At 36.7% G+C, this 144179-nt stretch overlaps 15 protein-coding genes across 28 annotated transcripts in view; 3 read left to right on the plus strand and 12 right to left on the minus strand.

Moving 5' to 3' along the window:
• The first annotated feature begins 5354 nt into the window (after window positions 1-5354).
• LOC122340955 (corticotropin releasing hormone binding protein) lies at window positions 5355-8970 on the plus strand. The gene is made up of 7 exons (XM_043234218.1): window positions 5355-5509; window positions 6029-6122; window positions 6340-6497; window positions 7135-7345; window positions 7575-7717; window positions 8247-8364; window positions 8462-8970. Exons 1-7 carry the CDS (start codon window positions 5423-5425, stop codon window positions 8614-8616), a joined length of 966 nt encoding a protein of 321 aa, XP_043090153.1. The 5' UTR covers window positions 5355-5422; the 3' UTR covers window positions 8617-8970.
• A 12654-nt stretch (window positions 8971-21624) lies between these two features.
• Window positions 21625-38424, minus strand: s100z (S100 calcium binding protein Z). Of its 10 annotated transcripts, none has more exons than XM_043234332.1 (6): window positions 38041-38424; window positions 36314-36454; window positions 30740-30777; window positions 26433-29942; window positions 25960-26116; window positions 21625-22211 (listed from the first exon to the last, which is right to left on the minus strand). In XM_043234332.1, exons 5-6 carry the CDS (start codon window positions 26098-26100, stop codon window positions 22035-22037), a joined length of 318 nt encoding a protein of 105 aa, XP_043090267.1. In that variant the 5' UTR covers window positions 26101-26116; window positions 26433-29942; window positions 30740-30777; window positions 36314-36454; window positions 38041-38424; the 3' UTR covers window positions 21625-22034. The 10 variants fall into 10 exon arrangements, with proteins under 10 accessions (XP_043090267.1, XP_043090266.1, XP_043090272.1 ...); XM_043234331.1 differs by having other exon boundaries at window positions 36314-36487; XM_043234337.1 differs by lacking the exon at window positions 38041-38424 and having other exon boundaries at window positions 26433-26619; window positions 29810-29942; window positions 36314-36701.
• ch25hl2 (cholesterol 25-hydroxylase like 2) lies at window positions 33006-34328 on the plus strand. Its single transcript, XM_043234329.1, has one exon. It carries the CDS (start codon window positions 33006-33008, stop codon window positions 33876-33878), a length of 873 nt encoding a protein of 290 aa, XP_043090264.1. The 3' UTR covers window positions 33879-34328.
• Window positions 38425-40362: 1938 nt separating the features above from the next.
• On the minus strand, window positions 40363-42786 carry f2rl1.2 (coagulation factor II (thrombin) receptor-like 1, tandem duplicate 2). The gene is made up of 2 exons (XM_043234327.1): window positions 42575-42786; window positions 40363-42469 (listed from the first exon to the last, which is right to left on the minus strand). The coding sequence occupies exons 1-2, from the start codon at window positions 42648-42650 to the stop codon at window positions 41367-41369; spliced, it is 1179 nt and encodes a 392-aa protein (XP_043090262.1). The 5' UTR covers window positions 42651-42786; the 3' UTR covers window positions 40363-41366.
• A 1068-nt stretch (window positions 42787-43854) lies between these two features.
• Window positions 43855-48183, minus strand: f2rl1.1 (coagulation factor II (thrombin) receptor-like 1, tandem duplicate 1). The gene is made up of 2 exons (XM_043234458.1): window positions 47990-48183; window positions 43855-45778 (listed from the first exon to the last, which is right to left on the minus strand). Exons 1-2 carry the CDS (start codon window positions 48054-48056, stop codon window positions 44712-44714), a joined length of 1134 nt encoding a protein of 377 aa, XP_043090393.1. The 5' UTR covers window positions 48057-48183; the 3' UTR covers window positions 43855-44711.
• A 2510-nt stretch (window positions 48184-50693) lies between these two features.
• Window positions 50694-52466, minus strand: LOC122340971 (proteinase-activated receptor 1-like). Its single transcript, XM_043234232.1, has 2 exons — window positions 52454-52466; window positions 50694-51781 (listed from the first exon to the last, which is right to left on the minus strand). Exons 1-2 carry the CDS (start codon window positions 52464-52466, stop codon window positions 50694-50696), a joined length of 1101 nt encoding a protein of 366 aa, XP_043090167.1.
• Window positions 52467-54314: 1848 nt separating this feature from the next.
• Window positions 54315-56570, minus strand: LOC122340973 (proteinase-activated receptor 1-like). The gene is made up of 2 exons (XM_043234233.1): window positions 55542-56570; window positions 54315-54329 (listed from the first exon to the last, which is right to left on the minus strand). The coding sequence occupies exons 1-2, from the start codon at window positions 56568-56570 to the stop codon at window positions 54315-54317; spliced, it is 1044 nt and encodes a 347-aa protein (XP_043090168.1).
• Window positions 56571-60074: 3504 nt separating this feature from the next.
• On the minus strand, window positions 60075-62302 carry LOC122340974 (proteinase-activated receptor 1-like). The gene is made up of 4 exons (XM_043234234.1): window positions 62272-62302; window positions 62062-62142; window positions 61380-61427; window positions 60075-61168 (listed from the first exon to the last, which is right to left on the minus strand). Exons 1-4 carry the CDS (start codon window positions 62300-62302, stop codon window positions 60075-60077), a joined length of 1254 nt encoding a protein of 417 aa, XP_043090169.1.
• Window positions 62303-63944: 1642 nt separating this feature from the next.
• Window positions 63945-65119, minus strand: LOC122340975 (proteinase-activated receptor 1-like). Its single transcript, XM_043234235.1, has 2 exons — window positions 65113-65119; window positions 63945-65029 (listed from the first exon to the last, which is right to left on the minus strand). The coding sequence occupies exons 1-2, from the start codon at window positions 65117-65119 to the stop codon at window positions 63945-63947; spliced, it is 1092 nt and encodes a 363-aa protein (XP_043090170.1).
• Window positions 65120-68699: 3580 nt separating this feature from the next.
• Window positions 68700-71530, minus strand: LOC122341078 (proteinase-activated receptor 1-like). The gene is made up of 3 exons (XM_043234410.1): window positions 71239-71530; window positions 70803-70979; window positions 68700-70146 (listed from the first exon to the last, which is right to left on the minus strand). Exons 1-3 carry the CDS (start codon window positions 71285-71287, stop codon window positions 69029-69031), a joined length of 1344 nt encoding a protein of 447 aa, XP_043090345.1. The 5' UTR covers window positions 71288-71530; the 3' UTR covers window positions 68700-69028.
• A 2840-nt stretch (window positions 71531-74370) lies between these two features.
• On the minus strand, window positions 74371-75844 carry LOC122340953 (proteinase-activated receptor 1-like). Its single transcript, XM_043234214.1, has 2 exons — window positions 75756-75844; window positions 74371-75476 (listed from the first exon to the last, which is right to left on the minus strand). Exons 1-2 carry the CDS (start codon window positions 75790-75792, stop codon window positions 74386-74388), a joined length of 1128 nt encoding a protein of 375 aa, XP_043090149.1. The 5' UTR covers window positions 75793-75844; the 3' UTR covers window positions 74371-74385.
• Window positions 75845-80412: 4568 nt separating this feature from the next.
• LOC122340952 (proteinase-activated receptor 1-like) lies at window positions 80413-84561 on the minus strand. Its single transcript, XM_043234212.1, has 3 exons — window positions 84227-84561; window positions 82278-83400; window positions 80413-82171 (listed from the first exon to the last, which is right to left on the minus strand). The coding sequence occupies exons 1-2, from the start codon at window positions 84288-84290 to the stop codon at window positions 82319-82321; spliced, it is 1146 nt and encodes a 381-aa protein (XP_043090147.1). The 5' UTR covers window positions 84291-84561; the 3' UTR covers window positions 80413-82171; window positions 82278-82318.
• Window positions 84562-85181: 620 nt separating this feature from the next.
• Window positions 85182-89021, minus strand: LOC122341106 (proteinase-activated receptor 1-like). Its single transcript, XM_043234441.1, has 4 exons — window positions 88577-89021; window positions 87961-88035; window positions 87637-87732; window positions 85182-87395 (listed from the first exon to the last, which is right to left on the minus strand). Exons 1-4 carry the CDS (start codon window positions 88635-88637, stop codon window positions 86269-86271), a joined length of 1359 nt encoding a protein of 452 aa, XP_043090376.1. The 5' UTR covers window positions 88638-89021; the 3' UTR covers window positions 85182-86268.
• Window positions 89022-106813: 17792 nt separating this feature from the next.
• Window positions 106814-123933, minus strand: LOC122341107 (olfactomedin-like protein 2A). Its single transcript, XM_043234442.1, has 8 exons — window positions 123786-123933; window positions 118467-118727; window positions 116562-116669; window positions 115562-115750; window positions 114725-114980; window positions 110621-110902; window positions 110258-110443; window positions 106814-109103 (listed from the first exon to the last, which is right to left on the minus strand). Exons 1-8 carry the CDS (start codon window positions 123852-123854, stop codon window positions 108490-108492), a joined length of 1965 nt encoding a protein of 654 aa, XP_043090377.1. The 5' UTR covers window positions 123855-123933; the 3' UTR covers window positions 106814-108489.
• A 3067-nt stretch (window positions 123934-127000) lies between these two features.
• The window catches only part of nr6a1b (nuclear receptor subfamily 6, group A, member 1b), a 20251-nt gene continuing 3072 nt past the window's right edge, over window positions 127001-144179 (plus strand). For 4 of the 5 annotated variants that reach the window (XR_006250422.1, XM_043234435.1, XM_043234438.1 and 1 more), the window contains exons 1-6: window positions 127001-127155; window positions 132415-132450; window positions 139931-140158; window positions 141437-141492; window positions 142883-143043; window positions 143954-144160. Coding sequence is in view for 4 of the 5 variants with exons in the window: in XM_043234435.1 (XP_043090370.1) it covers window positions 127092-127155; window positions 132415-132450; window positions 139931-140158; window positions 141437-141492; window positions 142883-143043; window positions 143954-144160 (752 nt within the window). In the remaining variant the exon portion in view is untranslated. The remainder of the gene's footprint in view (window positions 127156-132414; window positions 132451-139930; window positions 140159-141436; window positions 141493-142882; window positions 143044-143953; window positions 144161-144179) is intronic. The other variant, XM_043234436.1, reaches the window with a different exon arrangement.

Genomic DNA, 144179 nt, shown 5'->3' on the forward strand with positions numbered 1-144179 from the left:
TGATTTCACCCTCAAACGTGGTTCACTGCAAGGCGAGCAATGGCGGTCGATGTCATTAGTCACAGCACGTTAGTTTATGGAGATTTGACCATTTGCTGACCATATGCTGAAATTTGGGGTCTGTAATATTTTTCTGCAAGAATTTAGTCATCGGTACACATGCATTAAATTGAAATTAAAGCGACAGTAAAGATTTCGGTTTCAAATAAATGCACGAAAGCAGCACAAGTGTGTTAATAATAAGAAATGTGTCTTGTCTGCAGTAATGATGCTGAAAATTCAGCTTTACCGCCACAGAAATTTATAATATTTCAAATCTATATTAAAATAGGCAACCGTCATTTTAAATTGTGGATGTATTTCACAACATTATTGTTTTGACTGTTTTTAGATATACCTCATACAGCATATAAAGCATTTAAAAATCACACCGGGACACTTACGTTACAGATAACTTCAATATTTTACTATTTTACTGACTTTTTAATATTTAGCTTGCACTGGATTAAGTTTGGCTTTATTTAAGGTGTGGTTAGTTCATATATAGCACTCTTTTTGAAGTTTGTACGATTTTTATTTGTGTTTTCAGAAAAACTGTTACCAATCCGATGCTTTTGAACTGTAGTCCATTTATGGCTAAATATTGCTTTAATAAAGCAAATAACCTTTCCACCCTATTTATCATGTCCGCTTTATGTTTTTTTTTTTATAAATGTCTATAAGCATTATAACTGATCTGTCCAATCTTTCATGTGTAAGTTCTCATTATTGTGTCATAACGAACACATGGTTATATTTTCCTGCCATCATCATACCATTCAAGAACATCTCATAAACACATCCATCATATTTATCCTAACAAAGAGGATGGCAGAGCCAAACGCTCCATGCTGTACGCATGTGTGTGTGTGTGTGTGTGTGTGTGTGTGTTTGCTTTCCTCACAGCTGAATGATCGCCTGTTTGATGGATCTGTTCTTTTTTCTGTTTATCTAAGCAAACTGATGCTGTGTAATCCAGCATTAACTTTGCAAGAGGTGTTGTGTTCTCAAAATCCTCACCAAACTTTCCATGGCATGCTGTTGATTACAGCCAGATAACTTGTAAAAGTGATCAATAATCACGTTTAAAGTAATGCATTTACAATCTAAAGGGAGCATGGAGAGTACTGCCATGCAAATACAAACATTCGGTCACTAGTTACACACTTTTAGGTCGTTTAAACTTACTAACCTGCTGTGTAATATGAACAAGGACATCAGAAATGGACATATTGGATGGTTTAGACCACTTAACATATATTTTAGTACCAGAATTATCATGCATGCTTTAAAACACATTTCTGCTCGCCTCATTTCTATTGCACGTGTATTGCTATAAACACCATTTTTGTAAGCCGAGTCAAAATTTCCATTTACTGTGATCATCGACATGCCATAGATAACTTTAATCTCTATGAAATTCCCGTAAATCATTCTTGAAGCCCAAAGAAGCATGCTCAAGTGACTCTCAGTCGCTAGCAATTTCAACATCTCGATCTCAACTCACTGCGAGGCCAACGGAAATACGTTCCTATTTAGACAAGTTCATGAGTCTTTTTCCTTGAAGCGCGTTCAGTGTGTGTGTGTGTGTGTGTGTGTGTGAGAGATATCCTCGGAGAAAAGGAAGATTAACGCTATAACAGTGGCCTCCTATCTGCCAAAGTGCGTCATTCTTTCTTCTCTCCCGCTGTACTCTCCACTGCATGGATGCAAGAATGAAATAAACGAAGCGGGGGGGAAGCCGCACAGTTAGCCGAGATCAGTCAGAAATTTGGGTCGGATTCCAATAAACACACATCGCATGGTGTATAGTAGGTCGTAAAATAACGAGCAAGCACATGGCGAAGTATATTAGGTTTCAGAGAGATCTGCAGGTTTGAGCTCAAGTAAGGAAGCAATCACAAGCACAGGTGCAAATGACAGAGATTACAGTCATTTCACTGGTTTACTCTTTTTTGAATAGATTTGGCCTGAAAACATTTAAAGCGCTGAAAATGTCAATGCTTAGAAGTAAAGGTACATAATAACCTGTAACTTAAGATATTAGAAATGTAACACAAATTTTTACAAACAAATTGCAATGTATTGCTAGATAGATAGATAGATAGATAGATAGATAGATAGATAGATAGATAGATAGATAGATAGATAGATGAATATATATAGTGCTGTCTATTACTTGTGATTAAGTTTTTGTTTACATAAACAAATGTATGTGTACTATGCATATTTACACATGTATACATATATTTAAGAAAAAACATGTTATGTTTATATATTAAATATATTTATTTAAAATAGAAAATTTAATCATATAAATAAATCAATGTATATACAAGTAAAATTTTCTAAATATATGCTGTATGTGTGTGTGTATTTATATAAATGCATATATATATAAAATAAATATTATATATATATATATATATATATATATATATATATATATATATATATATACACACATACATATACTATTGTCTATTAAATGTTTTGAGAACTTTTTTGTTAGCACAATTTGTGAGATTTTAATATTTATATACTAAATATTAAATAAAATGTACGTTTTTGTTGTGGCATGAGTTGGGGGCGGAGCTGTCTCTTTGTGTGACCAATAGCAGTGTGGTGTGTGTCATCAAGAAAGTGATCAGGAAAGCTGTTTGGGGTCCATAAAAAGTACATATGCATATTTTGTGGTTTTAATCGAATTTTCTGTGTTGCTACTTTTGTCAGAGAGCGAGTCTGATCAAAACAGGGATATCTCTACACGAAACAGAAAAAATGGAAGGTCAAATGCTTCGTGTGATACAGCTTTTCATGCAAAATTCCCAGCTTGTGTTACATTTTGTGGAGAATTTTTTTTATTATCCGCATTATCCACGTACAAAAATACAGTGCGCATAAATATGCAAACTGTATAAATACATGTGTAGTATCCATTTATATTCTGCCAGAAGTCGTAAAACTGTACTAGCCCTATATAGTTCACAAGAGGCAAATGTCCCCTGATTCCAGAAAGCGAGTGTGAGAAAGACAGCTGACCTTTCAGTTCACCCGGGGCAGGTAAGACTCTGATAGAAGCGGACACCGGTGCAAGAGCTGGGTTTCAAATGCCAGAACGGGGTGTTTGATGGGTAGGAACGTCTGCAGCTCCCTGAAGATGATAGTACACACTGGGTAAGGAGAAACACAAACAGCATGACGCTGGTTTCATAGCCATGTGTTAGAAAGCAGCCTTTAAGCACACATACGCAGCGAGTATCGTGCGTTCCTAAAATAACCGAACGACTGTCTTTTTTAAGGGTCAGAAAAAAGCACACTGCAACTCTTAGAGCTCAAAACTTTCTCCTCCGTCCAACAAGAGCATTTACCCGACTACGGCAAAAATGACTCATCTAAACTTTTCCACAATTTCCTGACGTCACGCAGATAAATGCATGTTGCCGTACGAGCGCAGAGATCAGCGCTGTTGCTCGTTTCATGCAAAAAAGGAGGCGTTCCTTAAACAGGCTGCTCAGAGAGAGAGCGGAAAGCGGTCACGAAACCCAGAAAAGAAATGCATGGTATCACTGCATACTTTAGATTCGGCGGCTCTGTGCTTCCGTTGACTTCTTTTGTTCTTAAATTGAGCTGATTAGAACTACTACACTTCTTACAAACACCTTTCGGCCATTGAGACGCTATTAAATTCCTTCATGAGGCTGTTTTCGAGAATGACCTCATGCACGCACCCAACCGTTTACGCTGATTGTTTTGACCTGAGGTGACTTTCAGCGACTCTAATTCTCAAAGACCTTTAAGCTGAGAGCAAATAGGTTTAAGAGCAGCGAATATCTGTTTTAGTGAGGTGAAATGCTGTTACTAGCCTCACCTGACACAGCTGATTCACTATAGGTGTGAGAAAATACCAGCAGTCTGCGACTATTAGCGGACAGCAATATTAATATGCAAGTGAAAAGTTCAGCTGCCTCATAATATTATAATGAATAAATGTTATAAAAGGTTAGTTTAATCAGAAGTAAAAAATACTGACATTATTTACTCACCTTCATGCTGTTCCAAACTGGTGTGACTTTCTTTTTTTTCCGTATAGGGACAAAAAGCAACATTTTAATTTGTACAGAAGTATCCATTTGAAATGACGTGACGGTGAGTAAACGGTGAGTAAAGGACATAATTTTCTTTTTTAGTTCAGCTGTTTCGTTGAAACACCTAATCATACCCCACTGACTCACTGTATGTGACATTCATTACTTCAATCAGACCAACTCACCTTCCTCCCACGGCGGTGAAATTCCTGAATATTGTGTGAATATTGTTCCTAAACTAAGAAAAGAAGTGCAAATCTTCACTTAACAACAGAACAGCAAATAAAATAAAACGCATTCACATGTTTACATGGTTACAAGTCCTTGTGAAATATATAGCTATATACAGTATATATATATATATATATATATATATATATATATATATATAGAGAGAGAGAGAGAGAGAGAGAGAGAGAGAGAGAGAGAAGAGAAGAGAAGAGTGTCTATTGCTGATTCCAAATAACGTGATAAAAATTGTAGTCAGTACTGTATTTAGGATTACTTAAGATGGATTACTTACCAATGCATTCTGACTACCTCAAAGGACAACTAAATTATGAATAGGCTAATTAAATGCTATTGTGTGAATACTTTGCAATCATGTAATTCATAAAATTGTATTCAGCTACCCAGCACTATATATATATATATATATATATATATATATATATATATATATATATATATATATATATATATATATATATATATATGTGTGTGTGTGTGTGTGTGTGTGTGTGTGTGTGTGTGTGTGTGTGTGTGCGTGCAATAATATAAAATAAATTATTTTTACGTTTATATTAAAAATAATACTGTCTTTGTCTTTTAAAAAACATTATGAATCAATGCTACTATGTATTAAAAACAGTGAGTAGAAAATATTAAGATCACTGCGTATTCATAAAAAATGACACCCTATGAGGAATCTCAGTAACATTTCTTAATTTAGCCTGCTACAATTGATCTTTTACTAGTGCAAATTGCCTCGATTTAATCATTTTTACTACAAGTACAAATTTGGTTTTAAAGTCCATTTTTTTACCAGACTATTCAACTACTACTATAAAAAGTATAATAAACACTAGCTATCTGTCATGTCCCCCCTCTCCCTCTCTCTCTCTCTCTCTCTCTCTCTCTCTCTCTCTCTCTCTCTCTAGGACTCACATCAATTGATCCGTACAGGCAGCCCCCCCTCCTCTATTTATGTGAGGGGGTATAAAAGGAGCAGTCTGGTCGGGAGCTCGCGGAATTCTTCTCTTATTGCGCAAATCTTCGCGGACAGACGCAGGGAGATGTCAGGCACTTCGCGCGCACAGCTGTGTTTCCTCCTGTTGAGCGTCACGGCTCTCCGGGGACACGCGCGCTTTCTGGACATACAGGTGAGATATTCACACCTGCTCACTCGAACACGCGCGCACACGCACACGCACACACACACACACACACACAATCATTAGAGTAGCTTCGTAGCTTTACGTTTAACTTTTGACGTGCCTATCGCGAGCTGCGTGTGCGCTTATTAAGTGTTTTGGCTCAAGCGGGCATCGCAATAGCAATGTAATAATGATACGTGCAACTTTTTGTGAGCTTGTGCGCCGCACAATGTGTTTTTATGTTTCAAGAAAACATTAAACATTTAATGAAAATACATAAAAAAGTAATTCTGGGTGAAATGCATCGACTGCGAGAGCATTTATAGAGCACACACTTAATGCGTGTAGATAAATATGTTTGTATATTGTTTCAATCTATATCATTTTAAGTTTTGTGAAACTTAAAAAGCTCTAAGGAGTCCTCATTTCCTCGCGTGCAATCCTAATTTATTTACATTGTCTGTATTGACGCCTTTTTCTAATCCCGGTCATTCCCATGTATTTTTTTTTCCGTTGTTTTATCAGGAAAACGAGATCAGCCCGGAAGGATTATTATCTCTGCTCAGCTCTGAACTAAAGCGAGAGTTACCGGAGGAGTTTGTGTACCGCCGAGCGCTCAGTGAGTGTCAACAGAAACCTCTGGGATTTCATTTGCCAAACGATACGCGTCACGGATAAATAAATTAACGATTTATATAGCGATGCTGACTCCATGTGTCGTTTTTAACCGTCTCGCCGCTGTATTAGACTTTTTCGTATCCAAATAGCGGTTATTCATTACTCAGACTATGTATATTTTCAGGACATTCACCTTTTTTTCTTCACCTTTCTCTCAGGATGTCTGGACATGGTGGCCGTAGAGGGTCAGTTCACATTCACGGCGGAACGCCCACAGTTAAACTGCGCCGTGTTTTTCATCGGCGAGCCCAGCGACATCATTAGCATCGAGTACGACGCGGTCAACATCGACTGCAGAGGAGGGGATTTCGTAAAGGTGACACGTCCTTGCGTCTTCGTTGAAAGTCTTTCGGTCACTTATTTTGTTCTACATAAACAGCTGGTGTGTTTGTGCAAATCTCGACCAGGTCAAGCCGCCAATGCACACACTAAGCCAGGTTAAGTCAGGGCGCCAAAAGATCACGTGTCATATCGTTAAATGTCAGGTCTTACAACAACAAGCATGTTTGCAATTATCTAAAACATTCAATAAAAATCCAATTAAGCACTGCAGACTAGTTTTGCTGTATAATTCTGAATATAGCTAAACTAGTGCATGTTTAGTGCATAATGAATGTCGTTTACTAAACCTGAAAAACCCATTTTGGATATCGTTTAAATAAATTTGAGATCATTTATTAGCGCTGGAGTGACCTGAAACAGAACTGAAGGGAATTATGTAAACTGAACCGGAACTAAATAGACTTGAAGCACACACACACACACACACACACACAAATCATAATTGTGTAAGATGTGCTTTCACTAAGAAATGGCAAGAATTTAACTTAATTTTAAAGTAGAAAGACCTGAGCAGTATTTTCTTGTAAAGCGTACTTCGATAATGTTTATGCATGTGAAAAATTATTGTAACAGTAAAATGGCGCATTAAGGAAACTTTTTTTGCCTTTAAGGTGTTTGATGGCTGGGTGATGAAGGGCGAGAAGTTTCCCAGCACACAAGACCATCCTCTTCCTCTGTACGAGCGCTACTCTGATTACTGCGAGACCGGAGTGACTCGACCGGTCGTACGGTCGTCTCAGAATGTCGCCATGCTGTTCTTCAGGCTCCACCAATCGGGGAGCAGCTTCACAGTAACATTCCGCAAACTCATCAATCCGTTCCGTAAGTGCACAGAAATGCAAAAAATGATGCTTTCATCGACGCCGTTCAGCAGTACTGATGTACTTGAAAACTAATGTCACTAATGTCCGGAAGGTTCAGAGTATTTATACTGTCAGCCCAATGACATATGGCTCATGCAAAAGCCATGCATGAAGCTTAACGTGCAAGATACTGATGGTTAACCATCTGCTCTCTCTCTCTCTCTCTCTCTCTCTCTCTCTCTTTGCAGCCTGTAATGTTGTATCTCAGACCCCAGAGGGCAGTTTTACCATGATCATTCCACAGCAGCACAGGAACTGCAGTTTTTCCATTATATATCCAGTGGAGATCCAGATTGGAGAGCTCAGTCTCGGCCAACACAATGATCTCAAGGTAAGCATTCCTGGTCAAGAAATGCAGCATTTAGACAAATTAGCCTTCCCAATGAATCAATAAAACAAAATAATAAATATTATTATAATAAATACATTTTTATTTACAAATTGTTTATATATATATATATATATATATATATATATATATATATATATATATATATATATATATATATATATATATATATATTTTTTTTATTTATTTTTTTTTTACAATTTTTATTATTTCAAATTGTTTATAAGGTTAAAGTATAGCTTAAAGTTCTGCTATACAAATATTATTTCTGGTCGAGAACTAGTAGCCTATTTACAAAATAAAACTGAATTAAATTAACTATTTTTTATTTACAATTGTAAAGTCTTTTTGTTGTTAACTTGAAGCTGGGTGTGCAGAACAACAACTGGAATAGAGTAAAACAGAGTGGTTGTTCGTTTAAGATTGTTTATTTGAGACAAGCTAATTTGATATCTCTAGAAAAATTAAAAGGCACTGATCAATTCTAATGACTTTTGGTTTGTCCGTATAGCGGTCCATTCTCGGCTGTGCCGGTTCTGGAGACTTTGTCGAGCTTCTGGGTGGAAACGGCATGGACACGTCCAAGATGTTCCCTATGGCAGATCTCTGCTACTCCTTTAACGGACCAGGTGAGCTTTCCTTCTTTATCTGCGGTGCATCATCTTTCTGAGCAATTTAGCGTTCAAAGAATCTCATAAACCCCCCTATATCTCTTTTCCCCATCAGCTCAAATGAAGGTCGGCTGTGATAACACTGTGGTCAGAATGGTGTCGAGCGGGAAGTTTGTAAATCGAGTTAGTTTCCAATATCGGCTACTGGGCCACCAAGAGCTTCAGCAGATGAAGGGCAACAGCGTTGAAGACGTGTGTTTAAGAGCATAAGACCTTCTCTGTTCCCTGCTCTTGTTCAGGGGGATGCCAAACTTAGTTGAGTTTGAGCCTTTGTATATTTTCCTTATTAAAAAATTATTTATTTTTGCCTCATCTTTTCATTTGACACTTCTGATCTTTTTAATATCATAAACTTGTAAGATCTGTGGCTGATGTTAAATAAAATATGTACTTGTGTTGGTGCACATCAGTGTTTTGTTCAGCATGTTTCATTTTGAAGAGCCCGAATCAAATCTAAAGAGCGGTACTGCACAAGTATTACAATCCAGTATGTATGACAAATGTTACTGTCTTTATTTATTTATCTGTATTAAAGAACTTTTGTAATAAAATCAGTAAACATGAGCAAAGAGAACTCTGGTTACAGTAATTTTTAATTTTACGCAAGAAAACTCTTGTTCTAATCTACTCATTTTGTAAAGGGAAGCAAATTTGTTCTGTCACAAATTACCCGGTGAACTGCCATTAGAGAAATAGTTGACCTAAAAAGGAAAACTAAATCACCCTCAGGTCATCGAAGATGTAGATGAGTTAGTTTCTACGTAAAAACAGATGTGGAGAAATTTAGCACTGCATCTCTTGATCCTATGCAGTGAATGGGTGCCGTCAGAATGAGTCAGCACCTGATAAACATCACAATAATCCACACCAGTCCATCAATTAACATCTTATGAACTGAAAAGTTCAGTGTTTATAAGAAACAAATCTATAATTAAGATAAAATATGAGTAATCTGTAGTGGAATATTACTTTAAGACAGAAGTTACCGTGCAAAAGGTTCATATAACTTTATATAATGCTTATTGTTTAGTTGCAATATTAAAATAATTAAAAATGTGAATTATCAGCATCTAATTATCGCACAGTATGTTATATGTTTATGTATGTTTATACAATGCAATTATTGCCTGAGAATATCAACCTGAATTATGGTTGATATTCAGCAAGTAAAATGTCAAAGCACTTTAGGATAGGCTACTTATATAAACTTCTCAGAGATCGTTTCTGTTAATGAGTCATCAAGTAAAAAAAAAAACCCCAAAAATAACTTTTTATTATTTAAAAACTCCAATGTTTTCAGACAAGACACACGACTATCAATTTAATAAGCTCTGGTCAGCTGGACCTCTTCATTAAAACCGCTGACCTGAATCCAATAGATTGCTTCATCTACTACTTTTAAATCAACAGATCGATTAATGTTTTATCGCCGCGCTCTCGTACTGCAGATGCACGCCATCATCGCTGACAACTTGCTCACATCATGACTGCAGAGGAGTTGGGCTTTGCCTTATCCTGTCAAATCTGTCCTATGATGGAGGACGATGTTCAGACACGTCTTTCTTTTGCATTCACCAGGCATCACCAAGGTCCCCTCGACATCTTGACCGTCCCTCAACATGACGTAGGAACTAAAAGAAGTGACTGTGCTTAAAGAAATACTTCAACCAAAATCATTATTATAAATACTTTATACCACCACTTAACAATGTTATGGCAGTATTTTAGCTTAAACATACATGTTAATATATTAAGTTATTAAGTTATCACCAAAATGCTTAAGAAATGTCCTTTACTCCTAATAGAGGGTGAGAAAATACAACTACCCTATGATGCACTGCAATGTGAACAAATAATAAGAGCTATAGATTTTGATGCTACACTTCAACAAGAAAGAACATGTTTTTGTAGCACACGTCCTGATATTGCTGAGTTCCTTGTGTTCCTGGGTCAACATATTTTTGAACAAAGTGATTTCGATCATATCTCTACACCTAAACCTTTAGTAATGGCTAAAATCTGAGGAAATGATAGATGAATGACACTGATGCACAAGCACCAAACACTGTTTGTTAGCCTAAACTTCACAAAAACTACTAAATGGTTCTTCATATCTGATTGGTTAATCACAATGTTGTTTCAGGGTCAACAAAGATGTAACAGCTGTGAAATAAGTAGGCATTTTTTTTCCTAAAATTAGTGACTACTTTTTTTTCCACTTACCATGTGATTTGTTCTATTTTCAAATTTTAACCTATTCTTGCAATTTATAACGGGGTTGGCGGCACTGTTTCCCCTTGGTTATGAAACCAGGTCGGGGTTAGCAGCAATTTTGTAGTGTTCACCCAAAAATAAAAATTAGCTTATGTTTTAATCACCCTCAAAGCTTTTAGGTGTATATGACTTTCTTCTTCCAGACAAATCAATTAAAGTTACACTATAATCTGTCCTAGCTCCAAGCCTTTCAATGGAGATAAATGGGTGTTGTCAACAGTTCAGAAAACATAAAATAAAGTGCATGCATCCGTAATAAAAATGTCCCTCACATGGCTCTGGGAAGTGAATAAAGGCCTCCTGTAGCAAATCCGTTTGTATTAGTAATATACTAATTATTATTAATTGCCTTTATTCACCTCCCAGAGCTGTGTGAGTAACGTTTTAGTATAGATGCACGCACTTTATTTCACATCTTCTGAACTGTTGACAACAAACACCCCTTGTCCCCACTGAAAGGCTTGGAAGGACCAGGACAATTTTTACTATAGCTTTGATTTGATTCATCTGTCACATACATCTAGGATGCTTCAAGGGTGGGTTTTTCTTCGTCTCATTCCCTACAACCGGACATCTCACACATTCACAGAAAATGTCTTTTCTCCTTTTTGTCAATTGGAGAGTGAGTTACTATTTGAGAGTATTATTCTTGCCTTTATAGTCATTACTATCTTGATAGGGCACTTTAATTGGACACTGTAATTGTGAATATGCAAATATGTTTGCTAATGTAAGTGTGATTATGAATACACAGGATTAATTGTTAAACCTGGGTACATTATGAGAAGTGTGATTTATTTTTTAATGACCCAAGGTTACCTTAAAGTGTGAAAAACAATTCCATGGCCGCATTGTTGGCCGTTTTCATGGGCAAAATGTTGTTTTGAAATAATGTGCACCAATGAATCCTGCATGATAAGAAAAGGAACATGTATCTGCGTGAAGAAAGTAAAAACATTATCTAGATCAAAAACAAACCAAGAACCTCATTTCACAACAAAAACAGCTGTAGGTTTATTGAGTGTAGATGTAAAACGTTCGGACAGAATATTTTATGAATGAAATGTGTGTGTGTTTGTGTGTGAAACTATGACTCTTATTGCGTCTCTGTGGGATTTGATGAGACGGGTCGTCTCACGCTTGATTAAAGGTTGGCGCTCGCATTATCCCGGTCGGAACCACGCGCTCCAGAGAGAGTTTAGCAGAATAATTGATAACGAACTGAGAATCCCAGCAGGACGTGCAAAGAGGTAAGCACAGCTGCGCTAGTCCCCTACTGCGCACATCAACGCAGAAATCAGCCAACGGTGGAAATTACACCACCACTGCAACACGTGGGACTGTTAGGGAGAATGAGCATGAGAGGGAGATAAAAAAAAAGAAGAGGAGGGGGCGAAATCCAGATTGAGGGAGAGAGTTGCATCATGAGATACTTGAGCAAGGGTGAAAATATAGCTGGGTTTCACAACAACAAACTCACAAAGTGCTGCAAAAACATGTCAAGTGATCAAATCAAGCTGGAAACTGACAAAACACAATCGGAGAGCTTTACCAAACACATTACAGCATTACAGTAGCGAGGCGCATTTAGCTGATTAATAATTGCTAATTCGCTAACAGTGAGCAAATTATAGCCTCTCAGACTCATTACCTAACTTTTTTTCCCTGCGGAACACAAAAGGGTACGGGCTTTAAAGGGATACTGAACATTTTGTCCTTAAATTCGACATAATTCAACTCTTCTGTGTCTCTCCGCATCCTCGTAGCACCAGTTTGGAGAATGTTCACTGAAGGCACTAGATGCGATCTTCTGTAAAGCCTTGACACAAGGATGCGCTGATTTTGTTCGAATTTAATTGTAAATACGAGTAGAAAATGTATCACGGCAGAGCCCATGCAGAAAAGAAAATTATTCTAGCGTTTCTAGACGTTTTAAAAATCTCTACTAGAAAAATGAACGGAAAAAATACTTTACCGCAGAAAAAGCGCTAATGCACTAGTGCTCTCTAATGCCATAGGCTGATTATGTCATTTTAAACTTTGTCAGCAGGTCAAACGCATGGCCTCAATAACAATTAGATGAAACCCTTGTCACCCCCTGACCTCATCTCACAAGCTTCTTTCTTTATAATACCTCCAGCCCTGAGATCAGAGAGCCGTCTGATACATACGCATATGCCAAACATAGATAGCTTATTTTGTCCTTGGGTTTGCCTTATGAAAGACTTCATTTCGAAGAAATCTTGAATCTAAAAGGGCAATTTTATAAAATGGCTGAAATTCAGCATGCACTCTCAGCCGGCTAATACCACAAAACAGAGGCCCGGGAGATGCTGTGTGGACGAAGACAGAGAAGAAAAAAGATGAAAAGAGGACTTATTTGTGTATGATTAGGCTAATGACCCATGTCCTGTTTATCAGACTGGAACAATCGATGCTAATGTTAACACTATGACGCTGTGATGCAGGGTTAATGATGTCACGTACACACCGCAATCACAGTTCCTCGTAAGGTATTGTGGGTAGCGGGTCTACTTAATGGATTGAAAACACTGAGATGGCAGATTGAAAAAGGGCAATCAGAACGTCTTTGTTCTTGACGTAGAGCCGCTCGCACGCTTGCGAGGAAGATAGTCACGCTTCGGCGTAATGAGAGGCCACTTCTTTAAGCGTGAAACTCACCATTAGTGCTGTCTAATCCATCATTTGGATCACTTTTTTGTTCAAATCATTTAGCGGAGATGCGGAGGGATGCGTCGGATCTCAAAGGGCCTGTCAAGAATATAGTTATATATAGTTATATATTTCAGCTCCAAAAAAATAAGACGTATAAATTATATTCTACTTTAAGACAAACCCGTTTATTTTTGCTTTTGTTGTGAAATGTTGAAAAAAGAATAAATTAAAAAAAAAAAAAAAAAAATATATATATATATATATATATATATATATATATATATATATGTATATATATATGACAAAAGCTAATGCAAAGTTATTAATAAATACTATATAAAAATACTGAAATAACACTTAGCAGAGAATGGTATGATTATAGAGTTAAAAATGTTTCTAAAACATCACTGAAGTCTAATTTTCTCATCTGGCAACATAATATAACATTTTCAACATTTACTCTTTCAAAATGTCTGCGTTTTATAAAAATATGTTGTGAATGTTTTTGTGAGATTTCCCCCATATATATATATATATATATATATATATATATATATATATATATATATATATATATATATATATATATATATATCTATATATATATATATATATATATATATATTTCGTATCTGAGATAACCGGACACTCAAGTTATTTTTTTTTTATCATTTAGATTCTAATTTTGTGAGGTAACAGTATTTTAAGGATCTATTTACAGCCTTATTGAAGTCTGTGTCTGATCAATTGGATAAATTCACTGCCGCAGGTTTTTCCGGGATGCACTATCTGTGGTTATCAGTCTTGGTCATGCACGTTTCCCTGTTTATATTCCTGTTAGCTCTTCGTATCCCACTTCCACACACACACACACACACACACACACACACACATAACAAACACTAACACACACACTCTTTTACGGCTGGTTGAATGAAGCAGCATTCATTGTGAGCCCTTACCGGTGCGGTAAACTGCATCTTCCATTCGGAGTCACTCAGGGAATAAAGTTTGTCTAAACTGCAATGAACACACACAAAAACCAACACATATACTCACAGGGTCAACTTAAACATCCACTTGTGTCTCCTTAGAAAAACAAACAAATTAGACAATTTTTTTGCATACAGTGGCACTAATATTGAACTAATATGAATAGCATGTACATTACAGTTCAAATGTTTGGTGTGGGTAAGATAATACTTTCAGTGTTTCTGGAAGAAGACTCTTGTGAGACTCTTATGCTGACAAACGCTCCATTTATTTGATAAAAATTCAGTTAAAACAGTGAAATTTTATTAGGAACTTTTTTTGTATTTTAATGCAAATGATGTAATTCATTCCTGTGATGCTAAACTGCATTTTTAACATCATTACTCCAGTCTTCGGTGTCACATTATCCTTCATAAGTGATGTTTGGCTTCTCTGGAAACATTTTTTATTATTATCATTATGATTAAAACACTGCTGATAAGGGTTATTATAGTTAACTGTAAGTAAAACTAAAACAATAATAAAAATATGCATTGAAATGAATAAACCTTTTGCAAAAATAAAATAACATAAAACTTATGTCTCGCTGCCAATAACGATAAAATGATACATTCGAAACTACATATTTGCAACAATACAAATTATACAAAATAGTACTTGCTGTTATTAATATTACAATGATAAAGCTTCATATTTTTGTGGAAACTTTATTTCCTCCCAAGATTCTTTGAAAACAAAAAACAACAACAAAACCCCATTAAAAAAAAATATATATATATATATATATATATATATATATATATATATATATATATATATATATATATATATATATATCTTGAATAAAAGTTTATTTTCTAAAAAAAGTACACCAAACCGGAGTGTAGATAATTTGTAAAAATGTAAAATACTTGACTTCGTATTGAGATGTTTGATTTGTGTTTGCAGACTTTGGTATTCCGCGCGTAGTTTGTCACTGAGATCTCCTGAAACTCTAAACTAAATTAAAAGGTGAATAATCCAGGAAGTAAACGTCCATGTTTCAGAAATAGTAAAAAATGTGTAAAGAGTGATCATTTTTCTTCCTTTAGCTGAATGAGAGCAGCCATAACGGTTTCGCTAAATGAATAACAATCTGTTCCTCAGAAATCACTGCAGTGGAGCGTCTTGAGCAAGTCCTTCTTACAATCCTGCTGAGATGGCAGCCGACACATAAGCCTCAGGTGTGTGTGTGTGTGTGTGTGTGTGTGTTCAAGGATATTAGTGTGACGTCCGCTCATGTCCACAGAATTGGATTCTGAGCATAACATTGGACACTCAGTCAATCGTATGAAAGCCATGAGTGATGCAAAGCCTTTCTGAGTCGTTGAGCTTCAGCATGACAAACTCACACACACACACACACACACACACACACACACATTCTTCTGCAGTCCACCTGCTGTGAAAGTCTATAAAGGTGTGAAAGACACTGGTACTAACTCAGGGTGACGTGACGTTGTTGGCGCTGATAAGTGCTTTCATCTCATGCCACTGGAGGGCAAACCCCACAGAGACGAGCGTCATCCTCTTCGTCACACTCATCATCCTCACGTCACTTTGACAAGTTTTCTTTGGAGGACGTTTGAAAGTTGTCAATTACAGCGCGTCCGTGCACAAACGTTCTGCCGGAGAAATATCAGGGTTGGGGAGATCTTACCAAACGGATCTCAGAAAGCAAATCAGTGGATTTTTGGACAGATTCAGCTCAAATGCTGAGAATCGGATTCTTCTGCTCTTTCTAATCAACTTCTGATTCAGTCAAACATTCAGTGGACCCATTACTAACATACTAAGAAAATCACCTTTAAAATTAAATATAGTTCTTAGGAATGCATATTACTAATCAAAAATTAAGTTTTGTCTTCATGATCTTCATGATCCTTACTTAATATCCTAATGATTTTTGACATAAAATAAAAATCTATACACTTGACCCATACAATATATTTTTGGCTATTGCTACTAATATATCCCAGCGACTTAAGACTGGTTTTGTGCTCCAGGGTCACAAATACTAAAAAACAGTTGGTTCCATTTTACACGTCACTCCTTTCATTGCATACTCTGTAATTATAATCATCGGCCGAGTTCTGTCTCGGATACATTTTTGGTTTGCGTTCTGATGACGTTTCCACTAGTGAGCTCCTCAAATAGCACGTAAGTGAATAATCCTCATTATTTTCAGCTATAAATACAGTTTCTCTCACAGCGTAATGACCCATCTGTGCGGTGTAACGTGTGCGACAGGCCGCGGAGTGAGTTTTACCGGGACCCGCTCTTCTTCGGGTTTAAAACAGATTACAGGCGTCCGGAAAGGAAGGGGCGTGGGAAAGATGGATGAAACCGCCCAGCTCTCCGACATATCACTCACTTCTAATGAAGAGTCGGCGGATGGAGGGAGTGACGCAATGCCTGACGGAGGAGTGGAGGTGTGGAGGGAGTGTGCGAGGAGAGATAAGCGGCTAGTGAGGTGTCTGAGAGTCTCTTAGATAAGACCGAATGAGGGGTGGTGATTGTGATTATCCCGCGGGAACACGCCGGAAATGGATCTCGGAGTGGAGTTTTAATAGGGCCGTGCACACACTTTTTCATGCGCCTCTCTTTTCTCCCCTCGTTCATGCCACGACTTCTCCTCCTCCTCTTCTTTGACCCTGGCGTCTGTGGAGAACGGTGATAAATGGCAGGTTCGGTGGGAAGGAGAGCGAGAGGGGGGCGTAATCGCTCGTCCTTGTTTCGTCTAGTTTTCTCTTATCGTTGTCACCGGTAAACAGACGGCGCTTCACGGGGCTGGGTTTGTCTTTGTGAAGGCCGCTGTTGATGCCAGCATCTCTCTTCCGCAGCCGGCTGGAGACCGATTCAGCGGAGCAGAGGCCTAATCTCAGACACCATCTCCCAGAACTCATTCGCTGATAGCTACCTCGATGAGCAGACTGAAACAGCAACAAAACCAGCGGGATTACACCTAAGAATCTTTGCAGCGCCGCTGGTGAAATAGAGAACCCTTTTTTGGGTTGCTTTTATCAGAAACTAGATTATAAAAAGAAGCATAGAATTTGGATAGGTTCTTCTTTGGTTCTTCAATTCATATAATCACACAGGAACCCGTAATATCTGTTTATGGTTATTTAATGGCATCATATAAAACATAAAATGTTCTACTACTGACATCACAAGATTTACAATGGCACTTGATATCTTTCTTGATATCTTCTCTGTGGTCTTTTAAGGCATATGGCACTTAAATAAGTGAAATCTCACAATTGCATCTCACAATTTTGAGAAGAAAATGATTCTAGTAGTTTTCATCTATAGTCTTTCCGCATTCAAAAAAGAAAAAGCATCGTTTAATAACGTTGTATACACCTAAAAATGGTTCTTTTATGGCATATGTGAAACTTATGAGGAACTGAAATGTTCTTATATTACATAAAAAGAGCTCTTATACGCCACGTGGAATTAAATGTTCTTTTACGACATTTATGGAATTTTTAGAAGGTCCTTCTGTGGTTCATTTATTGCATATCAGAATGTAAAAGAGAAAAAAACTCTTTTGTAGCATCATACGGAACCTGTAATAACCATCTGATTATTTTATTGCATCATATACATGTAAAAAAAAGTTGTTTTATGTCATTGTACATCATAAGAAACTGAAAAGTGTTCTTATGGAGCCTAAAATGTTGTTTTATGGTTCTTCTAGGTTGCCACGTGGAGACCAAGGATTCTGTTATGACATCATAGAAACTAAAAAGGGTTCATCATTAAGGAACTTATTATACATTCTTTCATGGCTCTTCTATGTTGTCATGCAGAACTTAAAAAGGTTCTTTTGTGGCATGAAATGGAATAAAAGAGCATATTTATGACATTCTGTGGCATCATATGCAATGTAAAAAGGTCTTTTATGGCATCATATGAAAAATGTTCTTATACGACATCATGAGTACTGACTGAAAATAGGATCCTCATATGGAATCTAAGTTCTATGTTCTTATTGTTTTTCTGTGACATAACAATAATAAGTGGAAAAAGAAAACATCATATGGAATGTAAAAAGGTGGGTTCATATGGAAGTTAGAATAACTTCACAAAGTTTTAAATGGCATCATACAGAAAGGTTTTAATACACTTTTAAAAATAAAGGTGCTTCACTATGTCATAAAATAACTTTTTGTCTAAATGGTTCCATAAAGAACCTTTAACATCCGAAGAACCTTTCAGTTGTGGCAAAAGGCTCTTCAAATGATAAAAATGTAAGAAAGAGATGGTTCTCTAAAGAACTCTTTGACTCAATGGCTCTTTGTGGAACCAAGAATCTTTTGAAGTACCTTTATGACATCACTGAAACCTAATATGTTCTTTTATTTATGAGATCGTATGGATTCTAAGATATCATATTGTACTTAATGTTCTGTAGTGTCACGGGGAATGGCATTGATAACATTTAAATATTCTTTTATTCTAGGTTCTACCGTGACAATGTCAGGCGGTATGAAGAGTGCATCTCACAAAATGCAAACGTTTGTGGTTGTGCTGTTTCGGTCTGCATATGAACCGGTCCTGTGGTTGCTTTGTTAATGACTATGTTGCTGGGTGTTTTGAATAAAGCTTAAGTCTGTACATTTTGAACAGAACATATTAACGCATTACCATATTACGCATTAACCTCGATGACCCTGCTTGAAATGAACTGATGGAAGAGGCTTTCTATGCATAATAGAAAATTTGTATTACTATCTAAACACGAGCATTAAGGCATCAGCGTGCCATTTCCTCAGAGAGACCTTTCACTCAGGTGTAATGGAAGAGGATACAAATGGAAGAGGGAGAAAAACAAGAGGCAATGATGAATCGCCAAAGAGAAAGAGACAATAGAATTATAAGCCATTAAGAGACAACAGATAATTATCACATCTTTGCCATCACTGTCAATCAAGACTGATTTATCCAGAGAAAACGCAACCAGAGAGACAGAGAGAGGGTGCACTCCAATTATTTATTTATTTTTGGTCCGAAACGTCTCAGGTAACAGCCATCGTCCGGCTCCTGAAGGACGTTTCATAAATAGCAGCTTTCTGGCAGTTTATCACAATGAAGATATTACGGGTCGTGTCTCGCGCTCAGGTTTGCAGTCACGCTTCTCCGCCGAGATCTTCATTTGTCCTTTATAAAAATACCCGGGTTGATCGACAGCCCCTGGAAATGAGGTCGTGTATCATTCTTACATCACAAAGCATCATCGCCGACATCACAAGCTCTCCTGAGTGTGAAACATCAACCGTCCGTTAGAAGAAGACACCTGAAGGACCGAGGACCGAGGACAAACGCAGACAGTTTAACCTTCGTAGCCTTGATTTGACCGAGGCGATAGCCATTATTGAGAAACCAAATGAAAAGATATTGACTTAACATAAGTAATACTTCAGTTCAAATATGGTTACATTAAATCATAACTCGATTATTTATTATTAGTGAACAAAAAAATGACTAAAAAACAACAACTAAATAAATAAATACACTATTAATATAAAATATGTATTCTTTGTTTTCAATAAATAACTAACAAATATATTATTAAACAATAATAAAAACATTTTATTCATTTTATATATTTATATATTTAATTATTTATTATTTTATGATTATATAATTAATATATTATTCTATTTATATGGAACATAACCATACAAGAAAAAATATTATTTTAGCATTCAAAGGCTATAGAATGAAGAATGGACACACATATGCACTATTAAATAAAATAATGCATTTATAGCCTATATAAATAATAATAATAATAATAATAACATTTAGTACATTATTCAAATAGAGTGGACATATATTTCTGGACTATAATAATGTACAAAAACTGAGTAGACGCACCTCAGTTGGAAATATGCACTCATAAAAATCCAACTCCTTATCCAATAATGCCTTAATGCAATTACAGTACGTTCCTGTTCATTAAAACGACATTTTACACAGCGAGCTTCATTATAGCACACTATACTTATTACTGGTAGTGCATGGGACAGAGACGGCAGACGCTCAGGAGAAAGTGCGTCATACAGTGAGCCGAGCTCTGGAGAGAATATCAAGTGCTCTATAGAGAGAAGATGAAGCGCACTGCTGAGGGACAGACAACGGAAATGAAATGTTTCTGAAGTCGTTACTGAAGCACAGCAGTGTTTGGAGGGAAAACAAGACTTCTGGTAAATAACCTGCCTTCTGTCTGATGTATTTCCCAACACAGACACTTTAAACCTTTAAGATGGACTATAAAGCACACAAACACATGGTCATCCAGTGCATGGCTTCACTTTATAGTGCTGATAGCAGAGTGATAAAGTATTATGCGTTCCTGGATCAGCATCATCTAAAACTGTAAAAGTGATAGTTTAACCAAAATTGGGAAATTACGCCATCATTTATGCACACTCACGTCATCCAAAAGCTGAGTGACTTTCTTCTGTGGACAACAAAAGATACATTTGGTGAAACTGAACAACAGCACGTCAACACATATGTCACGTATCCCACAATGCAATGCTCTTAAATGAACCTTTTATTTACAGCGTGATCAATAAAACACGTCATTTCAGCTGTGGTTTTTAACTTATGTTTTGTTCGGACTAATACTAATGATTGTTTTGTTCAAAAATGTAGGTTTAAAAGGTAACAAAGGTCGTTTTGGTTTTAGTTCAGATTTTATTCATTTCCATTTAGTAATTTAGTGCTTCAACAATTTTTTTCAGTTAGTTGCCAAGGAAATATTTCTAATCTCTTTAGTTTTTGGTCTAATATATATATATATATATATATATATATATATATATATATATATATATATATATATAAAATATATATATAAGTATATGTTAGTGGTTACATGATGTGCACTGTGTATATTTGTTTTGTATATTTATATTGTTCTTAAATATATACATGCATGTGTGTGTGTGTGTGTGTGTGTGTGTGTGTATATATATATATATATATATATATATATATATATATATATAGTATATACACACACACACACACACACACACACACACACACACACACACATGCATGTATATATTTAAGCAAAATATGTCATGTTTATTTATTAAATATTTTTATATATAAGTTCCATGAATATATTTGCATGTAAATACTTAAAAATACATGCTACTTTATATATACATATTAATATGCACAGTAAACACACATATATTATGTAGACAAAAACGTTTATTTTGGATGCGATGCGCAATTGTAATTGCAATTAACCATTCGACAGCTCTAATATATATACACTGCACTTATGAAATGAGAGAAAAAACATGATTCGGCTTAGATTGTATGATTTAATGGATGAAAAAACCCATAAGTAACATTGACATCTACACTGTATTCTACAGGCATATGATAATAAAGTCCAGCTTTCAGTTTAGAAGTACATCCTTTCATTTCAGAAAAGAACTGTCATTTTAAATCAATTAAACACATTATTCACTGTTATTTAACGGCCGGTTTCCTTTAATACAAACCAAGGATAGAACGAAAACGGCTAACATAAGGACAAGTGGTCTGGTTCATAACAAACAGTTTAACGCATCACAGAGCATTACACGTGCAGGTACTTCTATGCATCCGTTTCATTTGCCTTTCTTTTCGTCTTTGCCTTTCTTCTTCTGTTGTTCCTGGAAGAAGTCATTGCATGCCACCGTCAGCGCCGCCACCAGCACCACAAACTCATTAAAGTCGACCTCGTTATCCTTGTTGGAGTCCAGGTCGTTCATGATCTTCTCTACTAGATGAGGGTCCTTTTGAGACTGAACAAAGGCAAGACAAACATAACAAGTCAGTCGGAAACATATAAATGCCATATTGCGCTGCAATCGGTACTAGATGCCGATTGGTCAAAATGTCCTAAAGAAGTTATTACATTTAGGACTTTAATAATTTCATGTTTCATAATTTTATAAGAATTGTGTATGTATGTACTTTTTCCATTATAATTGTATTCCTTTTATTATATATAGCACATTTGATCATAGTGCCATCATACTTTTTTGTTTTTGCATTTAATGTTTAATTTAAATAAAAAATAAGCCACCCCCACCCCAAAAAATGACAAATGTTCTATTCAAAAAAGGTGCAAAAAAATTATGTTTGTAATGTATGTTTTTTGTACATTTATAATGTGTTAGTTAGCTATATTTCTTTACTTATTTTTAACCTAAACTGCTTTGAATTGAGATTATTTTGCGATGCACAAAAAAAAACATGATTTTTAAAAATTGTTAAAAATATGCACACACACAGCATATCTGGTATACTTTAGAAATTATACAGAACAGACCCCTTTTTTCACATCTTATGTGAGTTACGCTCTTAATATTTAAACTATATTAATACTACATTAGTCAATTATATTTCAATCTTATTATATAAAGGAATATATTTTGAATTAATAAAATATTTCTACTTTGTTTTTTACATTTTATATAGTATGTTTCTCTAGTCTGAATTATTATTTGATATTCAACCTTTATAACAGAATAACAATGTTCAGCATGTACAAATACACTGCTTTCTTAAAGAAATTGCGTAGTGTTGGGTGCATGTTTACTTTTACATGAGCACTAGCGCTCTGTCATTGATACTGTTGTAACCATTGAAAAAAGATCATCAGATCCATCTCATGGATGCCCATCCGTCTATTCTGACATCCATTACACGTGAGCACTATTGGGCAAAACCCAGTGGCTGTTCGTCCCAGTGGTGATGCTGGTAACCAATGAACCGTGACTTTAAAAGCATCAGAGTCCATCAGCCTGTGGCTACACTGTATGATTGACTCTCTCTCTGTGTGTGTGTGTGTGTGTGTGTGTGTGGTCAACACATGAAGCCACCAGACAGAGTTTAATATCTCACTCATTACTCTTTCTGCCTCCTAACGTTACAGTACACACTCCCTGGAGAGCGTGTGTGTGTGTGTGTGTGTGTGTGTGTGTGTGGCGAGGGAGAGGTGCGAGTCTATATCGGGCTGTGTTCCAGCCAGTAATTGACGATGTGTAAGCAACAGCCTCCTTCTGATGATGCGCACACAGCTGAGACCCACATCTCGCGAAAAACACGGCCAGCTCGTATTTCATCCCAAAAATTAAATGAAGAAGATGAGAAATGATGTTACGTAATGAAAAAAGCCTGTTTTTCAAACCATTAAAATTGTGTTGCATTGAGACGTTATTTGCATGACAATTAAGCACATTTGTCCTCATAATGCTAATGCAATCAAAACATTCTACTTTGCGGTTTTCTTTTTTTCCCAGTCGCATTTAACAGTATCATTAGTATAAATTAGCATAATATTTTATTTAAAACAGTATGAACACATTACAACAAAAACTAACCTGTCAAAATGTTCTATTTAGCTGAAATACACATACTAATATGTATGTGTGTATGTATACACACATACACACACACATGCACACACACACACAATAAAATTCAAATGTATACATATACACACATTAATAAATTCATTCATCTATCTATCTATCTATCTATCTATCTATCTATCTATCTATCTATCTATCTATCTATCTATCTATCTATGTATACATTTATATTTATTTATTTATTAATATCATCATTATTATTAAATGTATTCAATTAATTTAAGCTTCATATCTCTCTCTCTCTCTCTCTCTCTCTCTCTCTATCTCTCTATATATATATATATATATATATATATATATATATATATATATAATGAACCTTAAAATAATATGTATATAATATTTGTATTTATTTATTTTTGCATTTAAATAATGAGAATGTGTACATTGAATAAACATGGTAAAACTCATAATAGTCTTACAGTAGGCTTTTTCTGGATAATTTTTTTTTTAATTACTGAAAAAGTATACATTTAAAATAAATAATAATAATAACAATAAGTAGCATAAAACAATAATCATTAATTATTTTATATTATTCATTATTTTTATTTTGGTATGATCTCTGTGTGTTCTTTATAGGTTTCTAAGATTCACTCTATGAGGAAGGAGAGGCAACTTATTTTCCTCTTCACACACACACACACACACACACACACACACTGCTCAAATCCCCTAAGATCTGCATAGATACGTCAGAGAGACACACCAGGACACAGTTTGACCCAAGCGCTGTTTTCCTGAACTTTTGTCTCATTGAGATTCAGATAAAGTTTCCTAATCATGAATGGGGTCAGTTTTGTGAAACGATATCGTATCTGATGGGAAAGAAATAATTCATTTAATGCATTTCCTCAGATTTTCAGCCAGCTCACCAAGTGGCCTGTCCCAGTGTGAGAGCTGGAATTACACGCCTGTGCACACAGGAAATCCCTTCAGTGCAAACACAGCAAACAACATGAAAAGTTTATTGCGCAATTAACCAAATTATTATCACTAATCAACACGCCGGAGCCCAAAACTCACTCTCATGCGCACATATTAATGCATGCAATGAGAGCAGGGTATGTGCTGCATGTCAAGATGAGATCTTAAATCTTAATAGATGGCATTAAAGCATTATGCAGGGTTGACTAAGCAGTCAGTGAGGTGATGTTATGGGCTGTTTTCTTGAAGGAAAGAGGGCGCTTTGAACTCCACGGTACGTTTTTCTCTCGCTGTTCATATAACAGCTCTCATTTGATGAGAGGTCAAGAGATTGCACATGATTTAAATTATTCTACTGATGGAAAAAAACTAAACCTCAATTTAAAATTCATAGCGTAATTTCTATACACACTGCAGAAATCTAAAATAAAACTATTGTCAGGTAAAGTATTGCAGTAGCTTATTTTATTAATTTAAAAGTTACATACTGTATATAGTTCATATATATATATATATATATATATATATATATATATATATATATATATATATATATATATATATATATATATATATATAGTGTATTTGTATTAGTAAATAAATTAACAAGAATATCTTTTAATTTAGTAAATATAATATATATATATATATATATATATATATATATATATATATATATATATATATATATAAATATAATTTAGTAAATATAATATATATATATATATATATTTATATATATATATATAATATATATATATATATATATAGTGTTTTGTATAAGTATAAATTAACAAGAATATCTTTTAATTTAGTATAATTTATATAACATAGTATATACATATATATAATATACATTGTAGTTGATTTATGAATTAAATAATTCAAAAACAACCAAAAACTAAAAATCTAAAATTATTTAAATTACTACATATATATATAACATAAATGTGGTAAAACATTTAGATATTTCATATGTATAGTAATAATAAAAATGCATATATTTAATTCAATATTATTGTACATTCTTATAAACGTACATGCATATAAATGATTTTGCATGTGTCTTTTCCCGTTTGGATTAGATCCAACTTGCAGGCCCATATCAAATGAACTCTGATAAATGCCAGCTCTCTTTAAGTTAAGCTTTGAAATTGGTCGTGAAAGTTTGCTAAAGATTGCTAACCGTAAGGAAGTCGGTGAGTTCGCTGTTGAGAAGTTCCTTCAGCTCTCCTTTACTGAGTTTGTATTTGTCTCCCTCGCTCCCTGAGTAGTTGTGAAAGACGGTGATGAGCGCGTCCATGGCTCCCTCCAGTTTACTAGGCATTACTGCAGCAGTGCACCTGTGGAGCAGACGGGACACACGTCCAGTTCAGATCCGGTCATGCATAAGTATTTTGCGGCCATATTCACTAACAAACACTTCAAAAGTATCATAGTATTTTTTTCTGGACATGGCAGAATACTAGGACACGCAATATTATAATCTTTCAGTGCATATTAAAGCACCATTGCTCTCCAACGCTACCCTCACAGCCATTTTAAAAATGACCAATTTCATGGTTAAAACCATTTTAAAAGCGCAAACGCGTTATTAGACATCTTCGAGATATCAGGTGAGGACTAAAGTTTTCGGGAAAAGAGATAAAAGTGTCTTACCTCGAGAAGCTGAGAAGTGAAGTTCTGTGTGATGGTGAACAAACTGTTTTCGGGAGCGGGTGAAGTTGTTTTTGAGTAACCTGTGCAGGAAAGACCCTCCTCTGTTGTCACGACGATGTAGGATAGCTCAGGTGTTGCGCCATAGTAACCCTGTGATCTCAATCCGCACCCTTCCCATACACCTGCACTGAAAACACACTCCAAATAAAAGAGCAGCGGCCTCTTGAGAGCCCTCCACACACACACACACACACACACACACACACACACACAGAGTACGTGCAGAACTAACTTCACTTTTAGGAGCCACGTATGCTCAGTTTCTGCTGATATACTGATATTTTTTTGTAATTTTAGATGGATGTCAGAAATACTGAACCACGATCCATTACAACATTACAGGCCCACCAGTTTCCAAATATTTTTTTCATTCATAATATTTCATTCAGCATTTTGAAGCATAACATTTGAAAGGTGCCATTTCTCTTTAAAATAAATGTCCATACTAATGTGGTAATAATATGTTGTGGCACCTATTTACACTATCATTCAATTTTTTTAAGCACAATTATTTTCAACATTTATGAAGGATCAGTGTCGCGTGACACTGAAGACTGTAGTGGTAATGATGTCAAAATCTTAGCTTTGTTCACAAGAATAATGCATGTTTCAAATATATTCAAATAGAAGATAGGCACGATTTTGCCATTTTTGTACAGTATTTCTGATTAAATAAATGGTGCGCTGACTATCAAATCAAACTAAATACATCAGAAAGATCTTCCTGCCTGACAGCACGAAGCATAGCAAACATAAACCAAGAAATAAATACTTTTAAAGGATAAGCACACCCAAAAACCAAAATTCTGTCATCATTTACTCACCTTTGACTAACTCCAAATCTATATGAATTTCTTTGTTTTACTGAACACAAAGGAAGATATTTTGAAAAAGACTGTCACCAGGCTGTTTTGGGTCATCGTTCACTTTAAAATACTATGGAAGTCAATGGAGACCCAAAACACCTAGGCATCTCTAGGACCCCACATGGGGCCTCTGTAAAGTGCCTGCCCCGTGTCCAAAGGGTTCGTCCATTTGTGTGGTCTGGAATATCACATGATTTGATTTCATTCATGTCCACAGCACAAATGGTACAGGTTTAATTAAATATGATTAGTGGGAAGCTTTCCTCATCAAGTCCCTCTAAAAGCATTTCATCAGCATCTCTGTCATAGATGCATACAAGAGCTCTAATTCTGGTCATTAAGTCATCGCAACTGATCAAATAACAAGGCCTATTACCTCTGCCCGGGGAATGAGAGAGTGAGCGAGAGAGAATATAAGAGACTATTATTAAGATTCTGTGCTTGGCTTATCACTTGACTGGAGCTCATTTATTTAATCATGTGATTATTAGTGATTCATAGTACTAGAGGACCAGTATTAGAATCTGAATACAGATGGAAAAAGATTGAGAAAGATATGCTTTAAGGTTGTTTTCTGGTTGCGGTTTTTAGTTGCGATACACATAGGGCTAATTTAGGATAATTGGTGCATTTTCCCTTTCAGTCATCTCGATGGTAAAAGGCATCCTAATTTATCCGAATTCTCCCCGTTCACACAAAGCACAATACGTACGTATAATATTGAATATATTAACTTCATCATGATAGCATTGTGTTTGTTATAAGTTTGCACCTCATTTTGTCGTCTACTGCTTTATTAATGTATTAGTTTTATAAAATGGTTATTCCTCACATGTAGTAGGGTTTCACAAAATAAAACAGCGCCAACAAAGTGTAATGACATTAATAAAAACGTTATCCTTCCGCCAAACAATGTAGTCCCTAAGAAATGGTTGTGGTTGGAACACAGTGGTTGCCAAGCAACACACAGACATAAACAAAGGTGTGTGTTTGTAGAGTATTTTACAACAGCTTTGACGGCTCAACCAATCAGAATCAAGGACCAGAACTATTCGAATAATAACAATTTTTAGGCCTAGTTTGTAGCGTGTACAGAATAGTTCATGGTTGTTTTTGCTCTGTTCTTTCTTCGTGACGGTCTGGTTCAGCTTGTACAGAAAGCTTCAGTGCTTCGATTGGAAAATCCAGCAACATCCTCCAAGCAAAGGCGTTTACGTCACGACTATTATTGCTCAAGGAACGGGACTTGATGACGTACGTGGCGCTCTTGTTTTTTCCTAAAACCACATTATTAATCCCATGGAGTTACTTTTAGGTCAAACCTAAGACCTTTATTTTCTCAAAATCGATATTTATGCGTTTAACCTTGCCGTTTTCCGCCCCTAAAACATAACAGTATCGTCGTGTTTCGAGATCTCTCTTTCTCCCCAAGGATGAAGACGAGTCTATTTTTTACTCCTGATCTCACCTGGGGGAGAGCAGAGGGGGGGTCAGGACGAGGCTCAGGTGTGTTTCACCCCCACCCCTGCAAGCTAAAAGTGTTTTCCGTTTATTAAGATGATGAAACGAAACGTTTCCCTTCTAAGTACTGCGTGAATTAGAGTGAGAGAAATCTATTAGGTTTACTGTGCTGGAGGCCAACGACCAATATAGTCACACACGAATCCTTAATTTTTTGTTTTTTTCATATAACGTCTCAGTATTCACACATCTGCAGATGTCTAAACACCATCAAAATAAACAGCAGAACATGGTAGTTTCACCACATCTTGCTCGTTGCGATCTGCTTTTTTAATGGCAATGTGTTTCTGACCTCTAGTGGCTCAGCTTTGGCAAGACAAGCGATATAGTCGAGATACTGGGAAGGTTTTTTGAAAAGGAATTAGCATTTAAAGTTTGCAATTCGTGAGATTTAAAAACATTTTTTTTTAAAAGAAGTCTCTGTGCTCACCAACACTGCATTTATTTGACCAAATATATTGTACGAACAGCGATATTGTGAAATATAATTGCAATTTAAAACAACCCATTTCTATTTTGACATTTTATTCATTCCTGTGAATATTCAGTCTCATTACTTCACTCTTCAGTGTCACGTGATCTTTGAGAAACCATTGTAACGTGTCGATTTGCTGCTGAAGAAACAAAAACACCAGTTATTAGTGCATGAAGGCTTATGGTTATGTTTACGGTAGCTAGCCTAGCATAGGCTATATGCATTGCCTGTACATCTACAGAAACAATCTATTTTGCCAGGTAAGAGAATTTGCTCCCATAACTAACCTTTAATCCTAATTTAACAACCTAGTTCTCGCAAAAGCAATCTGCACAGGTATATAAACACTGCGTTAGGTCTGTTGCGGTGTAAATACCTAAACAGCAAATGTGAAATGTCTGTATCATACTGCATGTTATGTAAGAGCTGCAGGCTAGAATTTATCGACAACTCACTGCAACCAGATGATGATGAGCAACTTGAGCAGCTACAGGACCAGACAGCTAATCCTGGTGCTCCTGAAGGCTCTTCCCAGTAATTCAAGCAAGCTGAAACCTCCGTCAAGCTGTAGTGGCTTTGACTGAGCATCTGTGATGAGAAACAATGCCAGTTCAAGTCTCACCAGAACACAAAATACTGAAAACTTCACTTTTATGTAATAAAATAGTTCCTGTAATTGATTTGGACATTTAGCATTACATCACCTGTTCGACAATGGCTCAATGACTTCAGTGAATGGGTGCCGTCAAGAAAGAAAAAGAAAAGAAGCGAATGGGTGCCGTCACACAACTCCTGTTCATCAATTAAATCTTTTGCCTGTTTGCAAAAAACAAATTCATCTTTCACTTTAAACAAGCCTCCAACAATGGTCTTTTACTGGGGGAACTCATAGACTCGTATTTTGGCAAGGAACAACAGTTTGAAATGCCTTTAAAAAAGTTTTTAACTAGATGTTAATTGATGGACTTGTAAATTACTTGATTCAGTTGATTACTAATTACTGTGATGCATTTATTAGCTGTTCGGACTCTCATTCTGACGGCACCCATTCACTGCAGAGGATCCACTGGTGCGCAAGTTGCGTAATGCTCAATTTCTCCGATTGTGTTCCAATTAAAGAAACTAACTATTCTACATCTTGGATGGCCTGATGGTGAGTGAATTTTTATTTTTGTGTGAACTATTCCTTTAAAGCAAAAACGTGTATTCAAAGTAACAACTGACATGAAAATGATATCTATTTGAAATGAGCACATTATGTTTTATAAAACAAGAAATATTTTATTTCTTACACGAATACAGTCAATGCAAATGAATAGTCATAATTTATATGCACTGATATAAATAGCTTGTCAATTAAATGTAAAAAAAAAAAAACACTTCACCTTTAAGCATTAACGCTCTGCATCTCATGTCAGTCAGCCTGTAAGTGATTCATACATGATTAATATTTTTTATTCAGTGTTTTTATCCAGCCTTTCACACAGATTTCTGTGATTTATTCATGCATTCTGTACTAAGAATTAATTTACAGATATATACACTGAAAACAAACCATACGATTCAAAAATCGCTGTTGTCCCTATCATGAAGGATGTTTTTTTGCGTGAGAAGTGGATCATTAATGACTCCATAGAGAGCAGCTCAGTGGCCGTCTGCCCTGTCCTGCTCTCAGCTTCTTTCTGTTCGAACAAACCAACTTTATTCTGTAGAGAGATTTATGCATGACCACAGTGACACCCAACTGAAACTTCCTGGTCTGAAAAATGACAAAACATAAACAAGGGCTTTTCATCTCTGTGAAGGCCTGACAGAAAAGCTATGATTAATGAGAGACAGAAAGAGAAAAGGCGAGTGAAAATAGGCTGCACAGGCCTACTCATCCATATACAGAGATGGGTTATTTTTGATGCATTTAACGAGACAACCATATGAATATTAATGGAAATGTTGTGTTATGTCAATTTATGTTAATGTCACGCTAATTAATTTATATTAATAGAAAGTTTTGGAAGGTGCAGCAGGAAATAAGAGGATGTGGAGAAACTCCTGAAATGATGTAATGTCGAGGTCAGTTGCTATACTATCAACATCCACCTGTTACACAAATACAACTTAACGCAGTTAAAAATACAGATTTTTTCACAAAATGTGAATATAATAATGTCTAACGCATGAACAAATCATTCTTGGAGTCAGATTTTGTCAGTTTCGAATTGTTATTTTCTCAAAATAACGCTTAGCTCTCATTGATGCAATTATGACAGAAGTAAAATTGTATGTTTCTCATGCAAAACTACTGTATGCTTTGAGCTAGGACTCGAAAGTTCACGAGTTGTATGGACCAGTTTTATAATACCTTTGTGATGCTTTTGCATTTTCTTCATGCTTAAAAATTTCTTTTTTCAATGCAAGTGCATAAAAGAGCAAACCCCACATTGCCTGTTGTAGGGAATTCCCCTTTTCTTTTCAAAAAAAGAAAGTCATATATATTTAGAAGATCTAAGATCTAATTCCAAAGCAATTTATGACTCAAATTTTGTGTTATTTTAGTATAATTTATGTATTATTATTGTATGTATTTATATTTTAAATAAGCTTTTATGTTTATATTTTTAATAACATTAAATTTTGAATAAAAAAATAAAGCAATTTATATTAAAAACGTTTTAACTTTTAATAACTATGTTTTTTGCCATTTTTATAATTTATAAGTATATTAGTATATTATAAGTTTTTTTGTTATATATTTTTATATAGCTTTAATGTATTTTTCCTGAGTAATTTCAGTACTCTTAGCTTAATACCTATATATATATATATATATATATATATATAATAAATAAGTGTAAAATTTTCATATTAATTTTTACATAAAATATTTGTTTTATTTTTTCAGCTTTGTTTCAGTTAATGAGAACTATCAACATTTTAAAGACCCTAATGCTTTGCAATATATGTTTAGCAAAGAGACTCACCGCTAAATGTCTAAAACCCTTTTTTAATGCACGCTGTCTTTAATGTCTCTTATTGGCGGTTCTTGCATAAATAAAATCACACTGCCAACTAAAAAGGGCATTTAAATTCGAATGACTAACTTTTGTTCATCGTTTGAACTGCAGTGCATCAATTAATCAATCGGTCTCTGGTTATTAATACATGCAGAGCAGATGATTCAAATCAAATAGACATTTCACATATCACTGAGACATCTCTGCTTATTTCTCCCCATTTTTAGGTCAGAAATGAGTGTTGCATGAACATTTCAGCTGGTCAAATGTTGGATAATCCTCCAACTACCAATGAAAAGACCGTTCACACACAGACACACACACACCATACCAAGAGAAGAGGAGCGTGGTGGTGAGAGAGAGAGAGAGAGAGAGAGAGAGAGAGAGAGAGAGAGAGAGAGAGAGAGAGAGAGAGAGAGAGAGAGAGAGAGAGAGAGAGACTACAGATGCAGGAGGTGGTGCTTGGACACATTTTAGAGGCATAAAGGCCTGCCTCATTTGGCGCAGATCAGATCTTTTACAAAAAGCCACATCCAGCACTCCAAACAAGAGAAAGTCGCAGCCGGCCACTGCCAGCATCCTCACCCCGCCGCAGGAGTAACAGCAGCCTGGCTGTTGCATCAACGACACGTAGCTGGACATGAATCCCGGCAGTCTGCGCGGCGTGCTGGACGTCAGCAACGCAACCTGGGCTCTCTCGGAGAGCTCTCTGCTGCAGCCCATGTGGGACTACCTCCAGCAGAACCACGAGAGCACCTTGCGCTCGCCGCTCTTTCCAGTCATCCTCTCGGTGTCCATGTACCTGGTGCTGGTGTTCTTCTACACCGTGCTGGACTTGCTGGCTCCCACCTGGCCCTCCATCCGACGCTACCAGATTCACCAGGACCGCACCGTCACCTGGTCCAACATCGGCTCCACTTTGGCGCTCACCACGTACAACCATCTGCTCTACATCTTCCCCGCCGCCGTAGCCCAGTGGCTCTGGCGGCCGCCCGTGCCGCTGCCCCGCGAGGCGCCCACGCTCAGCGCCTTCCTGCTGGGAATCGTGGGCTGCACGGTGGTGTTCGACTTCCAGTACTACTTGTGGCACCTGCTGCATCACCGCGTCGCCTGGCTGTACCGCACCTTCCACGCGCTCCACCACCAGTATCGGCAAACCTTCAGCCTGGTGACGCAATACCTATCCGCTTGGGAGCTCTTCAGCGTGGGCTTCTGGACCACCGTGGATCCTTTGCTCCTCCAGTGCCACTGTCTCACCGCCTGGGCGTTCATGCTCTTTAACATCTGGGTGTCCACCGAGGACCACTGCGGGTACGACTTCCCTTGGGCCATGCATCGCCTGGTTCCCTTCGGCCTTTGGGGTGGAGCGCTGCGGCACGACGCTCACCATCAGCAGCCGGGCACCAACTTTGCGCCTTTCTTCGCCCACTGGGACTGGCTGGGGGGGACGGCGACCATGCCGGCTCCCGTGAAGACAAAAACGCGGAAAGAAAGGGACGAAAAGGACGCCTGAGGCTCTGCTTTCCCTTTCACACCCTCGCTCGCATCTCTCTCTTCACTCCATCTGTCCCGCCCTGTCTCGCACGTTCCCTGTCGCTATTCATCTTCTCCCTGAACTGCAGATCAAGTGTCTTACTAACAAACCAGTAGAGAAGCAAGCAGCACATTCCCGACGAAAGCGTCCTGCTTTTTGAATGTATAAAGTGTCTTTTCTTGCAAATCGATCTATTTTTCTAAATAATAATAAAAAGACTCTTTAGCATTTGATGGCCAATTTGTGGAGTTTTGTGGCATATCTCAGGTTTGTTGTTTTGGCCTAACATCTTTCAAAAAGATTGTGTGTGTGTGTGTGTGTGTGCGCGTGTGTGTTCAAAATGGCTTGTATTCCAATGCTTGTTATTGTATTTTGACACTTTTTACTAAACTTGAGTCAATAAAATGCTGTGTTGTTTCTTAAGGTGAACTTCAGCTGTGTTCATATGCATTCGACGATGCATTGCAACCTATGGATTGCTCCAGAAAAAAAAACAGTTACCGTTACAATCGTTAGAGAAGAGGACTTTGTGAAGTAACACGTTGGCTAACACAGTTGGCTCACTGTGATTGCTAGATTGCTTTATAACTACGTACATCATCATCCCTGCTGCTGTTTGTGTATGCTAATATAAATTCAAAATACAGACGCAGTAATTTTTAGCACGATAACTGGGTTGACAGTCATTGTAAAGTTTAAAAACACAATTTACTCAGCATTGAGCAATGTCATTCCAACTTTGTATTACTGTCTTTCCTTCATGAAACACAAAATGAGATGTCAGAGCTGCTCTTCCAGCAAAGAAAGTGATTTAGTTGTAAAAACAAGACAAAATGCACTACATTCCATGCCTTCTGGAGCTGTATGATATATGTTTGTGATAATCAGATCCAAATTTAAGCCACCAGAGCTCTGAAGATTTAACTTAGGCTTAACACTATCAGCTCTTAAATGTCACATGACTGATCAAGTAAAAAAAAAAAGTCACTGTATTTAACTTTTGAAAGCTGCATAAGGTTAAGGCAAAAATTAGAAACATAATTTACTTGCCGTTATTTCAACTTTTTGTTCAGTGATACACAACTTGATGTTTGAGCTGCTCTTACAGCAAAAAACAAAAAAATACCATAAGCGCCACAAAATGCATCTATATTCCATGTCTTTTGAAACCATGCGATAGATACATGTGAGAAACAGAACTTTAATTTTGTTCATTTCACCTGGTACTTCACAAAGGCTGAATGATATTGGTTGACACTTGAGAATTGCAAAAGACCCAAAAATGACCCAAAAACGTGGTCATAAGTTACTTCATGTCATTCCAAAGCCATATACTTCTTACTTTCATGAAACACAATATGAGGCATAAGGCAGAATGTCTGAGCTGCTGTTCCACTGAAACTACATGGTGATTTACACAGCCAGGCTTGAAAATAAATAAATAAATAGATAGTTGTGCACCATATTACAAGACTTCCATGCCATACCGTACAATAGATTAGTGTCTAAAAAACAGTTCTATAAATGCAAATCTCATTTGACAAACATAAAAAGGCTTTTTTTGAAATATCGGGTGCTAATGCTATTGGTTCTCAAATATATATTACCTGACAAATCATTGATATGGCAAGTTTAATAAAAAAGTAATTTGAATATTTTGCTATTTTTCAACAAATAAGACATTTTAAAGAATGCGAGGGAATTGTTTTTGTCTCTTTGCAGAGTCAACACAAGAGTATGTAAATCTATTTTTATTTTTACAACTATTTCAAGAAATGTTGGTCAGTTGTTCACACTAGGGTATCAAATGGCTTCAGAAGACTTGGAAGAGTATGATTCGCATGGATTACTTTTATGCGCTAAAACCATAATAGGGAGCATAAATTAAGGTAATGTGGATGTGTAACCGTGTTTACACTTCAGAATATGGATGTCCAACCGGCATGAACATACGCCACAGCATGCATTGTTTGTTTTCAGCCATCGTTCGGTTCTATGCCACACTATGTTATTCGACAGTTTTACATAAGAGAAGCCCGTAGAGAATCTGGGCTGAGATCAGTCTACAGCCAAAGCGGAGAGGCAATGCTAATTAATCATCTTCTCTTTCAGCCTCCTACTGATCCCTCTGGCACATAGAGAATAGCTCTCCATGCTTTAAAAGAGAGCGAGAGAGAAGAGAGTGAGAAAGAGAAATTCAGATCAAGTTGGCTTATGACACCAGGAACTGAACAATTTCAGATATGATTCAGATTTTTCAGTTTAAGATACCAGCGTGCAATGTCATATAACACAGTGACCTTTCTCATAGGGGGCGGTGGTGCTATCTGCAACCTTTGGCTCGCTCGGAGGAGGCCAAACAAACATGAAAATTGGAGCTTCGCGGCGTTCGTGCATGCGAGGTTGAGTGGTACCTGGCTCACGTCCAGCAGCTCAGTATCTCTGAAGACCTCAGGCTGAGCTCTCTGAACAGTAAGTTGTTATCTGCAGCTCAGCACAGGAAACACTGGAACATTTCCCATCAGGCACTGTTGTGGACGCCTCCCCCTCTGGCACTGCAACAGAGGGGTCCTTGAGGAATGTGGAAACTGGGAGAAAATGTGGACTGTGTTTTAAGCAAGCAGTTATGCAGGAGTGATAAGATAATGCTTAGACTAATCAACCAGTTGTCTGTGAACATCTGAAAGCTCACAATAGAAATGATTGCGCATTCACGTTTACACCGAATGAGATACATCAGCCACCCAAGTCGACATGAACAAAACTTGCTTCTTTACACAAAATAATATCATCACACTCTGCTCGATTGCTCACCATGCTACTTGTATTATTTCAGCAATACATATTTCATGCAAGCCTATGCAACACTCTTATTTCCTATTTGCAATATACAGGTGTGCAAACTATTGTATCCCACAATGTAATGCATTAGACTTGCCCTTGAAGCAATATTAGTTCTCATCTCCTGCTGAAAATCATTAAAAGACATTTTAAGTAAAATGTAGCCTATTAAAAATGCGCAATAACCGCAGGCCCGTAACTGGAGCACAAAATTAATTGTGCAAAAGAGATGCACAACTCTGCGGCAGACTACTGTTTGAAATGCATACTCTTTTACACATTACTTTAAAATATTAGGTAGTGCATAGTCCATACTGCAGTAAACAGTACACTAATACTTCATTCTTTCATTGAGCGGTCTAATACCTCAACAGCCACTCAGTAAGCTAGGTGAGTGCTGCACTTACCAGATCCGTGCAGTAGATGTCACTATGTTCAAAACCCATCCATCAACGTTACTAATACATTACTAATATAACTGTAATGATTCACAGTAAAGGATACTATTAAGCAATAGAATACAGAGCATTGCCTTTCCATTTTTAACTGAAATAAATGTAAATGATTCCACAACATATTAAAGTGATAAGGCCATTCTATTTGTATAAATCATGCTGTTTTTGTACAAAATCTATATTTAAATCTTATCCCCGTAAGACTTTATTGAACTTTTGAATTCACTTTAACATTATACAGATTTTTACACTGAGATTGAATTGATAGATAGATAGATAGATAGATAGATAGATAGATAGATAGATAGATAGATAGATAGATAGATAGATAGATAGATAGATAGATAGATAGATAGATAGATAGATAGATAGATAGATAGATAGATAGATAGATAGATATGGACTGTGAAAAATGTGGCTGCTTTGAATTTGATTATGACATGACCACAACCACCAACAGACCGGCTTCAACACGCTCAGCTAAACTGGTTTTACCAGTCTTAGTGTTTTTTGCTAAACACAGACACAAAGAGCTTCACAGACTAGTCCTATTTTTAAAATATAGGCCAACACACATCCGTCAAAGACTCCAGATTTCACAGAAACAGCACTGAATAATAAATAATTGTGTCTTGAGAAGTGATCCTGAATCTTAAACTCCAGGTGGCGGTGCATGTACAAATGCAACTGAACAGCCGAATGAGAGACAAGGAGAATGAGGTGTATTGTTTGCACAAATCCACATACATATACGCTATCTGTTCAGGAAGCAATCCAAAATGTCAGCAATTACTTCCTACAGTTAAACCTGACTCACTCATCATCTCACAAGCCATTATGTTTACCTGTTCTTCACAGTGTCTTGTTTATCCTACTCTGCTTGAGGTTTGATAGGTTTGTGGAAAAAATCGTAAAAGCTGAATAACAGGTTGTCAGACACATGGAGGGAGGAAAGGGGGAGTGAATAGACAAATAAAGAGAGCAGAGAGAGGGAGCGATGATAGAAAGAGAAGTAACGTCTTCCTCTCTGTGCTGTCAGCGTTATGCAATAAGAACTTCTCTCGCTTTAAACACTGCTGGTCTCAAAGTTCACAATCTTTCTGTCTTTTAACAGCATCACTTCTTACCTTAAAATATCTGTACTGGAAAACTTAAAAGTGTTGTTTGCTAAGGCAAGTGCCAATGTTACTCATAACTCAGGTTAGAGATTCGAACAAATATCAAAGCGTTAAACTTTTATGCTGTAGGCCTACCCTTTGCGCCACAGACTTCGATTATACCTCAAAAAAATATGTTGCTTTTTAAGGAAACGTTTGCTATTATGTATCAGAGTTGATGAAAAAATGTCAGTCCGAAAATGCGTATAATTACATGCGTAAAAATTTACTTCGGGATATATATATATATATATATATATATATATATATATATATATATATATATATATATATATATATTATATTATAACAAAAAAAATAACTCACAAAAACAGTAAAAGCTAAATTCCTCGCAAAAACACACTTCTCAAATGCATCCTCTTATCACACATCTAATAATTATTCCAACGCCAGGAAGAAACTGCAACCTAAATGCCACGAACGAGACCAGCGCGGTATCCATAGCAACGTCAAAAGGCAAACACATCTAGAAATGGTCAGGAAGCTGTGAAGTCAAGGACTGAGAGTCTGTGTGTGTGAAATTCGATCATCAGAGAGTGAGACAGCGTGAGAAAAAGACGGAGGGGGAGACAGAGAGTTCGTGTGTCTTATTTGAGACTTTGGACGGTCGCACCCCAGCCCCGAGGCTACATATATCTGACCCCACACAATATAGTCACCTGAGACCCAGGGAAATGAAAACGAGCGGGATGAATGGACACTTTCAGATACTGATGCTACCTGAGGGGCTGGAGGATATGGAAGATTGTTTCCACCTATGCGTAAAAATAAAGCAGGGACTGTGAGATGAGTCTGAATAAAGAAATACAGCCATATTAGAATATATAGTTACAATTGGAAAAACAAAATCACGTTTGTTATAGGTGAAGTCATTGGAAGAGTTTTATGTTTTTAGACACTTTAAACTGGTTAAACGTGAGAGCAAAGACATCACCCAAAAGCGGAGCACAAATTAATTCCGTTCCTTTGAAAATGTAGTTCATCCCAAAAAAAAAAAAAAAAAAAAATCGTGTTTCATATTTTCTACAAAAATATTAGTAAAGCTGCTTCCAGTACTGTTAACAGAGAAATGTTTCTGGAGCAGAAAATAGGAGCAGCCACATGAACGATTTCCGAATGATCATGTGACATTGAAGACTGGAGACACTGAAAATTCAGCTTTGTATCAAAGGAATAAATTACATTTTAAGATATATTATATATCTTATCAACCCTGAACTGTTTAACGGTATTTATTTTTGGTCGCCATGATTTTGCCAAGACACGATCCTCTATCAACATTAGTGTCCAAAAATATAAACTTATCCCAGTACCTACCACTAACCCTACCAAAATATATTCCTAAAACCAGTGGGAAATGATAGCCGGTTAAAACAGATATTTCCTGAAAAATTATCCCTCAAATCTGTTGGTTGATTGGAATGTTGTTCCAGGATCAACAAGAAGGTTGTAGTTGGTGAAACCTTTTATTTTTTTATGACAAAAACAGTATTCATAAGTAAAAGACAAATTTAGAAAAAAATAAAGTAGTACTCTTTTATTATCAGTAGCTGACATATTGCTTATAGTCAGCGTTTTTCCATACAATATGTTGTATGTGCTGCGGAAATTAATAATTCAACTTGCTTGGCTTCTTGAGCCAAAGTGTACCATACTTTCCTAAGAAATCTGAATTGTTTATTTAAAAAAAAGTCCAATTAACATTTCACTTTTCCCTCTTAAATAAAATTAAACTGGTGTAAACCTGAATAGACGAAAAAAACATAATCAAAAGGTCTAAAGCTAGTTAAACAGGTTTAGAAGGTTTCTATAGACACAGATGATATTGTGAGCGGTATGCTAAACATTTGCTAAACGAGGGAGTGGACAGAGTCAAACTGATCAATAGAGATCTGTGAGAAGTCAGTAGAGCAGCAGTTTCACTGATAAAATCACACAAAACAACGCAGCGAGATTTTTTCGATATGAATCACGCTCATAAGCAGGACGGACAATTACAAGTGCTCTGTTTATTCAAACAAAAGCAGAACGATTTTTAACATTTTTTTGCATATATTTTGCATATAGATTTAGCACTCCGCTCGATTGCCCGTGAGGCACATTCTGTCCCCACGAACGTTACTAAAAATCCTTCAACCGAAAAAAATTTTAACACTTTGTAGCCGGAAAATAACATCATGAAGTCTTACGTCACTCAGTCAGGTTTCGTGGTTTGGGCTTTGCGGTTCATCATAGTTTCTACAAACAACACGTGACTCGCTTATAAAAAAAAAACACTCCACATGTGAACCGAGCAACTCAATTATTTATAGGAAACTAACTCACAATTCAGCGGAAAAACAAACTTTCAAAAGCAAAATAAAATATTTATTTAGAAGGCGCTGTACCTTTAAGGCTGAAGCGGGCTATTTGTGTTAAAAGCTGCGTTTCCTTGTAAGAGTACATCTGATAAACAAGGTGCGAATGAAGATTCAGACACACGCTTAACTGATTGGTAGTTCTCAAGAACGCCACTTCAGATAATTAAAGTCATGATTGAATTTAGACAAACATAATTTCAACATGTGCATCAAAAGACAAGTATAGTGACCTAATTATGCTATAAAACAAAGTGAGGTACAAAAATAATATTTGAAGTTAAAACGTACTTAAATTTCAAAGCATAGTTATTTTACAGGCTTGCAAATACGCATATTTCACGAAGTCCATCAGAACAATATTAAATGTAACAACTGAACGATCTGGCTGCAATGTTCGTCTTCAAGTTTTACGAGACTGCTTTGGCTTGGCGACCCTGAGTTTTAGACCGTTCTGTTCAAACTCTGTGTCTTCTTCTTCTTTGTTGTTTACAAATGCGTTCATAAACAATTCAGTCTGCTCTCGGACGGTTTCGGTATCATCAAATGGAGAACACAAGGAAAGAAGAAGTAAAGCCTTATGTATATTCCAAAGATGAATACATCATGTCCGTCACGATCCATGTCCATCTGCTCTCAGCAGTTGCTGCTTTCGGTGTTGCCTGTGCTTGAAGTATACGTGTTGGTCTTTTTAGAATACTTCATCGAGCTGAACGAGACCCTCATCCTCTCCACCGTTCGACTGCTACGGCACAGTAACGTGTTCTTGACGTGCTCCCTGAACTCATCCGAGACGTAATAGTAGATGAAAGGGTCCAAGCAGCTGTTGAGACTGGCCAGGCACAGCGTCATGAGGTAAAAACCGTAGCCGTTATTGGTCCAGCTGTTTCGCAGGAGAGCGTAATGCACCACCAACATCACGTTACTTGGGATGAAACAGACTAAGAACGTTATGAGCACCGTTATTATAAGAACCATGGCTCGTTGGCGACTTTTTCCAGCGCTGCCCTCGACTGCAGAAATCCCAAGCGAGCGAAGGAGAAGAATATAAGCTGCGATGATGACCAACATTGGGATGAAGAAGACAAGACCTGCCATCACCATAAAATAATAATAAGGCAGCTGAACATCCAGCAACACATTGCCCGAATTAAAGTTCTCCATGCTGACAAGACTGACGTCATGGCAGGTGGTGATGTTGAGGTCTGGAAGTTCAACGGTTTGCTGGTACAGGTACAAAGGTGTGGTACTGACCCAAATGAAGATCCAGATACACACGGATACCATGATCGCAAACCTGTTGTTTTTTCTTTGCTGGCTGAGTGGGTGAGCGCAGACCCAGTACCGCTGGATGCTCAGACAAGCGATGAAGAGGATGGAGCAGTACATGTTGCCGTAGAAGAAGCCCACCAAAACTTTGCACATCCCTTCACCAAAAGTCCAGTTATTTCCTTTCAGATGGTAAGCGATCTTGAGAGGCGTCCAGATGACAAACAAAAGGTCAGCCAGGGCCAGGTTGCCCATGTAAATGGCAGCAGGGTGGATTTTCTTTGACCTGAACAGCAAGACATATATAGCCATGGCGTTGGTCGGAAGCCCCACAGCGAAAACGATGACATAGATAATAGGCATGAAGACAGTGGTGAGACCGCTCTTCAGTGTGTCCGAACTGGTCTGATCGATGAATAATTTGCCTGTAACATCCGTCTGGACTACTAAAGTTCGTCCTTTGCCTTTGGCTGAAACAAAACACGTCGATTGTCAATTCTAAACGACTGAATCACAAACAAATTACATTAGAAATGCAAAGCCTAAATGCAACAGAGGAATATAGAGCGACTCACCTTGCTCCGCCGACGCAAAAATCAGGCCTATACACGCGAAAAAGAACAAGGTCCGATAACTTGCAGAGAAAGCCATAATTGTTTTTCAAACGTACTGATATTTCCCGAAGTGAAAGAAGGCTCTGGATCTCGGAGCGTCGTATGAGCCGTCGTTGCTCTCACCGAAACGTTTTTGACCTAAAAGGCGGAAGGACACACCTTACAGAGAGCGCGCGGTGTCTCCTTACCTGCGTGACGTCACAAGCTCGACGCATTCCGGTCGAATCCTGCCGCAGCGCGTGACTTTCGAGCCCTGACCGAAATCACCCGCGTGAGCCGAGCGTGGGAGGGGAGACCGAGACTGTATATATCGACACCGTTAACATGGCAGTTTAACAGAAATGTCTGCTGCTATAGAAGGAGTGTTTAGCAAACTTGCTGCCAAACGCGGCCACTTTTTCTTTTGATTTGTCATCTTTATTTCATCAAAATGACATTACTTTATCACTTCCCTGTTCTCAGACCGCAGCATGCAGTGTTATTGTTAACTACTTATACTAAAACTAAAATGGAAAAAAAAAATACGGCATAACCTGATGTTAAAATATAAACGTAAAGTAAGATTAGACGCGTTGCCTTGGAAACTAGACTATGTTAAGAATCCGGAAAGAAAAGTAGAGCCTTTTGGAAATAAACTAAAATAGAAAATATGAAAACTAATCAAACTATGAATAAATACTAAAAACATATCACTACAGCTTAACATGTAAACTATACCAAAGTGACTAAACTTTGTCCTAAGGGTAATAAAAATTTAAATTTTCGCATGCATAACTCTGTATTTTGTCAACACCATCAGATATTTATATATAACATTTTTAAATTCAAACAAGTCTTTACCTTGAAGGTCCTTTTTTCATATTTCACTAACCATGATTTCAACAGACCACACATATTAATATTGTACTAATATTATTTAATAATTTATAGTATTATTAATATAGTAAATAAATTGATTTATTAAAAATGATTTGCTAGACAAATGTATATTTTTGACCTATTTAGTCTTTTCAGTGAAGAATAGTAAAAAAAAAAAAAAGAGGACAATGAACTGTAAATGGTGCATGCATGTGTGTCAAACAACTGCAAATCAATTTTATGATTTGGCTAGTTAAATAAAATGTGGACTTTGGTCACATTCTAGCCGCCGTCTGTCCACATATACACAGCAAATCATAGATAGACATGGACAAAAGGACAAATTTGATCAAGTTTTTATTCATTTTGTTCAATTTATAAAAAAAAAAAAACAACAACAACAAAACAAAAAAAAAACATACAGAATAAACCACAGATAAAACAACATTAAACCTATACATGTACTTTGAAACGCATGGAGAGGCATGGAAGTGCAAACAGAAGTCAGCATTTATATTTATAATCCTAAAAATGAGACAACCATTCCAGCATGTAGTGCGTTAGAACACATCTGAATGAGGTTAATGTTTTCTGGTTATACATTCACACATCTAAAATTGGTCATTGGTGTGATTTACATAACATTTCACATTCTTTTATAGATACTTGTACATGCATTTATGTAAACAGGCATAAATGCAAATTGGTTTCTGTAACAGGTGGTTAAAACATTACAGCTTCTTTTATTCAGTCAACGTTTAGTCTACTTCCACCGAACTGGAGTAAAGGTCATTTGAAAGAAGATTCTGGGAAACGCCACTCAGCCAAACAAAACTATGTTCAGGTGTTTAAACCCAAACTGAGTCAACCTGTAACTAAGTGACGTAACGGCAACAAAATAATCACTCTTCAACATTTCTATGGTGAGTATGTTGTCAAACAGGTGGCCAATTTGTTGTTCCAACCTAGGATGTCCTTTTAAGGTCTTAAGATCTTCAAATATAGATGCGAGTCCTATATTTACCAAGGTTAATAAAAAAAAAAGCATATGTGAGATTACGGAGAAAAGATGTTTAGTTACGTTTTAGAAAATAACTCGGGTGCATGTTTTAGAAACTTGTTCCTTCAGCCCTCGCAACATTTAATAATAAAACAACAAGAGCTTATATAGTTTTCAAGAGGTACTGAAGAGCTCCAGAGCATAGCGTGGATTTGTCAAACAGTTCTCCAGATGTCATTCTCAGTAGGAACTGCTCTGCGTGTTTCCAGACTCTGATGTGTAGGTGCTGCTTTTCTTTGAAAACTTCAGCGCGCTGAAAGAAACGCGCATTCTCTGTGCATTGCGTTCGCTGCGGCAAAGAAACGTGTTCCTCACGTGTTCCCTGAACTCGTCTGAAACAAAATAATATATGAATGGATCGACGCAGCTGTTGAGGCTGGCCAGGCATAGCGTTGTAATATAAAAGCCGTAACAGCTGTCCTGTACTCCCGTAGAGAGCAGGGAGTAATGCACAATAACCATGATGTTACTCGGGGTGAAGCACACTAGAAACATCACGAGCACCGTGACGATGAGGATGACAGCCTTCCTGCGCTTCTGAACGATGTCGGCGCCAGTCATCGAACTCTTCAAAGCACGTAGCATCTGCACGTACGCTACTATACATACTATGCAGGGAACTATGAATCCGACAACTCCCATAATAAGGAAGTAGATAGACGGGTAATGCGACTGGCTCGGGCGAGTGACGTCATGGCAGGTAACAATATTCATGTTGGTGACCTTCACGGTCTGGTCGTGAAGATAAAGAGGCACGGTAATGACCCACACAACCAGCCACACACACACAGCAACACCGACCGCCAATTTGTTGTTCCTTTTCTGCTGGGAAAGAGGATGTACTATGGCCCAGTACCTCTGGACGCTAATGCATGCAATGAAAGCAGTCGAACAATACATGTTCCCGTAGAAAAAGGCAACCAGGACTTTGCACAGGGCTTCTCCGAAGATCCAGTTATTCCCTTTAAAATGGTACGCGATCTTTAGGGGAAGCCAGATTACGAAAAGCAGGTCCGCCAGCGCGAGGTTGGCCATGAAAATGGATGAGGGATGCTTCTTCTTCGTCCTGAAGAGGAACACCCAGATGGCCATAGCGTTGGTCGGCAAGCCCACACTGAAGACGATGATGTACACCACTGGGAAGAAGATCTGCGTGAGCACGCTGTTCAGTACAGCACCAGCAGTGGACGTCACTGACACTCCATACTCGGTTTCATAGCCAGTAAAGCCTCTGTCCTCGATTGATACTGTAGGCAGAATGAGAGAACGTAAGAACATTACATTAAATCGCTGACAGACAGATCCTGAGGTTTTATAATGAGGTTCTTTAATGTAGGAGCACTTGCGGGAAACCGAACCAAACAATACAGCGCTGTTTTAATCGAATGCGTCACCTGCACACACTCACACTTCAAATGAAATTTTTGAAGCAGTAACATTCATTTTCAAAAGTGGATAGTTGTAAAGTAGATAAGATTTAGATTGTGAATGGACCAGTTTATGCTGTAGAACAAAAATAAATAAATTAATTTGAAAAAAAAATCAAGTCGTCAAGTTACGTTCACATACCCCAATTAGTTTTCCAGGTTCTGACATCATATGTGACTCTGGGCCACAAAACCAGTTATAAGTGTTCAAAATTTAGATACATAATCTGAATAAATAAGATTTGTATTGGTGCATGGTTTGTTAGGATAGGACAAAATATAACCCTTTGAACATTTGGAATCTTAAGGTGCAAAAAAATATCAATATTTTACTGTAAGAAATTTACAAAATATCTTCCTGGAACATGATCAATATCCTAATTATTTTTGGCATAAACGAAAAATCTATCACTTTGACCCATACAATGTATTTTGGTTATTGCTATAAATATACCACAGCGACTTGGTTTTGTGGTCCAGGGTCACATATTTCTATTGACTTGTACTTAATTCACAAATGCTGAATATTAAGAAAATATCAAATATTAGCTGCAAGATACAGAAGAGTAAGCTCACGCTACAAACTTTTCTCAATACTACACTCTTCTGTCTGTGGACTGTATAAAGTCTATGCTCCACACGGATGAATAAACTGCACTGTTTTACAGCAAAAATCTTTGATGCCCTTATTTTTATTCTTTAAGCTAACATTTTGCATATGAGGTAATTTGATTCAGTGATTAAATGTTAGACTGTTGTTGCCTTGAACATATGATGAACAATGATGGTGTGGCACGTCTCATCTCATGTACATCGTATCTGAAGTAAATATTCTACCTTTGGGTTTAGGTTTTCTATATCACTATATAATTTAACCTTAGACATTTTACGTCATTACTACAGTTAATAAGATTTTAACACAGTACACCCATAGCGCAACTCTACTCTGGTGTTTCTGAAAGCAGTAAGGGTGCTTCTAGCCTTAGTAATCTTTTTTTTGACATTTCGTATTTTTGTCTTGTCTACTGCAATGGTTTTTCACTACGCCAGTCATGGCAATTTCAAAAACGGATCCTGCATTTATATGTAGATTCTTTTGCAGCGTGCGACAGCTGGTTCTCCTAAAGAGGCATTTTAATTTATTCAAATTCTGATTGGATAATATAGCCTAGAAAGGGCACAAAGAGCATTCCATTTATAAGCACTAAAAGCTGTCACTCATCTTAGTTCATTGCCATCTTAGACAGTAGAATAAAAAAACGTAGATTGATTAATGACAGCTTTAGTCAGATTGTATAGTGATAGATAGATAGATAGATAGATAGATAGATAGATAGATAGATAATTTACTCCACATGCATTACTTCAGAGGCTTGAATGATTCATACCGAATCATTAGAAACTAGTGTCTAGTACATAGATCTGGCATCTACATGACCATGCAAGTTATGAAATCTGTCTGCTGTAAAGGAACGATGGGTCTCTGTGACCCATGCTACTAAAATAGCAAAGACATGCATTCTACAAATATCAGGCATCGTTTCGTTCAAGTTAGGGTACATACTTGATAGTTAAAGCAGCTTTAAACAATGTGGAATCAATCTACTCCCAGTCTACTTTTATACACATTGGTCACCCAAAATATAGGCTAAAACTTTTCACAAACAGCTTCTCATATACAAGCAACATTCAGCAGTCAACAGCCTACACATTCAAGGGCACTATTTCAGTAGAAGACTAGAGCTTCATTAATACCTGTCAAATCAGTTTAGGCCAGAGGAAGACAAATTATTATTTTTCAGACAAAAAATAAGTAAATAAAAAAGTAAACCGCATATAACAATAAGTTAATATATATACTTATACTTATACTTATATATATATATATATATATATATATATATATATATATATATATATATATATATATATATATATATATATATATATAACAGTTTCATATAAGAAAGTCTTGAGATGAGACACTTTAAAAAAAAAAAAAAAAAAAAAAACAAGAAAATAAATTCTTACGTTGACTAGACGCGTTGACGCTGATTAAGGTAAGCAAAGCGTAAATCCAGATCAATCGGTGCCCCATTTTTTCCTGCAAAACTAACGGAAACGACTATATTTGTCGAGTCGTGTACTGTTTTCGTCATGAATATAAACAAAATCAGCTCTTTATAATCAGGTGTGGAGCTCACCGTCCGTCAAAGACATGTGATCTACCTGGGTCACGCCCTTCAGAAGAGTTCTGCCTGGAGACACACTTATGTGGACAGTTCTCGTATAGTTACTGAATTACAGCAAACACTTCATTTCAGTGTACATAACAAAAAAAGTGCTGTTCATTTTCATCATTTAATTAATTAATCATTTTAATTTTTTTTGTGTGTTATAGGAAGCGCCGCACGCCTCTCATTATTGAAGGTATCACTCCGCTGTGACATCGCCGAGCGTTCCGCACCAGAATATACACAGGGAAAAAATAATAATCTTCCGCGATGTCAACTAGTACTTCGACCGATCACCTTGTCATCTCACTCAGCAGAGAAACTACACTGTAACTGCGTATCAGTTTTTATCCTCACACAATAAGCAAGTTGTTTCAGAACAAGACGTGAAGTAGTTCTTCAACAGTTAGAGGACGGTCAGCAACGTAAAGATACAAGCAGAAGTAATTATATCAATGTGAAATAGAATAGCTTACAAACCCTGAAGATTACTGATATTACTCTGCGGTCAGGATATTTTCACATTCTGCTGTTTTTTTGTATAATATGATTAATTTTAATACCACCTTCAAAATGTGTTATAATTGTATGCATTGATTAAATATGGCCACGTTTTGGTGTATTATGAGAAGTAGTTTTTCATACCAGATATAGATTTTGGTTATGATGCACCTTCACCTAGAGAACTGCATTATCACTGCTTCTGTGGTTTTTTTTTTTTTTTTTTTTTTTTTTTTAATAATGGTAAATATTGTATATATTGTTTTACTATGTTTGTGAATTGTAATTAAAAGTTTAAATAATGCAATTAAAAAAATATGCCAATTTAAATAATATAATATTTTAAACCGTTTAAAGTTAAAAAGTTTTGTTTACCATAAACAGTACTATTTAATACATTGGGTAGACAAATGGATAAACACAGCCACCTAGAGGATAGTTAAATCCCTGCTATTCACATAAGACATCAGTAAAATCAATGATCACGTGGCTTTAGTCAAATTGTAATTTAGAATTTGTTATTGATTTATTGATAGAAAAACAGGGAGACAATAGATAGATCTATCTATAGATTTATCTGGTTAAGAAATCCAAATGGAAAGTACTTCATGAGGCCAGAATCTGTAACAAAACAGAAAATAATCCTTTAATTTACTGGCTTAAGTGTAAAACAAAACCCATCTAATGAGTGAAGATTGAAGGATGCACTTTAAAATGTGATTGAAATGGGAAGATATACAGAGTATTGTCTTTTCAGCCATAATTAATACAGGAATTAGTATAGGTAGGTCTGCAAATCACATTGCACACATATAATAAGTAATAATTATAAAAAAAATTGTTTACAATAAATAATAAATAAACAATGGGAAATTCTGTAACGCATTTCAGGGTCTTGCAGCCTGAAACATTGCACTCTTCTGACCATGCACTAATGCGTGTGGTCAGGACACAAATCTCCACAGAATGTGTAAGAGCTCAAGCGATATTGCCTTTAATGAGCAGATCTAAATTTGATGCTAATGACCGTTTCTTTGAGAAGCGCTTGATGTGTAATGGGAAATGGGAAACTGTTTTCTAGATGTGCTTGTTCACAGTGTCTGTGAGCCAGTACCAACACTAAGAAATGAACCCATTTTAATCAAAAGCTTAAATAATATTGCAGATTCATAGTATCTGCGATCCATAATGACTGAGAAGAATGTAAAATAGCTACTTTGTTCATTTGATTAAAAAATGCGAAAGAATTGGATTTATGAAAAATTGAAGGGAAAATAACAAATTAATTTTAATTGTTATTGTATACTATTAATGGTTTGAATACATACTGTTAGTAGTCTCTGCTTCCCCGATCATGATTTGCAACTTAACTGTTCAACAAGTTGAACAATGTCGAAAAAAAAAGATAAAAAAATTTAGTTTTTAAGTGCAAAATTGTTAAGTAAATGTATTGGGTTTTCATTGATATCTGGCTACACATTGACTATGACACTCAAGGTATTGTAACTTAGCGAAGATATAATTTACAACTGTTTATCAAAGTGAGGAGCATGTGCAATGACTCAAACTCAAGTTGAACTGCTACAGCATTATTATTATTATTATTATTATTGATTTATGAATCATGGTTCTGGTTTCATGCATTTTAGGAAATTCATTTTGTAGTTTTTTTTTATGTTGGTTATTCATTGATAAACACCTAGAGGATTGCTTTATCACAGTCTTTGTGTGAATCTACAAAGAAGTACAATGAATGATCAAACAGCTTCAGTCAAATTGTATTTGTTTGTTAATATGTTATGAATTATGTACGTCCTCCAATACCTTCACTGACACAATGCAATAGCTATATATTGTAAATATTGTGCATATAGATACAGTGAACACCCTGTTGGTTAATACTTGCAGAAAAAAATACATTGTTATGGAAACAAAGAATGTGACTCAGAATATGACTAGTTGTTGTTTTAAGAGAGAGATACACTTTTCATTTTTATTTTTTACTGGCCAGCTGTAGTGCTGCCAGTTGTTCTTGTATTTGACTGCGTTTTTGCTCTCTTTTTTGCTTTCTTGCACCAAAACACAGAGCGGATCTGCTTCCTGTATTGAGACGAGCCGTAGTAGTAGAGCAGAGGATCCAGAAAAACACTTGTGCTTCCCAAACACGCAGCCAGCAGGTAAACAGCATATGATGAATCTCCCTCACGGTGTCCTCCTTTAGCTAAATGAACACAGTGGTACAACAAGATGCCATTGGTTGGAGCAAAGCACACCACAAACTCAATCAGCACAGAGATAGTCAGAATCACAGCTTTCCTTCGTTGGTCTGAAGATGAAGATGATGTTGTTAAGCGATCAGATTTTGCACCAAGTGCATGTATGATGGTGGAGTAGCACACAATGGTGACCACCAGAGGCAAGAAGAAATATAGGCAGGAGAGGATGGAGAACAAGTACACATAATAGTCTACTGTAGAGTCATTTTGGCGAAGTACATCATGGCATGTGACACCAACATTCTCAATCTCAACTGTTTGATTCATTGAGAGAAGTGGCGCTGTACCAGCGAGCGCCAGCAGCCAGACCAGCACACACACACATGTGGCTTTCCTCGTGCTCCTCCAGGTCAGAGAGGCGATGGGAAACACCACGGCCAGCAGCCGGTCCACACTCATGCACATCATCAGCAGTATGGAGCAGTACATGTAGCAGTAGTAAGCTGCACTGATCACACGACACAGAGCCTCACCGAACACCCAATCTGAAGAGTTCAGCTGGTAGTGGATCTTCAGAGGCAGCAGCAGGGTGAAGAGCAGGTCCACACACGCCAGGTGAGACATGTAGATCACCGCTGGTTTCTTCTCTCGGATCCTACAGGTGAACGCCACCAGGGCCAAAGCGTTCAGGGGCAAACTAATGAGGATGATGAAGATGTAGAACGAGGGCATGAGACGTGTGACCAGCAGGCCTTTGAGGAAGTCAGCTGATTCATCTAAGATGTTAATAGTATCAGGGGTTCTATTGTAATTCCATGCTAGAACATAGTAACTAAAGCCTAAAATCGAACCAGGTTGAAAGCAGGCAGTTCCTGTAAACAACATAAAACACCATAAATAAGTTCTTATACTACTATATTTACATTTAGTAATTTAGCGGACTCTTTCATCAAAAGCAACTCTCAGAAGTAAAGGTCCAAAAAATGCCAATGGGGCAGTACCTTTTCAAAAGGTACATGTTTGTACCATAATGGTACATTTTAGTACCTTAAAGATACGTAGTAGTACTTAAAATGTACATATTTAAACCTAATAGGTACAAAATTGTACATTTTGAAAAGGTACCGCCCCAATGACAGTACCTTTATTTCTGAGAGTAGTGAGTTTGCTTTTGCCAACCTAGAGAGGTGAAATAGTGTAGTGTTGGGTACTCATGTCAATGATGGCATTATGATTTTTTGTATCATATGCAGAGACCCAGAACAATCATGTGCCATTCAGGGAAGGGACACTAACAGTTCAGAGTGTCCCATCCAGATAGACCAGCTTTTGAGTCAGCAGCAGATACAACCAGATTCTGAGCCTCCAGCCTGCTAGGAAAGACATACTTTCTTTATCCAGTAAAAAAGGATGAAGCATGTGCAGTTTATATCATAGAGCCCATTGACCAAGTTCTGAATCTCTGTTTTAATAATTACAATAAAGAAACGGCAGGTGACAGGTGACAGGTTGTACCAGTTAGATATTCCACCAATCTTTCTTACCTGATATACTCATAACCGAACCTAAAATGATTAAAAAATAAATTAATCAGTGACCAGAGTACCCATCACTACGCTTTTACACCTCCCTATAGGCTGCAAAATCACTACAAGTAACAAAATCAGATGAACAGTTACATATGTTAAATGACTCAGGGTGTAGTCAATAATTTGGTTAATGATTAAGTCACTGCACGCTGAATACTACTAACTTGAAAATTTAAGTAGTTTACAAGGAGGTGATTTTGTATGCATTTCTACATGCAAACCATACAAACCACACCAGTATTACAAGAGAAGTATGCATGCAACCCTAAACAAAGTTAGTGGTTATAGTTATGAATTGTCATGAGATTGTGTTGCATATTACTGTTATATGCTGATGAAGAGTTCAGATCACGGTTATTGTAGTAAAATGGAGGAGGTTGAAAACAGTCATAATCTGTAATCAACACAAAAGAGCATTAGTGAAAGCTTTCATGATAACATTAGATAATAATTAAAAGAAGGACACATTTGCATAAAGACTGATAGAGATTATGCAATACTGAAAAATTTGAAATTGCTCAATATGAGCAAATCATAAATTTACGTTACAATTATTAAAAAAAAGTATTATTACTGAAACAAAATATGAATAAATACTATAATAGCATATCAGTTAATTTTAAAGTAACACTTCACATCATATCTGACAAAATCTTGGCATTCAGAAATGTTTGATTATTTTTAAATGGTTAAACTGAAGTACTCACCATTGCCTGCCGTGCATGTGCTCAGAACTGTAATTAAAAGCAAGACAGTTTTCACTCCCATGATTACTGATAAGCTGGAAATGTCTAACTCTACAAAATATACATTAGAACAAGCTTTAATAATGTGTAAACCCAAAATGGAGGCACAACCGCTCAGTGTTGTGCTTGAGATCTGTGATGATATCAATGGAAAATTCAACATCTTTTGAGGGAAATTATTAAGAGATAAATTATGAATGATAATGGATGTTGGGGTGTGACTGTTGAAGACCTCTATGCATTTTTTTCATGTGGATGTTGCATCTTTATGAGAAAAGGGTGCAAAATTGCTCAGTGTTAGTGAAAGGGTCTTTTCAGACATATATTAATTTACTTGATTGTTTTATTTGCAGGCCTAATATGTTGATGTAAAAAGATGTAAAAGGTTTCTTGTCTCGTAACAATTGTCATGTAGAGATAGCCCACCTTCAATTCAAAATTAAAAAAAAAAGTAATTTGCATCAGTAGATATTAGCTGCTATGTGACATGAAATTTAATTTCTTCTTCTGTAAACTGTAAACCCCACCTACTTTGATTTGATCTCAAAACATTTTGACGTTGACAAGTGTTATTAGACCGCTGTGGAAGACCAGCCTAAAAATGTAACTTTTAAACATTTTTGTCAATTTTTTAATTATTTGGGCCACTTGCAGTGAACTTGTCAAGCAAACAGAAATCAAACTAAAAATATATTCCTAGCTGTTGTCAGAATATGGCTAGATATCAACCTTTTTAAAACTTATTTTTACTGTGCAGCTATAGATAAAAGGATTCTGTGTTTGACAGCTTGTTTGTTGTTGTTGTGTTCTTCTTTTGCACCAAAACTCAGAGCAGAACTGTTTTCTGAGTCTATTTACATTAAGGCACGTAGATCACTGCTGGTTTCTTCTCTCCAATCCTACAGGTGAACGACACCGAGGCCAAATTGTTCAGGAGCAGACGTACAGAACGACCACTGGCCCAGAGGATGGTATCGTCTGCTTATTGTAAGTTACAGCACTATTAATTCTTTCAAACATTGTTACAAATGTCTGATTTATCTGGTTAAAAAAGCCAAATGAATAACACTTCATGAGGCCAGAATCTGCAACAAAACACAACACAGACCATCTTTAATTTATTGGCTTAAGTGTAAAACAAATCATTTTCATCCGTATCATCACATAACTACATATCACCAAAATTATAAATACGTGTTGCACTCTTTTACCTTATAAGCTATTAAAATTCATTTTTGGTACAATTGAAAATCACATCACTCGTGAGATGTGTAGCTGGACAGATTGTTTTTATTTATGAGTTTGTTTCATTTCCAAGAAAAAGGGTGAAAATGTGTTTTTTCAGCGATATACAAGAATGGAATGGAAGGCATTGTATTAATGATATACTGTCATACTGTAAATGATAGCACTTTTGTTAACAATGCACAATAAAAACAATAAACAGACAAATATATGCCAGCGAATGGGAAATTAGACAATGCATTTCAGGGTCTCCTGACCATATACTGATGCATTTGGTTAAAACGCAATTCTCCAGAGAATGTGTAAGAGCCAAAGTGATGTTTCCGATAATAAGCAGATCTATAAATCTGGCGCTAATGACTGTTTCTTTGAGATGTGTAATGGGAAACAGTCTTCTAGAACTTCCTGAGTCTGTGCGCCAATAACAAGACCTAGAAACTAGACAACACGTTGAATCAATTGCATCATAACTGTTCAACAAGGTGTATGTCATGAAATGCTGGAAAATTACTCACAGTACATTGTAAGAAATGATGAATCAAATTAGTCATGTAATATTGGGTGTTCACTGACACAAGAAACCAATAGCCTGTCATGCTTTGACGGTGACACTAAGAAGCTTTGCGAAGATATTATTTATTACCGTTTATCAAAGTGCGTTAGCTATAGTTATGATTCATGATGAATTAATCATTGATAAGACATGAGTACAATCAATGATCAAGCGGCTTTAGTCAATGCTATTACAAGTTTTATTAATTATTATTTTATAAATTAAGATAAATAATGTGCCATGCATTATGAAAAGAAATTATTTCTGACACAATACAATAGCTACATGTTGTTAATAGTGTGCATACAGACACAGTGAACTCCCACACTTTATTCCATGTTGGTTAAAACACGCAGATAATGACATTGTGGTGAACTTGTTATGCAAACAAAGCATACAGCTCAGAATATGGCTAGTTGTTGTTTTAAGAGAGAGATAAACTTTTCCTAATTAAAGCTGTAGAGCAGTGAGAGGTTTTTGTGTTTGACAGTGTTTTTACTCTCTTTTTTGCTTTCTTGCACCAAAACACAGAGCGGATCTGCTTCCTGTATTGAGACGAGCCGTAGTAGTAGAGCAGAGGATCCAGAAAAACACTTGAGCTCCCCAAACACACAGCCAGCAGGTAAACAGCATATGATGAATCTCCCTCACGGTGTCCTCCTTTAGCTAAATGAACACAGTGGTACAACAGGATGCCATTGGTTGGAGCAAAGCACACCACGAACTCAATCAGCACAGAGATAGTCAGAATCACAGCTTTCCTTCGCTTGTCTGAAGACGAAGATGATGTTAAGCGATCAGATTTTGCACTAAGTGCATGTATGATGGTGGAGTAGCTCACTAAGGTGACGATCAGAGGCAAGAAGAAATAGAAGCAGGAGAGGATGGAGAACAAGTACACATAATACTTTACTATAGAGTCATTTTGAGGTACTACGTCACGGCAGGTGAGTCCCACATCCTTAATCTTGAATGTCTGTCTCACTAGGAGAAGTGGCACTGTACCAGCGAGCGCCAGCAGCCAGACCAGCACACACACACATGTGGCTTTCCTCGTGCTCCTCCAGGTCAGAGAGGCGATGGGAAACACCACGGCCAGCAGCCGGTCCACACTCATGCACATCATCAGCAGTATGGAGCAGTACATGTAGCAGTAGTAAGCTGCACTGATCACACGACACAGAGCCTCACCGAACACCCAATCTGAAGAGTTCAGCTGGTAGTGGATCTTCAGAGGCAGCAGCAGGGTGAAGAGCAGGTCCACACACGCCAGGTGAGACATGTAGATCACCGCTGGTTTCTTCTCTCGGATCCTACAGGTGAACGCCACCAGGGCCAAAGCGTTCAGGGGCAAACTAATGAGGATGATGAAGATGTAGAACAAGGGCATGATGCGTGTGACCAGCAGGCCTTTGAGGAAGACAACAGACTCTTTTAAAATGTTTAATGTGTCAGTGTTTGATCCAGTTTTGAGATCTGGAATAGAGCTGTGATTCGGCGCTTGAACCATCTCAGTTTGGGCTAACATCCCACCATACTCTATTTTTTTGAGCTGTAATCAACAGAAAACATCATTAGTGATAGTCACATACTACTACCACACAAAATAAAATAAAAATAAAATGGGCTTCAACACATGAATTACATATAATGAATAATATTACCAACATCAAAATGTATCTATGTTTTACAATTTTATATGAATTAGCACAATGTGAACAGCACAATATACCACTGTAAAAAAAAAAAAAAAAAAAAAAATGTAAGGATGAAAACACATGAGACCATACAAATGCATACAAATACTTAGGACATGTCATATGAGTTGCCATGTAGTGTGTTACATATTACTCTTACATACTGAATAACAGTTCAGATGGCTAATGTTGTAAGATGCAGGAAGCAAAGCAGAGTTGGAATCTGTAATCAAAAATATTGTTAAATCCCCCATAGTACCATCAGACAATAAGTTTGCGACTTGGACACCATAAAAACTTTATACAGACATTACTAATTAATAAAAAAATCCTTCAATTCCAACAACAAAAAAATTGTAATTGTTAACTAACACTAGAATTCGAACTAGGCTATATATATATATATATATATATATATATATATATATATATATATATATATATATATATATATATATATATATATACACACACATAAATATCAATTTTAGATGAAAATGTTGATAAAAACCAATAAACATCACAATAGCACAATACTACAAATTTAAATTCATGCTGAAAATATTATTACATTCTATAAGGGAATATAAAAAACATAAATTAACACCTCACATCAAATCGGCAAGACATAACTGACAAAATCTTGGCTTTCAGAAATTTGTGATTATTTTTAAATAGTTCAAGGTTGAACTTAAGTACTTACCATTGCCTGCAGTACAAGTGTGAAGAGCTATAATTAAAAGCAAGACAGTTTTCCCTTCCATGATTACTGATCAGCTGGCAGTTTATAACTATGTTAAATGTACATTAGAACAACTCAAAGTGGTAGAATTTGTAAATCCTAGATGGAAGCACAGCCGCTCAGTGTTTGTTCTTGGCTTCTGAGTGTGAAAATAATGATGTCACTGTAGCCTTCAGCCTCAATCGAATGAAATTATTAGGAGATAAATTATAAATGATGATGCATGCTTGGGTGTGTCTCCTAATGTTTTTCATCTCCATGAAAAAAGAGTGCAAAAATTAGTGTTTATGAGAGTATTGTATTTTCAAACATACATTAATTCAGTTGATTGTATTGCCATGTTTTAACATGTTTTTTTTTAATCAAAATGTATCGCAAAAGCATTATAGCAAAAGTTAAAATCAACCTTGGCAGCACTCATTGGTTACTTGTGAAAAGGTGAAGAGGACTGCTTTCCTGCAGTGTCTGTTTAAATGTAGAATGAAGGCAATCACTCATCAAATGGCTTCGATCAAATGGGATAATAGCTCATTTATTATTCATGTTTTTTCTACACACAGTGATATAGATGACATGCATTAATGTCTAATAAAATGTAAATAATATGCATTATATAACTATCATCGACACAACACAATAGCTATATAAATGTGTGCATACAGAGACAATGAACACACACACACATTTTTTCATAAAAATAAATAGATAAATCCATACAATAAATTCAGTTAGAAATAAGTCTACATTAATCATGTTGAGATAGTGTCAAATGAATTAAAAAACAGCCATATTTGGGAAAAAATTATATGTATTTGTGAAAATTGCTGGATTTTATTCTTGGTCATGTTTCAAGGGTTAGTTCACCCAAGTTGAAAATTCTGTCAATAATTACTCACCCTAATGTTATCTTCAGAACACAAATATGATATTTTTGATAAAAACCGAGAGCTTTTTGACCTGCATAGACAGCAAGGGTCCTACCACGATCAAAGCAGAGAAATTTAGTAAGGATCCTGTTAAAATCGTCCATGTGACATTAGTGTGCTTCTACAGTAATTGTACAAACAATAACAAGAAGAAAACAAAAATAAGAACTTTATTCAAAAAATTGTTTTTCTTCTAGGACAAAAACAAAGTGAACAAAAATGAACAAAGTGGTTGGAGCAAAGCACACTACCATTTTAATCAGCACAGCAATAGTCATAATCATAGCCTGACTAATGTGCATACTAATGTGGCATTTCCTGCACTCCTCAAGGCCAGAGACTATAGAATACCCAAAAAGTGCAACTCATATAGTTTTGAATGGGGAAAAATGCAACACTTAAAATTGCCGATAAATCGAAGGAAGCCCTGCCTTCTAAACAAAATAGCCAATCACTGATCTGTGAAGTCAGCGCATCATCGCATCTGCTGTTTGAAGTTCCGGTTGCTATAGAAACTGTGAGCATTGTCAGGGGTGCGCCTAGGACTGCACTGATCTCACCCGAGACGTAAGCTTTTTATGACGCTATTTCAGCAAAAGAAACAACAATTATTGCACAGTTGTTGCCAGATTTCATTGGTGATTTCAAATATGAAACTTAATCCCAAGCTTAGTGAACAGTTTGGGAGAATTTCTTGTTTTCCAATGCAAAGAGATAGGAGCTGCCAGAGAGGCGTTTCAAAGATGGCCGCAGAGTAAAATGACCACCAGGCCTTTGAGGAATATCAGCTGAGATAACATATTTAGTTTCAATGAATATATCTACATTCAGATGAATGATGTCTCACTATTCAACATTTTCCTTTCAAATGCTGAAACATGCGTTTTCTATGACTGCCTAGAGCTTGTGATTGTGAGGCACGTGATTGGGTGCTGCCAAGCGTCTTTTAACTTGGTATTAAATGTGACTGTTAACACATCAAAATCACTGCTATGTCTTTATGTAGTGATGTGATAAAGGCAATTTTCAGCTATTCGGTGAAAAGAGGTACCTGTTTTTTAAATTTGAGGACCACCCCTTAGGAGGTCTGCCATTGAGGTTTACCTTTCACGTATGAACTATAGTTCACAGAGCAGTTAAATAGACTAATAGGTCTAAATGTATTTATATGTATTTATATTATCTTTGAAAGGCGTAGGGTTATAAAACGTTCATCTACCTCTCAGTAAGTATATATTACACTAATTCAGGGCATTTTTGTTGACTGTGTTTTAATATGAGGTGTACGAGAATTGACATGTTTTGTTTTATTTTTTTAACTCTTTTGTCCTCACATTTATACATATTTGAAGTTCCGCAGATTACAAATGGGGAGCTTACATTTATCAGCATCGCCACAGAATGCACTTTGAAACAAAATCATGGATGATTGCTATGCTAAGTTTACAGACATCTTTTTGAGACACAAACTAAATGCATTTCAGTTGTTTTGTTAAAAAACCCTATGTTTTCAAACATTAAGGGTGCTATATGATTGCATACATGCTGTGCTATATGTTGAATCTATATACATGCAAAGACCAAAATGAAAAACAAACATCATTCCAGTTATTTAAAACTAGCACAGACTGCATTTATTAAAAAAAATAAAAAAAAAGATAATAAATTCACACCTGAATGTGAGCCGGGGTGTGCTCGCAGCTAAGCTCAGAGGATTTAGTTTGACTGTTTGTGTTTGATATTGTGGTTGAGCTTTTTGTCTTCTTCCACCAGATCAGACAGCTGATCTGCTTCCTGCACTGAGACGAGCCATAGTAATACAACAGAGGGTCCAGAAAAACACTAGCACTTCCCAAACAGACAGCTATCAGGTAGTATTTCCCCTCCTCACTGCTGCCTCCGCTGACTAAACGAACACAGTGGTACAACAAGATGCCATTGGTTGGTGCAAAGCACAGCACAAACTCCATCAGCACAGCTATAGCCATAATCACAGCTTTCCTTCGTCTGTCTGAATATGATGTTGACAAGTTATCATTCTTTGTAGAAAGCACATATATGATGGTAGAGTAACTCACTATGGTGACAACCAGAGGCAAGAGGAAGTAGAGGCAGGAGAGGATGGAGAACAGGTACGCATACAGCTGCGTGTGATACAGCACATCGTGGCAGGTGATGCCCACATCCTTAATCTTGAATGTTTGTGTTATGGCGAGCAGTGGCACAGTACCAGCGAGCGCCAGCAGCCAGACCAGCACACACACACATGTGGCTTTCCTCGTGCTCCTCCAGGTCAGAGAGGCGATGGGAAACACCACGGCCAGCAGCCGGTCCACACTCATGCACATCATCAGCAGTATGGAGCAGTACATGTAGCAGTAGTAAGCTGCACTGATCACACGACACAGAGCCTCACCGAACACCCAATCTGAAGAGTTCAGCTGGTAGTGGATCTTCAGAGGCAGCAGCAGGGTGAAGAGCAGGTCCACACACGCCAGGTGAGACATGTAGATCACCGCTGGTTTCTTCTCTCGGATCCTACAGGTGAACGCCACCAGGGCCAAAGCGTTCAGGGGCAAACTAATGAGGATGATGAAGATGTAGAACGAGGGCATGAGACGTGTGACCAGCAGGCCTTTGAGGAAGACAACAGACCCCTCTGAGATGTTGTATGTGTCTTGTGTACTCTTGTTGCAACCCACTGCATTCAGATCAGTGCTATTACATGGCTGCACTTCAAGAAAATAGGTAATGATTGGATCTGTAAACAAATATGCAAAAATGATTAAATAAATAAAAACAACAGCCACAATGAAACTTCTCAATACTACAGATTCATTGCTTTGGTGGTCTGTAATCTTTACCTTCATTCACGTGAATGGATTCGATCAGGGTTGAGATGGAATCTTCTACAAAATGATAGCTTTTAATATAGACTCTTGAATAATTTACCGAAAAGGAATAATTTTTACTTGTCTCATAGAGCTCTGTCATAACAGAGAAGTTGTGTCCAGAACCAGCTGTAACAAAACAAACAAAATGTTAAAGGCAGTGTAATGAGATCTCTTTACATCAGAATAGCAATCAAGGTAAATGGTAGTTATGTGTATTTATATCGTCTAATGAAAATCTTTAGTCCGAACATGCATTTGCATAGCTATACACACCCTTTTTGCGCAGAAATTATATGTCATCAGCGCATTCTAGCTATATTAGAATTATGTGCATTACAAGCCATCTACTGTAAACTTCTGTTTTATGAATTGCCTGCGTAACAGCTTCTAACAGTCATCAAATTTGAACAAAATATACCATCAGGATATTACAGCTTCTGTGCATCATCTTTAATTATTACAGCTATTTTTACTCTTTCGACAAGTATCTCTCCACAAAGTGATGTTTACATCGACATTGCTATTACACACTACAATGTGGAAAAAAAGACCTAATTGCTTAATAAATCTCCTGGTCTAAACTCATGGACTATGTTCGTTAGCATATACAAACAAAACTTTCGTTCATTTGAAGATTAAAAAAAGCATTGTAAAATGAATCCCTATGAACTGAACCATTTCATTTGGTTTAATTAATTCTTGTGGAGAGATACACTTGCTGTATATCATGAACCCACTTCATTTTGTTTGTAACCTCTACCTGGTAACTCTGAACCGGGTTCATCAGATGTCTGTGTTGAAGCCTCGTCATCAGCTGGTTCATTAGTCTGTACATAGCTTCCTAAAGAGACCAAAACATCAGTAAAAACCATACTATTATACCATCAGTAAAACCAGCTACTTAATAGAATTGGGTCCCATTTACAATGTAAAGCTTAATCACTTCCTGTCAGGACTATTAGCAGCCCACCTCTTAGCAAGTGGTCTTTAGCAAAAACCATGTGTCTGGGCCCCTCCTAATGTTATAGGCTAACGTGGGCTCCAATGCTCACTGTTGACTTTTCTGAGATGATATTACATGACTGTTGACAAGCTGTTTTATTAATAGTTCATTTGTAGCGCACCAGCCACCTAACTACAAATAAAGATGTGGGGGAAAAAAATCAGAACAACGAATGCCTCATGTAGGCTATAGTCGATCAATCGGTTTTTTGAAAATCTGCAATAAAATTGCTTGTAAATAGTTAAACCGGTCATAACATTTACCTCAGAAATGGCAACAATATAACAATAACAATGTAGTAATTGCTTTATTATTTTAAGAAAATTAGCCACTTTAATTTATGATTTGTAATTTTCAAATTGATAGTTCACCCAAAAATATCTTAAGTGTTATTTATGTTAACTGGAGTATCATAAAATACCATAGTTTATGAAAATGAACACACATAATATGATGCAGTTAAAGTTTCTACATAGTTAAACACTATCAGAAGACTGTGATTAAAAATCAGACGACTTGGCATGCACTAATGCATTGATGTACTTACCGTTATAGGTAGCAGTGCTCGCATGCAGAAGTATAATGGAAAACAAGATAGTTTTGACCCCCATGAATACTGATCAGAGGTAACGTCCTATAACTGTGTATATAGATGTCCAGACAGCTTCTTCACTCTCTGAGTGCTCAGACTCTTCTGCAAGGAGAGGTTTGTATATGTATATGTATATGTATATAATGTGACATCACTGGATCCCCACCCTCTACTGATCCCAAATTCATACAACCTACAGAGCGAATGAGCAGCTCCACGTGAGTCTGAAAAATGATGGTTTATCTCGGCATTTTCCCTAAAACTCATTATTATTTCATTATATGAAGCCTTGCCGTTCCCAAAGACTACAGTATTCACTATTTTCAGTTTATTTAGCTGCAGGGATAACTTTGTCATTTTTGTGGTCATTTGCATCATCATTTGCATCTTGCAAATATTTTTAATCCAGTTTTGTTGTTCACTAATTCACTATCATTCCTTAATGTGTTTGAAGGTATAATTGTTCTTTTTGTCTTCTTCCAGCAGATCCTCTGTCTGCATTGAGAGAAACCATAGTAATATAACAGAGGGTCCAGAACAAACACTTGCGCTCCTCGTACACTGTAACCAATATAATTTATATTAAACAACACACAATGAACACAATAAAATAAATCAAAGGTAATAAGTGCGCAACTGCACAAAGCACTTCGGGGTCTTGCAGTCTGAAGCATTGCACTCTCCTGACCATACACTGATGCATGTGGTTTAGGCAATAATCTCCACAGAAGGAGTAAGAGCCCAAGTAAGAGGAACTACAGCTCTCCTTACAAATCAACCCATAAATGACCATTTGTCATGAATGCGGGGTCTGAGGCGTGCGGATCCATTCGCAGGCTTTTATTGAGCAAAGGCATGGTCACAGCAGGCATGCGTCAAAACACAGCAAACAGGAATATCAAAGGCAAGGTAACAACAGATCTTGCAGTGAACTTGTCAAGCAAACAGAGAAGCAACTCATATGTGGAGAGATACTTTTTTTTTACTGTGCAGATGTAGTGCAGTAAGAGGATTTTGTGTGTTTGACAACTTTTTCACTCTTTTTTTTTTATTTCTTGCACCAAAACGCAGAGCGGATCTGCTTCCTGTATTGAGACGAGCCGTAGTAGTAGAGCAGAGGATCCAGAAAAACACTTGAGCTCCCCAAACACACAGCCAGCAGGTAAACAGCATATGATGAATCTCCCTCACGGTGTCCTCCTTTAGCTAAATGAACACAGTGGTACAACAGGATGCCATTGGTTGGAGCAAAGCACAGCACAAACTCAATCAGCACAGAGATAGTCAGAATCACAGCTTTCCTTCGTTGGTCTGAAGATGAAGATGATGTTAAGCGATCAGACTTTGCACTAAGTGTATATATAATGATGGAGTAGCTCACAAAGGTGACGACCAGAGGCAAGAAGAAACAGAGGCAGGAGAGGATGGAGAACAAGTACACATAATACAGTACTGTTGGGTCATTTTGGCGTAGCACATCATAGCAGATGACGCCTACATTCTCAATCTCAACTGTTTGATTCATTGAGAGAAGTGGCACAGTACCAGCGAGCGCCAGCAGCCAGACCAGCACACACACACACAAGGCTTTCCTGGTGCTCCTCCAGGTCAGAGAGGTGATGGGAAACACCACGGCCAGCAGCCGGTCCACACTCATGCACATCATCAGCAGTATGGAGCAGTACATGTAGCAGTAGTAAGCTGCACTGATCACACGACACAGAGCCTCACCGAACACCCAATCTGAAGAGTTCAGCTGGTAGTGGATCTTCAGAGGCAGCAGCAGGGTGAAGAGCAGGTCCACACACGCCAGGTGAGACATGTAGATCACCGTTGGATTCTTCTCTCGGATCCTACAGGTGAACACCACCAGGGCCAAAGCGTTCAGGGGCAAACTAATGAGGATAATGAAGATGTAGAACGAGGGCATGATGCGTGTGACCAGCAGGCCTTTGAGGAAGCTGACAGTCTCATTTGAGATGGACAATGAAGAACAGTTGAGTGTTGCCAAGATATTAAACTTGTCAACAGGTTGTGCAGCTGCATTTAAAGTTTCTCCTCCCGTTTTTATAACAGGAAGATTGTTGTCAAAGGCTATAAACTGACCTACTCCATATGAAGAGCAGTGTGGAACTGTAACCAACACAAAACACCAAGAGTAAAGTTCTCATACAACCAGACAATAACAAAATCAATTTAAACATACAAACAGCTACAGTACATGTGTTAAATGACTCCTGAATAGTGTTATGACTGCATAGAATAGTGTTATAGTTATGAATTGCCATTTGATTGTTTTGCATATTACTGTCATTTGGTGATGCAGAGTTCAGATCAGGGGTGTTGCTGTAGAAAGACGGAGGACGCCGAACACAGTCATAATCTGCCATCAACAAAAAAGAGCATTAGTGAAACATTGCGCTATACCTTCAGACAATAATTAAGAGGAGGGAAAATAAAATCCATCAATGATAAACAGATGTTGTACACTAACAACCCATAAATAGCTGTTACAAAATGAATAAAATTAAATAATCAGTTTTTTATCACCCATCTGTGTTATATACTGCAAATATTGATACTGAGCACTAAAGCTCAAGTCTGTCTTAACAGTAGTTGAAAAATAAGTGGGGAAAGTTATGTGAGAGGAGGCATGCTTCCATCTTTATATGATTGACAGGTGAGCTGTATTTGCGTGTTTGTCTTAATGAAGAATAAAATGGAATTAATGGGAAAACATATTTATCAATACTTTGCTAAAATCAACTTTAAATGGCCTGGAAACACAAACTTTGCTGTTATTTAAGCGTGCATGAACATTAGATTCTCATGTATATAATTTTGCACTGGAGGGACAGAAACATGATCACCTCTAATTAATGGCATCTTCTTTGAAGACTTCTTGTCATCATGGCTTATCAGTCTGTTTAAAGTTAGAGAGGTCTCTGCAAACAAACAAGCCAAAAAGCCATCAGTAAAAACTACTGAAGAGAATTGGGACTCATGAACCAAACCAAATTCATCAGACACCGCCGACTAATCGTCCTAAATTGCCTCATAAGTCTCTTCAAAGCTGCTTACAGAACTTTCTGCCACCAAACAGGCCAAAATCACACTGAATATTAAAGGGGGTTTAAATCCCATTTGAAAAGAGACTATAATGTCAAGCAAAATAATTTCCTGTGAGCATTATTAACAACCCATCTCCCAAGTTGTTCTAAAGTAAAACTGTGCAACAGTGACACCAGCAGGTATAATAAGGCATGGAAGTCTGACATTAAAAACAACAATGTACACAGCTATATAAAAATAAATTGTATCTGGGCAAAATCTGAACTGAGGACTAAGGTTTGCAGTGCCATAGTATATGAAAATAATCTAGTTTAAGGTAACAAAAAAACACAAGAAACTTTAAGCTATCATATAATTTAAAACAATCTGCACAAAATAGGCTTTCTTAGACACATACTATGATACAGTCAAGGTTTCATCTGAATTGTTAAACAACATCAAAGACTACAATTAAAAAAAAAAAACATTTCATGCACTACCGCACTGATGTACTTACTGTTAAATTTGGCAGTGCTTGCATGCAGAAGTATAATGGAAAGCAAAATATTTCTGACCCCCATGAGTACCAGTCGGGATACTTTCTAAATGCAGATGAACCTCTGTACAGACAGCTTCTTCACGCTCTTGAGTGCTCGGTCTCTTCTGTGAGGAGAGGCTTGGATTTATATATGGTGACATCACTGGATCCTCCACCCTCCACTGATCCCAAATATTCATTAGTGGAGAGTGAATGAGAAGTTGAGTTGTAATTGACAGACATCACAACTCTGAATTAGAGACAGACGAATGATGGTCTTCCCTAAAGCTTCAACGTGATTTTATTGCATGATGTCTTGACATGCCTAAAGATGTGCCTTCATACAGTATTCAGCATTTTCAGTTTATTTGGCTACCAATATATTTCAAGACGTAGTTTAAAATTTGTGATTACTTATTACAGGATTCACAACGGTACAGTGAGTGACAGCTACACATTCACCTCTATTCATCCGCGCTGGAGCACAACGCATAGCATATACAGGCGCTGGTCATATAATTAGAATATCATCAAAAAGTTGATTTATTTCACTAATTCCATTCAAAAAGTGAAAACTGTATATTATATTCATTCATTACACACAGACTGATTTATTTCAAATGTTTATTTCTTTTCGGTTTGATGATTATAACTGACAACTCATGAAAATCCCAAATTTAGTGTCTCGGAAAATTTTAATACGACTTAAGAACTATACAAAGAACGGGTTTTTAGAAATCTTGGCCAACTGAAAAGTATGAAAAAGAAAAGACATGCATGGCACTCAATACTTTTTGGGTATTGAGTTGGGGCTCCTTTTTCCTGAATTACTGCAGCAACGCAGCGTGGCGAGAAGTCGATCAGTCTGTGGCACTGCTCAGGTGTTATGAGAGCCCAGGTTGTTCTGATAGTGGCCTTCAGCTCTTCTGCATTGTTGGGTCTGGCATATCGCATCTTCCTCTTCACAATACCCCATCGATTTTCTACGTCCTTAAACCAGGTGCTGGTAGCTTTTGCACTGTGTGAAGATGTCAAGTCCTGCTGGAAAATTAAATCTGCATTTCCATAAAGTTGGTCAGCAGCAGGAAGCATGAAGTGCTCTAAAACTTCCTGGTATACATCTGTGTTGACCTTGGACCTCAGAAAACACAATAGACCAACACCAGCCCCAAATAATAACTTTACACTGGACTTCAAGCAGCGTGGATTCTGTGCCTCTTCTCTCTTCCTCAAGACTCTGTCTTTTGTTCAAGAGTGGTATGACACAAGGAATGCTACAGCTGAAACTCATATCTTCCAGCTGCAGTCCACTCTTTGTGAATCTCCCCCACATTTTTGAATGGGTTTTGTTTCACAACCCTCTCAAGGGTGTGGTTATCCCTATTGCTTTTCCTACCACATCTTTTCCTTCCCTTCACCTCTCTATTAATGTGCTTGGACACAGAGCTCTGTGAACTGCCAGCCTTTTTTTTATGTCTTGCCCTCCTTGTGCAAGGTGTCAATGGTCATCTTTTGGACAACTGTCAAGTAAGCAGTCTACCCCCTGATGATGTAGCCTAAAAAACTAGACTGAGAGGCCACTTAAAGGCCTTTGCAGGTGTTTTGAGTTGATTAGAGTGTGGCAAGAGGAGTCTTCAATTGTCACGCGGTGGTTAGCAAGAGAGCATGCAACGAGCATAAGATAAACGAACACTTTAATCTTCTCAGAACGGAATAAACAATATCTTTACAGGCAGGCAGGACAAAAACCACACGCATATCAAAGACAAGAACCGACGGTTACACAGGATCAAACTAGAACTTAAATACAAACAGGAAATAACTAAAATTAACTAGACACAGGTGAAGACAATGGCACAATAAACACGAAAGAAGGTAGGGCACACAGAGCACATGGCACAGGACAAAAACAACAACAAAAACAGTCCAAAGACGTGACATCAATACTGAACCTTTTCACAATATTCAAATTTTCTGGGATACTGAAATTGGGGTTTTCATTAGTTGTCAGTTATAATAATCAAAATTAAAATGAATAAACATTTGAAATATATCAGTCTGTGCGTACTGAATGAATACAAAGTTTTCAAATATAGAGGGCGACAAAGAGGCAAAACACACGGACCGCACTGGCTGTGAGTAAATATTATAATATTCAGTGCACTTTTGTTGACTGTTGTAAATTTTTATTTTTTATAACTTGTTAAGTACAGTAGATTATAAATGAGGAAGTTACACTTATCAGCATTGTGGCAGAATGATTACTACATTACATATTGCAACAGATATCATGACTTTGCAAACACCTTTTTTCAGATAAAAACTAAATGCAATGTGTTAAAAATACAATGATTTCAAGCTTTAAAGGTACAATATACATGTATTTGCTATAGCTCATATATAAATATACACAGCCCAACACTAAAAATAAACATGTCAATCCAGCCATTTTGAAACTGCATTTGAATACCATTGACTGAACCTATACAACATTAAGCTGTGCAATACAGGCTATGCATTTAAAAATCCATATTTACATCAATTCACTCCTGAATGTGAGCCGGGGTGTAATCACAGTTCAGACTCGAGGATTTTGTTCGACTGTTTGTGCTGGATGGTGTGGTTGAGCTTTTTGTCTTTATGCACCACATCAGAGAGAGGATCTGCTTTCTGCATTGAGATGAGCCATAATAATATAACAGAGGGTCCAGAAAAACACTGGTGCTCCCCAAACACGTAGCTATCAGGTAGTATTTCCCCTCCTCAGCACTGCCTCCGCTAGCTAAACGAACACAGTGGTACAACAAGATGCCATTGGTTGGTGCAAAGCACAGCACAAACTCCATTAGTACAGCTTTAGTCATAATCACTGCCCTCCTTCTCTTGTCTGAGTTTAATGTTGCCAAGTTATTATTCTTTGTAGAGAGCACATATATGATGATATAGTAACTCACTACAGTGATGACCAGGGGCAAGAGAAAGTAGAGGTAGGAGAGGATGGAGAACAGGTAAGCATACAGCTGTGTGTGATACAGCACATCATGGCAGGTGATGCCCACATCCTTAATCTTGAATGTCTGTCTCATTGAGAGAAGTGGCACAGTACCAGCGAGAGCCAGCAGCCAAGCTAATATGCATATGAGCGTAGCTTTCCTTGTGCTCCTCCAGGTCAGAGAGGCGATGGGAAACACCACGGCCAGCAGCCGGTCCACACTCATGCACATCATCAGCAGTATGGAGCAGTACATGTAGCAGTAGTAAGCTGCACTGATCACACGACACAGAGCCTCACCGAACACCCAATCTGAAGAGTTCAGCTGGTAGTGGATCTTCAGAGGCAGCAGCAGGGTGAAGAGCAGGTCCACACACGCCAGGTGAGACATGTAGATCACCGCTGGTTTCTTCTCTCGAATCCTACAGGTGAACGTCACTAGGGCCAAAGCGTTCAGGGGCAAACTAATGAGGATGATGAAGATGTAGAACGAGGGCATGACGCGCGTGACCAGCAGGCCTTTGAGGAAGTCCATAGCATCTGCTGTGATATTATATGCGTCCTGTGCTGTCCTGTTGCAATTCACTGCATCCAGATCAGTGCTGTTACATGGCTGACTAAAAAGAATAATTTCGTCATTGATTCTGACAATACGACCAATGATTGAACCTGTAAACAAACATGCAAACATGAATAAACAACTAAAAACAACAGCAACTTACAACACCACCAGACAAATTACTTACACACTTGAAATAGTTAACTCTTAGTTAACGGAATTCTAGGTTACCTTGCTTCGAGTTTCATAAACCCTTAACGTTCTTATTTGCATATTCGTCGGACAAACAAAGCTTGTGACCTGTTTACTTATGCTCTTTAGCAGTGCGCATTATACTTTAAAGCCTTCCGATTGGATGTTGTCAATTATCTAGAATTATATCACACTGTACAAGTTTGAGACCCCAGAATCCCTGCCAAGTTCTGTTGGTCTTTGCTTTGTTTGAGTTGTTTGCTTAATCTGTGCACTGTAAAAAAAATCTGTAACATTTACGGTAAAAAAATGTGGCTGCTGGAAGTAAACCGTAAAACATTTACAGTTAAGTAAAGTACTGAAATCTGTTTTGTACCTTTAAAATACACTGATAACCACCAAATGCATGATAAACCAAAGCTCATCACAAGCAGCTATTAAACATGAACATATATAGAAGGCGCTCAGTGTCATTCACACAAGCACTAAACACCACCATGGTAAATATACAAATATAAATATACAATAAACATTATTTTAACAACATTAAATGTAACATACTGGTAAACACTACCTGGAGGAATGGAATAGTTTATGGATGAGGTTTCAGAATAGTTTCTGGAATATGCTCCAGAATATTCGTCATAGTAGTCTCCAGAATAATCTCCATACAATACCCCATCCAAAACAGAATCATTTTCTGTTGTGTCATAGATCTTTGTCGTAACAGTGAAATTGCGTCCAGAGACATCTGTAACCAAACAAACAAAACCACAAATTTTAATGACATTACCAGACAAATAATGGCAACTGTGATACATTTGCTAAGAAGCCTTGAAGGACATGTTAAAAAACATCTTAAAAACACAAGGCAATCTACTGTAAATAATACTGTTAGAAACCTGTCTATTGTGATTGAGTAAATGTAGCATTTTTATCTGCCTGCATTGTACGGAGTTAAACAAATAAATATAAAAAGTCATAACTATTTTAATTACTGATGTACTCACCACATGTATACACAAATATAATAGAAAGCAAGAGACATTTGACCTCCATGAGCAATGATCAAATTTAACTCTAGACTTTAAAGTTGTCAAAAGTCAAAGAATTTCTAGATAGACAACTGTGCTGTGTCAGTCACCGAGTGCGGTCTCTTCTGTGTGGTTATGATCCAGGCAATCTTCAGCTCTTCAGTTTTCTGTTTCAGAAAAAAAATTGAGTACCACCCTCAGGAGGTAGAATATTAACCATTCCCGTTTAAATGCAGTTTCAAATATGAATTTGTGTGGCTTGGATGAAGACAAGAAATAAACATTAAATCAACATAAAATTAAATAGAAGTAAAGCTATAACTAATTCGTTACGTTTTAATGCTATAGCAATGCAACCTACTGAATTCTGTGAGTCAAAGAGAGTGTGTAAAATAAGTGACATGACTAATAGAAAAAAACATTATGTAAATATTGCAAAAGACATCTATGACTTGACAACATGCCCTTCTGCATTTGATCTGAATAGAATAATACATGTGTAATACTGAAAGTGCCAATTATGTAAACCCCATATTAGATTTTTTTTCTTCACATTTTACTGCAAGCCTGGTTTAAATAAGAGATTTGTCTCTTGGTGAAATTCGTTTTTCTGCTTTTTGCCTCCTCAAAACTGAGCCGATCTTCTGTCTGCACTGAGACGATCCGTAGTAGTACGAGTATGTATAGTAGTAAAACACGCTCCCCAAACAGCCAGCCAGTAAACTGCTTACAGTTGATGAATCTCCCTCACCACTGTTAAGTCCAGCAGCAGAAAGAAAACACTGGTACAGGTGAACATCACTAAAGCCAAAGCATTTATTAGCAAATTATTGAGGATGATGAAGATGTAGAATAAGGACATGACGTGTGGCAATCAAGCCTTTGAGGAAGTCAGCGGACCAATTTGAGATACATGTGTTAGGGTTTGGAGCAGCTTTATGATTGTATGCCCCTGTGTCTGGTGTTCTGTTAATTAATGATAATGCTGTTTTTGTTGTAAGTTGGAAGAGGCGGAACACAGCCAGCATCTGTAATCAACACAAAAGAGCATTAGTGAAAGCTCTTATGATACCATTAGATAATAATTAAGAGGAGGGTACATTTGCAAAGAGATGATGTAATATTGGAAAAATTTTAATTCATGTTTTAGGGCATTTAAATTGCATAAACACACTTTGGATGTGCAGTTGCACTCATTTTAATTACAAATGTCATTAGATAAAAATGGTGCTTATAAGGGATGTAATAAATGTGATCTACAGCAAATGGAAATGTCCAAATGAAACCTGCACCACTAATAGGAACCAACTAATAATACAGTGCTTTACTGTGAAATATACTTTCTTCACTGCAAACCAAATCCAGTATAACAAATTTTATATGCTAACTGTCAAAGGGTGAAGAATCACATGACAAGGAGAGCTCAAAATAAAAGCCCTGGAGGGTGGTTTTATTTACAATGAGTAAAAAAAATGAGTGAAACGAGTCCAATGGTAATTCCAGTGCTCTAGGGTGCTCTTTCTTTTCCCTCTGGTGCAGTGGGTAAAGAGTTTTATGTAGCGAGGCCGGGATGAGTTGCAGGTGTGACCGATCAGCCTGTGATGGGCATGGTCAGGTGCTCCTCGTCCATTTCCTGGGAGACGCTGATTGTCTCGCGGGACGCTCATCACACAACCCCCTACACAGCTATGACTCTCTTAATGCGAATGTATTAAAATGAAAATCCATTAAATGATTTCAATCACCCATATTATATACAACATACTGTTGTGATTGTTAACTAACCTAAAAACAATCTATTATAATCAAAATTAAATGATAATGATAAAATTATATGTAATAAACATATTAAATAAATAATGTATAAGATTAACTGAATTGTCAATGCAAGCTGAACTAAATTCAGTGCTAAATATAAAAACGTAATCTTTTTCAAAATAATAATAAATACTGCAATAGTATATAAGTAATACTAAAATAACAAGATATAACTGACACAAGTCTAACAAGAAGGATTAGATTAAATAATTGACCATAATTTACCAACAAGATTGCCAATCAAAATGTGCTTTAGAGCTGATAGAATGATAAAATATCCATAGGCCTGACAGACAGCCGCACAGTGTAGTTCTTGATTTTTAAATCACTTGAGCCTTCAGCCTTAATCAAATTAAATAATTAGATAAATTATGAAGGATGATGATTGTTTTGGATGTGTACTCTGAAGCTCTGTGAATTGTTATTGTCTTTTAAAGTTATTGTCTTTTCAGACATGTGAAGGAATAAAATATAGATCTGATAGGTGCAAATTACAGACAGATAAGTAACATTTGATTTTATTTTTTTTAGGACTTTGAATGGTTTGAAAAGTTGAAACTTGATTAGAATTGGGACTTCTGAGTGTCTATACTATATATTTATTGGTTTATTTATTTATTTATTTATTGCATGTGAATTTACACAGCTTTTACAAATTGCAATTTTATGAGATTAATATTTAAAATATATAAACTGAAATATAGAAATATGAAATGATAGAATGATACTTTTAAATATGAAACTAAAATTACCTTGCTGAGTCATTTATTCAATTGATTCTTTCAAAATGACTGATACATTCAGGCAGTAAGAAACTGATCTCTTTTAAATGGATCAGTGAATCACACTTTTGTTTTGTTCAAAATGCAAATTCATTCAGTAAGAATGCTGCAAAGATTCACAACAAGGCTCTGTTTGGAACTACTTTTTATTGGAACTATATAAGTGGTAATATATATTATATGATATATATATATATATATATATATATATATATGTGTGTGTGTGTGTGTGTGTGTGTGTGTGTGTGTGTGTGTGTGTGTGTGTGTGTGTGTGTGTGTGTGTGTGTGTAAATTAACAAACATAGTTCATTTTTAAATATTTCCTTGTTTTTATTTTACTCTAAAGTTAGGTTTATGTTTGACTATAGTTTGGTATAGTTTACCGGGAGAAATATTCTATCAACAAGTGTTCAACAAGTGTTCAACAAGTGTTTGTTTATTTCCCCCCCTAATCACTTATATACTTTGAGTTTTATCCAGAGGAACCACTTCCTAAAACATTCAAGATCTCTTAAGGTTTTGCCTAAACGTCTTGAAGCTTTACTGCCCTTTTTGTCTTTTTGTAGTTTAATACAGACCAGAACTGCTTCCTGCACTGAGATGACCCATAGTAGTACAGCAGAGGGTCCACGAAAACACTTGAACTCCCCAAACACACAGCTACCAGGTAAGCAGTGTATGAAGAATTTTCCTCCCCGCTGTGATTTCCGGCCGCTAAATGAACACAGTGGTACAACAGGATGCCATTGGTTGGAGCAAAGCACATGACAAATACAATTAGCACAGCAATAGTCAGAATCACAGCTTTCCTTCGCTTGTCTGAAGATGAGGGTGATGTAGCGAAGTGATCAGACTTTACACTGAGCACATATATGATGGTGGAGTAACTCACTATGGTGACGACAAGCGGCAAGAAGAAACAGAGGCAGGAGAGGATGGAGAACAGGTACACATACAGCTGTGTGTGATACAACACATCGTGGCAGGTGATGCCCACATTCTCAGTGTTGAGTGTTTGTCTCACTAAGAGAAGAGGTACAGTACCAGCGAGCGCCAGCAGCCAGACCAGCACACACACACATGAGGCTTTCCTCGTGCTCCTCCAGGTCAGAGAGGCGATGGGAAACACCACGGCCAGCAGCCGGTCCACACTCATGCACATCATCAGCAGTATGGAGCAGTACATGTAGCAGTAGTAAGCTGCACTGATCACACGACACAGAGCCTCACCGAACACCCAATCTGAAGAGTTCAGCTGGTAGTGGATCTTCAGAGGCAGCAGCAGGGTGAAGAGCAGGTCCACACACGCCAGGTGAGACATGTAGATCACCGCTGGTTTCTTCTCTCGGATCCTACAGGTGAACGCCACCAGGGCCAAAGCGTTCATGGGCAAACTAATGAGGATGATGAAGATGTAGAACGAGGGCATGAGATGTGTGACCAGCGGGCCTTTGAGGAAGACAACAGCTTCATCTGAGATGCCAAATGTGTTCAAGACATATGCAGTTTCATTGTATTCTTCTACATCCATAGAAGCGTTGGTGGAAATCTTGGCAAAAAATTTTTCTTTGGCATACAGAATTACGTAAGTAGAATAACTGCATGTATTAAAACCTGTAACAATAAAAGTGAAGTATCTTATGAGGATCTGATGAAGGCTTCAAGTTAAATAAAGCCACATGCTAGACATATGAATAAACACAGCTCCATAGAGAATTTATGCATTACAGTTTCTGTGTTAAAGTGTAAAAATACAATAGGTGTGGACTTATTGAAGGAACAAAACTTCTTATAGGTTACAGTATGTTTTTTTACTGTGTGTTCATAGATTGATCAAAGTCATTTGGGCTTGAAACAACATGACAGCAAAGCAAGACAGCAGGTGGTCCTCACATTGAACTGGCAACCCTGAACCGAATTCATCTGACATCTGCGTTGAAGACTCATTGTCATCAGTGGGCTCATCAGTCTGTTCAAAACTGCTTACAGAGCTTCCTGCAACCAAACAAGACAAAACACCATCAGTGAAAAGGAAATTGGGTCTAATTGAACTTGATTAGGAAGTTAAACTATATAATTTCCAATAAGCACTAATAGCAGTGCATCTCTTAGCAATTGGATCTACGTTTAATTCATGCAGATTCTTTAATGGTTCTGGATGGAAACATAATATGTAGCCACAATATTTTTTGCAGAACAACGCTATTTAGACATACAAATAGCTTTCTTTGAGCTATCGCATGATTTAAACCAGCAATCTACAAGCAAGCAATAGTTAAACACCATTGAAAGACAAAAGAAAGTTAAAAGTCAAATTTTTCATGCACAACTGCATTGAAGTACTTACAGTCAAAGGTAGCAGTGCTCGCATGCAGAAGTATAATGCAAAACAAGATTGTTTTGACCCCCATGAATACTGATCAGAGGTAACTTCTTAATTGTAGATGAATCTCTGTACAGACCGCTTCTTCTGTGCTCAGACTGTCACGATTCCGTGGTTTTCTCGGAAAGGACTCGGGACTCGAAATAAACTTAAATATATTTAATCCAAACATGACAAAATAAATATACAAAAGCCAAAACAAAAACCACGAAAAGAGCTCGGGAACAAAACAGAGTACGTTGAAACATTGAAACATAGTAACGTTGAAACTTAGTAACTTTGATAATCCGACAACCGTGAACACAGAACACAGGGTTTATATACACAAGGAAATGAACTAAATTAACAAGACACGGCTGAAGACAATTAAACAATTAAACACAATGGGAAGGCAGGGCACAGACAACACGTGGCTCGAGACAAAAACAATAACAAAAGTCCAGAGGTGACAATGCCCCCTCCCGGAAGGTGCGTCCTCGCACCTAAAGTAACAACAAACAAAAAAACAACAACTCGGAACTGGGAATACCGGATCTTGGGAGGAGGTTCCGTGGAGGACGACTCCCAGGAGGGGCAAGCAGACAGGAGTCCAGGGGGCACAGAAGGAGGGAGGAGCCAGGGAGGACACAGGAGGAGTCCGGAGCAGGAGGAGATCCAGAGCCCAGCCATGATGGTCCATGGTGGCGCCGAAGGAGGGAGGAGCCATGGAGGAGGAGCGCCATCGACTCCATGGGTCCGACCGACGGCGGAGCAGGTGGTGCAGAAGACTGAGGCCGGGCGGAGAGAGCCAAGAGCCAAGGTGACGCCGAGGCGCTGGAGGTCCGAGGCGACGCCGCGGCCGGCGACTGACACGAGACGGGGACAGGAAGGGCGCTGCGGAGCCAGAGCGACTGAGGACTGAGGTGGAGCCGGAGGGAAGGAGGAGCCTGACAGAGCCGGTGGGATGGAGGGACGAGGCGGCCGAGGAGAGGAATCCCGAGGCGACGGATGGTCGAAATGGTGGAGCTGGTGGACTGACGGACCACGGTGGAGAGGAGGGAGCTAGAAGCCCAGGGGAGCCGACGGGTCTACTCGGAGGCGGGACGGTGAGGCGAGGGATCGCCCACCGACGGCGATGGGGACCGGCAGACCCGCGGCGAGCTCGTGATGGAGAGCTGAGGATGAGCGCAGGGGCTGCTGGGATCCATCGTCATGGTGTGACTAGGGTGGGAGGGTGGAAAACTGGAAGCGCACGAGGCGCGGGCACTGGAACTTCGGGAGAGCGCTGGGGCGCGGGCACTGGAACTCGGGAGAGCGCTGGGCGCGGGCACTGGAACTCGGGGAGCGCTCGGGCGCGGGCACTGGAACTGGAGGCGCTGGGCGCGGGCACTGAACTCGGGGATTTATGGAACTGGGGAGCGCTGGGCGCGGGCACTGGAACTCGAGGGCGCTCGGGCGCGGGCACTGGAACTCGGGAGCACTCGGGCGCGGGCACTGGAACTCGGGAGCGCTGGGTGCGGGCACTGGAACTGGGGCGCGCTGGGCGCGGGCACTGGAACTCGGGGAGCGCTACTGGAACTGGAGGAGCGCTGGGCGCGGGCACTGGAACTCGGGGAGCGCACAGGGAACAGTCTCTAGGACGCTTGGGCGGGGCCAGCGGGCTAACAGGACGGCTGGGCGGGGCCAGCGGGCTAACAGGACGGCTGGGCGGGGCCAGCGGGCTAACAGGACGGCTGGGCGGGGCCAGCGGGCTAACAGGACGGCTGGGCGGGGCCAGCGGGCTAACAGGACGGCTGGGCGGGGCCAGCGGGCTAACAGGACGGCTGGGCGGGACCAGCGACTCAGGATACACGGGAGGTGCCCAGTCTAAGTCCAAGTCCGAGTCCACATCATCCAGTTCCTCTTTTAGATCCAGCAGCCCCAGGTGGATGATCAGCTCATCCTCAGCCGATGTGCAGTGGGCGGAGCTCCACCCCGCGCTCTCGCTGTCGGCTGTCTCCACCGCGGCAAGCTCTGATGCCCGCTCACGCACCTGGTCTGTCGCAATCGGCTCGGGTCGGTGGCGCTCCACGATCAGCGATGGTTCCGTGGTCGTCCCCGGCTCAGCGATTGCGCCCTCCGTGGGCACAGGCCTGGCCTCCGCGACGCGGGGAGATGATGGGCTGGGTTCTGGATCTGGAGTGGGGCTGGTGTCGTTGTCCTCCAGCGCAACCGTTATCGGCGAGTTGCAGGACACCAGCACCCACTCGATGTACGCGGCGACGCTCTCTCGAGGGCCGTCCCCGGACAGCTTTGCTCGTGTGGTGGTGTTCAGTCCGCGGAAGTGAATCGAGCACAAAAAGCCGTCCGGGAAGCGCGAGTAGTTCGCGAGGGCGAGGAAGTCCTTAGTATAGCCCTCGAGAGAGCGATCCTCCTGCTCCAGCAGGAGGATGAGGAAATTTGGGTCGTTGTAGGGGGAATCCATGAAAAACAAACCCAAAAACAAAAAGGGAAAAACGCCGCTTTACTTTTATGGTCGGATTATCCTGTCACGATTTCGCGGGAAAGACTTTTCGAAAGTACAAAAAACTTAAACAGATTTAATTCTTTTTTTAGCAAAATAAATATACAAAAGCCAAAACAAAAACCACGAAAAGAGCTCGGGAACAAAACAGAGTACGTTGAAACGTTGAAACATTGAAACATAGTAACATTGAAACATAGTAACGTTGAAACTTAGTAACTTTGATAATCCGACAACCGTGAACACAGAACACAGGGTTTATATACACAAGGAAATGAACTAAATTAACAAGACACGGCTGAAGACAATTAAACAATTAAACACAATGGGAAGGCAGGGCACAGACAACACGTGGCTCGAGACAAAAACAATAACAAAAGTCCAGAGTGTGACACAGACTCTTCTGTGAGGAGAGGCTTGTATTTATGATGACATCACTGGATCTTCCACCCTCCACTGAGCCCAGATTCATTCCTAGTCATTGCTATAACCTACAAAGTATGAGATGTGTCCTGTCTAGTCTTGTTGCAATTCACTGCATCCAGATCAGTGCTGCTACATGGCTGTCCAGATGGAATGTTTGTTGTTCAATGATGTTGTCCATACGGGTAATGATCAAAGCTGTAAACAATCATGCAATAATTAATTAAGAACTTTAAAACTTCTCAATGCCAACAGACAAATTTAGGTGAACAGACAGCTTTTCACAAGCCTAACCTTTGTAAAAATAGGACTGCATTGTAAAAATAGATGTGTAGATTAGCAAATGACAAATACGTAATCCATTACACTATACATTTTAGGTCAAATAAACAAATTTTTGATAACTTTTAGACCATATTTTATTTTCTTCACATCAATTTAAATAGGATAACCTTGTACCATATTAATATAAAAATACAAATGTTATTAAGAGTTTTTACTGCAAGGGTTTAATTTTGAACTCATAACAATGACAAAATAAAACAAATAACTTTAAAATCTACCAAAATAAAACACTTCCACAAAAAGGTTTACTTGGATGTCTTGTAACCATAACCAATGGTAGAGAACCGTGAACATGCAAATGTGATGCTTCATTATTGAAATCTTTATTTAGTACTTCAAATAATACTATACTATGTGAAAGAGGATCAGCTCTGCTAATCACTTTCAGTACAATGAGCATATTACGAGCTCCTCCATTTGCAGTATTTGATTATGAATCGTAGCGATGATCTTACATATTATGATATTATAAATTGCTTCTGGAGTTCTGAAAACTTTACCTGGAACCGCCGGTCTAGAATCCGCTAAGATTTGTAAATTGTCTCCAAAAATGGTGTGATTGTATGGTTATCTGTCCTCAGCTATCCCATAATGACATGCTGGGTAGGCAGGGTAAGTGATTTGGTTTAAAAATATTTTTGTTATGCACCAGTGTCATCTGGAGGAGGCGTGGCTTTCGAGAGTGATCTGCAGGGATCTTATGCTTTAAAAGCTAGCTTGCTGTTGCTAGCCTCTCCAAAATGTTCAGCCTAACTTTAAGAAGTCTATCATCAACAGCTTAAAATAGTCAGAATTTATCCAGTGCGAACAAATTATACCAACAAGATTCATTTAATACAGCTCTTGTGCATCACGTTAAGAAATAGGCCTAAATAGCAAATAATCATAAGCTTTGGACACCAATAGTATTACTTTTTTATTACATGTTGACATTTAATCACATGCTTTTAATATACATTTTTATATTCTTGGCCAATATTTAGCTTTTTTCCTCCACAAAGAAGTGCATGGGACCTTGTGACTCTTGATATTTCACACTACGATGTGGAAAAAATTAAGAACTTATTTCTTTGGAAATCTTCTGTCTTTCTCTTATTTTCCATACAATATATGCTTCTCCAGTGTTCTGAAACGTCACTGAAGAATGACAGTGTGAACTACAATCACAAAGTCCAGACAGTAATATATGACATGGGATTTGTATTAAAACATTGCAAACGTTATTTAAATGTTACTGCTTTTGAACAAAAACTACAAGCAGTAGCATTTTAACTGATGCAAGATGTACATCTATAATAAAACGTGTATAAAATTATAATTATGCAAACCACATATCTGATTGCTTTTTTAAATATAGATATACATTTTACAAACCTGCATATTTCTTGAACACTAATTCACAATATACACAGACACAGTAAATGCAACAGAATTTACTAAAGACATAATTGCTGGAGCTTCATTTTATATGTACTTTATGGCCCTCTAGGACAGCTTGAAGTACAACAGAGTGTTTGAATTTCACTCAATTAAATCTCGAGACCTTGTATCAGCAATTTGATGCATAAGACAATACATGAATGGAGTTACAATAAACAATATTCTTGGATATAGCCTTAAGAGGTTTTTACAATAAGAAAGTTCATATAACTTCTCAAGGGGCTGTCCTGTGAACCAATTTTAATTTGGTTCTTCAGTGTTGTTTTTGGCCTAATAGACAAACTTGTGTACCATACAGAACTGGGTAACACTTTAGAATATGGTTCCATCATTAATAAGTAACTACACAAGAACACGTGCAATATTAGCACTCTAGTAACTACTACTAACTAACAAAAACTCTGATTAATGAATTAGTAAGTAATAGTACTTAGCTGAATGTGGTAGTTTACTAGCTATTAGCCAATTAGTAACTATTATTTATTCATACCTCCCCAGAACTACGAAGAATTACAGTATACATGTTCATAATTAATATGAATAATACATGATTAACAATTAATTCTAAAATGAAGGTCATGGTAACCCACTAGTAAACAGTCAAGTATTACCAAATACTTCAGAGTGAGTTACTAATTTTTTGGATCAGTATTCTAAAGTGAAGATTGTGATAACTCTCTAGTAATTCTCTGAAATCATTGTAAGCTTTTGAGGTCTTGGTAAGGTTCTGGTTAGTAATTCAATACTAGTGGGTTACTAAGTCCTTCACTTTAGAATATGGATCCAAATAACTAGTAGTTTCCTGAGTCATTACTATCCAAAACCTTACACACAACTCACAAGCTTACAATGACGTGAGCTAATTTTAGGGAATTATGATGATATTCATCCTTTAGAAGGATTGGTAATACTTGAGTCATTACTAGAGGGTTACAATTATCTTAATTTTGGAATTATGCATTTTTTATGCATAATTTTAATAATTTTGAACCTGTATGCAGTTTTTGATTAGCTAATTGTGAACTACCAGCTTCAACTGAGTGTTATTATTAAATTGTTAATCAGAAATTCTTGTTAGATAATAGTGGATATTACAATTTTAATAAAGCATTAGTCATTTGTTCCTGTGTAGATACTTATTAATGATGGAACAGTGTTGTGTTACTGAATTGTATTACATTCATAATTACTTAGCATAAATAAAATACAATGATCTGTTTTGTTGCTTAAAATGACCTGAAATGACAAAAAAAGAACTGTCATTACGATATTTCCTTATTGTCTATTATTACATCTAAACACAAATACTTTTCTATAGGTTTAATGTTTTCATTATGTATACCTGTGGGCTTTGTGTATACAGATGTTGACCCAAATACAATTTCACACTTTGCGGCAAGTCTGGTTGGATTTTGCCAGTGTGTTAGTGGGTGAGGTTCTTTGCTCTGCCCTTCCCCTCCTCAACACAAAGTTGATCTGCTTCCTGCATTGAGACGAGCCGTAGTAGTACAGCAGAGGATCCAGAAAAACACTTGCACTCCCCAAACACACAGCCAGCAGGTAAACAGCATATGATGAATCTCCCTCACCGCGGTTGAATCCAGTAGCTAAATGAAAACAGTGGTACAACAAGATGCCATTGGTTGGTGCAAAGCACAGCACAAACTCAACCAGCACAGCAATAGCCATGATCACTGCCCTCCTTCGGTTGTCTGATAATGAGGATGATGTTGTAGCTAAGAGATTAGACTTTATATTGAGCACATATATGATGGTGGAGTAGCTCACTAAGGTTATGATAAGTGGCACAAAGTAGTAGACACAGGAGAGGATGAAGAACTGATACATGTACTGCTGATCTGTGGGGTCATTGTGGATCAGGGCATCATGGCAGGTGAGTCCCACGTCCTTAATTTTGAATGTGTGTCTCATTGAGAGAAGTGGCACAGTACCAGCGAGAGCCAGCAGCCAAGCTAATATGCATATGAGCGTAGCTTTCCTCGTGCTCCTCCAGGTCAGAGAGGCGATGGGAAACACCACGGCCAGCAGCCGGTCCACACTCATGCACATCATCAGCAGTATGGAGCAGTACATGTAGCAGTAGTAAGCTGCACTGATCACACGACATAGAGCCTCACCGAACACCCAATCTGAAGAGTTCAGCTGGTAGTGGATCTTCAGAGGCAGCAGCAGGGTGAAGAGCAGGTCCACACACGCCAGGTGAGACATGTAGATCACCGCTGGTTTCTTCTCTCGGATCCTACAGGTGAACGCCACCAGGGCCAAAGCGTTCAGGGGCAAACTAATGAAGATGATGAAGATGTAGAACGAGGGCATGAGACGTGTGACCAGCGGACCTTTGAGGAAGCTGACAGTCTCATTTGAGATGGACAGTGAAGAACAGTTGAGTGTTGCTTGGTCCACAGTGGAAGTACAGATTATAGCAAAACTGCTTACATATTTGGCTGTAAATTAACATACAAAAGCACAACACCATTAGTGAGAGTTATCAGAGCATTTCTAGACTTGCATTAAAATTGGAGCAAAGGCCCCAAAATGAAAAATCAGTTCCCCATATAGAAGACGTGTGTCTGTATCATCCCAATGCACGTTGTGAAGGAGAGTTTGAGTGGCCAAAAACTCTTCAAGAGCCACAGCTAGAGATTTGCAGAAAATAGATGAGACAGAAAACCTTTAGCTAGGGAAACCTTGGCGTAATATAATGTTTAATGCACTTCTAGGTTGTAAATTACAATGAATGGAAGATATTTACTTATTTTTACTTTGCATTTTTACATCATTATTGTGCTACAAGATTATCCTCTTGAAGTCAATGTGATATACCAGTTAATGACTTGGTTGAAGTCAAATGAAATCTAAAAGTAATCTGATTATATTACCTAAAATGTGTAATGCAATATATATATACACACACACACACACACACAAAACTGGGTCTTGTGAAGCGGTATTCTGCACTGCTTCATTGTTTAGACAAAGACAAATCATACATCAGTGCCTTCTGTTGTTTGTTTAATAGCCTATTACCTTACATGGTTGCATGCAACATCTTTTATATTTGAATATTCGCCTAGTTCTTTTATCAATGCATCCTATATTTAACCGTAGTACAGATAGCTTACTACAGTAGCCTAGTTTTAAGGTATGCATCACATTGCGAATTGTATACAAATAAAAACTTCCTGGCGTTCAAATTATAGATACAATTCCGTTTCGATCTCACAGTTACACATCAGCATCATTTTATTGCATATTCTGATGTAGGCTTACCTTCAGCGGTGGCCGTGCATGTACGTGCCATCATAACTAATATCATGATTGATTCAATTCCCATGACTAATCTCCTTCTAACTCAAAATCTCAGAATCTATAGAAACATCCGCTCTGTGGAGCGGTGACGCCTGACGCCTGAAACCAGTAGTTAAAGTGAATCTTTTCATCGAATGAAATGAACCGGTTAGGCAGAGTGGATGGGGCTGGTGTCCGAACCAAATAGTTTTTTTTAACTCGGCCAAGTCTTTTTTAAAACGTTGACAATCGAGAGTCAGGCGATATGCGCCCAGCTGACTGATATGACAGCATGTCACACACATGACTCATTTAAATGTAATGATTCATTTGACTGTTTCATCAAAAGCAGATCATGCATTTGATGGATTTAGCGGCATTGGGCGTTCTTTACAAACTCGAGATTCATAACTGTTGTCGCTGACTTATTTAACTGTTTAATTCGAAAAGCCCGACGAAGAGCCGAGAACCACGGCGAGTGGTTTAAATAAACAGCGTTTTATTCAAACAGGAAAGAGTTCTAAAAAGAACTTTTTAGATTAGGCAACAACATTACGTCACGCTCAAGATTCGTTTGAATAGGTTCTTTAACAACGAATTGTTCAAAAGAACCGATTCGCAAGAGCGTCGATGCCGGGGCGTGGTTTAAAATATAACATTTTTTATGCCTAAGTGTACGTATGAACATAGATTCAGAAGTTTGAAAAGCCTTAAAAGAAAGATAACCTTTAACATACTGCAACATAAAACGTTAATTATTCTAAACCGAAATTTTTTAATTAACAAAGCTGTTGGACATCCCCTTCTAGAGGAATTGCTATCAATGTTTCTGTGAAATATACAGTGTAATATCAATACATCACAGGTGTCGGATAATAATTTGTGTTTTGCCCCTCTGTGAGGCTTCATAAAGAATGAGAAATACGCATGCTTCATACATGCTTCAGATGAAAAATGTTTTTAATCACATAGGCTAACTGCATGGCATATGACATAGGACAACATTTTATACTGTCTTTGCAAATAATTGTCATTATTGGTTGAAAAAGTGTAAATTCATGAATGAACTAAATCTGGTCGGCTAATGCAGCAAATATAAAAGGGTCCAAATTACATTAACTACATTATTTTTGTATATATTTATTCCAGGGAATCGTACATGCAGCATAATCGAATATGAATGAAATGAGTGGCTTATAAGTGATGTCCTGATCTGAGAATAGTTATTCAAAGAATGGGGAAGTTACGCTTATCTGTACATCAGATAAATATGACGCAAGCGAAAAAACATGACTAGGCATAGCTATCTCTGTTGTAAGGCAGGATTTTAGCATTTCAGTTTAAGCAACAAAGTATTAAAATAGGCTTGTTTGACAACTAGTCACCATTTTGTAAAAATATAAAAATTCAATACATTTTATTAAAATACAATAATAAAAAGATGCACACATTATTTACATATATTGTCCATATGCACATATCATATTTAATATGCAGAGATATTTGCATATTTAAGCTGTCGGTTATACCTGGCAATTTAATATAGTATGGTGAACCTGTAAAGCAAAGGTTATATACTAAATACAGAGATGAAAAAATCTGTTAATATATACTGGCAATGTGATTATATATAATGAATTACAGTAACTGTAGCTTAATGTTTTGCCTTCAGAATTACAAAATAGTCAATATCATGCTATTCTGTTCCACACACAGTATACATTGCTTAATTTTTTTAGAACATGCTAATTGTGCTAATTAATCATTCAAAAAGTATAAAGATAACAACATGACCAGTTTTATTATCTATTTGTTTTGTAAAAATGTATCTAAGTGCATCAAGTACATTTTTTAAATATAGATTTTTAAGTCTCTTCTATACAAATATTCTGTTCTGTTTCAGGCATATTTACTGCCACTTAACTTTAATTTTTTGGCCTGAAATCTTGATATTTTCGAAAAACGTGGACATGGCGATGTACAATGATTTTAGTATCACTGTGCACGCTCAGTCACAAAACAGTTCACATCTTAATGCGTGCCTGACTGTACTCCGAACTCAGAAAAGAGGATTTTGACTGACTGCATGAATTTGATGAGGTGCTTTTTCCCCATCTCCACCAAAAGACAGAGCTGATCTTCTGTCTGCATTGAGACGAGCCGTAGTAGTACAGCAGAGGGTCCAGAAAAACACTTGAGCTCCCCAAACACACAGCTATCAGATAAGCTTTGTATGATGAATCTCCCTCACCGTGGTCGTATCCAGTAGCTAAACGAACACAGTGGTACAATAGGATGCCATTGGATGGTGCGAAGCACAAAACAAACACCATCAGCACAGTGATAACCATAATCACAGCTCTCCTTCGCTTGTCTGAGAGCGATGAGGACTTCACAAATTGAATACATTTGGTATGGAGCACATATATGATGGTGGAGTAGCTCACTAAGGTGGTGATAAGTGGCACAAAGAAGTAGACAATGGAAAGAATGGAGAACTGATACATGTACTGCTGATCTTTGGGGTCACTGTGGATCAGGGCATCATGGCAGGTGAGTCCCACATCCTTAATCTTGAATGTCTGTCTCACTAAGAGAAGTGGCACAGTACCAGCGAGCGCCAGCAGCCAGACCAGCACACACACACATGAGGCTTTCCTCATGCTCCTCCAGGTCAGAGAGGCGATGGGAAACACCACGGCCAGCAGCCGGTCCACACTCATGCACATCATCAGCAGTATGGAGCAGTACATGTAGCAGTAGTAAGCTGCACTGATCACACGACACAGAGCCTCACCGAACACCCAATCTGAAGAGTTCAGCTGGTAGTGGATCTTCAGTGGCAGCAGCAGGGTGAAGAGCAGGTCCACACACGCCAGGTGAGACATGTAGATCACCGCTGGTTTCTTCACTTGAATCCTACAGGTGAACGCCACCAGGGCCAAAGCGTTCAGGGGCAAACTAATGAGGATGATGAAGATGTAGAATGAGGGCATGATGCGTGTGACCAGTGGGCTTTTAAGGAAGTCAACAGCCTCTTCTGAGATCCTGAATATCTGGATTGTAGTCTGGTTGCATTTCGTTGCATTTGTATCACTGATGATACATGGAGGCACTCTTTTCCTACTTCGGGATGCTTGACGGCTTATCTCTATAACCCAACATACAAAAACACAACAACATCAGTGACACCTCTATTAATATACTCTAGATATATGACCGTGAGGCCTTGATGAAGATGTTTAAGGCGTTCACACCAAGAATGTTAACTTTTAACACCTTATGTTCTTGGTGTGAACAGCCTAATTAAAGCCACAGAGTCTAAAACAAACATAAAGCCATCTAACTTATTGGAGATTTACTGCAGTCTGTCTGATGGATACTGTACGTACCATTACCAGTCTTATTTGGTATTACAGAGTCGGGCAAGTCAATCGGTTCATCAGTCTGGGTATGAAGCAACACAGAAAAACTGCGTCCAACGGCGGCTGTAACCAAACACACGAGCATCAGCGATAGCTCTCATAACACTGCTAGATAAGGAAAGGTGAATGTGACACATTTGGCTTGACAAGACCTTAAGTTAGTCTTAGCCAAAGACAAAACACTGGGACTTTTTAGTGTTTTCATGTAAATTATAAAGTAGGCCTACTTTTTAGATCATCTAAACACACCTATATAAATATATACATATATAATACATATATTAAATATACCTTGTGGCTTCTTATGATGAACTTCAAGCAGGTCAATAGTTGTTGCATCTACAGCGAAACTGTTTTCATCACTAACTGTAATCAAACAAAAGAAATTCCAGTTAATTCCTCCTTATCACATCTGACAGATCAGTAATACTTGGAGAAAAAACAAACACAGAAACATTTCTTCCCTTTGCAATAGTTTTTATGTGCCTGCGGAGAATTGCATTACATTGTATTTGTGTATGCTATCTATCTATCTATCTATCTATCTATCTATCTATCTATCTATCTATCTATCTATCTATCATTAGACTTGTGATAGATTGGCAGTCTATATAGGAAAACACAAGATCAATAATCGATAAGTTAAAAATGAAAAAAAAAAATTTTTTTCTTTTTTTAATCGCAATTTTAATAAATAAATACTGCATTAACAGATCTAAGAAATAATTTAATTATATAGGCATATTACGTTTTATTTATTTAGAGTACCAATAATAACAAGATTAAAAAAAAAAAGCTTTAATTAACTTTCAGTCATCCTAAATTAAGCACAGCATGGAAAAATACCAGCAGTCAAATCGCTTTTGAAGATCATACCCTCAGATTCTTCACGAACGGATAAACTTACTGTTGAAGGCAGAGCATGCGTGGGCACTCAGAATTAAAAACAGGATCGTTTTGATTTCCATGGCAAGGTCTGTTTCTGTTGCTTGCTTCTAAAACAAAAAATTGCAGCTCGAAAGAAAAAACTAACTCTTGTGACCGAAGAAAGAAGCGTCTGTTCTGAGAATCGCGTCGCGGCGTGAACTGTTCCGCTCGCGCTGTCCGGCTCGAGACAGGATGCGCGTTACAATGTGATGACATCACGACCCCAGAGTCCCAGTGCTGCTGTTATAAAACCCAGACGTCGTGGCGGACTATCCCAAAAAAGGATCGTAATTGATTACATAATTTCCTGAACCGTCCTACCGTCCTGTTTTATTTAGTCTGACTGTTGCGTTCAAAACTGATCGATTTGATTTCGTTTACGCTGCTCCAGCATTAGCTACAGAACACCGTTGGGTCCTAGAAAAACGGGAGTGCGTATTTGCTTATTCTTTTGAGACCAGACCTCTGACTGATTAAGATCACAGACACAAACACACATAGCTTACGCTCTCCGGCCATTTCCGGTTTATTTACAAGAAACCAGTGCTGGGCAGGAAAATACATGAATTGGGAAAATGGAGGAGATCAGAATCTTAATTGATGTGTTTTTCCAGTCAGCTAGCTTTTTTTTAGGAAAAAAATAGTTCTTCATTTCTGATTGTAACTAAGTTACTGGTGTACTTCATGCTGAAACATGAAGACAAAAGGATGACTTTGAAATGTGGCTGATTTAACTGAGATTCACCCTAAGGTTTCCAGCTGTATAACATCTATCTATCTATATTTTAAATGTCATTTTAAATGGAGACATTTTAATTGAGCTTATTCATAAAAGAAACATATAGGCGTTAAGGATTTTACGTCATAAAAATACATCAAACAAAGACAGAGATTTTGTCCTGGCTCGTGTGTTTGTTGCCTCATAACCTTGATCTGGAAAAAGGTAAACAGGTTTAATTACCATCTATTCAGAGCTTTGATTTTATTTGGAGAATGCAGATAATATAACACACACACACACACACACACACACATTTACTGAGATATATTAATAAGGAAACACCATAGACAACCCAGTAATTTGTTTAATATATAGCTTATTATAAAAACCATAGAGGACTTTTTCTATAAGTAGACTTAGAAAATCAACTATTTGTTTTATCATGTTGATATCTTGCAGATTCCAAAATGTTTCAGTAGGAACAAAATAATAAATCAGTCCTGGAACGTTTATCCTCCGGAGAGCACATCCACTGTTGATGTTTGTTTGAAACGGCCATCTGTTTTGAATCTTTACTGTTTATGCACAGTTTACAGAGCTTCTATTCCCACCACATTAGGCTAAACATGATATAGAGAAATATTCCAAAATGTAAAACTTGTTACTTTATGCCTAGATACTCAGATATGAGGTGTTTTTACTGCGATACACAAGAGGGCAGTGTGGCTTTACATTGACAGCAGGATAAAAAAAAAAATCTAAATACAATTGCATTATGACAGAACAAAAAGATACAGCTACGTTGAGAGAAAATATAATTTAGAAAGATACTTTGTCATAATTATGTCTTAGTTTCTCATAATTTCTCTTAACATTGAGGTGCGTGTGGCAGCATTGTTGGCTTCCCACTCACTTTCTTTCTATACTAAACAAACAAGGCTCACTCAACTAGGAATATGGCGGCCTCCAAGGCCTTCTTCACAGGTGTATCAGACATCTTCAATGCTGCATGCTGGTCCATGCCCTCAACCTTTGTACGTTTCTATTCCAGCCACTTTCTGTCCTCTCGTCCTAGACACAGTGGGCAGGGACTTGAAGAAAGTATCTCACTATTATGTCTTCCCAAATTATATTTTTTTCTCAAAGCGGCCGAAACGTGCTTCCGTAATTTCCAGAATATCGTTCAGAGTCTCTTTGCTGTAAACACATGACAGCAGCACAAGTGACACGCAGATGTACAGGAAGCGCATGCATCCTGACATTTCGAACGCATTCAGTCCTTCTGATGTTGCTCAGACATTCAGTCTCCTCAAACACATGGAACTCACTGTGACGACGAAATATAAAGTGACGTGTTTTGCATGTGTGTGGGAGAACGTGTGCGTTTCGTTGCAAGCCGATCAGTGACAAAATACGTGGTTTGATTCATTAACTTTAAAGACATTGTCATGAGCGCAACTGGTGTGGATTCAGTCCGTATTTATGTTTAATGAGATGATTTTAAAGAGATAAGCACACAAATGATAGTCCATGAGAATCCAAGTCTTGAAAGTGTACTGTTTATCTCGTCTTTGACGAGATGTTTTAATCTCAGCAATTTGGAAATATTATCTTTGCTAAATAGTTTCCTGTGGAGTCATGCTGTTAACGGTAATTCTCTCCAATCTCTATATCGGCGACAACTGCAATTCAGTGCCAGCTCTAGGCAGAACATTTGACTGGCGATAATTAGCTCAGATTGTTAAAACCTTCCGTGAGAAAACAAGCTAGTGTTTGCTTGCTATTAACCTATCAACCTGTTGCTCTAAAATACTGTAACTCATAGAGCCAATTACAGTGAGTTTCAGCGTTATCTGGGCCGTTCTTTATGACATTTATTATGACTTCCTGTGGCGTGCATTCTGCCTGTGATCTTCAACTCTTCAGTTTTGAAAAACACTCAGGTCAAACTGAGGACACAGTACCATTTGTGCCTTTTTTTCTACAATTTTATTTAAAAAGGGCATTATTTTCACAAGTTAATAAAAAAAAAAAAAAAAAAAAAAAAAAAAAAATATATATATATATATATATATATATATATATATATATATATATATATATATATATATATATATATATATATATATATAATTTTTTTTTAAGCAAGGATACATTAAAGGAATAGTTACCCAAAAACCCCAAAATTTACCCAAATACCCCAGGCTGTGCATCACAGAAATAATTATACTTTAAAATATATTCACATATTATATTCATATTTTTATATTTCACAATATTAATATCTTTCAGCATTGTTTTTACACAGATCAATTGTGAGCATAGTAAACTTTCTTTCTTACCAACCCCAACTGAGCAAAATGTTTATTAATTAATTTTTTTAATTGTTTTGCATGCCATGTAAAATGCAGATTGCATGATAACTCTATTTGTTTGATGGCCCGTAGGAATGATTGTGAACCAGGTTGCACTAGTGGTGCATAAACAGCACACTTCATCTCTACATCTCCAATAAGAGCATGTGGACAAGTTAGGAAGAGGAAGGGAGGTGATCTGTTCTTGCTACTGATATTAATTATAATGATCTCATTCAATAAACATCTCCAAATGAGCCAAAGCACATGCACACAACACATGTTTTTTTTTTTGTTTTGTTTTTTTTAACTATCTGTCCTGTGAAGCGTGGAATAGAAGATTGCTAAAGAAAGTGATGTTCAGTAAAAAGATTATATTAAATATATAAATATATGAAACATTCCTGGCATAACAATGGAAAATAAAAAACATGCTTAGTATAAAACGGCATGTTTCAGCAGCGCGCCAATGTTGGAGGAGCGCTAATTGGTTTCTTCTTTAGCTTATCAGAGACACTTAGAAACAGCAGTTCAGCAGAAACGTGTTTCGACTGCCAACTGTCATCAGTGCCGTGTGTAGGGGTGTGTGTGTGTGTGTGTTGATCTCTGAGGAATGTGTGTTGACATTAAAGTCTCTGTTCTGGTCATTTCAGAAATGTACAAACTCCAATCTGAAAGCAACGTGCTCCTTATTATCTATCTATCTATCTATCTATCTATCTATCTATCTATCTATCTATCTATCTATCTATCTATTCAATCTAGGCTTTTTCTTACACACTAAACATGCCTGAATTTCAATTTGCCAAAACCGATGCGTTGATTATTGTGTTTATGTGATTAAACACCTAAATAAAATCTGTTGATCATATAAACTAAAGCAAACAAGCCTCTTCAGAGAATCTGAACTAAACTTTTGATCTCTTTGCCGGCGTTGGGGAGGTTACTCTGGAAACATGCATCAGAATAGCATTGCTTTACTTAAACAGCCTTTAAATTGCGGTTTGCATCGTGTACATCTAAAAGAAACAAAATAATATTATTCAACACATTCTAGCTTTTTGCAGAAACTTGATGTAACTTTGACATTTTTATAAGTCATATTACATTATTAATATTTGTATGCGTGTTTCCAAGAGGAACAAAAAGTGATGGTGAGTAAATGTTCTTTTTCGTTTGTTTGTTTTGGGTGCACTGTCCCTTTAAAACTTTGCAAAAATGACACACACCACTTTTAGTAGTGCAGGTTAGGCACAGCTGAACAGCTTTGTTCTGTTTACATATTTATAATCCGGATGATCTAAATGTTTGCTTTTCTTTTCTTAACAGTCTTGAGTCACTTTCCCTTTCCACTGTAATGATTTTCATCCGAGGCTGAATGGAAATAAATCTTCCACCTGCAGGAAACATGGCCTGTCGTCCAGAAGCGTGTCTCAAACGCAGCACATCTTAGTGGGCGTAACTGCTATGACGGTTTTCCAGCAGAGCCTGAAACGGCCAGCATTCACAGTGCAACGCCATGACAACCATTTTATGATTTTGTTTATATTCCATCACTCTTGGGTGCAATTGTTTCCTCCTGAAACATTTTCCACAGCACTGACCACAGATGTGAGTCTGTTTGTCTTTAACTCTTTAACTGTAGTCTGGTCCCAAATTACACGCTTAATGTACACTTGCAGACACTGAGTGTGTGTGTGTGTGTGTGTGTGTGTGTGTGTGTGTGTGTGTGTGTTTGTGTAAATTAGCCACATTTCAGCTTTTAGCACATTATGATTTTTTTGTGTGTAATTGAATGAAAACATTCTGCAGTTTTAAAGTCTGTGTGAACTGGAAGTTTGTGACCGATTTCTTTTTCTACTTTGAATTGATTGGATGTGATTAAGTAGGCGTTTAATTTGGGAATTAAAGGGAACCCTGGGTATTTAGACTTGTGTGGCTTAATGTAACGTACATTATGTCCCTTGCTGAAATATGTAGAAGATTCATGAATGGTTTGTTATTCAAAAAATTCACTACGTTTTATACATATTTTGGACTCTGGGGGGCGCCATTATTCCGATGAAGTAAAATGGTTGCACTGTGAACTCTGAAAATAAAATACTGATATGATGACCACAACTTACAGGACGCCATGGATATAACCATAAGCTTAAACCAAATGCCGTACAATGATTTTTCCCCACAAAAAGTCTAAACGCCCTGGATATCCTCCAGCGGCCGCAGCGTAATAATAAGCGTGGGTATGTTTACATCCTAACGGGATGGCATAGCATTTCTTGCCTCAGCCGTTAGCAAGCTCTTTCGCTAGCTGCGGCCTACTAAAAGAAAACGGGTCTTTAGGATGTTTATTCACCTACAGGAATCTTTTCATTATTTTGTCTGACTCTTATCGCTGGGAAAGTCATACACCGCTTCTCTTATTGCCTTTCGATTGAAAATGACACAATATGGTATCTGAATTTTATTTTCTGAACGGTTTATTCTGAGTCGTGTGGCGTAAAAAAGCGCCAGTACATTTGCGACCATTTGACGTCACTGACGCAGAACGTACTACGCGCATAAAATAATGGCGTCCCCCATAGTCCTGAAAGGGTTGTCGATTTTTTTAAATAGCATGCGCCTTTCATGCGTTTCAATTACATATTTTAGCAGAAGACAATTTACGTCATATTAAGCTATAAATGTCTTAACACGCTGGGAGCCCTTTAACGCTGGCGGTTGAAGGGGCGTGGTTAAACTGTTGTTTCAGAGGGGAGGAGCATATTCAGATTTGGATTAAAGATGACAAAAGTAAACATTTCGTGTGTGAGCTAACAAAAGAAATGTAGCAAATTTTGATTTCATGTGGAATTTTGATTTCAAGCAGGCGATGCCCCCTCGATGATCATGAACGCAGACATAGTGTTATGTAATATATTTTTTACTTAATCCGCATTGAATTACACCAAATACTGAATAATGTTATTTTCAGCACCATCATATGACCCCTTTAATTTCTGTGATATCAACATAACTTATTTAGAGATACAGACCTTGATTGATGAATAAGCGTAGATTCCAAAATATTTTTCTAAAATACTTTTCTAATATAAATTATAATCTATTTATGAAGCACTAACTTAAACTTCTGTAACTTTTTAACGCTTACATTTCTTAAAGGGATTTTAACTGAGCGATAATCAGCTTATTGCCCATGTAAGCATTTTCAAATTACAACAATTTAAGTTTTTTATTTTTATTGTTTTATTTTTGATTAGTTTTCATTTCAAAGTTTTTACATTTTTTATGTTTATGTTCAAAAATGGGGGTGACGTTTAAGAGGTTATCACTACGCTCATCCTGGAAAAATGGATTAGATTAGATGATTCTTTAACTTTATTGAGTTGTCAGTACATTCCTCATTAATCCAGGGGTTAAAAGTCAAGTCTATAGGTTAATGGGACTGACACGCGCTTCGTTTCCTTCTTTGTGTGTGTCTCTGGGAGAATAACTCTGACCTTTTTATTCCTTTGAAGACTGGAAAATTTGAGGAGAATTCACTGGAAGAATGAGTGGGAGAGAAACATAGTGGGGGTGGAATGTCAGTTGCGTCCCATGAACCAGTTTATGCACAGTTTTTTGGACAGCTATTTCTGCATTATTCTAATAAACCCTTGCAAAGGTCAGCGATGGTCTCAGAAGCACATGGAGATCAAAAATTGCACCGATTAACAGCATTAATATGTGTCGCTAGAACAAGCGTCTTCTTCAAGCAAAAATCTTCTGGACTTGCACAAATGGAATCAAAAGTACTTTATTAACCAATGGAATAAATCAATGCCCAGCGATATGTGTGTACATATTATAGCCTTGGTCAGTTTTGTTGTTGTTAACTAAAAATAAAACGTTTAAAATCTGAAATAAATATAAATATCAGATTTTAAGTTTATATAAATATTTAAAATCTATGAAATAAATTATAGCTACAATTAAAATTAAAAATATGAAAATAAAAGCCAATAAAAGATTATATATATATATATATATATATATATATATATATATATATATATATATATATATATATATATATATATATATATATATATATTTATTTATTTATTTTTACTTATTTTTTTTTTTAATAAAAAATTGTTCTGGCAGCTTAAATCAAATAAATAAGTTTAATATTTTTAAAATAAAAATAGCAACTAATAACATTACATTTGTATGTATAGTATATACTATAATTATGAATAGAAAAGATATTATAATTCTTAATGTTTTAAGTGCATGTTTTATACACTGCGCTCTCGATGACAGGTGTTTTCCACAGCAGGCCCCGAGAAGCATCTGGTTTGTCTGGCTTGAGCAAAAGCACTTAACCTCCGTCTGCCCCAAGAGGACTAACCTTGCCGTAAATGCACTGTAAGTCACTTTAGATAAGAGCTGTGGCTGTCTTTAGTGGCCTGTACAGTAGTACCCTCTCCCTCTTGCCCATAAATACACACTTTGATCTTACTCTAGGGTTAATGGCCTCGTGGAAAACCAGAAAAATATGTTCCACATTCTTTAAAGTGTTCATGTAGCAGCTAAAAATGTATCCTGCAGTATGTGCGTGTGTGGGTGAAGCGTATGCCAGACTGATGTTTGCGCTCAGATAGCTTGGCTGATGTAGATGCTCATGCTTTCCCAGCATGCTGTCTGTCTGGAGGGCATCAGGTGAATGACCTGTGACTTCAGAATCAGCAGGGCTATGAGTTAATGACCATCATCACCTGATCCCTATTTCTCTTTCACACACACAAAGAAAACAGCTGGTCATGTGTCTGTTAAAAAATCTGTCAAATTTACAGTAAAAAAAACAGGCTGTATTTGCCAGAACTTTACTGTAAAGATACGATAGCAAGGTTTTACGTATTGAACTTGATTCAGATTTTTCACAAGAGGTCTTTGCACAAGCTGAGGGAATAATAACGTATATAGGGTGCACACGGATACAAAAACATCATTGTAAAACACTCAATTAATGCAATAAACATTAATTTTACGCGTAATATAACTAAATCGATGTACATAACTAATAAGAAAACATGAAAACTCCATCGGATTAAAAGAAAAGTCACTGTAAATTATAAGGTTTTTTTCACTTCAGAAAACTGAAATTTGTATGAAAAAATTGCATTTATTATACATTTTCATCAGGGGGAACTTGGTAAAACCAGTGAAGTATTTTCACATCATTGTCTTCTTACAATAAGAACAAAAATATTATTTCTGACATGTCCAAAATGTTTTTTTCTTTGTTATGTGAACATTTTGAATATTCCTTGAACGCTCTAAAGCAAATAGTATCATTTAAAAAAAAAAAAAAAAATCCACAAATAAGGTGTAAAGAACGTTCTAAGAACATTATTAAAGAATAGACAGCGTTAAATAATAATATTGTTATTAATAGCAATGTTAATTAATGATTTAAACTTTTTTGATCTCACCAAAATGTTATCCAAAGTTTTATCTGTGTTGTGGATTGCCTAAACTATTAAGTTCCCATATAATATAGGCTGGTTTTGGTTTCAGCTGATTTGAATAATGCATATCAAAATGCTAATTCTCGTTACATATTAATTACTTCCTGTTGATTTGCATACTCAGTGTAGTATTTAGAGCACAGTACGCAGTGTACAGCTCATTTCTGTATTCCTTCAATCACATATCCAACATTGCGCATTCTTCGGTACCCATATCTTCATTAGATGAGATAATTTTTTGCTATTAAAAGGAATGTGAGACACATCAAGCGATAAATACACAGAGAAGGAAATTCCCTTCCCCACGCTCACCGCGCTGGAAATCCCCCCATGCTGCCTTTGAACAAAGAAGTATCTCACATTTCTTAAATAAAGCGTCTTTATTTTGGCTGGGACATGCACGTACAATCGATTTGGAGAGCTGGAAAATGACAAATCCTTTTAGTGCGACATGATATATGATTACTGCCCTTCCCAAATCGCTGTGCGGCTCGCCGCTAATTTATTAGTTTTGTTGACAGAAAGGTTTTCTCTGGGGGATTAGCTAATTGATAGATTGATCTAAAATGCTTTCGACCAGCCAATTACTTAACAAACCTCTAGAAACGAACGCATAGCTAACGCTGGAACGCCAGCCAAACACACCCAGGTCCAAAACAAAAGTCAAGACGGGGGCCTAGAATCTGGCATGGATTTATGACTGTAGAGAAAATACAGAGCGAGGTTTTGGTGGTTATGTTTTATAACAAATATATCAAGGAAATTTAGACTCAGTTCTGTATAATTCCAAACATGCTCAAAAATGTTGGCTGAAGGAAATGATTGAATGATTGCTATATATATATATATATATATATATATATATATATATGCACATGTATGTGTGTAATGTTATTATAATTAAAATGAACTGTTTTCTGTTTTTATAGATTTGAATATATTTATTTCAGTGATGCAAAACTGAATTTTCAGCGTGTCAAGTCGCTGATTTAGAATAAAATTTGTATTCTTTTCTATATTTATATTTTTGTGGAAATCATGGATTGTTTATGAATAGGAGGAAGTTTATGTATTTGAAATATATATTTTGTGCAACGGTGTGAAAGTTTTTATATATGATACGTTAATACGCGTAAATGTTATTAAAATTTTAGATATGTAATCATCTTATATTTTAGTGGATACCATGCAATACACTTCATTAAATAATTATAATAAAAACATGTCATTTATATACAGTAATCAACCATATCAGCAGACAAAGACAATATTATGAACACAGAAGTAATATTGCAACTGACTTTCTAAGCACGTCACTGTTGCATCTATTGGCTACTGGTTGCAATGCCCCGCCTATTTGACAGCTCAACCAATCACCAAACAGCAAATAGAAGCTGGGCTTCTAAGAGAAACAGTGCTTGTGATGCTCTTTTAAGACAACTTCATTGCTGTCCAATGAATTTTTGCACCACTAAAAATTAATGGCGCAAGTATCTCTCTTAGGCTCCTATTTAATCTGAACCTTAGACCTAAAATGAGTTTTGCATCATCCACCTCAGAAATACCACTTCATGTAGAAGAAGATAAGTCAATAGCCCTGGCAAAACTCTTTCTTTATGTATACTTCAGTCTTCGGTTCTACACGTGTTGTGCAGCTTTATGATGGTATGTTTATGTGCACATGTGTGTGTTTAAACCATCGGTCCAGGATCGTTTCGTATTAATTAAAACAATTGTCCATCAAATTGTCAATCAAGTATATTCATTTCCCATGAAGCAGGATGCGATAAAATAGAAAGAGGTTCTTTTCGGGTTCTGTAAATGTTAAAAGCAGCAGATGGCCTCCAGGCAACGAAGAAGTGCAGTAACAGGAATCATCTGCCGCGGAAATAACTCCCTCTCCCTCGCATCCGCACGCGCTCCCACTTCTGCGGCCTTTCTGCTTCTCTTATCAGAGATCGTTTGATTCTCTGATTATTGATCGACTGTCCTGGCAAATTAGGTGATGTTACTACAGATTTCAAATTTAGAATAATTATCAGAAAAATTACTCTATAAGCTGGCTTGCCAGTTAGGATGCTCCTGTTGTAGCCTTTATCAATGTTACCCGCATTTAATTCTCTTAGCTTTGCAAGCTCATATAAATACATAAATAAATAATAAGATCTCTCTGAAAGACAGAGGTCATGCACTGAATTAAAGCATCTTTTTCTGTAACTGTAGGTTTTGTAATCAGACTTTGCACGCCCTATTTATATACCTTTCTTTTTAATTTTTTGGATGCTAAAGTTGTAATTGATTGGTCGATTCGGCCAATTATGATCACAGGTGATGCGGATTATAGAAAAGCATAAAAATAACAGTTTGCGAAGGGATATGCAATGGAAACGTTCAATGTTTGTAATTACTGAGATTTTTTAATTGAAGGAAGGCTTTATTGCTATTGTTGTTATGCAGCAATCGTGGGTCCAGCAAGTTCGGAGCAGATCAAGATGTCGATACTAACCCATTTAAAGGGACAGTTCACCCAAAAATCTGAATTCTGACTCTAATTACTACTAATCCTCGTATCTTTCCAAACCTGTGAGATCTTTGTTAATTTCAGGACAAAATATTGGATATTTTTTAAGAAAGTCTTCAAAAAAGGTTGAATTTTAAAATTAATTTGTGTTCTGAAGATCAACCGAAGGAGTTGAACTTTCCTTTTAATAACAAAGAGAGATAATGTTCACATGTTTCCAAGAGTTGAGGCACTACATATGTTTCTGGTGGCCATGAGTTAAATGGTAAACAAACCATGTAACCTGGGATTAACTTGTAATTATTATATTAATTAAAGTGTTTTAATCAAGACCGCATTTGCCTCAGGATGCCCACAGCTAGTTCATCTAGAAAAAAGTTTTGACTGTATGGTAAATATGCTGTTAAATGTGCAAATACATGCTTTATAGAAAGGAAATGTAGTAATAGAATCAACCAGCAGGGGCTAATAATGAGCTTATGCTAAAGAGCGAAACCTTGAGCCCTCTGTTGCTATGCAGGGCTGCCAGCTGAGGAGTGTTTCTTTTGTGTTTAGGGCACAACCTCTATCTCTGGGGACAACAGCTGGCACACAGGAGGGAAAATGGCCGATATCCAGACACACACACACGCAGTTTATCTTGCTTAGCGAACATTTCGATTTTCATTAATCACGTAAAGCGTCATTTCATGCAAGTTATTACTCCTATTTTTTGGTGTCAGCTACATAAAGCGAAGCCGATGTGCAGGCGTAGCGTGCGTTAAAAGCCAGTGACGTTTACATGTCTGTGCGTTTGGCAATCGCTCCACAAGCCTGTGTTCAGTTTGAGGGAGAGATAGAGAATGAGTTTAAATGTGTGGCGCTTAAAAGAGGGTATGCATTGATCTACGGCGCAAAGGGCTCTTTGTTCCCGGTAACAAAGAGCAGAGCGTGACATGAGCTAATTAATCACATAGCCTTTAACAAGCCACGGCCTGAGCGAGATTGAATGAGTGAGATAATGAGCGAGAAATGAAGGACATGGGAATGTGATAGAGAGATAAAAGGAAAGCCGGTGAGGGGGAAAGAGATACAAAAGGAAAGTGTACAGAGACACAGCAGCGAAGAAAGTGACAGTACCGGCTGCATGTGGCTCACGGCACACTGTAAACATTAAATAAACAGTTAATAAAAGCCATTAAGCAGATGATAAACAGTTAATGAACAGCTCATTTATTGGAGAAGATAAAGAATTTTTTTTTCTATATATGAGCAGTTTCAAGCTGGCTGGCATATGTTTGCTATTTTTAATGCAGAAACATGCTGAAATATTTGGCAAAAGAATTGTGCAAGCTTTGAAATTTGTGTTAGTTTTTTATGTTATAAATTAAATGCGGGTGTATATATATGTATTGTTGCATTATTATATAATACAAAAATAATAAAGAAAATAAATGTGATTTTGTGATCTGAATGATCCGAGTGATGTTTAATGTTTATTTATTTATTTTTTCAATTAAAAATTTTTTTTCCTTTCAGTTCTGTGAAGTCGTTATTTTTAGTATTATCAGATCTAGCTATCAAATATAATGGGATAAAATACACCCTGAAGTTTAATACTAAAGGATAGGAGAAATCAGGCAATTTAAGATAAAACTGCACTTCGTATAGTTAACAGCTTCGCCTATATAATCTACATTTCTGCCATAGTCGTATTTTTCCTGCAGGCACATTAATGGTTTGGCTCTTTCTGCGGAGTAATGTGAGGTTAGTTCTGATTTGAATTAGTGCTGGACCACCAAGTCTGTTACTGATCTAACCTGAGGTTATGGAGTTTGGTTTTAAATGTAATTGCTTGTCGACAGGTTTTACAGTGAGGTCCCACAACAAACCTGGACCAGAAAAGCAAAAAACAAACAGCCTCTCACATCAATTCCCGTCTCTCAGTGCATGGATCTGGGGTTTTCTTGGATGAGCAGCCAGACATCTGATTGAGATTTTGGAGGTGTTCATGGCATCATACATGTCGTTCCTTCATCAGCTAATGGAGGGCCGAGGAGGTCCGGAAGGTGCTGACCAGTGTCTCAGTCAGTAATTATGATAATGCAGCAGAACTGTACTACAGGTCATTGCAGTCTCATTTTATGACTCTGTATTGAGTGAAAAATTAATATATTAAATGGATGCCAATTTCCCTAGAGGTCTGAAAAGGTGGCGTGTCACTGAGAGAGGGGAGGGGCTAATACACAGTTTCAATAAAGAGGCTAATACTGATATATTATTATATATTATATGTGAGACAATACCTTTGATCATCATTTTGAACTTTAGATTAATTCAAAATCTTATATATACATATATATATATATAAATTTAAATAATATATATATATATATATATATATATATATATATATATATATATATATATATATATATATATATATATATATATATATTAAAGTGTATAAATGAAAAACAACAATATTTATTTACTTCAGCATGCCAGGGCTTTTTTTTTTTAGCACAGATTTCTTTTCTTTCTTTTTTTCTTTTTGGTGCTTGACGTGTCTACATGTATTTTTGGGCCATCTTCTTAAACAACTGCAAAAAACTTCCAAAAGGTACAGTATTGTTATTTGGCAAGCAAGCACAGCTAATCACTGTTGCGCTCATATGGAGGGAAGAATAACATCTCAGTTCTCAGAGGCCATTTATCCGTGAGCCAATCCGATTATTAAAACCAAGAAAGCTGTGATGTACATCAATAATGATGAATACCAACTGAAAATCTAACACACATGCACACACTATCCGCTCTCACTCTCAGTCTGTTATCTGCTTCCTACAACAGATCTGAGCCATCCATCCAGTGCAAAAATTCATTTAATTGATACATCAAACCATGTGTTTCAAGATGTTAAGCCCATTGAGAATAAAAAAACGGTGGGAGATTTTTTTTTCAATGTTTTTTGCATTGCAGCGGTGGTCTTTAAGATGTTTTTCCTAGCAAACCTTTCTTCTCGTTGATTTTAGTTGATCACCACACGTCCAGATGCCCGCCCCAGGATGGCATCTTTGTAATAACACTCATGATTACCGTCTATTATTAAAACAGTCTTCCTGAGACAATAGTGACCCACAACAATGGCATATGGGGGAGATATATTCTCCACTCACTGTCTGCAGCGTGTGTGTGTTTTGCATTCATCTGTGTGTGAGAGAGGTTTGTCCATGTGCAGATCTTTCCTCGCCTCCAGCTCCAGTCAGATAATGAAAGACTCCGTTGTTTCGTTTCTGAGTCTCTCTTATCTGCATCTAAAGGACAGTGTGAGTGTTTGAGATGCGATACAGACAGATTTTTGCAGACTGTTGACTGAATAGCCAAGGTCAGCTGAGAGCTGAAAAACCTTCAGTTGCCTCTTAAACATATACTCTCTCCCACTGGAGACTCACTGAGAGAAAAAATACAAATTTTATTCAAATTATTTTTTTTTGTCTTTTAATTTAATTTAATTTAATTTAATTTAATTTAATATTTTATTTTATTTTATTTTATTTTATTTTTTTATTTTATTTTATTTTATTTTATTTTATTTTATTTTTTATTTTATTTTTCCTTTTAAGCACAGTCACTGTTATTGCATGTGCATGGATGTCCTGCTATTATTCAGACTTTTCTCCTGGGACAATTCCAAACACAATCTTCCACTGCCATGCTTAAAAACACAATTCAGAGGGAATGACCTCCTCAAGTTTCTTAATTTACTGCTGATATTCATAATTTGCTCCAGAGACAAAGATAACGTGAGAAAGAAGAGAGTCACTTTCATATTCCCATGAAGGCAAAGAAATTGGAATTGTTTACTTATTTTGACGATTCTCCCATTTAAGGGCATCCGTGAAGAATCGCTGTTATCCCGACATCAAGATCAGCTCCAAACTAAAGCTCTTCATTTCCTTGTGTTTGGCTTGGATTGTGCGCATTAAAACACTGAGGATGTTTTCACTCTGAATGAGGAATTCTCTTTAAGATAAATCCGACAGCATCTTCTGCATTGAATTTTTGTATTTTATTTTTGCGCCGAGGAATTATGATGCCGCAAACATTTGCATGGGGCAATTTCCTATCTGGCAGACCAGACACCTGAATCAGCTGTATAAAATGCCATAAAGCAGTCTTGATGACTCCTATCATCAAAATGAACTGCAGCAGGAATAAATGAATTTATGACGGCAGCGGATGTATGTCTTCAGGAATCATTCAGGTTTCAGTAAACTATTTATTTATTTATTTGACATTTAAAAAAAAAAAACTGATGTCCAAGCATTTTAAATGGTCTCCATTTGATTTGCTGTAAGCTGGAGCACAAAACCAGGAAGTAACGCAGATATATTTATAGCAATAGCCAGCAATATTGTATGGGTCAAAATGATCAATTTTTCTTTTATGCTCAAAATCATAAGGATTTTAAGCAAAGATCGTGTTTCCCTGAATATATTTTGTGCATTTCTACTGTACTATTTTCTCAATATTTATATTTTCTGCACCCTCAGATTCCAGATTTTCAAATAGTTGAAGTATTTTAAGTCTTTGGTTCTTTTAATCGCAAGATTAAAGTTAAATTAAGATTTGTGGTGCATATAAATTGCTGCAAGTGGTTATTCTTCTTGTTATTTACTTGGTATTCGTTACCAATAACAACAACAACAGAATTAAAATGAATATGGCTCTTGGTTGAGGACGACCTAGAAACAAGAATCACAAATCATGATTTATCAAATGTGCCCTTGACCGCAGCACTTAACCTCAGGAAGCCCTGTAGGGATTGTTGCTTTTGGACATTAAATTATAACATATGACACTTCGGTGTCTGTATGTAGAAGCACAGTCGGAGGACTATAGCTAACTAACCCCCGCTACCCCAACCTAAATACCACAGGATGAGATGCTAGATAATGAGAGTGAGCTGCCTCTGTTCTGTTTAATCTGGGGCTCAGTTTTAATCCCTAAAGCCTCTGAGGCCTTAACAAATGCACAAACACATATGTGGCCTAAACGTATGTGTCAGCAGAACATGAGGTCTGGTAGACCACTGTAGACCGACGTTAAAACCACTTCTTGTTCCTTAAGCTGGTTCATGGTTTTCGCAGGACTGTGTGTAAAAACAGGGTGTCATTTGTTAACGTTAGAAAATGTATTAACTAACGCAAACAAACAACGAACAATACATGTATTGCAGCGTTAATCTATACGTCGTTCATTGTTAGTTCAAGTCAGGGCATGACGCATTAACTAATGTTAAGAAACACAACTTGTGATTTTGATTTGAATTAATTAATAAATACTAAGATTAATAAATGTATCGTTCATTGTTAGTTAATGTTAACTAATGAACCTTTTTGTGTCACTAAAAATTCTATAAAAATTATAGTTTTAGTTATTTTAAATAAATTTAATTGAATACATTTTTTACTTATTTTATTTTAGTTGAATTGTTAGATATGTTGTGTTATAATTTTATATAGATTTTTAGTTTTATTTATTTTATTACTTAAACTTAAAAATATATAAATAAAAAAAGCTTTTTGTATTTAATTTGATTTCAGTTAATGTCTATTTTATTTTAAGTGATGGAAATGTTTTTGTTTTTTTTATTGAGCGAAAATAACCCGGCCTAAAAAAAAACATCTGTGATGTTACCATGTGTGAATTATTAAGATCAATTGTTAAAACATTCTCACATTATCTTGTTTCTGAGAAACTAGTGTCTTCTCTCTCCTCAAACTATCCGCAGCTCCAGCCAAAACCATAAAGTGCTTTCAGGCACGTCTCTCATCCGCTGCCTGATTCTCTCTGCACTGGAAGTTTGATTAATTGCAGATTACTGATTTTACAGTTTCATTCTCCACAACATCGCTCCACAGTTATTAAAACGAACTCTCGTGTTCCGCGGAGTTAATCTCAATGATTTACGCACACGACTGCTGCCAAAAACACTGGACTACCACACAGAACCACCCATCAGAGAGAGAAAACCGCTCAAAAGCAACAAAACACACTAACTGACCAATTATCCACTGACAAGAACACTAACCATTGCGACAAAGGCCCACAAAGCGCACCCTTTGAATTGAGTCCTATAGATCCTCACAGCAATATATAAGAGTGAACAGGCTCAGGAAATGACTGATATAACAGCACTGATCTGTAGAATCACAATGATTATCTGTGTTTGCTTTGCCCTGATCTCTTGTATATTTACAGATTACCTGTAATAGTGTGATGTTCACAGTATACTGATGCAAGGGTTCCCAGCGAGAATTGCGGCACGAATAAATGCAAGCTGTACTTTTCTCTCATTTATGAAACAACTGTTAAATATCAAGTCCAAAAAAATCGTTTTTGACCATGTGTAGCCAGCACATTAGCACTAATTATTATAACGAAAAACCGTTTACGCTGTATGCGACACCCTTCATTGTCCGGCCTTAGTAAAGAGCTGAAAGCCAGTGCAGCTTATTGTTACATTTAATTAAAAAAATGAATTTTTTAAAAAATCGATAGGAGTTGCAACCACTTTTAGTTCCATAACGTGACATTTTTCAGAGCGAAACAACTATAAATAAAGAAAAAAATAGATTTTGTCCATTCGGTTGTTGATTGGATTGCGAAAATAATAACATTAGTAAAAAAAAATTTTGGTTGCATGTAATATATGAATGTCAGAAAGACAGATTAGCTTTTTTATTTTATTTCAATTTTAGTAGTAGTAATTTTAGTACTTAAATTAAGTTTTCGAAGCAGGTTTTTTTTGTGTAATATTTATGATTCATAAAAAGAAAATTACAACTGATTTTACTGCTGCGTGTGGCATATTTCAAGGTATAACGACTATAAAAAAAATTGCATTTTGATTAAATATTGCAAAGTCAACACACAGATTAATCATTCACAATAAGACCAATAACATGCATTCAAATAAAAAATGGGGTCAATTCAGATTTCACGGCCTTCAAGGCTTTCTTTAACAAAACCCACACGATCCCACAAACCAGAAGCTGCTCCCACTTCCATCCCAGCAGTCTTTTTAATCTGTTTAGAAATATATTTCACAATACCAACAAAATCCAATTCAACTTTATTAAAATCAGACATGCTTCATTGACAGAGTTAAAGAAATCTCTTCCTCTTGGGAAGATTGGGTTTCTAAAAACTCAAGACAAAATTAAAAAATATTCTGCTATTTACAGAGGGCACGAGGACGACAAACTGCTTTAAAGCAACATTTTAAACACCGCTGAACTGTTTATACGTGACACATGTATCCTTACCAATGCGTCACACAGGCTTACCTCGCATATAAACAGTCTATTGGTAACCCTGTACAGTCATTAAAGAGACTCCCAAACATAATCATACGCTCTCATTAGCACACAAAGCATTCTTTCTTCATTATGATGTTATGCTTTACCAGTCCGCTGAGGCTATATGGGCCAAAACACTGGAAGACAATTTTCTGGCACATTCTTGATGTGAAAACATATAACAGTTTTCCTTCAGAATGCTTGTTATGTTTATAAAATATCATTACAGGTACGTGAAACATGAGGTTACGTTATGTTGGTGTGGTTGGCATGACAAGCTTTTATTTGTGTTAAAGAAGAGCAAGTCACGAAACCTTTTACTTAATGATTTACACATGTCTTAACCAGGAGAGATGCGCAAGACGTTTGTAATCAGGAGGATTTATGCCATGCCGCTGCTGGAAATCCTGTTCTTAATACGTTTTTTGTCTAATTCACCTGTTAAAATATATATCCTTTAAGCAACACCAATTCATTTGAGAAGCAAAAAACATGTATTTTAAATATTTGAGATTTTTGACTTGTTTTAAAGTTTTTTTTTTCACTTAAAACTGTTAAAAATGTAAGAGTTGCAAACAAAATACACTTGTATTTAAGTTCAATCCCATTAAAAATATGCAGTAAAGATTTTTAGATATTCTTACTACATAAAAACAATAAGTAAAACATTACATTGTATTATTTAATTGTATTTATTATAAATTTTATTTCAAATTTAAATGTAATTATTATTTTATATAAAAAAAAATGTGTTTGATGTTGCTTTATTTTCAGCATGCCTGGTTAGGAAAGTGTAAATTGCGTACACATTTAAAAGTAGTTTTTTAAAAAAATAGAGATTAAAATTAAATGCAAGATGCAATTCACCCTTTGCATGAGTTTGATTGACAGGTGATGTGTCCAATCATAACGCAGAATCTCCCATTTTTGTCCGACAACAGCATCTGGTCTTTGCAAATGGTCAATTGTGAACAATCTACAACCTTTAACTGGACGTAAGAACAATGTGCAAGTACAAAAAAACTATCCTGTTCTGTTTTAAGTAGCAAAACAAAGGTTATACAAATTGTCCAATAATCATGCTTAAAAATGCCGGCGACGTGTGCAGAAAGAATTGGTTAACTTTAACCAATTAAAATCGTTTGCTAATTCGAAATGGTCAAAGTTTATGTGGGTCAACCTGCGCACAACAAGTAACTCCGCAGTTACTGGGAATGTTGACGTAAATCGTATAAAAGGGCCTTTAGATTTCATACAACGGGATTTGAATTTGAGAGCAGCGGTTATGTAATCCCTTTGTATTCATATAATCTCTAAGAAACGTCTGCTAAAGTTCATTAGGAGACGATAGACCGTTTCAAGAGAGCATTTGTCAGTGGAACCAATGAGGCAGTTACAATCAGGAAGTGGCTTTTGCTTTGAGTAAATAAGTCTGATTTCATTTCTTTTCTTGCTCTACAAAGTTGATGCTGTAGGTGAGCTGGTGTCCATTGTCCCAGGCGTACAGAACCTTCTCTTTCGGGTTGTAATCGACTTGTGTGGTGAACCCGTATTCGTTGATGAACGGTAAACGCGGGGACGCCTCGGCGCCCGTGAGCGTGTCGTATGCGTACGAAACCTCCCCTTCCCGCCGATTGTAAATGTCCACCGCGTACAGGACGCCGCATATTATGAAGCAGTTCCCGAAGGAGTTTCTCCGCAGTCTCGTCCTCCACGTGGTCTCCTTTTTGACAGACAGGTCACTGGGATCTAGTTTACTGACTACAATGACCTCGGCCTGCCCGTAGTCGTCATCAACGGACGGGTAAATGACCCAAAGTCCATTCTCGTCCACGGCGAAGTCGATATCAGAGTGACCTTTCCACTTCCAAGGTGTGGTGTCTTCGTAGACGACGTCGTGGAGCTGAGCCCAGGCGGCTACAAAACGTTGCTTGAGGTCATATTTGATGATGTTCTTTGTGAAGGCACGGTTATAGTAAAACCCTCCTCTGTACACAACATGACCCGTTCCGATCCAGTTATAAGGCAGCTTGTACAGGTTACTCCAACGGCCTGCCAGGAAAAGAGAGAGAAGCGGATAAAACAACAAACTATAAAGCACAACCCGTGCATAAGTCATGTTGAAACCAAGCAGTTTTCTATTGGATACAGGTCATTTCAGTCGTTGTGAAATCTGCACGGGAAAATATTTCAGCCTCAAGCGTATCTCCCAGTTTGCATATTGAAACAACTGGATTTTGCGCGCCAAAATGAGCAAAACAACAGTAAATGTATCCTTGGCCTAGCATTAACCCGCAAATCAGAGGAATTTTAAATGTAAAAAACAGATTCTAAATGCTACATAACTAAAAAAAAAGGAAATCAAGCATTAGAAAACAAGCAATTCTTAGTTTTGATGTACTGTTTACATTTCTTATATATTTTATTTATCACATATGAATTTCTTATGTGTGTTTCTATGTATCTATCTATCTAGATAGATAGATAGATAGATAGATAGATAGATAGATAGATAGATAGATAGAAATATAAAATATACAAATAAGCATTTTTTTTCCATTATGGTTATCTTGCCTATCTCCAAGCAAGCCAAAACTGCCACTGTTGCCCCTTAAAAAATTCAGTTTATGACTCCCCTAGCTCTGTCTTAACAGGAAATATTTTTAGAAATATATTAATACCAGTCTAAACAGGCACACACACACACTCACACTAAAATTTACTATAACATCTTCCAAACTCTTTCTCTTGTTTCAGTGCCAGACTCTCTCTCTCTCTCTCTCTGTCTCACTCACACACACACACACACACACACACACACACACACACACACACACACACACACACACATTGACTGAGCAGCACACACACACACACACACACACACACACACATTGACTGAGCAGCACACACACACACACATTGACTGAGCAGCACACTCCCAGACACAAAAAGAAATTGGCATGTTCTCAAGCACAGACATTGACACCATTCACACTTACAGTTTTTCAGAAATCCGAACCTTATCCGAAGAAAATCCCTATCATCTTTTCCTAAAAACAATACGAATCTTTTCATTCGAAACACGCAGCGTCCTCTGTGAATTGTGTCACACAAAAGATATTGTGCCTCAAATGTCTATCGTAATGTCTCTAGACAGCTGCAATCAATAAATAACAGCGTTAAGTATGAATTATCCTACACACCCTGTTTAAAGTTGTCCAAGTTCCGGAACTCCACAAGGTTGTTGCCGTAGTAATAGTTGGTGACGTAGATTTTGGAGTCCTTGGCGGCGGGATCCTTCATCCATGCGCCCTCATTCCTGCCGTAACTGTGCTGTTTGACCGGCAGATCAACAGACGCCAGCGTCCCTTCACAGCTCTGCTCTTTAACTGCCAAAAAACATCAATGACACATCGATTGGAATTTCACTTAGCTAATTTGTATTAAAAGTTTCGTTTTAATTACATTTACAGCCCTGTTTCATTGCAGTTTGCATTTGTTTTAAAGCTATTTTTTTGTCTTGGTTTTAGTTTAGGATCATTTTTGGTTGTTGAAATCCACTGTACCTGCGATGTATGAGTTGTTGCTGGTGTTGTCCAGCACTAGTGCAATGGTTGGAGCTGGTCGCTCCTCTCTGTATATTTTTCTGCTAGTGGTTGTCGTCCTCTGGGTTGTTGTTGTTGTTGTTGTTGTTGTTGTGGGAGGTGTTGTTGTTGTTGTTGTTGTTGTTGTTGTTGTCATGGGTACAGTTGCCGGGGTTATCTCTGTTGCTAAGGTGCCGGGAAGTATGGTACTTTCCTCTTCCTCTACCTCTACCTCAAGCAAAGTGTCCGTTTCATCGGGTCTCTCTTCACATGAAACAAAAAACAAGAAAGAGAGATTAAAATCGGCTAACATTTCATACACTGAAAACAGAAAGTGAGCAGCACTTTCAACATTGATAATACTAAGAAATGTTTTTAGAGCGGCAAATCAGCATATTAGAATGATTTCCGAAGAAAGGATGCTGAAAATTCAGCTTCGCATCACATAAAATAAATTACATTTTAAAATATACCCAAATAGAAAACAGTTATTTTAAATTGTAAAAATATTTAAAAACAGTATAGTTTTTTTACTGTATTTTTGATCAAATAAATGCAGCCTCGGTGAGCATAAAAGGCTTCTTACAAAAAAAACGTAATTATTCCAAACGTTTGATCAGTATTGCATATGACTCGACAAATTCTGAAATAGACAAGAGCCAAGCTCAGAGCTATTTATTTCCTACACCTGCTCTGTGTGGGTACATGAAGTCTCTGGAAACTTTGTAATGCCAGTAAAACTTGTTGACATGTCAAGTTTGATTTTAAATCCACTTCTACACCAATTACTCAACACTTCCAGGACAAGACTTGCATCTACAAAGTACGTAAGTATTTTGCCAAACTGCACAACAATATAAAAACACTTGGTTTCTCATGTTTAGCATAAAACACGCTCGATCTCACTAGGGTTTGTCATGTTTACTGTGCTAGTGCACCTGCTGGGGTGGCACAGGATTGTGGGAAAGCTATATTTACGAGAGACTGGATTCGATTTACTGTACATTAGATCACAGGGTGGGACGACGAAAATAAATCGCATTTAATAGTAAAAGTAATTTATGTTTATTAGAACATATTTACTTGACTTGCGCTCGGACCGCTGGCTTTTGTATTGGCTTTGCATTCCTGTCAGGACAGATCATACTGAATCTCCATCACAGCTCTGTTATACATTATCTTAAACCCGTCAATGAAGTCCAGCCCAATAGCCAAGACACACTAACAACGTTAAATAGACCTTAGTCTGAGGAGATGTCATATTCAATTTGACGTGAACAAAGACAAGGCTTCTGCGGTAAAGATTGTTTTAACTGACGAAGCACAACAAAAATTCAAATTTTAGCTGACAATAAACATTCAGTGAATACAAAGCATAGGTTATGAAAATTAAAAGTGACCTAAGATCTAAATACAGATTAAGATCCATTTAGCAAATTTTATGCATTCTCTGGGAATCAAAACCATGATATTGGCATTGCAGCAAACATACTCTAATGTTTCAAAAAAAAGTGCCAAGGAACATTAAATATTAAAATAAAAGATGATTAAAAAAAGAAAGAGTGTTACTTGCGCACTTGTTGATGTTTGTCAAATAAGTCTGATTTAAAAAAAGGGCTAACGCTGTGTTACAGTACATTCGGTTTGGAAAGGCAAGATTTACAGCTTGGAAATATGCTATCAGTTAAACCCACGTTGGTTTTTAAATTGCTTAAGACACCGATTTAAATAACTGTTTAGTTTAGGGTTTTTTCATTTAAGGAATGTGCATGCAAAGCTTCAACACAAAAGTGTTTTGGAAAGGATTTACAAATTTGTTAACATCAGTTTACACTAAGTTGTAGTTATCATGTGCACCCTAGTGCAAATAGTCACTGTAGTAGTGATATAAAAAATAAATAAACATAAAAGTTTGTTAGTGTTATTGAGCATTGTGTCTATTTTAAACCGAAAAAAATCTCAATTTCACGTATTGTTTTATTGTTTTAGTCTTTTTTCCATTTCCCTTTTTCTTGTTGGATTGCATTAAAAACAATACGGGCCTGTTTGGCCCAAAACAGAAAAGCTGTGCTCTGATTTTCAACACTATTAAAATAAAATGCATTGTCACATGTAAAAAAAAAATAATAATAACATGACATGTGACCCTCTTTCGATAATCATACATAAGCAAATCTTTACAGGATTTTAACTACTGTTCTTTTTTTCCATTTTATTTCCATTTATATATGTTTTTATATTGTTAAATATCCGACATCCATGGTGTGCGTTATAAAACCTACAAATTTGAAGAATGGCACATCTGAAATGTTTAAAACTCAACTTTATTTTGTCTGCAAACCTGAACTGCAACGAGAGACGTTTCCAAAGTGCTAGAGTACAAACCAATCTCAGGGCCGTTCGTTTACAGTAATTTATGTTTTAATCAAATTCCTTGTGATTGTATCTAACATGTTCCGAAACAGTCACGACCCAGTTTGGGTAGCAGCGATTAGGTTACGCTTATGGATAGCACAAGATTAGTTCAGACCGCATTACATGTCACTATAGACGTCATTGATTGGGCGGCTTTTAGAACCATTCTTGTATCATTGTATAATCTGTGCTGCCCCAATCACAAATGGCGGTAACCATGGAGTCAGTCAGGCGAGAGGAACCAATCTAGGACTTAAACAGGAAGTGAGGCCGCCTTCCCAAAATGAATAGAAACACTGTTGAATTGGAGACATTTGGCTGGTTTTTGTAGAAACCCTGCAGTCGATATGAATGTCATGCACACATCAGAAACTGAAGCTAATTCATTAGTGCATGTTGGCTGTCATTTCAGACTCTAAAGTCACTCTCTGGCTGGCGTCCTACACTAGTATCCTGCTAATGCGTGTGCTGGATCATCAAGTCCCAAGATCCTGAGATCCAGTTTCACTGTGAGATGCTCATTATGTGGGACTTCAGTGTGTGTACTCAGCTGTAGTATAGGGCCAAAAATGTCCCAAAAGAGACAGAAATCCAACAAAACCTCCCTCTGAGGACATTCGAGGACTTCCTCAATTAGGAACCCGAATCAAAATAACTTGATTTGAAACAGTAGATGCAGTTGTTTTGGTAATCAGGTTAGTAATTAAAGGATTGTAAGTTGTAAAAAAGAAAAAATGTAATTTCAAGGTTAGAATTAGCACTGGTAATATTAATAATATTAATAATTTCTTTTTACCAGCAGACATCAAGGGTATTGCATAGCAAAGTCTATAGGTGTGTGTAACTTTTCTAAATGCTCATCTGGCATTTACATGTGGAAAAAGTGTCCCTGTGTTATTGTGGGTGTTATAAGACTATAGAACTTATTCCATCATAGAATGAAAATATTTTGAATACATTTTGAATTCATATTGCAAATGTTGTCATAAAATCTTGCAATACATATGTATATAATTATATATAATTATATATATATAATTGTCTTTTTATCTCATAATTCATACTTCTCAGAATTGCAGGTTTTGTCTTATACTACATTATAGTTTATATAAAATAATATGAATTTTGAGATATAAACTAAGACTTGCAAGACTTGAATCTGTAAGATTCAAATTTATTCCGGGTTTATTGTATACTCACATTTGATTACAAATAGACAGGTTTGTGCAGGCTGTGGACGAGTCCCCATATTAATAATTATATGCCAGAACAGAAAACTGTTTCGCGTTTTCAGCAGATGAAGTGGTTTACTGTCTGTTAGTTTATTGTGTATTAGTTTATTGGCTGTGTGGATATGAATGTGTGCACATGTGTTTTGGGTTATGAGAGTGTGTCTGTGCTAATATCGAATTAAGTGTGTGTCTGGACTGGCGCGGATACAAGCAGCTGCGCTTCTATGGGGAACACAAAGGAAACAAGTTTGTCTTTAAAAGAATTTGTGTTTCTGGGCGTGTGACATATCTAAACTTTTGTGGGCAAAACTGGTGAACATCTGTCCCCCCACTCTGACTAAATCTGATAGTACCTGTATTATGTATTTAATCGACGCCAAACCCTTTGGGGTTCAGTTTGTGCGTGTGTATGTATAAATAAGACTTAGTTGTTTCTTACCTTTCTGGTTGCCTGTCTCTTCAGTTTTGGTGGCTTTGTAGTATGTGATTCCCCGGATGAGTCCTGGCTGGTTCTGTGATGGTTTGGTTTTACCGGGCAGTTCTGTTTGCTCTGGTTTACCGGGTTTGTTTGGTTTTGTGGTCTCTTTCTTTGGCTTGGCGGGCTTTTCTTTCGCTGGCTTTGGTGGAGGTTTCCCTTTTTCTGGTTTCTTTGCTGGAAACTTTGAAACATCTTTGATATTTGTCCCCAGTGTGTCCTACAAACATAACACATGTCTAGCTCAACAGATGTTAGAGATCCCATCATAAAAACTCCACATACGCTTACATATAAGGAGTAATCATATAAGGACTGTCCATTTTCACTACAAAATATGGCCAAACATCAGCTTCAGTGGCATAGATGTTAATTTGTGTATTTTTTTTTGACATAATCAATATTTGACAAACTTTATCTCTCTTTCCTATCTTATATAACATCAAAATAAATCTCAAAATAAATGTTGGATGAACATTTTATAATAATTTGCTCTCAATACATTATTATTGCATGCTGTACTGCAAATATTATTCTATCCTGCTATTTTAACATAGCTATTTGCACTTAATGTTGAAAGCATATTACTAAAAATACTGCCATTTTCACTTAGCGAAAATAGAATACATTGCTATTTGCATTCAGTGTAAATATCATCTAATTATTGTTAGTGTCATATTACAAATGCACACAGTATGCACATTTTCTATATACTACCAGAGCACATTCTGCAATGAGCTCGACTCTTTTAACAATCTATTTAAATGGCTAAAGTCAGAGATGAAAGGTCAAGACCTTTACCTGAGCTTTGCTTTTAGGGCCTGAGGGGGTGGAGTCTTTCTGCAGCAGCTGAAGGCCCAGATTGGACAGCTCTTTCTTTATGCTCATCATGATGTCAGAATGGTTCTCATACTGCCGTAGCTGATTGGTCAGAGTCGCCACGCTGTCTCTCACAAAGTCATTCTCCCGAGAGAGGTTCATCTTTATCATCTGGATGAGATACACAGCTTTTAATCTCACAACTGCTCTAAATGTATGAATTTGTATGAATAAATGCATCTGCATAGAACTAAAGTGTTCATCTTTCAATTCAACATTTTACTCAAATTGTTATGCTGATAATACAATGCAATACCATTCAAACTGTTATTTATTTGTAAAAACTGTAATATTGTGAAAAAATAATTCATTATTATAAGTGTATAAAACTGTTGCGCTGCATAATATTTTTAAGGAAAATGTGATACAAATGATGATCGTGTGATACTATTTCTTTCTGGGTTCTAAAACAATCTTGTTTGGGTAGAACAGCATTTTGTGACATTATAAATGTCTTTACTTTGACTTTTGGTCTATTTATTGCATTTCATAAACAAAATAATCGTACTAATCCCAGAAATTCAAAACAGAGGCAATTTTTGAGTAGTGGTCTTAGACTATATAACTAAGGTATTTGATAATGACCCACATTGTACATGCAGTAAATCTTTCGTGGTGCAGATTTCCAGACCAGCTTTACCCGATAATGAGCAAAATTTAATTGGAAATAAAAACAGAGTGCATAAGTGTGACTATTACATGACTGTGGTTTTGTCCTTTGGACACTTCCTCTCTGTGTCCTGCTCTTTCTTACAAGCACATTATTTTCCCATCCCTCAAGCCAAAGTGAAGCAGTATAACGGATAATAACTTTAGCCAGAGCATTGTGGGTAGCTACAGAATGTCCTGAGTCCAGTTAAATCCAGCCATTAATGTTCACATGTGTATGTTCACACGCACTCAGTAGTACAATCACACTCACCTCCTCAAGGTTATTCATTTGAGACACCACCTTATTGATGTATGAGTGAACTTTGAGAAGGTCCATACTGAAGAGAGTTCCTTCCAGAAGATCTACCATGGACTGCAGCTGCACACCAAGAAACAGACTTTTTAAACATAAGTGAAATTTTTCTTTGAAGGTTAACAAAGCAGATTGGGTTTAATGAATTTGTAATTATGAACAGTTCTTTTTTTTGCAGTTTTTTGCAGTTTGTCATGTCAAAGATCAACAATAGTTATTAATGTTTCTACTTTAGTCAACCAGCTTCACCAGAAAAAACTGCCACTGGCTTCTTTATTGACGTTTCCATGAAGAACCTTTAACATCCGAGGAAACGTTTCATTCTAAATAAGATCAAATAAATGTCTGAGGGTCTTTATAGAACCAAAAATGGTTCTTCTGTATAATCACTGCATGCAAAACCCCCTTTTTAAAACTTTCCAAGCTCCCACTTCCTAATGAGTTATCCCTTAAAATAGGTATTTCAGAATGTTCAAAATGGTTTACAAATATTTCTTCTCGTTTAAATATATGAACATGAAGTAAACATTCCATTTTATCATTTTGCAAGTATAAGGGAATGTTGCTTTTGAATGTTCTCTCAGCGTTCTAAAAATAGAAGTTAAATTTAAAAACCATTAGTCAATCAGAGTTTCAGAAAAAAGTTCAATTAATGATTTCTAAATAACGTTTTGTTAATGTTTTTAGAACATCAACAAACATAACTTTTAACAAACACTCTATCATCATTACTGGAAGAACATTGGTTTATGACTTTGAGAGAACCTTGGCAGAACTTTAGCCAAAGTTCTGAGAACTGTTAACTGGGTTTGTTTTTAAGAGTGTAAACCAGAAAAAAAACAACTAGTTTGGATTTAAACTGGTTTTTCAACAGAAAAAAGATAAACAGGAGACATATTTCCTCACATGCTTATTGTTGACGCGTGCTGCAAAGAGTTCAGTCGTGTAACAGCTTGACTGTCACGGTTATTTACGGCTTCATGTGACATCAACAGATATGAAGAAACTGCAGCGAGTTCGAAACAGAGCCACATGTTTGGAGCTAAACAGCACAAGATCAGCAAATGTTTGAGGTGGAAATATTCAAGCCATTGTGCTTAAACACTGCCTAAAGGTTGCTGAATGAATTTGAGGCCTTTAGCAGAAGCAAATCTGGCGGGATTGTCATGTGGCTCGTTCTCTCTGTGTGTGTGTGTGTGTGTGTGTGTGTGTGTGTTTTATGTGGAGATATGGACTGGAACACTCAGACAGAGAAAAAAGAGGGAAAGACTGAACCAGACAGGAATGGTGCAGAGGAAAGAGGACAGGTGCTATAAAAACACACTTGCGAACACGTGCGCTGCATGCATGAATTCTGCCGTCCAACATTCTCTAGTGAATAAGCGTCCTCAAAAAAAAGAGCACTTCCTTTCCTACTACTTTTCAAGTTATGTCACAGTTGTGGACCAGTAGCATTCAGTAATGTCCAAACACAATACCCAGGTATTAAAAATATATTCTAAGAATGTTTTAATAATGTTAGCTGAGTGCTTTCAAAGTGCGTTTTTGCTAAAGTTCATGGTGACCGGGGGAGGGATCGTCTTCGGTTCACTTATTTTTGTTGTGGCCGCGACATATTAAGTCGTGGGAAAGTGGTAATATAACATGGCCACGAGATACTAATTTGTGAGAACATCGTATTAACTCGCGGCTTTAATATGTCTCGACTTAAAATATCGTGTTCACGAGACCATCTAGGGAACGGCATCCTTATATTTTGGTTCATTTTTATTTTCGTCTTATTGTTTAGTAAAATTTTGTCTGCAGTTTTTTAGAGAACATATAGTTCTCTAGGGTTGCATTTTGAAATTGAACATGGCTTACCTTGAGCAGTTCTGGCGCCTGTTTCTTGAGTTTCTCCATCTTCCATTCGTTCTCGCAGGGGTTGAGAGAAGAGGGCGGAGCCGTGCAGGAGCATTTACAGTCAGCTCCGGAACTCACCGTCTCCACCGTGTAAAAATCCTCCACACGCACACTTCCTGTCCGCAAGCGTGCGCATGCGTCCCGGGTCAAAGGCCGCATGATGCACTTACAGCGGCAGTCGGATCCCTCTGATGTCATGCGGACTTGTTCCTCCCCGAAGATCTGAAAGGGAAATGGATAGAAAATGAAGAAAATTACAGCATGATCAACTTCAGTGTCACTTCCGTCAAAACTTTATACACTTTAGTTCTCTGTAGTAACATCAAAACGTCCTCATTCTAATGCGGGTCAGTCTTAAGTTAACCTGAGACTTAAGTTTATTGATCACTGCTGCCTTCCTGACATTAGATATGAAAGTTTGAGGTCAAGAGGTCATCAGTGCCACACAACAGAATTCAGCCACATGTGCCACAGTGACCTACGACCTCTCCTCCTTCTTAGATCCACATCTCCGTCATTACTCAATTACTAAAATGTCATTAGTGTCAAGTCATACGGTAAATTTAACCATTTAAAACCCAAATCCTAAAACATTTCTCATCCTTTCAGCTTCAACAGAACAGCCTAAAACCTGCTAGTCTGTGTTAACAAGAGTAAATCAATCACACGAGCTGTAGAATACACCATCTTTAGGCTTACAGAGTTACCGTTCATCTGTCTTCTAGGCCATTATTGTCAAAAGACTAAGTGGAAAACAAGCAGATGGTTTCAACAGAGTGACCTTTGACCTCTGAGAACAGATAGCCGGATCATACACAGTTTGTCCTAATTCAGATCGGTGCAAGTTTAAAAGCACTTAGTCAAATTCTTGTCGGTATGTATGTGTGTGTGTGTGTGTAAGAAGGTTTTAACATCTTGGATTACTTAAATCCATTTCAGCAATTCTGAGACCTTCTCAAAAAAACAAATAGACGCATAGATTGCATAGATCATCACACCCTGCCAGCTTCGGTAATTTAAAGCGTGAGAAAGATCTTATTGCTCGATCTGCACGTCTGATAATGTGTTTATGAAGGGCATGTGGGTTATTTATGAGCTAACTCGCTGTTCGAACATGTTTTTTATTCTATTGCCCCACACTATGCGTGTTTGGATCGTTCCGAGGATTCGGTTTATTGACATACACACCGATTTATTTAGAATATAATCAGCCAATGTCATGTCACCATGGATGTACCATCACCCTTTCCCAGCTATTTTCTGGCATGTTTAGGATAGCAACCGAAGTCCAAACAAACTGAGGGCAAGTGTCAGCTGTGTTGTGCTAAAATAAGCGAATCCACTCTGGTTTCCTCAGCAGGGATGCATTTCTTCCACTGAGATGCTGGCAGCGTGACAAATCCCTGAGAATTATTTGCTATGTTGAGATAGAACTACTGGATCTTGTAGTGTTATTGTTATTTACACTATATAACCATTCCAACACCACAATAAAAATATGCACTGTATTATATTTATCTTATGAACTCTTAAAATTGGTTTGCTAATTTGTTCTGTTTGAATTTGTTTTAAAATTAATTTATTTTTATAATGCAAAGCTGGTTTTTCAGCGTCAATACTTCATTCTTCAGTGTCACGTTATCCTTCAGAAATCATTATAATTTGCTGACTTGAAAAAAAAAAAAATGCTAATTTGTTTTTTGTCGCTAAGTGCTGCTTTTGAAGCGGTTTGAAGTAATGGTTAACGTTATGGCATTACAGGCATGAGGACATGAAAATAACACCAAATGAACAAATCACCACAGATTAGCATCACATTAGGGGTTTGGAAAAGTGAATCATTGAGCGTAATGTTTGGGAATCATTGAGTATTAAAGATGAGACAATGAGTGCTTTTTGACTTTGCATGCATGCCAATCTGTTGTTGGGGGCTCCCAAAACCAAAATATGAACTTTAATACCACTTTAAAAAATCTTACTAACCTCAAACTATTTATTCTGTCCAAGCTGAATTAATAGCTCTATCTCTCTTCTATTGTCCCATATCAGCAGTGACAGTGACCACAGAGACTAACCCCATCACAGGTGCAGAATGATGATCAATACTGATCAACGGAGCTATATAAATGCACAAGCTCTGATTCACGCAGCAGCTGACATAACAGCTGTGAGAACTCTGAAATGTAAACTTTCTGAGGAGAGGACAGATAAAAACGGAAGGTCAAATCCTCTGTAATCCCATGCGAAGAACCGGACTCATCCGATCATTAGTAATTTGGCTATATACAATCTTTGATGTGCTGCCAGGAATGAAGAAAAAAAAAAAACGGCAGCATGTCAATGATACTCTCAAGACCTCCACCATCCGTCACTTGTTCATGCATTCTTTCTCTTCTCGTTCGCCCTCCTCCTCTATCACCCCTGGAGACTTCTTAAATCGGACTGACCCACTTTTAAGTTCAATTTGTTAAAGAAATAGCTCATCCAAAACTTAAAATGTCCATCTAAGATATATCGGTTTCTTCAATGAAACTGATTTAGAGCGATTTTGCAGTGAATGGGTGCCGTCAGAATGAGAGTCCAAACTGCTCCAAACATCAAAATAAGCCACAAGTAATCCACACCAGTCCATGAATTTATGACTAAAGTGGCACGTTTCTGAGAAACAAATCCACCAAAGAGTCTTTTAACTACAAACTGTTACTTCCCACAAAAAATATTAGTCCTTTATCCATAATATTGCTTTCTCCAGTCAAAAAAAGAGTCTCAGAGAGAAATCCGTTCAAATCAGTACTGTTTATTTTGTATTTGTCTTTATTAATCTTTATTTGTCTTAATTTACTTCCAAAGACTGTACCTAAAGGAGGCACATACCAACAAAAACACTGAAATATATAGTACACACATCCTTCGCCAAAAATATACATTTATACTTACACCCACATATTTTCCCAAGGTGACAAACAGCACTAATAATACATTCGTTTCTTCCAAACAGAGCATTTCTCTTTATAAAATATAAACTGGTGTGGTATGGGTTATTTTCTGGATTACTGTCATGTTTTTATCAGCTGTTTGGACTCTCATTCTGACGGCACCCATTCACCGCGGAGGATCCATTGGTGATGCTAAACTCATACACATCTTGGCATGCATTTAAGTTCAATCTCCAGCAAAAAAAAGTGATAAAATGTTATGAGCCATATATCACAGACCAGTCAGCAACTACCTACAACATCGACTCACAACATCCTAGTAACCATATAACAATGGCTTAGCAACGTCCTATATAATGGCTTTGCATGTGAAAAGACCAAAAAAATTCCCTCTCTGTCTTAAAGTAAAACACTCACATTTTTCAACAGACCATCGTTCTCTAGAAGATTATTTTCTCATGCTCACCACAGGTAACATTTTAGCGGAATGAATGAAACGAAAAAAGAAATCCGACAAGAGTAAGGATTGGGGCCCTGTCGCTCTCTCCAGTGAGCCGTGACCTGTGATAAGCGCGGCTCCTGATGCATCGTGACGTCTCAGTGTCGTTTTCTCATGTGCAGTTTTATTCTTGGGAAACCAACCGTTTTAGCCGAAGTGACTTTCGCCGCTCACACATCAGCCTTTCATCTGTCCGCCACAGCTGGAGGGCTTAAAGAAAAGCTTCCAGTGAAGTGGTAAACACTTCTTGTTAGGCGCGCCGTGAACAACCGGCGTGAAAGGGTTTGAGGATGTCACCCATAATACATTTGGAGCGGAGATCTTAACGGAAGGACATCGGAAACAATCGCGATGGATTAGAACGTAGCTTGCTGGAATTTATTTCTTTTTTCTTTGCTTTTTTTAGACGTCTCAGTCTCAATACTGTACATTTCTATTCAAGATTTAGGAGGCAAAGGTCTGCTCCTGAAGTTCTTCTTTCCTGGGTTCAGTTCCAGCTCTAATCAAACACACCTGTGAGTCGAGGTCTTATGGTTTACCTGAAAACGACAGGCGCCCTTAGCGGGGAAAAAATTGAACGTTTGAGCTAGATTGCAATGAGATGAAATGAAGAACAAATAGAGATCTTTCTCCTGAGGAAAAAAAGAGAATGTTTTCTCCTCTAGAGTTGGAGAAAGGTGCACTCAGATTTGTAAAAGAGATATTTGTAATCCAAGTCAGAGAACATAACATAGACCTTCATGTTTTTCAAAATATATACTATATACACTTTGTAACTGTGCTATAAAATAATAGGACAACTTCAGTAGAAACATGCCTGATGCTAAAAACAACTGAGCAAATATTGCATTTTTTGGTACTCCTGGAAACGTATTTGTTCCAATTCAAATGCATTATTAAAATCTCTCATTTTATACAGAACAGGTGAGTCATATAACCTATTGGTTTTGTAGAATTTATTTCATGCACAGATATTTAAAAGATTGATGCACTATGTAGGATGGAAACCTCTGGAAAACATTTATGGCCCGTTTTATATTTACGCACTTACATTTGTGTTCATCAAAATCTGTCAGTTTAGTTGGACTGCTGGAGGAACCGCTGACACCCTCGCAAAAATAAAAACCGATATCGTTATAGAGGCTGCTGAGAGAAGTGCCATTTTGTGTGATCTTTTAATTTCAGCATTCAGGGCTAATGAGGAAACCTCCGAGCAAGCGAATCTTCTTCATTGCAGGTGTATTAGATTATAGTTCGAGCAGCGCAGCGCAAGCCTCGGAAGCAGGACCGAGCACCTGTTATTTTGTACAGTATTCGGGTATTTCTCCGAGACCTCTGAACCCGTGCCAGCGGAGTGTGTGTGTGTGTGTGTGTGTGTGCCTGCAGAACAGTTTAATCCGGACACTTTCAGAGCGCCCACCCGCGCGAGCAATCATTTCAACCATAAAAACACCAAATCCCGCTTAGAGAAAAAGCCCAAATATATCCGCTTTTATTTTGAAAACAAGCAAACTAAACTTTTAAACTGGTATCATATCAGCGTGCATTAACAATTGAATTAAACTGGTATTTATAGAAAAAAATAATTTAACAGATATGTTTTTAGATTAACAATTGAATTAAACTGGTATTTATAGAAAATAAATATAACTTAACAGCTATGTTTTTATATGCAACTAAGTTTTTTTTTCAAAATCATATAATGGCTCATGCATAAAATGAAATAATGAAACGATTAGCGATGTTAAACTTCGTTGTTCGTTTGTTGTTGTTGTTGTTTTTTTTTGCATATCCCGAATATGCGCAAATAAATGCAAAACACATTCTTGAACTTGGTTTTCTTACCTTGCTCTGAGATGAGACATGACTGGACATCATAAGCAAACACGCCACGAGCTCCACTATCCTCCGCATCTCGCCGGTCTGTGAAGATCCTCTCTGTGAATGTGTGAGATGTGCCTTGATGCCACTGCAGACTACAGACCCGACATCATCATCATCATTATCATCACCCTCTCTCTCTCTCTCTCTCTCTCTCTCTCTCTCTCTTAACTAACGCCTCTCTCTATCTCTATCTCTATCTATATGCCATAACATATATATATATATCCATCTACTGGACATATATAAATCCCTACATAGTTATTACATGATATATATATATATATATATATATATATATATATATATATATATATATATATATATATATATATATATATATATATATATATATATATATATATATATATATATATATATATATATATATATATATATATATATATATATATATATATATATATATATATATATATATATATATATATATATATATATATATATATATATATATATATATATATTTTTTTTTTTTTTTTTTTTTTTATTATTGTTTTCATTGATACGCCTAAATCATTTTTACACATTAATTTTACAACTGTACATTTATCATTAGGGGCTGTTCTGGGAACCCAAGTTCGAGAAAGAAAAGCTTACTTAAGGTGCTCTATTTTCACGCAGTAATTTTACTTAATGTATACTAAAATTACTCTTTACTATAAATTATCTTAAGATACATTTAAGATGATCTAAGTGTACTCAACTCTTAGCCTGCATTAATCACAGATATTGTATGTTAAAAGCACATTTGAGTTCATCAGATCGGAGGTGTATTGAAGTAAATGACCAGTGGGAGGCAGCAGAGGACAAATCAATTGTTGAATGACAGCGAGCTGCGTGAGTCTCTGAAAGTTTATAGTTAGTCTGAAAGATACAGTTCTGACTATCACATCAAAGAATCATATTTATATTATAAACCACTTGTTAGATACAATAGTATATATAGCACGGTACATTAGCTTAGTGTGAAGTGACTTGTGGCCAGGTATGGTGACCCATACTTGGAATTTGTTCTCTGCATTTAACCCATCCAAAGTGTACACACACAGCAGTGAACACACACACACACACACACACACACACCCGGAGCGGTGGCCAGTCAATGCTGCGGCGTCTCACCTCAGTCGTTGGTTGCTTTTTATTTAATTTTTTTATCGTTAATTAATTTTGAATTAGTGAATACTGTCAACAAGCCAGTATTTTGGTCAATTTAATCAGTCCATGAATACCTTTTAATGTCAGCATGAGTAATGTACATGAAGTTCAAAAGATGTGCCAAATGCGTTTTGAGGTCTAAAGAAAACAATTATATTAAAACTTAATCAAGCTACATTTACATAAATCCCACTTAAACCTGTAAATGATTGATGTCAATTTAATGTCAATATGACATCAACTGGATGCATAAAGTTTGACGTTGAACGTCAAACATATTGACCTATACACATATTAAATCAGTTTCAGTGTGGAGTAACTTCCTTTTTTTTTTACCCAATTAACCACCAGAAGAGGTTGTGGTCTAAACTGAACTTATACTGACCCAATAAACATAGCCTATAAACCTATAGCCTGTGTGTGTGTGTGTGTGTGTGTGTGTGTGTGTGTGTGTGTGTGTGTGTGTGTGTGTGTGTAAAAAATGTTATTCATTCTATCTATCTGTGTGTGTGTAAAAATGTTATTCTATCTATCTATCTATCTATCTATCTATCTATCTATCTATCTATCTATCTATCTATCTATCTATCTATCTATATATCTATCTATCTGTGTGTGAGAGTAAAAATGTTATTCTATCTATCTATCTATCTATCTATCTATCTATCTATCTATCTATCTATCCATCTATCTATCTATCTATCTGTGTGAGAGTAAAAATGTTATTCTATCTATCTATCTCTATCTATCTATCTATCTATCTATCTATCTATCTATCTATCTATCTATCTATCTATATATCTATCTATCTGTGTGTGAGAGTAAAAATGTTATTCTATCTATCTATCTATCTATCTATCTATCTATCTATCTATCTATCTATCTATCTATCTATCTATCTATCTATCTATCCATCTATCTATCTATCTATCTATCTGTGTGTGAGAGTAAAAATGTTATTCTATCTATCTATCTATCTATCTATCTATCTATCTATCTATCTATCTATCTATCTATCTATCTATCTATCTATCTGTGTGTGAGAGTAAAAATGTTATTCTATCTATCTATCTATCTATCTATCTATCTATCTGAGAGTGAGAGTAAAAATGTTATTCTATCTATCTATCTATCTATCTATCTATCTATCTATCTATCTATTTATCTATCTATCTGAGAGTGAGAGTAAAAATGTTATTCTATCTATCTATCTATCTATCTATCTATCTATCTATCTATCTATCTATCTATCTATCTATCTGTGTGTGAGAGTAAAAATGTTATTCTATCTATCTATCTATCTATCTATCTATCTATCTATCTATCTGAGAGTGAGAGTAAAAATGTTAATCTATCTATCTATCTTATCTATCTATCTATCTATCTATCTATCTATCTATCTATCTATCTATCTATCTATCTATCTATCTATCTATCCATCTATCTATCTATCTATCTATCTATCTATCTATCCATCTATCTATCTATCTATCTATTTGTGTGTGAGAGTAAAATGTTATTCTATCTATCTATCTATCTATCTATCTATCTATCTATCTATCTATCTATCTATCTATCTATCTATCTATCTATCTATCTATCTATCTATCTATCTATCTGAGAGTGAGAGTAAAAATGTTATTCTATCTATCTATCTATCTATCTATCTATCTATCTATCTATCTATCTATCTATCTATCTGAGTGAGAGTAAAATGTTACTATCTATCTATCTATCTATCTATCTATCTATCTATCTATCTATCTATCTATCTATCTATCTATCTGTGTGTGTGAGAGTAAAAATGTTAATTCTATCTATCTATCTATCTATCTATCTATCTATCTATCTATCTATCTATCTATCTATCTATCTATCTATCTATCTATCTATCTATCTATCTATCTATCTATCTGATGAACTCTAAATCCCAGATGGCGTCGCGGGGGCGTGTCGTCACGTGACCCGAGCAAGGTGTTTTCACGCTAACACGAGCGCTTGACATGAGCGCGCGGAGAGCAGAGGGCTCGCAGAGGTCAGAGCTCAGAGTGCAGGCGGACCGCGGAGAGACACGCTCAGTTCATCTACAGGAGGATGGAGGTGGAGAACCGACCCGACGGATTTAACTTCTCCAAACGGACCAAATTACTGAGCGCCGGTGAGTTTCTGATGCCCGTGCACAGTTATGCAGTCACGGGCGAACGTTGAGTTACTTGTAACATGCGTGAGGGCGTACTTCAGGCATTGTTTTGCTTTCTTGTATCTCAAACGATCCCTCCCAGGCTTGTTTTAAATAATGTAGCTTACTTTTAGAGCGTCCTCGATGGAAATTTGTGCTGCGTTAATGCAGTTTGTGATTTGTTACCCGCGCGTGGAGTAAAACGTGTGTGTAATTTGATGAATGGACGTATAGAGCTGGAGTTTGGGGACAGTGAGGTCTTTTAAAGCGCTGCTGAGGAATGTTTTTTATATGCACGTCCGCGAGGAATCGTAAAAGATGAACTTTTGAACTTGAGCGAATCACCCTCGAGCTCCACAAAAACACGTCGATGACAACAAACAAGCAGATGTAGCGTTTTTAATCAGTGAAGATAAATCAATAGATAAACAAGTTTGGTACATCTATTTTTTTTTTATTAATTATTTTACATTAGTGTGTTTAATAAAGTATATATATATATATATATATATATATATATATATATATATATATATATATATATATATATATTTTTTTATTTATATATTATTATTATATATATGTTTATATATATATATATATATATATATATATATATATATATATATATATATATATATGTATAAAAGTTTTTTATTTTGAACTGCACAAAAATAGAATTTGAATATGTTTGCTCTGTTTCCTACTAAATGTTATTATGGGATGTGATGGTAAAGGTTATTCATCTCCATCTATGATAGTTTGTTTTTAAAATCTTTATAGTGAGAAACTGTTTAAAATGTTTTTCACACTACTAAAATTTGTTCTTTTCAGAGAACTGTTCATTGAAAGGTTCTCTTCGGACCAAAATGGTTCCTCCTTTTGGCACTTTTCTTTTTTTTCTAAGTGTTGGAATAATACCGCGATGTACAATATAAGCATGCCATTGCATATTCAGGACTGCCTTCCTGATTTGACAGGATTCGGCAAATGTGAGCATTTATTTGACTCCGTAAAATGCAAAATAGTGTGGTATTAGCATGGAAAGTGTATCAAACTCCCGTTCTGTGTAATTAATCACCGGTTTCTGCTCCAGTCTTGATCCTCTGGATAGAGGTGTATCAGATGGATAGGGAATGAATAGAGAAAAGAGAATGAATAATTATTTTTGCCATAAATTATTAATGAATAATGTTACACTACATGTATGGTGTAAGAGCTATTATACATATATATCACTTAATTTAGATAAGTGAAACAACACATTAAACGCACATTAACGCAACAACTGAGGAACGACACAAAAACGCACACAAGTCCAGCACGACGCGTTTCATTTTTACAGAACCTGAAACTCAATAATTCAACAGTTACCTTAAGTCCAGCTGATGAGTGTTGCTATAGAAACACTGGATTGGTCACTGCACATACCAGAATACAACTGTATAGTCAACAGCCTTGACCTTTCACTTCTGAGTGACCTTTCTCCTCTCGCTGACCTTACGGAGCGGAAAACGAGAGAGATGCCATTGTGTATGTGCTTTATATTCATATTACATATTGGCTATAAGAAGTAATTTATTCTTTTTTTAGTTACTTATATAAAGTAGACTTTAAATGTCAAGCTAAAAAAACAAAAGGTCAAATTTCCTCCACTGCTAATAATACAATTACTGTTGGTGAAAGGGAGTGTGTGTGTGTGTGTGTGTGTGTGTGTGTGTGTGTGTGTGTGTGTGTGTGTGTGTTTCTATCTTTAAGGTTGGTAGCCCTTCCCCCAGAAATAAACAAATACACAAACACGCGTCATAAACACACAGAAGATAAACTTCCTGTCCTCCCACTCTCACAGGGATCATAAAACCCCCCCCCTGGCCATTCCATGACCCCTTGTTGCCATAGTAACCTTGACGGACATGTTGAACAGGTAGATTCATTCCGCCCCATTGAAAGGTTTTGTTTTTTATTCATTTTTCAAATTGCATTTTTACAGCATTGTATTTTGAAGGAATGATCCAGGCTGAAATAATGTTGTTTTGGAACAACATGAGAGCGAGTAAATCATGACAGAATTTTCATTTTTGGCTGGACTTTTCATTTAAAGGTATTGGATTTGTGTTATATCGATATCTTTTATGTTACAAGAATATACTTAAACTCTAAATTTCTCATATATGAACTAAGTATAATTTTGGATCAATTCTAAGCACACAATAACATTGTTTCATGCAGAAATAAGACTCTGTTGTAATTTAAAGGAACTAAACTGTTCTAGTAGAAGCTAAAGAAAATGCAAATGCATGCAAATAGTTAATAAAAAACAGATGCAAAATTAGATGTAAAAAGTTAGTAACAATCTGTGGAAAATACATCCTATTAAGTTATTTAGTTGTTTATGTTCAAATAAGACATTTATATATTTGATTCAAATGTTCTTAAAATAAATTGACACATAATAGGAAATAGAGTTTTTCTACTTAAAAAAAAAACCTCAATCCTATAATCCACATTCATCAGTGTACATAAATCTTAAATTTAGGCCTCCATTTGTGTAGATTACACACACACACACATTGTGATGAGCAGAGGTTCAGGGGGGTCGGCTGGGATCTCATGTCCTCGGATCTGAACGATGAAGCTCTGGAAAATGGAAAATAAATGGATATTCAGGTTACATATCACTACTACATCTGTACAGCTCCCCTCCTGATCCATCAGCCAAGTGGAACAGAAGACATCTGGGCAGCTTCATCCCTCTCTTCTGCAGGCGGGGGGTGGGGTGCTGGTATGTGTGAGCGTTCTTTTGTATGCATATGTCCCTATACCTGTGAGTATGCATGCCTGCCAGAGACTCTGTGTGTGTTCGTTCTGTGTGAAGACATATTATGTTGTTTTTAACTTGCATCTCGTGATCTCCAATTAATAATGTAAACTGGCAGTGTGTCATTATAGATTTTTTTGTTTGCTTATTTTGTTTTGAGACCATCTGCCAAAATGAGTTTTTGCTTTCCAGGTTCATAAAAGTCCATGAAAATTATTTATATAGGAATACTGGTATATTTAAATATTATTAATAAAGCATTTAAAATTTCTAGTCAGTTAACTGACTTTTCCATTTTAGATGAAATACTCATTTATTAACATTAATATCAGTGTGTTTATTTTTATTTAAAAAAATTGTTCGCTAAATTTGTGTATAAGATGTATTTTATGATAATGATTATTAATATCAATATTTTAAATTCAATATTTAAACTTTTTTTTATTATTAAGCTTTCGATTATTATTTATTGACATTAAAATTGATATAAATACCCATTTTTAAAATGGTAATAGTGTGTTAAACTATATTTAATGCAAATTGGATAATATTGATACATTTATATAAGCAATATGGATATAATCAAACGTACATCTAAATTGTACGTAAAATACGCATTTATTAATTTTAAAATATAAATTTTTATAAAAATATTTTTATTTGCTATCATTAAAGTGTTAGAATAGATATGATAAACTGTCATTTAAATTGTATATAAAGTGCACATTTTAGTGTTATTAATATCAATGCATTTAATTTGTTAATAACATTTTCATAAATGATTTACATTTTTGTATAAAATGCATTTATCGAGCTTAATTTCAATATATGTATTTATTATTTCTAGAGATCATCCGTTTGCCATCATAATATTAATGTCACTAAATTATGTCTTTTTAAAAAGAAAATTCAGTGACCACAACGTGTGTTGTTGTTTTTTTTTTTTTTAATAAAAACACTTCACAAAAGTTTTACAAAACAATAGATATATTCACTCGGTTTTATATTTTTGCTATTAAATCCAATGATATCCAAACATTTTAATGGCAAAACATATATATTTTTTAAACTTTTTTAGAGCCACTGTATGTGTGTGTGTGTGTGTGTAAATTATATATAAAATCAAAAGTGAAATACTTGGTCTGAGGGGGTTCAGTGGGATGGAGTGAGGAATGTGTGTGTGTGTGTGTGTGTGTGTGTGTGTGTGTGTGTGCACAGAAGGCAGACGGCGAGCATTCGCTACTGTAGCTCAATCCCAACGGCCTACAGCCATCTCAGATATTAGATTATCTTCAAGGAGCCTGCGGTTGGTGGAGTGCGTGTGTGTTCTGCTCCACCATATGCCATGCATTGCTGGAGTGTGTGTGTGGAGCCCTGCGTGTGGCAGATCAAAAATCCGCAGCTGTCAGCGAGCCGAAGAGATCACACTCATACACACACACACGTGGCGCTTTCTGAAGAGGTCGCGGAGGTCGCGTCCTGAGGGACAGAAGTGAGAGGACTGGGCAGATGGGTGTGTGTGTGTGTGAGGGGAAGATAGATAGAGAAAGTGTTGTTTTAAGAAAGAGAAGAGGCTTTGTTTTAAAGCGCTTTTGATGTTCTGTGTGCCTCGATGAACCGCTGTGCAACGTTCAAGTGTGTCCATTATAAGAACATTGCAATGTTTATTTTAGCTCGAAATACAATGATATTGGCAGGAATGCTTGCAAACGCATTCATTGAAGGAATTTAAGGGGATGGTTCACCCAAAAATGAATAATGGGAAAATGTACCTGTGTGTAAAGTCAATTTCCCCTTCAGAAAAACAAACTGAGAAAAGCAACCAACTGTAATAAAGGTGTTTTAAGCAGAAATAATTTAGCAGCAATTATTTGGTCTAAATCAATGAGGACCTCAAAAAGAGTTTATAGTATTACATAAAAAGCAAAACTATAGTGTTTGTCAAAACCCAAACCACTGAAATAGTTTTGACTCAAATTTGAAAAGAAACGTATATAAACTTAAATAAAAAACTTAAAAAAAAAAAAAAAATATATATATATATATATATATATATATATATATATATATATATATATATATATATATATATATATATATATATATATATATCCTAATAAATAATTAAACTGTCAAACCTACAAATTTCCAGTTATGACCTGTATATAAGATGTAAAAAAAAATTGGTTAATTACATGAACAGTACTAAAGTTAGTCAGCTTTTTACAGTTTGTTATTGTGTAAGCACAACTGATTTTTTTAAAGAGACTTTTTGTTGAAAAGGAAATTCCAAAAATAGAATTATGAATTCAAATGTTTCTGTCTTTTAAAAATGTTTGTATTTCTGCTGAATAAATGCAATTTTCCTGATGTTCTCTTCTCCTCCCCTCATATTCTGTTGCTTTTTCTCTCATCTGCAGGTTTTTATGAAGAGAACTCACTTCAGGACGACACAGGTAAAGGAAACCTGCATGATCTCAGTGCTGGCTATTTCTCGAACCTTTTTTAAATCCATAAAGAACATCACAGTGAACATAGTAAAATGAGACCGCGGTACTCGGCTTCACCAGTAGAGCATGTCTTGGAGCTCTTTTTTCCTCGTTCTCCAAAGCTCCGGTGAAAGTATACCTTTTAGGGGTCAGAGTAAGTTCAGGAGCTTCTGATCTTATGTTGCCAACAAATCCTTCTGTGATACATGCATGCATGCTGTTGTAAAGCTGTACAAGTCAGGGTCGAACATTGTTAGAGAAAGCACTTGATTTATGTGAGAAACCAATTAAGCCATAAAGCAGCGGAAGAGCATCCAGAAGCGTGCAAACACACACACACACACACACACACACACACACACACACTGGTGACATTACCTTCACTCTCTGTGGCAGTGGAGTCAAAGTTAGGTCAGCAATCAAGCACCAATATGTAAATAAGCATCTGATTGGTTAAAAAAATTATATATATATATTTTTTTTAGTTCTTGAGTTCACAAGACTGTAAAATTGCAGACAGTTTATTCATCCTCAGGCCATCCTAGATGGGTTTGTTTCTTCATGGGAACAGATTTGGAGAAAGTTTAACAATACATCGCTTACTCACCAGTGAATCCTCTGCAGTGAATGGGTGCCGTCAGAATGAGAGTCTAAACTGCTGATAAAGACATCACAATAATACACAAGTAACCCACACCACTTCAGCTTCCTCCAGTTACAGTCCATCCTGTCAAAGCAAACCATTTTGAACTGTTTTTGCTTGTAAACAGTTGTTAACTTGTGGACGTTTCTTCTCTGAAAGTAAGGAATATTATGAGCGGACAACTTCTTTTAGATGAAAGTAATGGTTTGAATTATCGAAAAATATCTTAAAGGTGGATTTGTTTCTTACAAACATGCATCTATTCACTTCACAAGGTGTTAATAGGTGTACCAGAGTAAGGATTACCGTGAACTCCGTTCTGACGGCACCCATTCACCGCAGAGCATCCATTGGTGAACAAGCGATACAATGCTCCATTTCGGTCAAATCTGTTAAAACGAAGAAACAAAATGTTAAATCAACTATTCTATTCAAGGAACATTTATATAGCATTTAATACAATACAGAATGTTTAAAAAAAAATTTCTTCAATATTGTCTGTTCAGTTAAATCAGTAATATTACTGAATATTAAGTGTATTTTACATCCCAAGATAGCCTTTGAATAAAAACCAAAAGTGCAGCATTGCTTACCTCATATCCTTTATCTTGTTCTTGTTGAGTGAAGGTTTGAGAGGCTTATGTCATTTTCTCAGCTAATTCGACATTGGCAGGTCAGTATTTTGTCTGCAAAGTCCTGTTAGTAGGTTTTTTGTTGTTTTTTTAGGTCTGAAGGTCACAAATGTAGAGTCTGGAATGTCTTACCAGATGATGCTCCAGTGTTCCTACTGCAGTTTGCACTCATTGGTCAGTGAGTCGCTCACATGTTAAACCCAACGACATCAATGAATGTATATCGCAGCCGTAATAACGAGGAAAACGCCGCTCGCTTTGCCGGGAGAGAGTTGACGTATGCAGTATATGGTAATTTCAGGGCACAGCCAACGGTCGATGGTCTCTTATGCATCCAAACTCACCGACAGCGTTGAATGTTCCCAGAATACACCAGGTGTTAAATATGCGAAATCTCATTTAGATTTACTATTTGATTAAACGCGTGTCTGGCTGTGTTAGATTGCACTGGGAGGTTGTGTAATTATATGCTGATTTTTATTTTTTTTATTTTAGCATATAATTATTATTGTGCTTGTAATCATATGCTATTGTATGTCGGTCTTTAGTGGTGTTCTTTTGAATTAAAAATGGGAACGTGTACCGAGTCGTACATCCTAAGCGTTCGGATTTTTTTTTAGCTTGGAAGAGAATGAAAACAATATGGTTTTATTTAATTTGGAAGAGAATCTTGCACTAACCTACCAAAAATTAAACAAAAATTTATTAGTCTTCAAAATACCTTATAAATACATGAGTGTAGTAATAATTACATACCAAAATAATATGGTATTACCATCTTTTTTCATGTGTACCATGATATTCTATCAAGCTCCTTTTAAATTGATTTTTATATTTATTATTTTTTTTTTTTTATAAGTACCATGTACTATCCTAGAAATAACATTGCATTACTATTTATTTTGTAATTATTAGTAGCATTATTATACCATGTTATTTATTGAAATGTATTATTGTACATGATTATATATTATATATATATATATATATATATATATATATATATATATATATATATATATATATATATAATCATGTTACAATCAGTACCATGGTATGCATCAAAATACTGTGGTATTACATGTGGTATGTTTTTAAAATGTTTTCACCATGAAACATGGGTATGATAATCATTCAGTACCAGGATATATAATAAGTTACCATAATTATGTCTTAGTTCTTGATACTGTACATACACTGATTTCTTGTGATACAATGATTTGATTCTAATTAGCATCGCAGGCATTTGCATATGCAAAATGCATTTAGTAGAACTGGGTCAGTGTCACAATGTATTAAGCTGAACCAACTGAATCAGACAAAAGAGCGACCGAACTTGCAGAGAGATGGAGAAAGCTACAAACACATCAGAAGAGAAAGCGTAAGATGCGCTTACCTTGATATCATTACCTCGACTCTCCCGTCGTGTTGACACTAATCAGATAAACGAGACTAGCCGCTTGCCGCCTAAAGGGTTAAATGATAACTGGAGAAATGCCTGCTTTTTCTCTGTCTGTCTCGCATGAAGAAACTGCCACGGTAAACAAACACGCACGTTCGCTGCTGGATGAGTCACTACAGAGCCGACATCCTCATTGTGAGTTCGTTGTATTTGGAGGTGAACTATATATGACCCAAATGATGCGCTGCTATGAATTTGGCCATGTGCATCGAGCGCTGGCTTCTGATTGGCTGAGATTCCCCATGATGTGAATCGGAGCTTCCTGATTGGCCGGGGTGCCGGGTTCATTTGCATAGACGGAGAGACAGACAAAAGAAAAAGACAAACGGAAGGAGAGAGGTGTTTGGAGGCGGGAGACTCTTGGGAATAATTGATGAAAGATATAATGATCAAAGCGAATGGAGAAGATATGGTAGATGGATACGTATTCGCCATCGGGCAGTTAGCGTACGCTTGAATCATGCGTTTTGATGCGCTCTGCTTTCAGCTGGAAGCAAAAACACACCTGTCTAATACCTGCTAAATATTTTTTGTGTATTTGTGAGGTTTCGTTGCATGGAAATGTTTGTCCCTAATCGTTCTGGACACCCTAAGGGTGCATTTCCCACAATCCTCTTTGCCTATGGCGGCCTTCTCGCTCAACATGTGTTAACTAGGTCAGCGCGCATGCATAGGATCGTATGAAGTAACCAGGCATATCTAAAACCCAATAAAATAGGACTGGGGCTCACAGGCCAATGATCTAGATGCCGGATCAGGTCACACCGGGTTCTTCTGCAGGTTTAAATCCCTTATTCCTTCCAATCAAAAATATATACTTGAAAAGGAAATTCAAATGGAAGTGCAAACCAAAAATGAGCATTTTGTCATTCTAGACCTGTATGAGTTTATTTCGTCTGTTAAATATAATCAAAGATATTTTGAAGAATGCTGGTAAACAAACAGTTGATGGTAGGCATTGACTTTTATAGAACAAAAAATACTCAAAATATCTTCATTTGTGTTCAGAGGAAGATAAATGACTGTTTTCCGGTTCCTATGCTAGTATGTGCAAAATGTGTAATAATTTTTTATGAAAAACGTAAAATATATATTTATTAAATTTAGAGTGAATGCTAGTTAAATTTAATTTTACAGTAAAAAAAAAATGTCTTTGAAATAAGGTTAAAATGGCAAGCATTTAAGGCAAATGAAAATACTTTAATGCAATTTTTATTAATTATGAAGTTGCCGTTTAAAACTTTAGCTATATCAAATATAATTGATATTATTTAAATTTTATTTCAAATGGCATTGCAGTTGAAATTAAAATCAAGTCATTTGAGTAAATAATTAGTGAATTCGTAATTAAGTATAATAATATTAATTATTTAAAAAAATGTACATGTGCTGTAATGTCATGTGCATGCTGTAGTTTAACACGTCAAAATAAATGTAAATTAAAGCACAGCAAAAGATTAAAGCAATGTATTAAATTGTATTTCTTTTAAAGTGTACCAATAATAGCCACTATCCACTCATATTAACACGTCGTGTTCGTCTGAAAGAAGAAAGTCATATACACCTAGGATGGCTTGGGGGTGAGTAAAATATGGGCTAATTTTCATTTTTGGTTAACTATTCCTTTTACGTTTATCATGCGTGACGGTGTGGTTATTTAGTCAACCAGCTAGCTCCAGAAACCAATATGAAGAACACTTGAATGTTGCAGCGTCTGTTTTTAACCCTCCACATCAGATATTTAAGTTTTCACATACTTAATTGCTGAGGTCAAAATGATGATGTTCTGGTCATTTCATTATTAGCGATTTCCTCTAAACCAGTATTGCTTCCTCTTTTCAGTGGTTTGGTAATACGTGAGCGATATAAACCAGCTAGAAAGATAGGAAGAAGACACAGAAGGCTTGCGATTTCCATCGCTTCTGAATGTAGGAGGCAGTAATGTACGCTGACAGATCTAGATCAGCACGAACGGGGGATAGAGAGACGTGGAGTGAGAATGACAGAGGGATGCAGGGAAATCAAGGGATATGTTGCTCCTGCTGTTTCCTCTGGTGCTGTGAAGTGAACTAGATGGGCCGGCATCATCATTACACGCTGACTGTGAAGCGACTGTCCTTCTGATCAGCAGAATCACAGGCCTGTGCGAGTGGAGTAGTAGCTCACTCAATGCTATATGCAGTGGGCTTTGTTTAAACGGCACGCGGAACAGTGTGAATCGTTTTTAAACAGTTTAAATAGTCAAACACTGTTTTATTGGAGCACATTAATATTAAATATTTGCATTTATTTGATTAAAAAAAAAAAAAAGCAGTAAAAACTTTCATAATGTGAAATACTATTACAATTTAAAAATAGCAGTTCTTTTTGGGGTTTTTTTTTCCCGTGCATTTGTATGTTTATTATATATGTAATTTTTAATATCAAACAATTATGATTAATATATAATTACTATGTAGCAAAGTACATTTTTTAGCATCATTGCATCTTTGTCTTCAGTGTCACGTAATCCTTCGTAAATCATTTTAATATTATTAATGTTAAAAATGATTTTATCTGATTTTATATTTTTGAGGTTTTTTTTTTCTTTCAGAATTTTGAAATCAGCAGATCAGCATTTATTTAATATAACACTATAAATGTCTTTATCGCCACCGATCAATTTAATGCATTTTTGTTGAATTAAGGTGTTAATTTAATTTAATTTGCATGCACAAATGCAGTAAATTCAAATTAAATTTTATTTACATTTAACTTTCCTTTTTCAAGTTTAAATATGTGCATATATTTATAGCCCACTGACTGTTCAACGAATGGTTTTGTAATATCTAGTGCATATACGTATATCGGAATTCTTTAATTTTATTTCTTAAAATTTAAACTTAAAACCATTTAAGCATGACCATAAACTGCTCGTCCATAACATTCTCATTTTAAAATTGAGTTGTATTCTATATACTGACTATATCGGGCAAACTTTGAACAATTATATGGCTAATTTCGTTACACGCATTTCAATTGTGACCAATTTCTGGGTCTCTTTCTCATTCTGTCTCTGTCAGAATGTGATGACATTTTTTTTGTACAATGATGACGATAGCAGATTTTTCTTTTTAACCAATTTTTACTTATATTTGTACATTGGACGCATCCGTTGTAGTGACAGAGAATGGATGTGTGTGTTTTCATGTATATCACCCTGTTCAATTTTAAAAATGCGTTCCATAGTTTCCCGTTTGCTATAAAGTTTGACCTGTGTTTGACCCGATCCGCACAATACTGTGCCCTTACAACACGCAGCCTTCTTGAGGGTTGTAAAATGGCTCTAGAGTTCAGGGTTAGGTTGAGTGCTTTCCGTACCGTTTACGACACTCAGGCTTTTCGGGAGACCTTTCCGTGACCCCCGCCACTCACCTGCTCCCCCTACAGTTCACCGGCACTTCTGAGAAACTGGCATATCCGTCAATAACAGACGATTCATTTCTGTGAATCGGTTCATTTGGGTACTTAAAACATCATGGATTCCTTTATAGTTCCTGCGTGGGATAGTGCATATTCTTGGAGATTAGTTGGAAAATCAGTTTAACCGCTGGTCCGTGTAATATTGTTTAAATATAGATTGCATTCAATCGTCTCTGTTTCTCCGTTTCCCATCCCCCTTCCTGCCAGCTCTGTGTCTCTTTGGTTTGTAGTGAAATCTGGGTCACGCCGCATGATGCTGTAAGTCATCTCAAACACACAGTGAGACTGCAGAAGATTCCTGGCGTTTGCGTATGTTGCTGTCTTTGCGTAATCCTGCTGTCTGTTGCGCTGTGATTTAGATAAGAACTTTTTAGAACTTTATTTAACTTTATAAGTTTGCGATTGATTTGAGCAGCTCGGTAAACTCAGATTAACCTACTATCAGACATCACAGATGTAACTCTGCGAATCATAACCATATGTATGTATATCTGAAAAATGGAAATCTACTGATCTTTTAGATTTATTATTTGTGATATTTATTTGGACTTTATTAGAATATTTAAATAACATTAAAATATAAAAATAATGCATGTTATTACTTTAATATATTTTATGTTTTCTCATATCTTAAAAAGAATTTTATTTTAATATGGTATTTAAGTTTTTTATTATACTTTTTATTTCTTTTATTGTCATGAGATAATGTATATATTTGTATTTATTTTTTTTTGTTTGTGTGTGTGTGTGTTTCATAAAAAAATTTAATATAACTTATTTTAATAATGCATTAAAATAACATGAAATCATGTTAGTCATATTTTACTTGTTGTTTTATGTTTATATTTTCTTGAAATAAAATTTTTAACATTAGGTAGTGTGTGTGTGTGTGTGTGTGTGTGTGTGTGTGTGTGTGTGTGTGTGTGTGTGTGTATGTATATTTTTATATATTTATTATATATTACATTTTTAGTTTATCTTTTATTAATGAATGTATATTCATGTATTTTTCTTTCATTTATTACATTTTCAGATTATAAGTTATTATTTATTATTTATTATTTATCGAAACCTCACACATACACATTTAACTACCAAAATGAGGACATACAAAACCGATCCTGATTACTGTGAACATAATTTGTTTCCCAATTCTTAAGAAATATAAACTTTAGTAGGTAAAGCGAGGCTTCACTCTTTAATTTTTATGTAATTAATTAAATGACATCTTTCTGTCTTTCTCTGTAGAAGATGGGGGTGAGCGCTGGTGTCTGATCTGCGGTGACCGGGCGTCCGGGCTGCACTATGGCATCATTTCCTGCGAGGGCTGTAAGGGCTTCTTCAAACGCAGTATCTGCAACAAGCGCATCTACCGCTGCAACAGAGACAAGAACTGCCAGATGTCCCTCAAACAACGCAACCGCTGCCAGTACTGCAGGCTGCAGAAGTGCCTTCAGATGGGAATGAACCGAAAAGGTGATCGAAATACGGCCACACACACACTCACTCACACACACACACACTCACTCACACACACACTCACTCACTCACACACACTCACTCACACACACACACACACACACTCACACACACACTCACACACACACACTCACTCACACACTCACTCACACACACTCACACACACTCACACACACACACATGGCCATGCTAACATAAAGACCTGTGCTTCAGAAACGCAGGAACCTTATTATTTTTATTTATTATTAAAAAAAAAGGTTAAAAATAAAACTGTTATTAACTAAAATACAAGTTATTAATTAAATTTGAATATTACATAACAATAATCTAATATAAAATAATTTAGCATAACAATAATTTCCACTTTATTCTAAAAATAATAAAATATCATTGATTAAAAGAAAATAAAAATAACCAATTTATTTTGAGTTAAGGTTTCTGATGCTAAAAATATTAGACCTTAAAACATTTTTTTTTTTGACCTTGTTATTTCTAAACTTTACCTGTTATTTTTCTTTTCCTTTCTCCTTTTTTGCACATCCATTTATAATTACAATTTCACCCCTATTATGTGGCACGAGTCTTTTGTGTAAACACAAGAACACAGTGTTCGAGGATTAAGCACTTTTTATTTATTTACTTCTTAACTCGATCGCTCTCATCTGCTCTTTGATGCTGCTTCATTAGAAGCAGATATCTGATTTTTCTAGTATGTAAATGAAGAGATATAGATCAGGGTTTGATTGGGCATGCCTGAAGAAAAATGCACAGAAATCAGATTGAAGATCTGGGTTGTGATGCTGATAACTGATATTTTTGATCCACAGCGTGATGTCCCTCTCTGTCTGTTTCTTTGAGCAAAACTCTCTCACACACATAAACATGTAAATAATTTACAATTTCTACACTTCAGCCAATAGCAAACACTGTTGATGTATGTGCCGGTGGTCTGCACCAGAGGGAGCTGTTGGTCTTTTATAGCTCTATCAGAATCCAACATCTTCTCTCCTTCTGGCAATATTTGATCTCCAGTACTAGTGACCTGCTTTTATACTGTATAATGCATTTCATGTAGGTATATCAATTCGGTCAATTTGTCAAACATATAACATATACATATGCATTGTTATGCTGAGCTCTCTTGTATTGTGCGCATTTTGACAAATAATAACAAATTATCCATATTTTTTAGCGCAAAATACCATGCGCAACAAATTAATATTGTAGACAAGAGTTTTTGTAGTATGAAACATAACATTTTTATCTCTCTTTCAGCAATCAGAGAGGACGGGATGCCAGGAGGGAGGAATAAAATGATTGGACCTGTACAGGTAAGACAATTGTGTGTTTTTATGCATAGGTATTGTTTAACAACAAATTAGACCTGAGCTAAATCTGACAAAACCTAAATATCTAAATATCTATCTTTATATATATATATATATATATATATATATATATATATATATATATATATATATGTATGTGTGTGTGTGTGTGTGTGTGTGTGTGTGTGTGTGTATATATATGTATGTTTTGTTTTTTTTTTTCCAGATAAAATGAGCCAAGAAAGAGATGGTGCTATATATATATATAAATTCATATATATATATATATATATATATATATATATATATATATATATATATATATATATATATATATATATATATATATATATATTTTATTCAGGAAAAGCCACACTAAATTGATGCAACAACATTTATAATTTCGCTAAATATTTATATTTCAAATAAATTAACTTTTTTTTTTTTTTTTTTTTTTTAATCAAAAATACCAACAAAAAAATCACAGTTGCACAACTATTTTCAACATTGATAATAATCAGAAATGTTTCTGGAGCTGCAAATCAGGACCATGTGTCTCTCAAGACTGGAGCTATGATGCCGAACATTCAGTTTACGTCACAGAAATAAATCGCATTTTAATGCGTTTTCAAATAGAAAGGTGTATTTCAGGTTGTAATAATATTTCACAACATTTTGGTATTTTTAAATACATTCCTGTATTTTTGATCAAATTGATCAGCCCTCGTGAACAGAACAGATTCTTTCAAAAATCTCACCAACCCCAAACCTGTAGTGTATAGATTGAAGTGATTAAATCGTTCATTCTTCTCCGCAAAATCTCGGCACATTCCCTGAAAACAGAACCTGAAGTGCTTCTTGCCTCTGGCTGCTATTGCTCGCGTTTCCTCTAAGAGCCGAGGGAGATTGTGAAGGCCACAAATGGAGGAGATCAATTGTTCTTTAATACAAACAGAATCCCTCTCCTTCTCTCTCCCTGTCTCGCTCTTTCTTAAAAGCACATGTATAGAGTAGAATATGCAGAGCATGACACCGAGATGCACAGCGCGTGACGCTTGTGTTTGTGTCTCGGTGTCCTTGTCTAATGCGCTGAAGTGTTTTCTGACTCTCGGGCATTAGTTTACATCTTGGGCTGTTTAAAAACACAACCGACGGATGACAATTGAAACCGGGCGCAAGATAAGCAAGAGCGCGCTCCGAGCCGAGCGCCTATACAAGCACCTCGCTATTGATTTTGTCTATTATCGACTTAAAAGACGAGTTCTCATCAGCAATTTCAGTTTTATTCACAACAAACCACTCCACTATTGAGCATTCTCCACGCTCCGCGCTTTATTTCCCACCGTCTATGGCTCGCATTCATCCCTGATTTTCTCCGTTTCTCTCTGCGTAGATCTCTCTGGAGGAGATCGAACGAATCATGTCTGGCCAGGAGTTTAAAGAGGGAGCTGAACTATCAGATTCGTGGAGCCACGGCTACAGTAACCACAGTTCACCTGGCAACAGTATCTCCGAGGGCGGCCAGACCTTATCTTTCTCCACGCTGTCAAACAGGTGTGACCCGAATGAGATGTTCAATGCGTTTACACACGGACGCGCTGACCTGCGCCTGTCTTTTCATGTACAGGGACAAATGGCTTTGATTAAATTGAATTAGGAGATGTTTGCGTCGTGGAAGGCTCAGAATTGATGCTATTTATAGATTTAATTCATTGATTTATTGGGAATGTAACTGTGAGGACAATAACTTTGTTGTGGAATGAACCTCATGTTGTAAGTGTTGAAAGTTGTGTTTTTCCATGCAGTTATATATTTTTTATTATTTACAAATCACACGCTACAGTCGAAACTGCAAAGAACAAAATTGTGTTCTAATTACCAGAATTTTTATTTAAAATATAATATTTGTTTCACCTCCAAAACAACTTTCTTTTTTTTCCAACATCATTATATTCTTCAGTGTTTTCCGTAAATAGACACTTTTCACTTTTTTGACTGAGTGAGAATATTTGAGAATTGAAATGGGTTGCAAATAAGTGTTATTATAATTAAATTAAAAGTTTTTATTTCCATAATGTATGTGTAAATAAATTAAAACATACAGTTTTATATTTCCATAATATATATGTATATATTATGAATATATAAATATATATATATATATATATATATATATATATATATATATATATATATATATATATATATATATATATATGTATGTGTATGTGTGTGTGTGTGTGTGTGTGTGTGTATATATGTATTTGTATATACATAATATACACACTAAGCAACCTTTATTTAGGATGTGATTAATCACGATTAATAATTTGACAGACAGAATCAGTGTATATATATATATATATATATATATTAGTGTGTGTGTATATATATTTGTATATTTGATTGTTTTTCCATATATGGCATGCATGATGTATAATTTCCTTTCTGGTTCTCTCTGCAGCCGTTCTATGGATGTGAGCACATACTCGGTATCCTGTAGAGATCAGTGCAGCAGTCCTCAGCTAACACACTCTTTCCTGGTGTGTAAATATCCTGTGGCGCCCTCTACCGGCAGCAGGCTGAAGACTCAGTCACACACACTGACAGCCCAGCTGCTGGCCGCCGAAGACCTCACACCACTCACTACACCCATGGTCATAGAAGAGGGGTAAGACGCACAGAACTGA

The sequence above is a fragment of the Puntigrus tetrazona genome, unplaced genomic scaffold, assembly GCF_018831695.1.
Source record: "Puntigrus tetrazona isolate hp1 unplaced genomic scaffold, ASM1883169v1 S000001111, whole genome shotgun sequence".
In the NCBI taxonomy this organism is placed as follows: Eukaryota; Metazoa; Chordata; class Actinopteri; order Cypriniformes; family Cyprinidae; genus Puntigrus; species Puntigrus tetrazona.

What these genes read in the sequence shown, in the direction of transcription:
- s100z (XM_043234332.1), bottom strand. Translation starts at nt 26,100, where the DNA reads ATGCCTAGTAAACTGGAGGGAGCCATGGACGCGCTCATCACCGTCTTT. An exon ending in AACTCACCGACTTCCTTACG is followed by an intron (nt 22,212 to 25,959) that starts GTTAGCAATCTT and finishes GCCTTTGTTCAG; the next exon opens with TCTCAAAAGGACCCTCATCT.
- LOC122340955 (XM_043234218.1), top strand. Translation starts at nt 5,423, where the DNA reads ATGTCAGGCACTTCGCGCGCACAGCTGTGTTTCCTCCTGTTGAGCGTC. An exon ending in TGTGTACCGCCGAGCGCTCA is followed by an intron (nt 6,123 to 6,339) that starts GTGAGTGTCAAC and finishes CCTTTCTCTCAG; the next exon opens with GATGTCTGGACATGGTGGCC. An exon ending in GCCAACACAATGATCTCAAG is followed by an intron (nt 7,718 to 8,246) that starts GTAAGCATTCCT and finishes TTGTCCGTATAG; the next exon opens with CGGTCCATTCTCGGCTGTGC.
- LOC122340952 (XM_043234212.1), bottom strand. Translation starts at nt 84,290, where the DNA reads ATGGGAATTGAATCAATCATGATATTAGTTATGATGGCACGTACATGC. An exon ending in ATGCACGGCCACCGCTGAAG is followed by an intron (nt 83,401 to 84,226) that starts GTAAGCCTACAT and finishes GTTAATTTACAG; the next exon opens with CCAAATATGTAAGCAGTTTT.
- LOC122341106 (XM_043234441.1), bottom strand. Translation starts at nt 88,637, where the DNA reads ATGGAAATCAAAACGATCCTGTTTTTAATTCTGAGTGCCCACGCATGC. An exon ending in CGCATGCTCTGCCTTCAACA is followed by an intron (nt 88,036 to 88,576) that starts GTAAGTTTATCC and finishes GTTTGATTACAG; the next exon opens with TTAGTGATGAAAACAGTTTC. An exon ending in ACCAAATAAGACTGGTAATG is followed by an intron (nt 87,396 to 87,636) that starts GTACGTACAGTA and finishes GTTGGGTTATAG; the next exon opens with AGATAAGCCGTCAAGCATCC.
- ch25hl2 (XM_043234329.1), top strand. Translation starts at nt 33,006, where the DNA reads ATGAATCCCGGCAGTCTGCGCGGCGTGCTGGACGTCAGCAACGCAACC.
- LOC122340973 (XM_043234233.1), bottom strand. Translation starts at nt 56,570, where the DNA reads ATGTTAGCCCAAACTGAGATGGTTCAAGCGCCGAATCACAGCTCTATT.
- LOC122340953 (XM_043234214.1), bottom strand. Translation starts at nt 75,792, where the DNA reads ATGTCAGATGAATTCGGTTCAGGGTTGCCAGTTCAAT. An exon ending in TTCAGGGTTGCCAGTTCAAT is followed by an intron (nt 75,477 to 75,755) that starts GTGAGGACCACC and finishes TTATTGTTACAG; the next exon opens with GTTTTAATACATGCAGTTAT.
- LOC122340974 (XM_043234234.1), bottom strand. Translation starts at nt 62,302, where the DNA reads ATGGTTTTTGCTAAAGACCACTTGCTAAGAG. An exon ending in ACCCGGTTCAGAGTTACCAG is followed by an intron (nt 61,428 to 62,061) that starts GTAGAGGTTACA and finishes GTTTTGTTACAG; the next exon opens with CTGGTTCTGGACACAACTTC. An exon ending in GACAGAGCTCTATGAGACAA is followed by an intron (nt 61,169 to 61,379) that starts GTAAAAATTATT and finishes ATTTGTTTACAG; the next exon opens with ATCCAATCATTACCTATTTT.
- f2rl1.2 (XM_043234327.1), bottom strand. Translation starts at nt 42,650, where the DNA reads ATGGCTTTCTCTGCAAGTTATCGGACCTTGTTCTTTTTCGCGTGTATA. An exon ending in TTTTGCGTCGGCGGAGCAAG is followed by an intron (nt 42,470 to 42,574) that starts GTGAGTCGCTCT and finishes GTTTTGTTTCAG; the next exon opens with CCAAAGGCAAAGGACGAACT.
- LOC122341078 (XM_043234410.1), bottom strand. Translation starts at nt 71,287, where the DNA reads ATGGAGGTCAAATGTCTCTTGCTTTCTATTATATTTGTGTATACATGT. An exon ending in TATATTTGTGTATACATGTG is followed by an intron (nt 70,980 to 71,238) that starts GTGAGTACATCA and finishes GTTTGGTTACAG; the next exon opens with ATGTCTCTGGACGCAATTTC. An exon ending in AAACTATTCCATTCCTCCAG is followed by an intron (nt 70,147 to 70,802) that starts GTAGTGTTTACC and finishes GTTTGTTTACAG; the next exon opens with GTTCAATCATTGGTCGTATT.
- f2rl1.1 (XM_043234458.1), bottom strand. Translation starts at nt 48,056, where the DNA reads ATGGGGCACCGATTGATCTGGATTTACGCTTTGCTTACCTTAATCAGC. An exon ending in CGTCAACGCGTCTAGTCAAC is followed by an intron (nt 45,779 to 47,989) that starts GTAAGAATTTAT and finishes TTCTGCCTACAG; the next exon opens with TATCAATCGAGGACAGAGGC.
- LOC122341107 (XM_043234442.1), bottom strand. Translation starts at nt 123,854, where the DNA reads ATGCGGAGGATAGTGGAGCTCGTGGCGTGTTTGCTTATGATGTCCAGT. An exon ending in AAATGAATAACCTTGAGGAG is followed by an intron (nt 115,751 to 116,561) that starts GTGAGTGTGATT and finishes TATCTCATCCAG; the next exon opens with ATGATAAAGATGAACCTCTC. An exon ending in AGAGACAGGCAACCAGAAAG is followed by an intron (nt 110,903 to 114,724) that starts GTAAGAAACAAC and finishes TTTCATGTGAAG; the next exon opens with AGAGACCCGATGAAACGGAC.